At 42.2% G+C, this 142,339-nt stretch overlaps 7 protein-coding genes, 2 non-coding genes and 1 pseudogene across 13 annotated transcripts in view; 6 read left to right on the forward strand and 4 right to left on the reverse strand.

Moving 5' to 3' along the window:
- The first annotated feature begins 6,326 nt into the window (after window positions 1–6,326).
- Window positions 6,327–14,793, forward strand: LOC148216811 (vomeronasal type-2 receptor 26-like). Its single transcript, XM_088134723.1, has 5 exons — window positions 6,327–6,608; window positions 7,903–8,220; window positions 9,918–10,148; window positions 11,524–11,650; window positions 13,883–14,793. Exons 1-5 carry the CDS (start codon window positions 6,327–6,329, stop codon window positions 14,791–14,793), a joined length of 1,869 nt encoding a protein of 622 aa, XP_087990849.1.
- A 10,309-nt stretch (window positions 14,794–25,102) lies between these two features.
- On the forward strand, window positions 25,103–34,352 carry LOC148216812 (vomeronasal type-2 receptor 26-like). Its single transcript, XM_088134724.1, has 4 exons — window positions 25,103–25,384; window positions 29,477–29,704; window positions 31,076–31,202; window positions 33,442–34,352. The coding sequence occupies exons 1-4, from the start codon at window positions 25,103–25,105 to the stop codon at window positions 34,350–34,352; spliced, it is 1,548 nt and encodes a 515-aa protein (XP_087990850.1).
- A 6,129-nt stretch (window positions 34,353–40,481) lies between these two features.
- LOC148216813 (uncharacterized) lies at window positions 40,482–42,941 on the forward strand (annotated as a pseudogene).
- A 2,996-nt stretch (window positions 42,942–45,937) lies between these two features.
- On the reverse strand, window positions 45,938–66,420 carry LOC103062029 (uncharacterized). The gene is made up of 11 exons (XM_088134725.1): window positions 65,662–66,420; window positions 64,947–65,525; window positions 64,513–64,648; window positions 64,244–64,326; window positions 63,440–63,566; window positions 60,480–60,896; window positions 54,230–54,693; window positions 53,812–53,947; window positions 53,544–53,626; window positions 52,803–52,929; window positions 45,938–49,685 (listed from the first exon to the last, which is right to left on the reverse strand). Exons 2-11 carry the CDS (start codon window positions 65,346–65,348, stop codon window positions 48,154–48,156), a joined length of 3,507 nt encoding a protein of 1,168 aa, XP_087990851.1. The 5' UTR covers window positions 65,349–65,525; window positions 65,662–66,420; the 3' UTR covers window positions 45,938–48,153.
- A 4,557-nt stretch (window positions 66,421–70,977) lies between these two features.
- Window positions 70,978–87,513, forward strand: LOC103053255 (E3 ubiquitin-protein ligase TRIM39-like). 2 transcript variants are annotated; one of them, XM_088134663.1, is made up of 8 exons: window positions 70,978–71,417; window positions 74,060–74,503; window positions 76,884–76,967; window positions 79,408–79,638; window positions 80,587–80,609; window positions 81,720–81,832; window positions 82,322–82,348; window positions 86,433–87,513. In XM_088134663.1, exons 1-8 carry the CDS (start codon window positions 70,998–71,000, stop codon window positions 86,996–86,998), a joined length of 1,908 nt encoding a protein of 635 aa, XP_087990789.1. In that variant the 5' UTR covers window positions 70,978–70,997; the 3' UTR covers window positions 86,999–87,513. The 2 variants fall into 2 exon arrangements, with proteins under 2 accessions (XP_087990789.1, XP_087990790.1); XM_088134664.1 differs by lacking the exon at window positions 74,060–74,503.
- Window positions 87,514–97,324: 9,811 nt separating this feature from the next.
- Window positions 97,325–97,413, reverse strand: TRNAY-GUA (transfer RNA tyrosine (anticodon GUA)). The gene is given in 2 exon segments: window positions 97,325–97,360; window positions 97,377–97,413. It is a non-coding gene; the product is annotated as a tRNA-Tyr (tRNA).
- Window positions 97,414–97,717: 304 nt separating this feature from the next.
- Window positions 97,718–97,806, reverse strand: TRNAY-GUA (transfer RNA tyrosine (anticodon GUA)). Its single transcript is given in 2 exon segments — window positions 97,718–97,753; window positions 97,770–97,806. It is a non-coding gene; the product is annotated as a tRNA-Tyr (tRNA).
- Window positions 97,807–99,321: 1,515 nt separating this feature from the next.
- LOC103052793 (uncharacterized) lies at window positions 99,322–112,923 on the forward strand. Of its 3 annotated transcripts, none has more exons than XM_088134666.1 (6): window positions 99,322–99,667; window positions 102,853–103,260; window positions 106,398–106,878; window positions 108,658–108,759; window positions 111,611–111,676; window positions 111,887–112,923. In XM_088134666.1, the coding sequence occupies exons 2-6, from the start codon at window positions 102,865–102,867 to the stop codon at window positions 112,435–112,437; spliced, it is 1,596 nt and encodes a 531-aa protein (XP_087990792.1). In that variant the 5' UTR covers window positions 99,322–99,667; window positions 102,853–102,864; the 3' UTR covers window positions 112,438–112,923. The 3 variants fall into 3 exon arrangements, with proteins under 3 accessions (XP_087990792.1, XP_007440850.1, XP_087990793.1); XM_007440788.4 differs by lacking the exon at window positions 99,322–99,667 and adding an exon at window positions 99,716–99,871; XM_088134667.1 differs by lacking the exon at window positions 99,322–99,667 and adding an exon at window positions 99,882–99,965.
- Window positions 112,924–117,760: 4,837 nt separating this feature from the next.
- On the forward strand, window positions 117,761–129,389 carry LOC103052564 (uncharacterized). The gene is made up of 4 exons (XM_007440787.4): window positions 117,761–118,395; window positions 120,557–120,683; window positions 123,072–123,173; window positions 124,034–129,389. Exons 1-4 carry the CDS (start codon window positions 118,366–118,368, stop codon window positions 125,398–125,400), a joined length of 1,626 nt encoding a protein of 541 aa, XP_007440849.1. The 5' UTR covers window positions 117,761–118,365; the 3' UTR covers window positions 125,401–129,389.
- An 8,224-nt stretch (window positions 129,390–137,613) lies between these two features.
- Window positions 137,614–142,339, reverse strand: part of LOC103053019 (16 kDa beta-galactoside-binding lectin-like) — a 7,380-nt gene continuing 2,654 nt past the window's right edge. For both annotated transcript variants that reach the window (XM_015890357.2, XM_025174763.2), the window contains exons 2-4: window positions 141,856–141,935; window positions 140,012–140,183; window positions 137,614–137,828 (exon numbers count right to left, since the gene is read on the reverse strand). In XM_015890357.2, coding sequence (XP_015745843.1) covers window positions 137,682–137,828; window positions 140,012–140,183; window positions 141,856–141,932 — 396 coding nt within the window. In that variant the 5' untranslated portion in view covers window positions 141,933–141,935 and the 3' untranslated portion in view covers window positions 137,614–137,681. The remainder of the gene's footprint in view (window positions 137,829–140,011; window positions 140,184–141,855; window positions 141,936–142,339) is intronic.

Consider the following 142,339-nt stretch of genomic DNA (forward strand, 5'->3'; position numbering starts at 1 on the left):
AAAAGCCTGAAAATCTGGTCCATAACTATCACAAGGACTACGGAGAACATCTGGCAGGATTCATGTTGGCAGGGACTATGCCACTCAGACCTGTAATGTTTCTGGTTGCAGATCTGGTGCCAGGCAACATTTCATATCCTCTTGATCAGGTCTGCGCATCTGTGTTCTTTGGTGAGAGAATTTGGCTTCACTTGCAACGGCTCTGAGACCACAACAGTGGGACTGGTCTCCGAGAACAAGAGCAGATCTCCATCATGATATGCAAAATTCTGCTGCTGCTTCTTCTCCTGGTGTCCCATTTTCCTTGTGGGACGTTGATGACCAAATGTCCACTGAATGTCCAAAAAGAGATAAAACATGAATTTAATTATTACAAGCCAGGAGACTTCCTAGTTAGTGGAATCATATCTACAACTAGCACGATATTTTTTCCATTCATTTTCTCTAAACCACCAACCAACAGATTTCGAAGGTAATTCTTGATGTGTACTTAACCCTGTTGATTAATTTTATCCTTTCCACGGTCTTCTTTTTAATAGGGATGGCTCCCATTTCAATTTCTCTGCTCTCTGTCGACTTTTTTCCTCTTCCTTTGTTTTAAGGAGAAGGCTGAAATTGTGTGGGAGGGTGTCCTGGCTCTTCACAACATAACTCCCTGTAATGCCAGGGAGTCACCAAACCCCCTTTAGCTGAAGGCAAAGAAGCAGGATTCCTTCCCATTTTATTTTCCTGTTCTCTTCAATGATGCACTGCTCTCTCTCTCCCCCTCCCCCTCATCTTTCCCTTCCTGGGCAAGTGATCACAGTCCTCACCCACTGGCTTTCAGCTTTTAATTGTAAGGTGGCTTGTGGACCACTTTGGATCCAAGAATAAGGGAGAGGCTGGCATTCTGCTTTGCAGGGCAGGAACCCCATTTTCATGCTTACCTTTTGTTTAAATTAATGAGATACCTTTAAAAAATAAAGAAGCCAAACACAATTCAATTTAGTAGAGGCCATTTCAGCATTCCAAAGAAAAAATCCATTTTTCTTTAATAAGTGGTTGTTCTTATTATATGCCTTGACATAGAACATTCTTATTGATTTGATGAGGTGAATTCAGTGCAGTGCTAGCCTACTTTTTAAACCTTATTTTAGGTATTCGATTCAGTCGCTGAACCAGCATAAATTAGCAATAAAATTAAAACTTACAACCCTTCCATATGAAAGAATAAATTCTTACAGGCTATGAGGAAGCAACAAAAAAAGTAAATGAATATTAATATTAATAGCATGGAACTACAGAACCATTGCAAGGTAAAATGATCACTGTTTGTCATAACGGACATGAACATTAAAACTTTATATGCTATAATTTTTAATATTGACATGTAAGTCATTTGCCACCTACTGTTGAAAATTATGGAAATATTATAGAAAATTATTCTATACAGTGTACTCTCTGAAAAAATGATAACCATAAAAGTGCAATGTTATTTTATGGCAAAGGAATGTTAATTTTAATATGAAGGATTTCATAGCTAACAACGCAACAATGAAAAGGCAGGATTTGTCATGGCTAATTAATTCTTATTTTCTTCTGAATTTTGCAAGCTGATCCACAAAATTTAGAAACATGATAGGCTACTATCAGGGAACAATCTGAAGGAAATAAAAACATGTAAAAATCATCAGAACGGGTAGGCAGTGTGGTCAGCCTTGGAGAGATAAGAGTTATTTGAATCTCCCTCTTAAATGAGTAATAAAGAAGTTGAAGAGTTGCAGCGACACACAGTATTCTTCCAGAAGAGTCTGCCCAAATTCCCAGGGCATTCTTCCAGGTGAGAGCTCTTCCCTTCTCCTCCATCAAGAACAGCCAAGGAAGAACATTATAGTCTCCCAAGCTGAAGCCCCCTTTAGCCTTGGAAACTGCTGGCTGTCTTAGATGGGGCACAGGAGTCACTATATACTTTTGATGATATCGGTATTATTAAGAGCCATCAAGTCAGTGTTGACTTACAGCAACCACATAGATAGAATTTCTCCAGCATGATCTATCTTCAACCTCGTCTTTTAGTTCTCCCAACAGGGAGATAAGGTAGCCTATTAAAAACAAAAAAAACCTTGGAGCAGCCCATTTTGTAATTTTGCAGTGGTTCAGGATATTGAACAAAGTCAGCAATGGTCTAATTCAGTAAGCAGGTTAAGTCTACTGAAATAACCCAGACCAGATGAGTCTGAAACAGGACCACATGAGTTATATTTGAATATGAAACAATAGATTAAGATTGATTGATTGATTGATTTTGATAGATTATATGCCATCAAGTTGGTGTAGACTTTAACTGACCACATAGGTAAATCTTTTCCATAATCTGTCCATAAATTGGTCTTTCAGTTCTTCCAAGGGTACTTTCATCACCACTATAACTTAATCTGCCCCCTTGCTGCTAGTCCTCCTCTTCTCTTTCTTTCCACCTTTCCCAGCATCAGAGCATTCTCCAGAGAGCTGGTTCTTCACATCATGTGTCCAAAGCAGGATAATTTGAACCTGGTCATTTGTCCTTTGAGGGAAAACTCTTAGTTGATTTGTTTGATGGTCCATTGGTTTGTTTTCTTGACTGTCCAGAATATACTCAGGAGTCTTCTCCAACATCAAAATTCAAAAGCATCAATACTCTTCCTATCCGGATTCTTCAAAGTCCAACATTTACTTCCATAGAGTGTCACAGGGAATACCATGGCTTGAACGATTTTGATCTCTGTAGGTAGAGACACATCACAGCATTTGAGCATCTCTTCCAAGGCCTTCATGGCTGCTTTACCAAGTGCTAGTCTGTGGCAAATGTCTTGACTGCTTCTTCCTTTACTGGCAATGGTTGATCTTAAAAGCAGAAGCTATCCATCACCTCGATATCTTCATTGTCAGTTCTAAGGCTGGTTGTTGTGCCTGTTGTCATTAGTATGGTCTTCTTTACATTTAATTTTAGTGCCTTTTTTTTCCACTGTGCTTTTTATATTTTATTATTAGAGCTTGCAGATCCTTTCCATTTTTGCCTATGAAAATAGTGTCATCAGCATAATGCATGTCATTGATGTTTATTCCTCCAATTTTAAAACCACATTCGTCTTCTTCCCATCCAGCTCCCCTTAATATATGTTCAGGATATAGGCTGAGCAAGTAAGGGGAGAGCATACAGCCTTGTCTCGCCTCTTTGCCAACCTGGATCCAGTCTGTTCTGTCCCTACTATGGCTTCCTAGCCTGCACATGAGGACAATGAGATGTTCTGGGATTCCCATTTTTCTGAGAACATTCCACAGCTTGAATTGACTGACACAATTTAAGGCCTTTCTGTAATCAATGAAAAACCGTACAGACTTGTTTTTGATATTCTTTGACTTTCTCAATTATCCAGCATCTATCAGAAATAATGTCTCATGTTCCTCGGGCTTTCCTAAAGCCAGCTGGCCTTTTCTAAAGCCAGGTTGAATATCAGGCATCCCTCTTTCCATCTCTTTTTCTAATCTGTATTGGAAGAACTTAAGCATTATTTTGGAGTATGTGAAATTAAGGATATTGTACAATAGCTTGCATACTTTGTTAAGTTTCTATTTTGGGGGGAGGGGAATATAGGAATGTAAATCAGCCTCGTCCAATCTATTGGCCACTGTGCTCTTCTCCAGATTTGTTGGCATATCTTGGTTAGAACTTTAGTGGTTCTTCTTCTGTTGCTTCCAACTTGGTAATTGACACAAGCCATGATTCAGAGTCTGACTCTGACTCTGATTCTGACAGTGTTGCTCCAGGTGATCAGCCACAGGCATCTCCTGATCAGCTGGAGCAGTCAGATGATGAGGCATGGCTCCCAAGCCCCAGATCCAGACGCACATAGAGGCCAGCAGAGCAGCATCAATCAAGGAGGCTCCTCACAGGCCAAAGGGTGAGTCCTGAATAATTGTAGTCAGCTGCCAGCAGAGAGATTTACGTAGCTTGCTTTGAGTTCATTCTTGGTTGGAAAACAACCATGTGAAAACCGAGCTCATGTCTTGTGCATATCCTGAATTTCTGACTTCTGGGCTGGCTGACTACCCGATTTGGCTTTGTGACTCTTGGCATTGTAATTAGACTACTCTTTTGCTTCTTGGACTACAAATGCTACTTTACTTTGATAAGTCTTTGATTAACAATGTGACTGTTGTTATCTGCTTCTCCTTCTTGGCAACTGTACCTGCTATCTTGAAACAGAACAGTAATGACCAGAATGCTGATCTTCACCGTCTAGTACTAGAGTTTCTTGTAAGTAGAGAACATCTTCTAAGGTACCTAGGATGCTGATGTCTCTCCTGTACAATATTTCAGTAAACTCCTTCCACGTTCATTGGATCTCTTTTGAATTGGTTACTATTTGTCCACTGGCATCCTTGAGCATACCAGTTCAAAGTTGGAACCTCCTTCTGAGTTCAGAGATCTTTTGAAAGAGTGTCCTTGTTTTTCCATATCCATTTCCATCTTCAACATTTTATTTATTTAATTATTTAATTATTTACTTATTTATTTATTCAATTTGCATAGCTGCCCATCTCAACAAGTGACTCTGGGCAGTGAACAATCATAAAATAAATTAAAAACAGATTTCCATCATAATACAAAAATGAAAATGCACATAGCAGCCAGGAGAATGTTACAATTCATGGTTGTTAACACAACCAGGAGATGGAACCCGTCACACACCCTGGGCCCCAGGCCCATAACCAGGTCTTTAGGGCCTTCTGAAAGGCCAGCAGGGTTGGGGCCATCCCGATCTCTGGAGGGAGGATGTTCTATAGAGCCAGTGCTAGGGCAGAAGAGGCATGTCTCCTGGGGCCTGCCAACCGGCATTCCCTGGCTGACAGGACCAAGAGCAAGCCCACCCTGCCGGACCAGATTGGACGGGTAGAAACAACTTGGAAAAGACAGTCCCTCAGGTAACCCATCCCAAGGCATGAAGGGCTTTAAAGGTGGCAACCAGCATCCTGAATTGCACCTGGAAGCACACTGGCAACCAGTGCAGCTGACGGAGTAGTAGTGCTATATGTGCTGAGTGACCAACATCATTCACTACCTGTGCAGCTTCATTCTGCACCAGTTGAAGGTTCTGAATGCTCTTCAAGGGCAGCCCCATGTAGAGTACATTGCAGCAATCCAGTTGGGAGGTCATGAAGGCCAGGAATGGGCACAACTGGGGCATAACCTGAAGTTATGCAAAGGCCCTTCTAGCCACAGCTGCTACCTGCTCTTCCAGCAGGAGCTGTGGGTCCAGGAGGACCCCCAGATTGTGCACTGGGTCCGTCTGAGGCAGTGTCACCCCATCCAAGACCAAAGGTGGAAAATCCTTGGCAGTGGAAGGTCCAAACCCCCAAAGCCACTGAGTTTTGTTGTTGTGCCCCATCCAGGCCCCCATAGCCTCCAGGCACTAGGACAACACATCCATGTTTTATAGATGTTGTTGTAGTACTACTTCTTGTCTCTTCTAACAGCTCTCTGAAACTCTTATTTTAAGTGAGATGTTTGCCTTTCTTAACTAAGGAGACATGGCTAACAGTGCAACAGAAGTTCTCCTATTTTTATGTATGGTTTTAAGCCACCTTTTCAACTCAATTTGAGTGATCAAAGCAGCAAACAATAAATGACAAGCAAATACCTAAACCTTTGCCAGAATAATTCTGTTTAAATATTCTTACAGTTAGAAATGAAAGCAATCCTATCAGAATGTTCAGCAAAATGGGAGTTATGTCACAGAAACCTCTTTTTTCATATGGAAATGGTTTTCCAAAGTGAATTTTAAATAAATGCATCCAGTTGCTAAGGCAGTTGATCCATTATTATAAAAGCATAGGTTCTGCTATAAAAATGCCCCTCTAAGTCATCACTTGGAGAAAATAGTAGTTGGGATCAGGTCTGGAGCTTCCAAGGGGGATCACTTTGAGCCTGAAGAAAAGTGTTGCAAAGAAGACCCAAAGACGTCCATCACCTGGAGAGGCCCTGTAAATGAATCATACAGGTACCTGACATCTTTTCATTGAACAATGAATTTCTGACAATATTTCCTGCATTACAATACAAGGACCGAGCTTCTGGTATGACCCTGTCCTGCTTTCCCCTTCATGAGGTGAACCAAATTAGTCTGTACATTAAGCGGTAATGCATTCCATCCCTGATTTCATAAGACAGCAATCCAATGGATTAGTTTTAGATGTCCTTAAAGGAATAGCTTCAGGAAATATGATGTGATTTTATGAATTGAAGATGAAAACCCAAAACTTAGATGAAGACCAACTGGAATCTCTTATCTTGCAGTATAAAGAGTATGAGCTTCTGGCACATTCTGCCCTTCATCTTTGCCATTCATGAGATCAACCAGAATCCAAGGCTGTTACCGAACATCACCCTTGGCTACAGCATCTATCAGAACTTTTTCAATGCAAGAATGACATACGAGGCCATGATGGACTTGCTGTCTACAGGACGGGAGAGTGTCCCAAACTACAGTTGTGGAAGACCAAATAATCTGTTGGCTGTGCTTGAAGGGACTGATTCTGAGCTCTTCAATTATGTTTCAACCATGCTGGGCATCTACAAAATCCCACAGGTATGAATGGATACTGAAGTTAATTTCACTTTGCAAAATCTCTTGATAGTCCAAAAGGGGCCAGATAATAAATAAAATGAGTCAGGTGGTGGAGCTTAAAGGATACCTGAAATAATATATGTCCATCATGCACCCAAATATTTCTTCCTTCATTCTGGCATCAGTGCACATCTTGGTTTTTTTAATGATACTGTACACAGGTTTTACAGAGTTCCCCTTTTTTGCAACTGAACTAGCCTTCATCCATAGTTCAAGTGAAGTGCTCCCAACCATCCTCCACATGACATTTGCATCTTCTGCCAATCCTTCTTCTGCCTCTTTTCACCCTCAATCCAACCAAATCCAGATGAGGTCTCAAAGACTGTGATGGAAGAAAAAGTGGAGTAATATTATTTTGAGAGGGGTTTTCCCCCCCTACTTTCACTTAAAGACAATGGAAACATAGCCAGGTGACATCGTTTTTCTGCTGAGTTCACATAACATTCCATCATCCCCGATCCATGATGGAGAGATTGGTAGCTGAGCTGGTATTATAGTAGTATTTTGCTCTTTGTTCTTGCACTGTTCAAGATGTGAAAAATCTGCCACATTTCTCCTCCCACGATTTTGGCACAAAGTTGGTAATAGGTTATGGCTGGGAACACAGACAAGGGGTACAAGACAGGGAGGCCACATTTCATGCTTGAAACTGAAGGAGAAGTGGAAGGAATTTATCTGCCATGGGGGAAAGTCCCTTAGATGTAAGCACTTATTTCTGTCACTAAAAGCAAAACAATCAACCATCTTTATTTCATCCTAGATCAACTATGGGGTCATCAGCCACATTCCTGAGCAGAAACATCATTTCCCTTTTTTCTACCGAGTGAGTCCAAAACAAGAGCCTCCTCACTCAGCGATTCTGAGTCTGCTCCTGCATTTCCGATGGACGTGGATCGGCCTCGCTGCTCCGGACAATGAAAATGGAGAAAAGTTCAGAAGAACCTTTGAGCCAGTAGCCTTAAGGAAAGGTGTCTGTGTTGCGTTCTCAGAAATCTTTCCCATGCTTGTGTATGAAGGGGCAAAAAAGCAAACCCGTCAATATTTTAGCAACACTAAAGTAAAAATTATTGTTTGTCAGTTGGACTTTCAGGCCACATTAATATTATCAGTGCTAATACTAGAAATTGAAAAGAGTAAAATCCTGTTTGGAGAAAAAGTATGGATGGCCACAGCTTTGTCAGATATAAGTATGAGTCTTTTTTACCAAATGGTTAATCTCCAGCATAATCATCTTTTATTATCCTTCTCAACTCAGGCAAAGAAAAGGACACAATATTATGATTTTAATTCGTACTTCTCTGCTAGCGAGCAGTTTGGGGAGAGGGTGTTCCAGTGCTCCTATTCAAGCTCCTTGTTGTCTAAGAAAGTTTGGAATATATGCCTAGAAAAAGAGAACTGGGAAATGCCACCCCGTGATATGGTTGCCAGAATCCTGTCTGAGGATGGCTCCAGTATTTCCACAGCAATCCAGGTTGTGACCTGGGTCCTCAATGCTGCCTCTTCCTCCCATATGAGTCAAAGGAGGGTGCAGGTTGGAGACCGCCAGATGCCTCAGGTGGTACAGCCGTGGCAGGTAAGACTTCTCCTTCGAAGTTCTATTGAGGTTCCCTCTCAGTTCCTAAATGTTACGTTAGAGATGAGCAGGGATGGACAGGGTGGGGGTGGGGGTTCCCAAAAACAGCTGCCAGTTTCTAATATTTGTTCTGACCAGATGTGGAGGCTGAAAGAGAGAGAAAGAGAGAGATTCAGTTGCTGAATCTTCTAGACTGAACCAGGTGTGTTGGTTCAGGGTGCTTGTGAGAATAGACAATGATGTCTTAAGAGAGATAGGAAGACGCTTTCCACATTTGCCAGATAAATAAGCACTAGGATGCCACAGTAACCATCATGTTCTCTCTTGAACATACAACATTGGCCTGATGTAGCTCTCATTTCCTGTCCTGCCATTGCAAGGAGGGGTCAAGTCTTTCTTCCTCTCAGCATCTTCCGGAAACAAGCAGAGCAGCTGACCTGCTTTTCACTACAGCTTCCTGGTCATAGCCTGGCACTTTTTACTTTTGCCTTTGCAATCTCCCAAGATCCCTTTCCTGCTCCTTCTCCCCCTTGGAAAATCAAATCTTAGAATGTGGAACCCTGTTATTTCTCCCAACGCTTTCACTTTCCACCCCCACCTGTTGGTTACACAAAGCTCCTGTAGAAGGTAAAAAGTTGCAGAGCCCCAGAAGACCTTAAAAGAATATCCTGATATGAGATGTGCTGCTTCTATTGCCTCTGTTTTATTCACTTCCAAATGGCCCTGTAGTGTTTCTGTGTGCCCAGCTTGTCAGAAAGGAAGCAAATTTCTGGCTACGCTGTCTTCCATCTGTGGTGCATTATCAGCCAGTGGGAAAAACACCCTCCAATCACAGCATTGCAGGAGAAATGCCACAGGTCTGGTTCCATCACCATCTCACCTCTGGCTGTGTCACTAGCTCTCCTCTCTGGGCTACTTCTCTTGGCCCTTCTCCTACACCCCACCGTCTCTTCACATGATGTTCCCATTTCCACAGAGGGTGATTGAACCCCACCCCTTTTTCATATGCATTGCATGTGGTTTGCCTCCCACTTTTCCTTCTTAGATCACCTAGATCAGTGCATGTTTCCTCCAGCAGATGACATGGACACAGGGAAGGAGGCGACAACCCCACAGTAGAGGGGAAGCAGCAGGAGTGCCTTGGGACATTTATTTATTTATTTTTATTATTATTAAATTTATATGCTGTCCATCTCCCCAAAGGGTGACTCTGGGTGGCTCACAATTAAAAACAAAAACCCGTAAACAATTTAAAAAAATACTCCATTAATAATTAAAATTAATTAATCCATTTAAAAACTATACAACAAACCCTATACATAAATGCTAAACACATTCAAGATGACAGGGGGGTGAGATCGAGTTGATGTTCCAGACAAGCAAAACTGGGATGCTGGTGTTTTTGCAAACACCAACACCAGAGGTGGGGAAACAGCCATAGCAAGATGGTCAGATGACACAGCATCTGATTACTGGAGTCAAGACATGTTTGTGACTTGAGATTAGCAATATCATAAAACAAAGCAGAGCAAAATGGGAGAGATGAGGAGAAAGAGAAACAGAGAAAGAAAATAATTTGACTAGATTCCTCCTGCCACATTTGCAGACAGAGGAACTGAGCTGAAATACCCCAGTTTTGACTTAAGGCTTGAATGGGAATATGGACATTGCAGGTGTGATTCTCCATGTCTTTCTAGCTTCATCCTATTCTAAGAAACTTCCAGCTTTACAATCTTTCAGTGGATGATATCTATTTGGATGAGAATGGAGATCCTGTTGCTGACTTTGATATCATGGACTGGGCAGTATTTCCTAACAAGTCTGCGGCTGGAGTGAAAATTGGGAACATTGAAAAAGAAGAAGTCTCTTCAGATATCAAGTTCTCTATAGATGAGAGTGCCATCATATGGCCAACATCCTTTAACCAGGTTACTAAGTCTACTTGTTTGTGGATTTTATTATTTAGCTATTCCTATGTGGTTCATCTGACCTTATGGTTTTCTTGTCACTCTGATGGAGGGTTTGTGCTGGTTGAAGGAGACACTACTATTTCTGTGGAGTCCTTGGGGTTCTCTGAGCTTGGTTGTTTCCCTGCAAACATTTTGTTATCTAGCTAGGTAACATCTTCAGTGCTAGAAGGGAGTGGGGTTTGCTCTGTGTTTATATACAGTGGCTGGCCCTGCGAGACTTGGTGAGGGTGTGGGCTTTGTTTTTATTCTATTTTTTCCTCTGGTAGTTCCTTGATTAGGGTATTGTTTACTGCTTGATTGTATGTCTGGTGGTAATTTTAGTGTTAATCTCTGCTTATCTGGGTGATGATTGCTGGTGAGGAGATGTTCTGGTCTTTTGTTTTCCTTTCTATTGTCTCTTTTGAATAGTGTGTAGATCTTGTTTATCTCTATCTGCCTGTTGATGGCTGCCTTGTCTGAATACCAAGCTTCCAGGAATTCCTTCACATTTTTGGATTTAGCTCGCTCTAACTTGCTGGCAGTTTCCCAGTTGAAACTATGGTTAACAGGCACATGAAACATTTGCAAGAAAACAATCAAGCTTAGAGAACCCCAAGGACTCCACAGTTCAACCCTGAGCTACAAATATTCTCTTCTGTTGGTACTACCATTTCTCCTGGACCTCTCAAAAGACCTACTGCTGACCGTGGGAATGCCAGCATTGTTCTTGGGTAAGATGGAAATCATGTTGTCAGTTGGCCAGTGCTGCTTGCTGTCTGCAAAGAAGATAAGCAGGCCCGCAAAGACCTTTGACAATGAAGGACTTACTGCAGGTCGTCTTACTCAGTGCTTGCTCAGAACTAGAGTCTGGGCTGGTAGGAAATTGAGATCCAAAATACACATGTTGGAAGACAGCAGAGACTTGAGGACATGTTATGGTAGATGGTGTTCTAGCAATTGCTAAGATAGGAGCAAGCAATCTTCTGCTTGCCATGCTTTGGACTAGACTTCCCATCGTTTCTTACCATTGGCAATTCAAGCTGAAGCTGATGGGACCTGAAGACCAATGCATGTTGCCTCTCACTGGAAAAAAACAAACCAACCCAGAAGTCTAATGATGCCTGGACAGAGGAGCCATCAGCCTTTTCTGAACATAGAGGGGACTCTGGGTCCATATCCTGCTGAAATGAAACCACTAGTGGGGATTTTTCACCAAAACATATACTGTTAAAAATGAGTTTCTGAACAAAATATGTGCATTATATTTGGAAAGAGATCTTGAAAGTATCTTCTTGAGTTCATGAAGCCATCTTGGCACTCACTTGCATGTTTCCATAATTTTCTTTATGTTTAGAAGGCGCCTTTTTCTAGATGTACTGACAGTTGCCTCCCAGGATATGCCAAGCTCACGAGAGAGGGAGCACCAGTTTGCTGCTACGACTGTTCTCCGTGTATGGAAGGAACCATCTCCAGACTGGAAGGTAGGTGGCTCCAGGACAAAGAAGGAGCAGCAGCCTTGTATTCTAGGGACAACTGTAGGAAACAAAATTTAATCCCATATTAAATCAGACATGCATCCAGACTCAGGAAACAGACTAAAGACTCAGCAAGAACTGTTCAGTGAATGTAGGAATTTACCATGGCGGATGCTTTCACAAAATGCTGAAACAATAAAAAGCAATCTTGAAAAAGATGGAGGGACCTTGAGAGTTGACAGAATTCAAAACACTTATACAGAGCCAAGATCAGCTATGAGAAGGCATAGATAAGTTGTTTTTGAAATAGGACACGGCAATGGAAGAAATAAACAGATGATAAAACAGATGCAAATCTTCAAAGAAATAATCAAAGTATAAAAATGAGAAGAGCAATGGAAAAGGAAGATCCAGGAAATTTACTCCAGGTTATAATTTAAGGGATAATTGGTATAAAAGTTTTTAAAGATGGCATATAACTACATCAATAATAGGCAGAATAGACAAATCATATAAAAATAAATCTTGGAAATGCCATAACAAAGAAAGATCGTTTTATCATCTGTGGAATTTATGCAAAATCCTCAAAAGCATTGGAACAAAATACATCAACATGTTCAGAAAAATCCTAAAGAGAAAAATTGAACTGAAACCACAAATACTCTTTTTAAGAAAGGTTCCAGAAAACAAAAATGAAAGCATCACAGTCTAGGAAGGTATATGCTGACAGCTGCAAGAACAAATGTGGCACAGAACTGGAAAAGACACATTTTGTCAGATTGGGAGGCCCAGGTGGAGAACATGCAGCAATGGCAACATTGACAGTATCTGCAGCATCTGTGATAGAAGTCTAAAGAAATTTAAGCAAGAATGGCTGCCATACATACTACACATTACAGAGCAGGGCAAATTTAGACTTTTGGAACACGGTTTTTAGAAAGAAAGTTATGAGACTAATCAAACTAATAGATGAAGGGATTCAAATAGATGCTAGCAAGAATCTTTAATGTTTAATGTAAAACACGCACACACACACGCACACACACACAAGCTGTGTGTATGTGTGTGAATGTGTGTGTGTGTATATATATATATATATAGGCCGGACTAAAAGACAGCACTGAGGCACTGATCATAGCAGCACAGGAACAGGCACTAAGCACCAGATCAACAGAAGCAGGGATCTACCACACTAGACAGGACCCAAGGTGCAGGTTGTGCAAAGAGGCCTCGGAGACAGTCCAACACATAGTGGCAGGGTGTAAGATGCAGGCAGGAACAACATACACTGAACGGCACAGCCAAGTAGTTGGCACTGGGTACAGGAACATCTGGACAGTGTATGGCCTAAACCGCCCCCCGAAGTCCAAATGGGAGATTCCACAGAAGGTCGTGGAGAATAACAGGGCTAAGTTCCTGTGGGGCTTCCAGATCCAGACAGACAGGCAGGTACTGGCCAATCAACCAGACACTGTGGTAGTAGACAAGGACCAGAAGACAGCAGTGGTGATAGATGTAGCAGTGCCAAGTGACAGCAACATCAGGGAGAAGGAGTATGAGAAGCTGGAGAAGTACCAGGGCCTGAAGGAGGAACTAGGGAGGAAGTGGAAAGTAAAGGCTAAAGTCTTCCCAGTGGCGGAAGGAGCACTTAGGGCTGTGACTCCTAAGCTGGGAGAGTGGCTCCAACAGATCCCACGAACAACATCAGAGCTCTCTGTGCAGAAGAGTGCAGTGCTAGGAACAGCTAAGATACTGCACAGAACCCTCAAACTCCCAGGCCTCTGGTAGAGGACCTGAGATTGAGGAAGACACATACTGCCCATAGGGGTGAGAGGGGAATTTGTTACGTATATGTATATGTATATGTTTGTATACATATACACATATACATACACACACACACACACACATATATATATGTTCTGCTCAGCAGTTGGGGAAATAAGGAGAAGGGGAAGGGAGAATGTGTTGCTAGAGCATTTTTCCATAATGATTTTCTGCTTTATTCATGGTTAGTAATTATTTCTTTTTGTGTAATTCACTTGTCACTGTCCAATGTAGACCATTTTTTCCTTTGCATTTCATTATTCTAATAATAAAAATATTTTTTCAAAAAAAGAGAGAAAAAAAGAAAGAAAATCTTCATTGCTTTATTTACACCCTGCTTTGGTCAGTGGGTCATGAGGTGCCGAATGCCACTGAATGACTAGTTAAACGGCAATTCTTTGTGTTTTCCAGATGTAGCCCATTGTGAAAAGTGTCCAGATGACCAGCATTCCAACAAAAAGCGAGATCAGTGTGTCCCCAAAGTTATAACTTTCCTGACCTCCAAAGAAATGCTAGGTCTCATCCTGGTTATCTGTGCCTTTTTTTTGTCCATAACTACTGCCTTTGTTCTAGGAATCTTTATTAAATACCGAGAAACTCCCATAGTCAAAGCCAACAACCGAGATCTCACCTACATTCTCCTGGTCTCTCTCCTGCTTTCCTTCTTGACTTCCCTTCTATTCATTGGTCAGCCAAAGGAAGTGACCTGTCTTCTTCGACAAACCGCCTTCAGTGTTGTTTTCTCAGTTGCTGTCTCTTCCTTACTGGCCAAGACTGTCATGGTGGTGGTGGCGTTTCTGGCCACAAAGCCAGGCAGCAGGATGAGGAAATGGCTGGGGAAAACTCTGGCCAACTCCATTATCTTGTCCTGCTCTGGGGTTCAGGGGGGAATCTGCCTGATATGGCTGGGAATCTCTCCCCCATTTGCTGACTCTGACATGCATTCCCAACCAGAGTACATTGTACTGCAATGCAATGAAGGCTCCAATGCCATGTTCTACACTGCACTGGGCTACTTGGGCTTTCTGGCTGCCATCTGCTTTTTGGTGGCTTTCCTGGCCCGAAAGCTGCCGGGGACCTTCAATGAAGCCAAGCTGATCACCTTCAGCATGTTGGTTTTCTGCAGCGTTTGGGTCTCCTTTGTCCCCACCTACCTGAGCACCAAAGGGAAATACATGGTGGCCGTGCAGATCTTCTCCATCCTGGCCTCCAGCCTGGGCTTACTGGGCTGCATTTTCATCCCTAAATGCTACATCATTATCTTGAAACCTCACCTGAACACAAAAGAGCATCTCATGATGAAAACCGATCAGGCCTCTTAATTTTAGAATCTATTTTTTTCTATAATTTACTGGTAATTTAAAATAATATCAGTTAGATTTAAAGTTCTTTATACGTTTTCTCAAATCTTACTTCCTTGCACGTGACTTTGAACTTTAAGGACAGAGAAATAAAATAAATAATTTAAATTCCATCATTATGTTATTTTTTTGAATCACAATCTATATACAAGCAGAATCATAACGTTACTGATATTAATTAAATGAGCATTTTTAATGATAAAATTCTCTTTCATTTGTTAAAAATGAATAAGAAAAGACAGAACAACTTGAGAAAAATGAGGGAAGATAGAGACAGCCAGTAGACGCAGGTTCATCTCTCACAATATAACAAATGGGAGATTTATGGACATCTGAAGAAATAAAAAAGCTTTTGATAATTTGGAATTTCCTTTTGTATTCATGGATTTCAACTGCAGCTTGAATTTTCTCACATGAATAAAATGAACAAGAGGCCAAGATATTTGTAAATGGATGTTATCACCAAATTAAAAATGTTTTTTAAAATATTTTTTATTAAAATATTTTGCATATATAATTATATATTATAAAGAAATTATGCATTATAAAGAAACCAACAAGACAAATTTGGAGGGAGGCATCGGAAGGGAAGCAAATTTTGGGAATCAAAGTACCAAATCAAGAACAGAAACTAGAATTATATGCCAATGATGTTGTATTCAGAGTTGCTCATCCAATGTATTCTTTTTAACCAGTAATGGAATTAATACAGCAACATGGTTCTATCTTAGGATATCAGATTAACAAGAACAACACAGGGAGGATTACACGGACTGTATCTGAAGAGGAAAGCCACATTTATAGTAAATGATACACTTTAATATTACTGTAAAATGGATTCAGTACCCAGAAATTTATTTAACAAATTTTTAATAAAGATTAATTCAAGAATAATCATTTATAGTTTTGGGGAAATACAATGGCCAAAATCTTATGATGGAAAAAATTAAAGATGTCCTGCATAGGAAGAAGAACAAAAGGAAAATGAATATTTTACCCGGTCTCAACTTTCTATTTCAAGTGATTCCAATAAGGATTGAAGATAAAACATCGAGTGAACAGCAAGGACAAATCACTGCCTTCATTTGGTCAAACCGAAGTCTAAAGAATAAATTTAGGATTTTGCAAGACGTAAAAGAAAGAGGTGGATTGGTTCTGTTAAATCTTAAACTATACTGTCAAACAGGCAGTTTGACCTGAATAACAGGTTGGGTTAAATGTCCATTCGGCTGAGTTAGCTCTCCCAGAAGGCTTGCATCTTTGGTTAGATAGAAGCCTGCAATCCATAAGAGATGACTCAATTATAAATAGCATAGTCCTTCCAAGGGAAAGGGTACTAGGAAGAGATCTCAACCCTACCAGGACAGGGTGGATGTGGAGGAGTGTGGAGATGGCCTTGAAGGAAATATGTGTCATGTGAGGGAGAGAGGAATGAGTTTGAAAGTGCCCTCTGCACGTGGGAAAGGCCATGCTGAAAGTGCTGAATGGAGTGGCTGCAGCAGGCAGAAAGAGTAACCACCTCCCCACTTCCTAACAACCTTGCAAGGTAGTCCAGATAAGAAACACAGCCAGAAGTACCACCTCTTGTCAGATTCAGCCGGCGTGGCACGGCTAGAAACTTGCTCAGCCGCGCTTAGTCAATTGCAGGCGCTAGCTGGGGAAAAAGGGGAAGTGAGAAACCGCGAACTGATCAGAGCCAGGTGGCGCCACTTGACTAAAACCACAAGCGGATATTTTGTATCAACGCCAGCTGGCCTCGAGCGCTACAAACAAAGGGAAGCAATCAGCGCGTGACTGAGAACTCCTGGCTTTGCGCGCAACAGAAAAACCCGACAAAGGCAACAACAGCACAACCCATAGACGGCAATCAAGACCACCAAAGAATCGGACTGAATCTGCCATTAGTATGGGGGGGGGGATTTCTGTGGGTAATCTGTAACTAAGCAACAGGGCAAGCACGGGAACTGGGGAGCTATAAATTACGGTGCAAAGTGTGCCAAGCCAATCCTGGCTTTGTCTGTACTTACTTACGTTACGCTTGAGTAATCCTCTTTGCTGAACACACGTGTCACGAGAGTTTCTCTGAGACGAACGGGGTAAACCTTACAGCTCTAACTTTATTGTAAGGTTACATGAACAGAATCTTCCAATTCTGAAAGGACGTCTCTCCCCCCTCACCTTTACAGTCCAAGAAACTAGGGAGGGTCTCTTCTGAGATGTTTGCCACAGCCCCATTCTTTCTGGGGGCTCACCCATTTTACTGCTTTGTGCACCACCCCAGGGTTGTTGTTACAATATGGGTAGCTATATAGGTTCAGCAGCTATATATGTCTTAAAAGAAAATAAATACAAATAAATAAATACAAAAGCCTAATGCATATATTTGAAAGAGAAAAAAAGGGCCATGACCTTTTGATTAAAATCTCTGGACATATTTATTTGGTCCCTGCAGAACCTTTCCCCTCCCTCCATTTAACAGATCCTGTAGACCTACTACTGTTTCATTCTTTCTGTCTAGTGAAAACAGGAACATCCTCAATTCTGAACCAAGGTTGTTGATATGAATATATATAACTCCCTTGTAACTATATATATAGTCACATTGCCTGGAACCAATGAGAATCAGCATGGATTCTTGGACACTATAGCCTAGAACATACAAAGCCTAGCTATACTGCCAAGAGAAGTTGTAGGCTTAGATTTCATGGAAATTGTAAACATGGAGATTGCTGACTTCCCCTGGATATAGTTATTCTGGAGTATCTGACCTGAATTGAGGATGGTGCCTCATTCACACCAGGGCAGGGAGGAATTACACTCTTTTCTCTGACCAGCTGTATAATATTCACTTGTATTAAGACCTCCCAAGGTTGCAGGAAAATTGCATGCAGAGCAAGAAAAGTAAAAGTTGTTAAGTGCAGGATGCAGGAGGCAAGACACGGAATCATCTGAGAGGGATATTAGCTTCAGATTTTGAGAAGAGATAAGGAAGGTCTTTGAACCTGCAACACCTGCTCACTGCAGCAAATACTTTGACTAGACTCAGCAGCAAAGTGAAGTCAAAGGGAGGAAATACAGAATGGAGGGAATGAAACTAATTTGGGAGGAGTGGGGAGAACTGGTTTAGGAATATACTGAAGACCTGAACTTTGGATGTCACAGTGGGAAGAGGGAAGGAAGGAAGGGAGGGAGGGAGGGAGGACGTTAGTTTGCAACTAGCTGGCTGCATTGAAAGATTACTCATGAACATGAGATAAGGCCAAGAAGTCTCAAGGCTTTGTGCAAAAAATGTCAGAGCAATAATTATCAGCTGAGTCAAAGAAAACTGGAAAGAGATAGAAATTGACCGTCTGGAGCACCAGAGAAAAGGTTTGGAGAGATCTAACTTATATGGAGAGAGAGGCAAGGAGAAGAAGGAGAGAAGACCCAACTGAAGACCTGACCATGAAGGCCAAAGCAAGCAGCCAGTTCCCTGAGACACTGGAAGAGACAACTGAAGGAGCACGTTTGGGAAGTGAGTAGGAAGGAGAGTGAGTTTGGTTCCCGGACTCCTCATTCAATAAGTTAGTATCATGTGAGGTTTCTATCGTACTGTGTCCTGGGTCAGTACAAGGTTTTTAAGGGTCCAAAGTAAAAACTGCCAAAGGTTCACAATTAGAAATGGGACATTGGTTTTTCCTTCCTGGATGCCCTGGGGAGGGAAGTCCCAGAATAGAGCATCCCCCTCTGCTGATGGAAGAGTGTACTGTAACTAGTATCTGGAGGATAAGTTTCTCAGGTAAAGGGAATAAAAAGTTTGCTGAGTTGTTTTCTTGGTGACTCTTAAATTGGAACTATGCCCATGAGTCATGCAGAATTTTTCCGCTCATGCACACCAGTAAATGAAGTCATACAGAGAATCAACTGTGATCCCTAAATACCTATATAATTATCAAAAGCACAGTGATTTCTTCTTCTTCCACCAAAGCCTTTGGGATTCCCTCCACCCACAGTCATTTTGAAACCAAGTGAGGGATATTTAGTAACTCTCATCAACAGAACTTGACAAATATTTAGTAACTCCTATAAAAAAAAAGCCTGAAAATCTGGTCCATAACTATCACAAGGACTACGGAGAACATCTGGCAGGATTCATGTTGGCAGGGACTATGCCACTCAGACCTGTAATGTTTCTGGTTGCAGATCTGGTGCCAGGCAACATTTCATATCCTCTTGATCAGGTCTGCGCATCTGTGTTCTTTGGTGAGAGAATTTGGCTTCACTTGCAACGGCTCTGAGACCACAACAGTGGGACTGGTCTCCGAGAACAAGAGCAGATCTCCATCATGATATGCAAAATTCTGCTGCTGCTTCTTCTCCTGGTGTCCCATTTTCCTTGTGGGACGTTGATGACCAAATGTCCACTGAATGTCCAAAAAGAGATAAAACATGAATTTAATTATTACAAGCCAGGAGACTTCCTAGTTAGTGGAATCATATCTACAACTAGCACGATATTTTTTCCATTCATTTTCTCTAAACCACCAACCAACAGATTTCGAAGGTAATTCTTGATGTGTACTTAACCCTGTTGATTAATTTTATCCTTTCCACGGTCTTCTTTTTAATAGGGATGGCTCCCATTTCAATTTCTCTGCTCTCTGTCGACTTTTTTCCTCTTCCTTTGTTTTAAGGAGAAGGCTGAAATTGTGTGGGAGGGTGTCCTGGCTCTTCACAACATAACTCCCTGTAATGCCAGGGAGTCACCAAACCCCCTTTAGCTGAAGGCAAAGACGCAGGATTCCTTCCCATTTTATTTTCCTGTTCTCTTCAATGATGCACTGCTCTCTCTCCCCCTCCCCCTCATCTTTCCCTTCCTGGGCAAGTGATCACAGTCCTCACCCACTGGCTTTCAGCTTTTAATTGTAAGGTGGCTTGTGGACCACTTTGGATCCAAGAATAAGGGAGAGGCTGGCATTCTGCTTTGCAGGGCAGGAACCCCATTTTCATGCTTACCTTTTGTTTAAATTAATGAGATACCTTTAAAAAATAAAGAAGCCAAACACAATTCAATTTAGTAGAGGCCATTTCAGCATTCCAAAGAAAAAATCCATTTTTCTTTAATAAGTGGTTGTTCTTATTATATGCCTTGACATAGAACATTGTTATTGATTTGATGAGGTGAATTCAGTGCAGTGCTAGCCTACTTTTTAAACCTTATTTTAGGTATTCGATTCAGTCGCTGAACCAGCATAAATTAGCAATAAAATTAAAACTTACAACCCTTCCATATGAAAGAATAAATTCTTACAGGCTATGAGGAAAGCAACAAAAAAAGTAAATGAATATTAATATTAATAGCATGGAACTACAGAACCATTGCAAGGTAAAATGATCACTGTTTGTCATAACGGACATGTAAAACTTTATATGCTATAATTTTTAATATTGACATGTAAGACATTTGCCACCTACTGTTGAAAATTATGCAAATATTATAGAAAATTATTCTATACAGTATACTGTCTGAAAAAATGGTAACCATAAAAGTACAATGTTATTTTATGGCAAAGGAATGTTAATTTTAATATGAAGGATTTCATAGCTAACAACGCAACAATGAAAAGGCAGGATTTGTCATGGCTAATTAATTCTTATTTTCTTCTGAATTTTGCAAGCTGATCCACAAAATTTAGAAACATGATAGGCTACTATCGGGGAACAATCTGAAGGAAATCAAAACATGTAAAAATCATCAGAATGGGTAGGCAGTGTGGTGAGCCTTGGAGAGATAAGAGTTATTTGAATCTCCCTCTTAAATGAGTAATAAAGAAGTTGGAGAGTTGCAGCGACACACAGTATTATTCCAGAAGAGTCTGCCCAAATTCCCAGGGCATTCTTCCAGGTGAGAGCTCTTCCCTTCTCCTCCATCAAGAACAGCCAAGGAAGAACATTATAGTCTCCCAAGCTGAAGCCCCCTTTAGCCTTGGAAACTGCTGGCTGTCTTAGATGGGGCACAGGAGTCACTATATACTTTTGATGATATCGGTATTATTAAGAGCCATCAAGTCAGTGTTGACTTACAGCAACCACATAGATAGAATTTCTCCAGCATGATCTATCTTCAACCTCGTCTTTTAGTTCTCCCAACAGGGAGATAAGGTAGCCTATTAAAAACAAAAAAAACCTTGGAGCAGCCCGTTTTGTAATTTTGCAGTGGTTCAGGATATTGAACAAAGTCAGCAATGGTCTAATTCAGTAAGCAGGTTAAGTCTGTTGAAATAACCCAGACCAGATGAGTCTGAAACAGGACCACATGAGTCATATTTGAATATGAAACAATAGATTAAGATTGATTGATAGATTTTGATAGATTATGTGCCATCAAGTTGGTGTAGACTTTAACTGACCACATAGGTAAATCTTTTCCATAATCTGTCCATAACCTGGTCTTTCAGTTCTTCCAAGGGTACTTTCATCACCACTGTAACTTAATCTGCCCCCTTGTTGCTAGTCCTCCTCTTCTCTTTCTTTCCACCTTTCCCAGCAGCAGAGCATTCTCCAGAGAGCTGGTTCTTCACATCATGTGTCCAAAGCAGGATAATTTGAACCTGGTCATTTGTGCTTTGAGGGAAACCTCTTAGTTGATTTGTTTGATGGTCCATTGGTTTGTTTTCTTGACTGTCCAGAGTATACTCAGGAGTCTTCTCCAACATCAAAATTCAAAAGCATCAATACTCTTCCTATCCAGATTCTTCGAAGTCCAACTTTTACTTCCATAGAGTGTCACAGAGAATACCATGGCTTGAACAATCCTGATCTCTGTAGGTAGAGACAGATATCACCTCGATATCTTCATTGTCAGTTCTAAGGCTGGTTGTTGTGCCTGTTGTCATTAGTATGGTCTTCTTTACATTTAATTTTAGTGCCTTTTTTTTCCACTGTGCTTTTTATATTTTATTATTAGAGCTTGCAGATCCTTTCCATTTTTGCCTATGAAAATAGTGTCATCAGCATAATGCATGTCATTGATGTTTATTCCTCCAATTTTAAAACCACATTCGTCTTCTTCCCATCCAGCTTCCCTTAATATAGGTTCAGGATATAGGCTGAGCAAGTAAGGGGAGAGCATACAGCCTTGTCTCGCCTCTTTGCCAACCTGGATCCAGTCTGTTCTGTCCCTACTATGGCTTCCTGGATTGCACATGAGGACAATGAGATGTTCTGGGATTCCCATTTTTCTGAGAACATTCCACAGCTTGAATTGACTGACACAATTTAAGGCCTTTCTGTAATCAATGAAAAACCGTACAGACTTGTTTTTGATATTCTTTGACTTTCTCAATTATCCAGCATCTATCAGAAATAATGTCTCATGTTCCTCGGGCTTTCCTAAAGCCAGCTGGCCTTTTCTAAAGCCAGGTTGAATATCAGGCATCCCTCTTTCCATCTCTTTTTCTAATCTGTATTGGAAGAACTTAAGCATTATTTTGGAGTATGTGAAATTAAGGATATTGTACAATAGCTTGCATACTTTGTTAAGTTTCTATTTTGGGGGGAGGGGAATATAGGAATGTAAATCAGCCTCGTCCAATCTATTGGCCACTGTGCTCTTCTCCAGATTTGTTGGCATATCTTGGTTAGAACTTTAGTGGTTCTTCTTCTGTTGCTTCCAACTTGGTAATTGACACAAGCCATGATTCAGAGTCTGACTCTGACTCTGATTCTGACAGTGTTGCTCCAGGTGATCAGCCACAGGCATCTCCTGATCAGCTGGAGCAGTCAGATGATGAGGCATGGCTCCCAAGCCCCAGATCCAGATGCACATAGAGGCCAGCAGAGCAGCGTCAATCAAGGAGGCTCCTCACCGGGCAAAGGGTGAGTCCTGAATAATTGTAGCCAGCTGCCAGCAGAGAAATTTTTGCAGCTTGCTTTGCCTGGAAATTTTTGCAGCTTTGTTTTGCCTGGAAAACAACCATGTGAAAACCGAGCTCATGTCTTGTGCGTATCCTGAATTTCTGACTTCTGGGCTGGCTGACTACCCGATTTGGCTTTGTGACTCTTGGCATTGTAATTAGACTACTCTTTTGCTTCTTGGACTACAAATGCTACTTTACTTTGATAAGTCTTTGATTAACAATGTGACTGTTGTTATCTCCTTCTCCTTCTTGGCAACTGTACCTGCTATCTTGAAACAGAACAGTAATGACCAGAATGCTGATCTTCACCTTCTAGTACTAGAGTTTCTTGTAAGTAGAGAACATCTTCTAAGGTACCTAGGATGCTGATGTCTCTCCTGTACAATATTTCAGTAAACTCCTTCCACGTTCATTGGATCTCTTTTGAATTGGTCACTATTTGTCCACTGGCATCCTTGAGCATACCAGTTCAAAGTTGGAACCTCCTTCTGAGTTCAGAGATCTTTTGAAAGAGTGTCCTTGTTTTTCCATATCCATTTCCATCTTCAACATTTTATTTATTTACTTATTTACTTATTTATTTATTCAATTTGCATAGCTGCCCATCTCAACAAGTGACTCTGGGCAGTGAACAATCATAAAATAAATTAAAAACAGATTTCCATCATAATACAAAAATGAAAATGCACATAGCAGCCAGGAGAATGTTACAATTCATGGTTGTTAACACAACCAGGAGACGGAACCCGTCACACACCCTGGGCCCCAGGCCCATAACCAGGTCTTTAGGGCCTTCTGAAAGGCCAGCAGGGTTGGGGCCATCCCGATCTCTGGAGGGAGGATGTTCTATAGAGCCGGTGCTAGGGCAGAAGAGGCATGTTTCCTGGGGCCTGCCAACCGGCATTCCCTGGCTGACAGGACCAAGAGCAAGCCCACCCTGCCGGACCAGACTGGATGGGTAGAAACAACTTGGAAAAGACAGTCCCTCAGGTAACCCATCCCAAGGCATGAAGGGCTTTAAAGGTGGCAACCAGCATCCTGAATTGCACCTGGAAGCACACTGGCAACCAGTGCAGCTGACGGAGTAGTAGTGCTATATGTGCTGAGTGACCAACATCATTCACTACCCGTGCAGCTTCATTCTGCACCAGTTGAAGGTTCTGAATGCTCTTCAAGGGCAGCCCCATGTAGAGTACATTGCAGCAATCCAGTTGGGAGGTCATGAAGGCCAGGAATGGGCACAACTGGGGCATAACCTGAAGTTATGCAAAGGCCCTTCTAGCCACAGCTGCTACCTGCTCTTCCAGCAGGAGCTGTGGGTCCAGGAGGACCCCCAGATTGTGCACTGGGTCCGTCTGAGGCAGTGTCACCCCATCCAAGACCAAAGGTGGAAAAACCTTGGCACTGGAAGGTCCAAACCACCAAAGCCACTCAGTTTTGTTGTTGTGCCCCATCCAGGCCCCCATAGCCTCCAGGCACTAGGACAACACATCCATGTTTTATAGATGTTGTTGTAGTACTACTTCTTGTCTCTTCTAACAGCTCTCTGAAACTCTTTTTTTAAGTGAGATGTTTGCCTTTCTTAACTAAGGAGACATGGCTAACAGTGCAACAGAAGTTCTCCTATTTTTATGTATGGTTTTAAGCCACCTTTTCAACTCAATTTGAGTGATCAAAGCAGCAAACAATAAATGACAAGCAAATACCTAAACCTTTGCCAGAATAATTCTGTTTAAATATTCTTACAGTTAGAAATGAAAGCAATCCTATCAGAATGTTCAGCAAAATGGGAGTTATGTCACAGAAACCTCTTTTTTCATATGGAAATGGTTTTCCAAAGTGAATTTTAAATAAATGCATCCAGTTGCTAAGGCAGTTAATCCATTATTATAAAAGTATAGGTTCTGCAATAAAAATGCCCCTCTAAGTCATCACTTGGAGAAAATAGTAGTTGGGATCAGGTCTGGAGCTTCCAAGGGGGATCACTTTGAGCCTGAAGAAAAGCGTTGCAAAGAAGACCCAAAGACATCCATCACCTGGAGAGGCCCTGTAAATGAATCATACAGGTACCTGACATCTTTTCATTGAACAATGAATTTCTGACAATATTTCCTGCATTACAATACAAGGACCGAGCTTCTGGTATGACCCTGTCCTGCTTTCCCCTTCATGAGGTGAACCAAATTAGTCTGTACATTAAGGGGTAATGCATTCCATCCCTGATTTCAAAAGACAGCAATCCAACGGATTAGTTTTAGATGTCCTTAAAGGAATAGCTTCAGGAAATATGATGTGATTTTATGAATTGAAGATGAAAACCCAAAACTTAGATGAAGACCAACTGGAATCTCTTATCTTGCAGTATAAAGAGTATGAGCTTCTGGCACGTCCTGCCCTTCGTCTTTGCCATTCATGAGATCAACCAGAATCCAAGGCTGTTACCGAACATCACCCTTGGCTACAGCATCTATGAGAACTTTTTCAATGCAAGAATGACATACGAGGCCATGATGGACTTGCTGTCTTTAGGACGGGAGAGTGTCCCAAACTACAGTTGTGGAAGACAAAATAATCTGTTGGCTGTGCTTGAGGGGACTGATTCTGAGCTCTTCAATTATGTTTCAACCATGCTGGGCATCTACAAAATCCCACAGGTATGAATGGATACTGAAGTTAATTTCACTTTGCAAAATCTCTTGATAGTCCAGAAGGGGCCAGATAATAAATAAAATGAGTCAGGTGGTGGAGCTTAAGGGATACCTAAAATAATATATGTCCATCATGCACCCAAATATTTCTTTCTTCATTTCAGCATCAGTGCACATCCTGGTTTTTTTAAAGATACACAGGTTTTACAGAGATCCCCTTTTTTGCAACTGAACTAGCCTTCATCCATAGCTCAAGTGAAGTGCTCCCAACCATCCTCCACAAGACATTTGCATCTTCTGCCAATCCTTCTTCTGCCTCTTTTCACCCTCAATCCAACCAAATCCAGATGAGGTCTCAAAGACTGTGACGGAAGGAAAAGTGGAGTAATATTATTTTGAGAGGGGTCCCCCCCCTCACTTGCACTTAAAGACAATGAAAATGTAGCCAGGTGACATCCTTTTTCTGCTGAGTTCACATAACATTCCATCATCCCCGATCCATGATGGAGAGATGGGCAGCTGAGCTGGTATTATAGTAGTATTTTGCTCTTTGTTCTTGCACTGTGCAAGATGTGAAAAATGTGCCACATTTCTCCTCCCATAATTTTGGCACAAAGTTGGTAATAGGCTATGGCTGGGAGCACAGACAAGGGATACAAGACAGAGAGGCCACATTTCATTCTTGAAACTGAAGGAGAGGTAGAAGGAATTTCTCTGCCATGGGGGAAAGTCCCTTAGATGTAAGCACTTATTTCTGTCACTAAAAGCAAAACAAACAGCCATCTTTTCTATTTCATCCTAGATCAACTATGGGGTCATCAGCCACATTCCTGAGCAGAAACATCATTTCCCTTTTTTCTACCGAGTGAGTCCAAAACAAGAGCCTCCTCACTCAGTGATTCTGAGTCTGCTCCTGCATTTCCAATGGACGTGGATTGGCCTCGCTGCTCCGGACAATGAAAATGGAGAAAAGTTCAGAAGAACTTTTGAGCCAGTAGCCTTAAGGAAAGGTGTCTGTGTTGCCTTCTCAGAACGCTTCCCCATGCTTCTGGATGAAGGGGCAAAAAAGCACGCCCATCAATATTTTAGTGACACTAAAGTAAAAATTATTGTTTGTCAGTTGGACTTTCAGGCCACATTAATACTAGCAATAATAATACGTGACATTGAAAAGAGTAAAATCCTGTTTGGAGAAAAAGTATGGATGGCCACAGCTTTGTCAGATATAAGTATGAGGCTTTTTTACCAACTGGTTAATCTCCAGCATAATCATCTTTTATTATCCTTCTCAACTCAGGCAAAGAAAAGGACACAATATTATGATTTTAAATCGTACTTCTCTGCTAGCGAGCAGTTTGGGGAGATAGCATTCCAGTGTTCCTATTCAAGCATCTTGTTGTCTAAGAAAGTTTGGAATATATGCCTAGAAAAAGAGAACTGGGAAATGCCACCCCATGATATGGTTGCCAGAATCCTGTCTGAGGATGGCTCCAGTATTTCCACAGCAATCCAGGTTGTGACCTGGGTCCTCAATGCTGCCTCTTCCTCCCAAATGAGTCAAAGGAGGATGCTGGTTGGAGACCATCAGACGCCTCAGGTGGTACAGCCGTGGCAGGTAAGACTTCTCCTTTGAGGTTCCCTCTCAATTCCTACATGTTATGTTAGAGATGAGCAGGGATGGATTGGGGGGGGGGGCAAAGCAGCTCCCAGTTTCTAATATTTGTTCTGACCAGATGTGGAGGCTGAAAGAGAGAGAAAGAGAGAGATTCAGTTGTTGAATCTTCTAGACTGAACCAGGTGTGCTGGTTCAGGGTGCTTGTGAGAATAGACAATGATGTCTTAAGAGAGATAGGAAGACGCTTTCCACATTTGCCAGATAAATAAGCACTAGGATGCCACAGTAACTGTCATGTTCTCTCTTGAACATCCAACAATGGCCTGATGTAACTCTCACTTCCAGTCCTGCCATTGCAAGGAGGGGTCAAGTCTTTCTTCCTCTCAGCATCTTCCGGAAACAAGCAGATCAGCTGACCTGCTTTTTTTTACAGCTTCCTGGTCATAGCCTAGCACTTTTTACTTTTGCCTTTGCAATCGCGCAAGATCCCTTTCCTGCTCTTTCTCCTCCTTGGAAAATCAAATCTGAGAATGTGGACCCCCGTCATTTCTCCCAACGTTTTCACTTTCCACCCCCACCTGTTGGTTACACAAAGCTCCTGTAGAAGGTAAAAAGTTGCAGAGCCCGAAAAGACCTTAAAAGAATATACTGGTATGAGATGTGCTGCTTCTATTGCCTCTGTTTTATTCACTTCCAAATGGCCCTGTTGGGTTTCTGGGTGCCCAGTATGTCAGAAAAGAAGCAATTTTCTGGCTTTGCTGTCTTCCATCTGTGGTGCATTATCAGCCTGTGGGAAAAACAGCCTCCAGTCACAGCATTGCAGGAGAAATGCCACAGGTCTGGTTCCATCACCATCTCACCTCTGGCTGTCTGACTAGCTCTCCTCTCTGGGCTACTTCTCTTGGCCCTTCTCCTACAGTACACCCCACTGTCTCTTCACATGATGTTCCCCCTTCCAAAGAGGGTGATTGAAGCCCTGCCCATTTTTCATATGCATTGCATTTGGTTTGCCTTCCCACGTTTCCTTCTTAGACCACCTAGATCAGTGCATGTTTCCTCCAGCAGATGACATGGACACAGGGAAGGAGGCGACAACCCCACAGTAGAGGGGAAGCAGCAGGAGGGCCTTGGGACATTTATTTATTAAATGTTATATTATTATTAAATTTATATGCTGTCCATCTCCCCCAAAGGGTGACTCCATGTGGCTCACAATTAAAAACAGAAACCCGTAAACAATTTAAAAAAATACCCCATCAATAATTAAAATTAATTAATCCATTTAAAAACTGTACAACAAACCCTATACATAAATGCTAAAGACAATCAAGATGACAGGGGGGTGAAATTAATTACCCCACCAGCCATTTCCATTGATGCAAGCCCCCACCTGGCCCCCAGGCCTTCTGGCATAGCCAGGGTTTTACACCTTTCCTGAAGGCCATGAGAGTGGGGGCTCACCGCACCTCGGGAGGTAGGTTGTTCCAGAGAGCGGGGGCCACAGCAAAAAAGGCCCTCTTCCTAGATCCCACCAGTCAAAATGGTGGGGTCTGCAACATGCCTCTTCTGCTGGACCAAGTGGGGCGGGCAGATATAACAGGGGCGAGACGGCTCCTCAGATAACCTGGTCCTGTGCCATAGAGGGCTTTAAAGGTGATAACCAACACCTTCAGTTGGACCCGGAAGCAAACTGGCAACCAATGCAGTTCACGTAACAGCGGTGTTATATGTGCCCCCCAGGGGCATTCAAAACTGTCCGCGCTGCTGCATTCTGCACCAGCTGTAGCTTCCGGATACTCTTCAAAGGTAGCCACATGTAGAGTGCATGGCAGTAATCCAACCGGGAGGTGACCCGGGCATGAGTGACCAGGCAGAGGGCCTCCCGGTCAAGGAAGGGGTGTAACTGCTGCACAACACAAAGTTGCACAAAGGCCCTCCTAGTGATGACTGGCACCTGTTCTTTGAACAGGAGTTGTGAGTCCAGGAGGACCCCCAGATTTTACACCAGGTCTGTCTGGGGTAGTGCGACTCCATCAAGAACCAAAGATGATAAACTCCTAGATCTTGAGGCTCCCTGGACCCACAGCTACCAAAGGTGATTGAACAGTTAGCACCAGGCTGCTGCTGATGGTCCAGAGCTAAGATCGAGTTGATGTTCCAGACAAGCAAAACTGGGATGCTGGTGTTTTTGCAAACACCAACACCAGAGGTGGGGAAACAGCCATAGCAAGATGGTCAGATGACACAGCATCTGATTACTGGAGTCAAGACATGTTTGTGACTTGAGATTAGCAATTTCATAAAACAAGGCAGAGCAAAATGGGAGAGATGAGGAGAAAGAGAAAAAGAGAAAGAAAATAATTTGACTAGATTCCTCCTGCCACATTTGCAGAAAGAGGCACTGAGCTGAAATACCCCAGTTTTGACTTAAGGCTTAAATGGGAATATGGACATTGCAGGTGTGATTCTCCATGTCTTTCTAGCTTCATCCTTTTCTAAGAAACTTCCAGCTTTACAATCTTTCAGTGGATGATATCTATTTGGATGAGAATGGATATCCTGTTGCTGACTTTGATATCATGGACTGGGCAGTATTTCCCAACAAGTCTGCGGCTGGAGTGAAAATTGGGAACATTGAAAAAGAAGTCTCTTCAGATATCAAGTTCTCTATAGATGAGAGTGCCATCATATGGCCAACATCCTTTAACCAGGTTACTAAGTCTACTTGTTTGTGGGTTTTATTATTTAGCTATTCCTATGTGGTTCATCTGACCTTATGGTTTTCTTGTCACTCTGTTGGAGGGTTTGTGCTAGTTGAAGGAGACACTACTATTTCTGTGGAGTCCTTGGGGTTCTCTAAGCTTGGTTGTTTCCCTGCAAACATTTTGTTATCTAGCTAGGTAACATCTTCAGTGCTAGAAGGGAGTGGGGTTTGCTCTGTGTTTATATGCAGTGGCTGACCCTGTGAGTCTTGGTGGGGGTGTGGGCTTTGTTTTTATTCTATTTTTTCCTCTGGTAGTTCCTTGATTAGGGTATTGCTTACTGCTTGATTGTATGTCTGGTGGTAATCTTGGTGTTAATCTCTGCTTATCTGGGTGATGATTGGTGGTGAGGAGATGTTCTGGTCTTCTGTTTCCTTTTTATTGTCTCTTCTGAATAGTGTGTAGATGTTTATCTCTATCTGCCTGTTGATGGCTGCCTTGTCTGAATACCAAGCTTCCAGGAATTCCTTCACATTTTTGGATTTAGCTCGCTCTAACTTGCTGGCAGTTTCCCAGTTGAAACTATGGTTAAAAGGCACATGAAACATTTGCAAGAAAACAATCAAGCTTAGAGAACCCCAAGGACTCCACAGTTCAACCCTGAGCTACAAATATTCTCTTCTGTTGGTACTACCATTTCTCCTGGACCTCTCAAAAGACCTACTGCTGACCGTGGGAATGCCAGCATTGTTCTTGGGTAAGGTGGGAATCATGTTGTCGGCTGGCCAGTGCTGCTTGCTGTCTGCAAGGGAGATAAGCAGGCCCGCAAAGACCTTTGACAATGAAGGACTTACTGCAGGTCGTCTTACTCAGTGCTTGCTCAGAACTAGAGTCTGGGCTGGTAGGGAAGTGAGATCCAAAAGATACATGTTGGAAGATGGCAGAGACTTGAGGACATGTTATGGTAGATGGTGTTCTAGCAATTGCTAAGATAGGAGCAAGCAATCTTCTGCTTGCCATGCTTTGGACTAGACTTCCCATCATTTCTTACCATTGGCAATTCAAGCTGAAGCTGATGGGACCTGAAGACCAATCCATGTTGCCTCTCACTGGAAAAAAACGAACCAACCCAGAAGTCTAATGATGCCTGGACAGAGGAGCCTTCAGCCTTTTCTGAACATGGAGGGGACTCTGCATCCATATCCTGCTGAAATGAACCCACTAGTGGGGATTTTTCACCAAAATATATGGTGTTAAAAATGAGATTCTGAACAAAATATGTGCATTATATTTGGAAAGAGATCTTGAAAGTATCTTCTTCAGTTCATGAAGCCATCTTGGCAATCACTTCCATGTTTCCATGATTTTCTTTATGTTTAGAAGGTGCCTTTTTCTAGATGTACTGACAGTTGCCTCCCGGGATACGCCAAACTCACGAGAGAGGGAGCACCGGTTTGCTGCTACGACTGTTCTCCGTGTATGGAAGGAACCATCTCCAGACTGGAAGGTAGGTGGCTCCAGGACAAAGAAGGAGCAGCAGCCTTGTATTCTAGGGACAACTGTAGGAAACAAAATTTAATCCCATATTAAATCAGACATGCATCCAGACTCAGGAAACAGACTAAAGACTCAGCAAGAACTGTTCAGTGAATGTAGGAATTTACCATGGCGGATGCTTTCACAAAATGCTGAAACAATGAAAAGCAATCTTGAAAAAGATGGAGGGACCTTGAGAGTTGACAGAATTCAAAACACGTATACAGGGCCAAGATCAGCTATTAGAAGGCATAGATAAGTTGTTTTTGAAATAGGACACGGCAATGGAAGAAATAAACAATTGTATGATAAAACAGATGCAAAACTTCAAAGAAATAATCAAAGCATAGAAATGAGAAGAGCAATGGAAAAGGAAGATCCAGAAAATTTACTCCAGGTTATAATTTAAGGGATAATTGGTATAAAAGTTTTTAAAGATGGCATATAACTACATCAAAAATTGGCAAAATAGACAAATCATATAAAAATAAATCTTGGAAATGCCATAAGAAAGAAAGATCGTTTTATCATCTGTGGAATTTATACAAAAGCCTCAAAAGCATTGGAACAAAATACATCAACATGTTCAGAAAAATCCTAAACAGAAAAATTGAACTGAAAACACAAACACTCTTTTTAGGTAAGGTTCCAGAAAACAAAAATGCAAAACATCACAGTCTAGGAAGGTATATGCTGACAGCTGCAAGAACAAATGTGGCACAGAACTGGAAAAGACACATTTTGTCAGATTGGAGGGCCCAGTTGGAGAACATGCAGCAATGGCAACATTGACAGTATCTGCAGCATCTGTGATAGAAGTCTAAAGAAATTTAAGCAAGAATGGCTGCCATACATACTACATATTACAGAGCAGGGCAAATTTAGACTTTTGTAACACGGTTTTTAGAAAGAAAGTTATGAGACTAATCAAACTAATAGATGAAGGGATTCAAACAGATGCTAGCAAGAATCTTTAATGTTTAAGGTAAAACACGCACACACACGCGCACACACACACAAACTGTGTGTATGTGTGTGAATGTGTGTGTGTGTATATATATATATATGGGCCGGACTAAAAGACAGCACTGAGGCACTGATCATAGTAGCACAGGAACAGGCACTAAGCACCAGATCAACAGAAGCAGGGATCTACCACACTAGACAGGACCCAAGGTGCAGGTTGTGCAAAGAGGCCTCGGAGACAGTCCAACACATAGTGGCAGGGTGTAAGATGCAGGCAGGAACAACATACACTGAACGGCACAGCCAAGTAGTTGGCACTGGGTACAGGAACATCTGGACAGTGTATGGCCTAAACCGCCCCCCCAAGTCCAGATGGGAGATTCCACAGAAGGTCGTGGAGAATAACAGGGCTAAGTTCCTGTGGGGCTTCCAGATCCAGACAGACAGGCAGGTACTGGCCAATCAACCAGACATTGTGGTAGTAGACAAGGACCAGAAGACAGCAGTGGTGATAGATGTAGCAGTGCCAAGTGACAGCAATATCAGGGAGAAGGAGTATGAGAAGCTGGAGAAGTACCAGGGCCTGAAGGAGGAACTAGAGAGGAAGTGGAAAGTAAAGGCTAAAGTCTTCCCAGTGGCGGTAGGAGCACTTGGGGCTGTGACTCCTAAGCTGGGAGAGTGGCTCCAACAGATCCCAGGAACAACATCAGAGCTCTCTGTGAAGAAGAGTGCAGTGCTAGGGGCACCTAAGATACTGCACAGAACCCTCAAACTCCCAGGCCTCTGGTAGAGGACCTGAGATTGAGGAAAACACATACTGCCCATAGGGGTGAGAGGGGAATTTGTTATGTATATGTATATGTATATGTTTGTATACATATACACATATACATACACACACAGACACACACATATATATATGTTTTGCTCAGCGGTTGGAGAAATAAAGAGAAGGGGAAGGGAGAATGTGTTGCTAGAGCATTTTTCCATAATGATTTTCTGCTTTGTTCATGGTTAGTAATTATTTCTTTTTGTGTAATTCACTTGTCACTGTCCAATGTAGACCATTTTTTCCTTTGCATTTCATTATTCTAATAATAAAAATATTTTTTAAAAAAAAGAGAGAAAAAAAGAAAGAAAGAAAATCTTCATTGCTTTATTTACACCCTGCTTTGGTCAGTTGGTCATGAGGTGCTGAATGCCACTGAATCACTAGTTAAATGGCAATTCTTTGTGTTTTCCAGATGTAGCCCATTGTGAAAAGTGTCCAGATGACCAGCATTCCAACAAAAAGCAAGATCAGTGTGTCCCCAAAGTTATAACTTTCCTGTCCTCCAAAGAAATGCTAGGTCTCATCCTGGTTATCTGTGCCTTTTTTTTGTCCATAACTACTGCCTTTGTTCTAGGAATCTTTATTAAATACCGAGAAACTCCCATAGTCAAAGCCAACAACCGAGATCTCACCTACATTCTCCTGGCCTCTCTCCTGCTTTCCTTCTTGACTTCCCTTCTATTCATTGGTCAGCCAAAGGAAGTGACCTGTCTTCTTCGACAAACCGCCTTCAGTGTTGTTTTCTCAGTTGCTGTCTCTTCCTTACTGGCCAAGACTGTCATGGTGGTGGTGGCATTTCTGGCCACAAAGCCAGGCAGCAGGATGAGGAAATGGCTGGGGAAAACTCTGGCCAACTCCATTATCTTGTCCTGCTCTGGGGTTCAGGGGGGAATCTGCCTGATATGGCTGGGAATCTCTCCCCCATTTGCTGACTCTGACATGCATTCCCAACCAGAGTACATTGTACTGCAATGCAATGAAGGCTCCATTGCCATGTTCTACACTGCACTGGGCTACTTGGGCTTTCTGGCTGCCATCTGCTTTTTGGTGGCTTTCCTGGCCCGAAAGCTGCCGGGTACCTTCAATGAAGCCAAGCTGATCACCTTCAGCATGTTGGTTTTCTGCAGCGTTTGGTGCTCTTTTGTCCCCACCTACCTGAGCACCAAAGGGAAATACATGGTGGCCGTGCAGATCTTCTCCATCCTGGCCTCCAGCCTGGGCTTACTGGGCTGCATTTTCATCCCTAAATGCTACATCATTATCTTGAAACCTCACCTGAACACAAAAGAGCATCTCATGATGAAAACCGATCAGGCCTCTTAATTTTAGAATCTATTTTTTTCTATAATTTACTGGTAATTTAAAATAATATCAGTTAGAATTAAAGTTCTTTATATGTTTTCTCAAATCTTACTTCCTTGCATGTGACTTCGAACTTTAATGACAGAGAAATAAAATAAATAATTTAAATTCCATCATTATGTTATTTTTTTGAATCAGAAATTATATACAAGCAGAATCATAACGTTACTGATATTAATTAAATGAGCATTTTTAATGATAAAATTCTCTTTCATTTGTTAAAAATGAGTAAGAAAAGACAGAACAACTTGAGAAAAATGAGGGAAGATAGAGACAGCCAGTAGACGCAGGTTCATCTCTCACAATATAACAAATGGGAGATTTATGTACATCTGAAGAAATAAAAAAGCTTTTGATAATTTGGAATTTCCTTTTGTATTCATGGATTTCAGCTGCAGCTTGAATTATTACAGTGCAATGAAGGTTCAGTCTCCATGTTCTACACTGCACTGGGCTACTTGGGCTTTCTGGCTGCCATTTGCTTTTTGGTGGCTTTCCTGGCCCGAAAGCTGCCAGGGAGCTTCAATGAAGCCAAGTTGATCACCTTCAGCATGTTGGTTTTCTGCAGCTTTTGGGTCTCCTTTGTCCACACCTATCTAAGCACCAAAGGAAAATACATGGTAGCCGTGCAGATCTTCTCCATCCTGGCCTCCATCCTGGGCTTGCTGGGCTGCATCTTTCTCCCCAAATGCTAAATCATTATCCTGAGACCTGACATGAACACCAAGGAGCATCTAATGATGAAAAACAATGAGGGCTCTTGATTTTGGCACTTATTTTTTACCCACGTTGTTGTTAAGATAAAATAAGGTGACTTCGAAGTAAAGTCTTTGCCATGTGTTATTTTTTTTAAAGTTTTTATTGAAGAGTTTAACAATCTTAAAAAATAATACAAACTGAAATCAGAAAGAGAAAAGAAAATAGAAATAAAAATACAAAGTAAAAGAAGAAAAAAGAAAAGAAAAATGGAAAGAGAAAGAGAAAGAAAAAGAGGAGAAAGAGAAAGAGAAAGAAAGAGAAAGAGAAAGAGAAAGAGAAAGAGAAAGAGAAAGAGAAAGAGAAAGAGAAAGAGAGGGGAAAATAAATAAATAAAAAAATATTTAAAGAAGTGACTCCTGAATTTCCTTGCAAACAAATACAGGCAGATTTAATATTTCTCCACCCCCTATAAAATTTCAGTGGTACCTCGGGTTACGAATGCCTCTGTTAACGAACTTTTCAGGTACGGCCAGCTTCGCCCACAAAAATTTACCTCAGGTTGCGAACCAAATCCACGGCCATTTTCCCTGCTGCTACGCGGTCGTGGCTTCCTGTGGGTGAGATCACGGTAGCAAGGAGACGTTCGGTGAGGCTTGTGGTGTGTTTTGTGGCATTTTGGAAGGTTTTTGGTGTGCTTGTCAGCATGGCAATTTCATTTCCGGAGGGTTATGCAGCGCAGGAAAAAACAACTGACTTTAGACAGGTTTTTCCCCAGAACTGAGCCTGCAGCTAAGAGGCAAAGAAGAGAGGAAACCCCTGAAGGAGATCTCCCCGATATCCTTTTGGAGGGGGACTCTCCCTCCAAACAATAACTGCCTCTCCACCCCATTCTCCCTCTTCATACTGTGCTGTAATGTACTTTTTTTCATGTTTTTGTAGTTTAAAAATAAAATGCATATGTTTCAGAATGGATTAACCGTATTTACATTGAACCTTATGGGGAAATTTGCCCCGGGTTGCGACCAACTTGGGTTGTGACCAGAGTCACGGAACAGATTAAGTTCGTAACCCAAGTTACCACTGTATATACATAATTCATTTCTTCCCATAATCCGCCCTTATCCATTCACAAATCCAAAAATTGTTGTCATTTCTGTCCAGTTATCAGCAATGACTCCATGAATGGTTTCCAGAATTTTATAGTGTTTCTTATTTTAACCCTGATCAAACAAGTCAACTTTATATTCCTTTCTTTTGCTTTTGACAATGTTCATCTTTAATTCAAGTTGCTGTTGTAGGATTGAATCTTTCAAACTTTCTTTCTCCCAACTCAAAGATTTCTTTGAGGCTTTAGAAACATTCTTTTGTAAGTCCAGTGATAAGTCTTTGCCCAAGTCATTTTTCATCTCTTGGCTTATCATTTGTATTTCCACTGAGGACCATCTGAATTACTTTATTAACAAAGTATCAGAGGCTTTTGTAAGCTATGAATTAGCTTCAGCTAGAGTTATTCCATTGTCATGTCAGGAGTTTCTCATGGGAAGAAATTCATCCCATTATCTGTACAACAATATTATGTCTAGCTTATGTAGCTTATGTAAACAAAACAACTTGTGACTTGTGTGTTGTGCACGTATACTGCTAATTACTGCCACCTATTGGCGTGTGTATGCTAGTTACCCAGTGGGGGGGGCATGGAGTGGCAATATAACTGGAGCATTGTATGCCCAGCTTTGCAGTTATAGTAGCAGTTGCAGTTGTGTTAGCATTAGCCACCATGTAGGTATGTAGATTTATGGGTTATGTAGTTGTAACAAATAACCAAGTAGTGTACCACTTCTCTAAGAGTTTTTGGCTAGAGACTTTATGTTTGTGGATAAGTCTTGGATGCTGAATATATGAGAAGAAGTGTTTTTTCCTATATTTTGTATACAACTTGTATTTTATGAAGTTTTGCATTTTTATCAATAAACAACCAGATAGTATATATTTTCTGGCTGAGTTTCTTTGGAGAACAAGATATGGACATTACAGTTTGCAAACCTATCATGGTGCGTATTTTTCCACTGGGCAAAGGGTTTCTGGGAGCACTGCTGTACTCTGCTCAACATGTCATCCCTTTGTCTGGGCTTTTGCTTGTTAAGAATCAGCACTTCCTTCACTTGCTAGCAGGGGCTAGAAACATTGGCCACAAAGGCTTTGTAGGCTGGCCACAAACACTCCATGAATGGCTAGCTGTCAGGTTCACACATATCTGGACTATGCGAAAGGAATTTTGTAAGGGAGCCCATGACCGGAATAAAGAAAGGAGATGTGGCATTCAGCTCAGGCTGTGGTTAGAGGTGTCTGGACAAGGCTCCAGAAGTGAACAAAAGTTTATCATTAGCATGCTAAAAAGCACACCCAGAGGTGGAAAACTCATATCCTAATGTCCCCCCCTTCCACTGGACTATTATGGGATAGAATGCTTTTGTGCGCATGTCTAAGACGTGTACCAATCAGCTTATTACTTCCTTGCTTAAAGTGTATAAGAGATGGTTTGGGCTTCATGAAGGGGTGCTCAGTTTGGACTTGGGTCCCCAAGTGTACTTCTTTGTTTCTACACAGAAATAAAGTGTTGGAACCCACTTTCCTCAACTCTGCATGATTTATTGGCTCATTGCACCGAATGAAAACGAACCCAATGTTGGGCTGGGCCAACGTCACTTTGGCAGTCATCTCTGCCTTATAATCTACAATTTCTTTATTTTCCAATATTTCTACATCAGCTGGAATTTCTTTCACCTCATCCTATTGGTCTATAAGTTCTTCCGTGTTGTTCTCTTTCCCTTCTTTCATTTCTTCTTTAGACCTTCTTCAGAAAATGAATTAGCAGGTGCAGTAATTATTGCTGTCAATTTAGGTATAGGTTTCTCTCCCAATTCTTCAAAAATCCTTTGAAATGTCTCAAGTGTCATACTTTGTTCTGTCATTTCATAAATTCCACTGCTCCTGTTTTGATTCCAAAATAAAAGACGGCGAGTGGACCAGCTCTTCATAATTCCTTTCCAGACAAGGAGAGGACTTGAGATCATGCACAAGTGCTCCAGACAGCTGCTCCTTGCAAGAAGACCACAAGGTGGAGTTTAGTGCTCTGGGAGATGAGGGAATAGCCATCTTGCTCAAACCATGGTCAGCACCTTCAAAAGGACACTGGGTTGATATACTTCCTTTCCTAATCACTTTTGGAAATTGTTTCTTAACTGCTTTTCAGCTATTGGAAACCTTTGGAGTGACAAGTCTGAAAACACCAGGTGAATTTCCTTCAATCGTTAGTGAAAGATGTTATTAAATACAAGTTTAAGGATTTTTTAAAAAATGTTTTTGAATAAACAGCAAAAGGATGATTAGAACTTTGATTCTGGGAAGTTACAAATGGTCTAAAGGATGGATTTGAAATAAGATTTTGGAATTAATTATAAGAATCCTTCCTGTGGGAAAATGCTTTTGTTTTTAATTCTTAAAAAAGACATGATAGGATAGGACTTTGAAAGTTAGACACTAGAGGGAACTAGAAGGAACTAAAGATTACAATTAAAGGAAAAGAACACTTACATTTGTCTTATTAATACAGAATGGAGCAAAATATTTTAACATTGGACATATGAAAGAATATTTTTGAACAATGGACCCAGAAGTTAATTTTAAGTGTCTGCCTTCTATAGATATACTGTGTTATAGAAGAGCAACAAGTTTTACTGGACAGGACTGAGACTGATCTGAAGGTGGATTTAAAAATGACAGAATGAACTTTTAAAAATACAAGAATAATATGGAAAAAGCTGCTATACTGGACATGCAAAAGAAGCTGGCTGATGTCTTAATAATTGAAAGGGATATACAAACAACAAGCCAATGGAGTGACCTGGATAATTTTCCTATACTGAATTTACAAAAGAAGCTTTGAAGAATTTTGTGAGAAGGGACAAAGAAAAAATGAAAAGAAATAAAGTTCTAGGACATTATTTGAAGGGACTAAAGATCAAAATTGTCGGAAGTAAAAGGAAGGAATCTAAAGTTGGTTTATTTGATCAAGGTTAAAATAGATACGTTGTTATCTCTGGTAACCCTTAATGGACTTTTGCTGACTTCAGAACTGAAATGACGAGGCTTTATGGATTTGTTTATAGTTAAGAGATGGGATATGGGAAGAAGAGATCATTTGTTTTATTTTAAGAGAAGGTGATAAGTTACTAAAATTGTTTATACTTGTGATGAAGGGGGAAGTCACTTCTTTATGTATTTTCTTTTTCTTTACAATATTCTTATTTTTTCTTTCTTTTCTATCTTTTTCTATTTTCTCTTTTTCTCACCTATTTTTTTCCTTTAGTTTTATTAGTTTTTTACCGTTGCAAGGGTAATTTTTAATAAAATTACATATGTGTATACACCCACACACACACACACACACACACACATTGACAAAAGAGGTTTGTTAAAGCTTTGAAGAATTTTGTGGGAAGGGACAAAGAAAAAATGAAAAAAAAATCAAGTTCTAGGACATTATCTGAAGGAATTAAAGATCAAAATTGTTAAAAGTAAAAGGAATATAAAGTTGGTTTATTTGATCAAGGTTAAAATAGATATGTTGTTATCTCTGGTAACCCTCTAGAATAAGATACGTAGCTTAAAGTGCTTCATATTAAGAGGATGGGTTAGGTCTAAGAGTGTCCAGCTTATTGCCAACATGCTCATTCAGAATATGATGCCTTTATTGATTTCATTTCTGCCAATTTAAAAGCAGCCTTATCTTTGGATCAGGACCACACAGAGCCAAGAGCACTCAAGCCATCTTAATACCTGAGCAGAATAGTAAATCCTTCACCACAAGGGAAGTCACTAAGCTAGCAAAAAAAAAGTTTACCAAACAAAATCTAACTTATCCCTGGGACTAAATCTAATACTCAGAAGGGCTCAAGGTGAAGAAGCATCTGGTTGTGTTTCTCAACCTCATCAACTTTAAGATATGTGGACTTCAACTCCCAGAATTCCACACACCTTAAAGGTGCCAAGTTTTAGAAACGCTGGTTTAAACTAGTTTTTTTTTCATTTACATTAAAAGACATGTGCCTTTTAAAAATAAAAAGGCAAATAACTTAGGACATAGTCTATCAATACTATGGGAGAGCATGTTGGCTGGGGAATTCTGGGAGTTGAAGCCCACACATCGTAAAATTGCTGAGAGTGAGAAACACCAGGCTAAGGAACAGGCTGAATCTGTTCTATGATCCTGGTTCCATATCAGAGAAATCATGCAGTGTGAAATTACAGATATGAAATATTCACAACACATACAGGACTTCAGTACTTATGTTTTGGAAGAATGCAAATCTTGCATGTCTTAAATCTCACATGAACAAAACAGTAACCTGGAACAGATGAACCAACCTCCAACTGGCATGACCCATAAATAAAATTGTCCCCTACCCAATATAAACAGTAGCTTCAAAGCGGCGAGATTTCCCTCCTATCCCCCAGATCTCTGAGACACAGTCCTCCTTTGAACGCTGTAAAACCTACCACATACAACCCATACAACTGTGTGATTAATTCCACTTTAAGAGATGACATTCTGCTTCAGCCGTATCAAACCATTTTAAATGCTTGGATCATTGAAATAAACATTATTTTAATAATGGCAGTATAACAGAGGATATTCAGTTTAACCTGGTTTAATAAAGTGGTTTAATAAAGTAATATTTGAATCCATGAAACCAAGCCAGGCTCCAAGAAAAGTTGCATTGTCAGATGCAAATTGTCTAATGCTACAGTCCTAGGGATTTTAGGACTGAGTCCCAAAGATCATTTGGAAGGTGGCTTTCTCAGCTGAATTATTCTCAGCTTCAGGAGGTGCCTGGTACCTTTGTGAATCTCAATGGCTTCCTGGTATAGTGGCTGTTGGTGTTGTCCAGTATCTCTGTGTTTTCATAAACACCAGCACAGCTTCAATAAAAAAGAGGAGAGTCTAAAAATCAACAAAACCTGGCTACCAATCCTGAAAAATACAGCCTGCAAAAGATCAACGAACTCAGCTCAACCACCAGGATGTGTGAACAGTTCACACAATGAACATGCTAATCACCCCCAGCAGCCACTCGTTAACAACTCAGTAGAAGAAAAAACCCTGCCTAATCCCCAGGAAGATACACACATATTCTGACACCAAAACAAGCAGCCACTCGTTAACCCAAATCCCCCCACCCTCCCAAACCCCCCTAACCCCCTCACCACACACCCCCAATCCCTCCCCCCCTTCAGATCTCTATAAATACCCACAAGAGGGTCACATCATCCTGGGCACAGAGAGAACTGCTCCTGTCTGTGCTCCTGTTCTCTGAAGATGCCGGTCACAGATGCTGGCAAAACGTTAGGAAACAAAACTTTCAGAACACGGCCACACAGCCCGGAAGACCCACACCAGCCATCGTATTCCGGCCGTGAAAGCCTTCGACAATACATCCCTTGAATATTGATAGCCTAAAGCAGGTGAAGAACAAATGGGAGAATTTAGGATTGGATGGGGGAATGGGAATGGGTTTCCAAGAAGTAATGGGGAACTTTCCAAAAGAGCCTCCATGGGTGATGAAAAATGCTCAGATGGTCCTCAAAGGGGATGATGGGAAAGTGCTCTCTTTTGCTTCAGGAAAAGCAGAATGGAAAATCTGCTGGAGACTACCAGTATCACGTGAAAGCTCCATCCAAATCTGCATATTTGGCCAGATTATGCTTTCAGCAGCAACCACTTAGCATTAGACATTTTAAAAAGGTGGGAAAGGACTTGGAGACATGGGGGCTACTGGCTCCAGCTGAGAAGAGCTGCTTCATGATGGTCTTGCAGAAGTTCTCCCAGAAACCATTTGACATACAAAGTAATGCCCAGATAAAATTCATTTTTGACATGGATGGAGAAAATGTGGGATTTTTATTCATATCAGGAAATGGAAATTACAAAATGAAAGTTACTCATTCCAATGGGCAACCTCAGGCCCATGAATTAAATATAAGTTCAAGCAACAATCTAAAGGGTTTATCATACTCCATGCAGACACTGGATGTTGATAACCTAATGGAACTTCAAAATGAATTAGCCCAAAGGGATTTGCTGACCAACGACCTAAAATTATGTTTTAATCACTTTGTGGATAAATTGCGTGAATATTCTAAGTTATCTGGGGAGAATCTCCAAATTAATTTCACCTGAGATAAACAAGGCCTATCTCTAATATCCCAGTCTGAAGAATGGGAGATCACTGCAGAGAGTCATAATGGAAATATAGATTTTAACATCTAATTGCATACTTGGGAGCTGTTTTGGAAGCAAAACAAGGGCAAAATGCACAAGTTGACTGTTGAAAAACTGGAGAAAACATGGGAGGAACTCCAAACTCTGCAGGGAACATCTAGATCTGTCCTTGAGATGCTCAACGTGGCATTATGTCTATTTTCTCAGGAAATGTCCTGTTTGCAAAGACTCGCCTTGTCTTTGAGTGTGACCAAGGAGAGATGGTTTTCATCTCTGGCACAGGGAAGAATAAAATCAACGTCTCCTGTGTTGGAGAGGCCATCCATTGTAAGGTCACACGTACCTGGTTAATGAGACTACTGAGGTTCCTAACCCCAACCCTTCCAAAGGTTTTGGGTATTGTAATCCTAGTAGCACCGTGTGCATTGCTATATTTTTTTATGCCAATCCATAAGGTTACTAGTCTAGTTCAGGAGGTTCCTTCAAGTTTGTATCCTGCTACTGTCTGTATATTCTGTTTGTTTCATATTTTCCCTTTTTAGCCAAACTCCCTCTATACCATCATATAGCAGTATTCCAGCATAGTTGCTATTGGAAGGATTGGGCTACAAAGTTTTAAGAGAAACAGAAAACAAATTTCCATTCCTATAAGTTTTTTGTTTGCTTTCTTAAGGCGTACACAAACTGTTTTTCAGCCTTTGAGGATGAAAAGAGGGATTTCAGGGTTAAAAAAATAAATCCAGCCCCCACTAATTAATTGTGGGAAAAACAGTAACTTTTTCCCACTTCTGTTCTTTTTGCCAAAATATTTATAAAGGACTGAAACTGAAACAATTTCTTCTGAATTTGTTCAAAATTTGGGAGAGATGGGCCCCTAAACTAATTCCATACCTATCACCTCTTCAACCTTTTAAACAATTTAAACAGTATCAGGACTGGGAGGTGACAGGACATATTATTTAAAATATTTCTGCATTAGGGATATTCCTAAAGCAGGAAAACAATTATAGATAATTTTAGAAAATTTGGCTCATGCGTGGTTTCAAACATGTCAAATTTTGTGTTTCACTGCAATCCTGGGAGTTAGAATACAAGCAACTATAGCCGTGGCTAAATTTGAAATAAGGTTAAATTTCAGTAATAGAGATGAAGTAGGGGGAATCTCAAACATTTTTAAAATGCTATTAAAAAGACAAACTTCTTGAATGGGCTGAAAGGCATATAGGATATTAAAGCCTCTTTACCTTTGACTTTATGGCTATCAATTTGTCACAGAAAACCACTGAATTTTTAAAAAGTTTTTAATAAAATTAAGAAAAATTCAATGAGAGTATTTTATGAATGATATTTAAAGCCAAGAGATGTTAGCATGATAAATTCTAGTAGAAAACACATGTTTTGGAGGATTTTTTTTTAAAAGGTACATATTATATCTGGTGGTCCTCTAAATCTATTCAATTGTTTGGACTGAATTTTTTATTATAATAGACAAACGACAACTCAGTCTATTGAAACTTAATAAGTTTTTTTGATAACCCAAATGACTCTCACAACTGCTTACAACTTAATTCTGAGTCCTTAGATAATTTAATTCAATTAGATTATATTAATTCTGCTTTTATGCTATTCTCACCGTATTGCAAATCAAATTAAAGCTTTTTTTTAAAAAAAGTAAAAGTTCATGAGAAATAACTTTTTCCCAATTCTCTTGGTCTCATTGTCTTTTCTATCTGCTGCTGCCAAGGTCCCTATCCAGCCCCATCTTCATGAGCCATTTTAACACTTCGAAATGCTTTGGGGAGATGATGTTTACCTGAACATCTTCCCATTTTATTCTTCCTGAATCCTGGATCAACGCATTTTTTTTCTCCATTGTATTGTATTTCTTTTGTCCATTAAATCAATAGCCCAGTAATCAGGATTGTATGGGGGATCATCTTTTTGCTACCCTGAATGGGGGGGGGAAATCAATCTGGTCATTAAATTATACTAGGAATGGGATTTCCTTCCAGGTGTGAAATCAAAGAATTGCCACCAAGCCCAATTCAGATCACATAATGACTACCCCTAAACCACCCCAGCTACAAGATCTCCTATCTACGTCTGCACCTCCTTACCAGTGGTTGGTATGCTCACAAGGTCAGAGAACGCAGTTATGTGATCAAGAAAGAGAGGTTAATGAAAGTAAATGGAGAAAAATTAGTTGGGAGCATGGATCCTGTGATATAATGCCGCATATCAAATTACCATATATACTCGCAGATAAGTCAAGAATTTTAGGTCCCAAAATAGACCCCAAAATTTCAGCTCAGCTTATCCACGAATGGGCTTTATCTGCAAGTATATACAGTAATACTTTTTTAAAGTACTCATGTAAACTTGTGAAGAAGCCCATCCACAGATAAGCCAACCCTAAAATTTTGAACCAAAATACCATGAGAAATGTACCACCCACAGAGAAGTCAACTGAAAATGAAAACATACAAAAAATTCGAGGGTCAGCTTATCTGTGGGTGGCACATTTTTCATGGTGTTTTGGTTAAACATTCTAGGGTCGGCTTAACCGTGGACGGGCTTATCTGCAAGTATATACGGTATGTTAAAATATATGCACCCATTGATAAGCATGACTCTTTAGGTAGTTTAGAGGCAGTGGTGTATTTGTGTAACCTAGTGCTGTAACCTAAACCAGACCAGTCTTTCCAGAGAGGAGGAATGGAATAGTGTAACGTGAGATCACAAAGTGAACACGGCTGTTTATGGTACATGTCGACAAAATCAGGAACTGTACTTCAAGTGTGAAATATAACAAGGAAGTCATTTCAATAGCTTATCAAAGCATTCTAGAGGAAGGCAGCGTTACTGCATTATTCTTTTTATCTTGCTGTTTCAAATGTTAATTGGCCAAATGTATATAATCTGAGTTTTTTGCTCCAGGCTCTCTCTCCTGCTGTAAGTGTATTCCAATAAAGTGTACTTCATTGCACCTTTGTAAAAATATACGGCTTTCTGAAGAGAGCGAGAAAGATCATTTTGTCTTCCTTTCCCTCCAAAGTTGGATGGCAATGAAGATAATTTCTGCATCCGAAAAACAGCCCTGCAACATATTGCTTTGATTTCGTCCTTCCAAAACACTAATTGGACTGCAAAGCTTTACTAGAAGGTGGAAGAGGTAGTAGCAAAGCTATACATTTCCCCATTTTTAGACATTTATACTCATATTATGAATTTTTAAAATTTTGATTGTATGATTGTTTTGATGTTGATGGTTGTTACAATTGCCATGAATCTGTGATTTTGCAATATACAAATGGCATAGATAAAAAAAAAATTACTTGCCAGCAGTAGTGCAATAGTAACAACAATAATCTTGGAGTTGTAGTTTATCATAAAATGATTCTGAAATGTGACATAGTTTCTCAACACTAAAAACAGTATCTATTATTATCTCAATTTTGGATCATCTGTATTTTTAAAAAGCTTTCTCTCCACATTGCTGATAAGGAATAGCTGTCACAACTAAATTACAAGAAAGGAGAACTTTGAAGTCATAGCAGTATTTTTATTTATTGTTGCTTGGCAGAATAGAAGACATCTTCTAAAAATCCTTCTCTTGTTCCAAATATTCCTCATTCTTCTGCCTAATACATAGCTCTGTATCTGGCAGTGTTTTCTCTTCATTTATAAAAAGTCAGAGACTAGTTCAATTCCTGGTCACTTAAATGAAGAAATCCATACAGGTTTTTTGGCATGATGTGGAAATCTCACTGCCCCACCCAAGTTTTTTGGTTTGTTTTTTTTTTACTTCCCAGCCTAGTCCCATCCTGGTCCCATCCAAGTATTACCCAAGACTATCTCTACTAAACTTACTAAACCAGAAAATATAGGCACCTGCTAAGAAACTTCATTGTGAGTTGCTATAAAGAAACTAAAACCAGGACAATCAAATACGTAATAAGTCTACAATATATGTAGAAACCTGATGGAGGCTCAGATGCTTCAAATCTGAATCACTACTTTGAAGCTTCTGCACTAAGTTACTTAATATTGAAGAGTTATTAAGTTTTGTTCAGTAGGTAGAAACTGACTCAGCGTTAGAAACCCAATATGTTGGGGCAATAACAGTCTTCCTTGATATTAAGAAATTGATACCCACTACTACAAATTCATGTTTAAAATGTAATATAAAAGTTTGGAAAAGTTGAAAACCATTTATTGGACCTGACCTTTTCTATCTTCTCCCATTCCATGAACATTCATGTTGTCAATGCACAGATAAATATGACCAATACAAGGAATGAGATGAAAGACTGTACAGAATTAGAATTTTGATTACCGATAGCAATCTAATCTCTACAAAATACATTTTGCTGAAAAACTAGTCATAAACTCCACCCTGGTTCCTACTGAGAAAAAGTTCTTAACCTTGTAAGATCTCCTCAGTGAAGGACACCTGCAATATCTGAAGAACCATTTAGATCTCTGTAAGATCAGGCATTACCATTAAGCAAAACTTTCATTAAAGGCAAGAGGCTCGCTAGACAGAAAACCTTTCAGTTCTACAGTATGTAAAATCAATGAGCAGCTTGGATTACCACGTTTAATTCCTATCATCCTGTGAATAGTCAATTAAAATAATTTGTATCTAGCATTAAACCAGTTGAAAAGCCCATTAATTAGATACTAATCTTGTTTTGATTGGAGGGGTTGTAATAAAATTGGTACCTTATCTTCTCTGATGGCAATGGCCATTTAGTTACTCCTTTTATGACACTATTTTTGAGGAAACTGGATGACTGTTTTTTATTTCTAATACTCTTCACCATCCTTAGCTTATTCTGGGTTGGTTGTCATGACACAACATCTATAGTCGGGTCAGAATTCTTCCTTGGACAGCTTTCCTCAGCCTTGTGCATGTCGTTTTCCAGAGGATTAGTTTTTCTGCCAGCACAGTGACTTCCTCTGCTATCTTCCTCCATTTTCTTGGAGCTGTTTGGGGTTGACCCATTTGCTCTTCCTGTTTAGGAACTCCTGTCCCTCTTGAGCAACTTTTCCTGGTGGCCGCTTCTGCACAGAATTGTTATAGTCTCCTTCATACTTACCTTGTATCAGTCTCTTGCTAAGTCCCCACTTATCATCCCACCATATATTATTCCTGGGGATTTATTTTCTGCTAAAAAAAACACCAAACAAACCATCATCACATGTGGTTCCACAAGTGGGAACACCTTGATGGCAGGAGGTATTTCATTGCCATTCTTACCTCTGTATTTTGTATCTGGAGCACCAGAGTAGCAGTTAACCACTATTTAATCCAAGAATAAACTCTGGGATGATCATAATCTCCACAGAAGTTTCGGTTTAATGGCATACTAACCCGAATCATACCATGGTTTGGCATGCCATGAGGATCTTATTAGAAATATTCATTCCACAGTGAAATGGTCCAGTAAGGCTCCTCTGTTATGACCCCTCTGGAGGTGGAGCTGTTCCCCCCACCCTCAACAACTGCTCTTATTTAATTAATTTAAAAAATTCTTATTTATTTAAAGAACTTTTCCTTGAACAGCCCTTTTCACATACATTAGTATTCTTACTGAACATCCCCATCACTTTGCCCCTAAAAAATACAATCGGGGAAGAATCATATTGGATATACTTTGAAACTTAATTACACAAATTTACATAAATTTCAATTTAGGTTTCATCATAACATCCAAAGATGATCAGCAGATCACGTTGTCAAGAAACATGTGCACTTCTGGTTTATATGACCTCCCCCTAAATGAGTTCTTTAATATTAAATAAGGTTTCAGTTGATACTGAAGCTCTTTCCACACTCCATTGCATCTCCCCTATGCTGCTCTCTTCATGAGCAATTAAGTCACTACAGTTACTGAAGGTCTTTCCACTTTCCATAAATGAATGTGCCTTCTCTCTCACATGGATCCATTTATGGGAATTGAGTGATCTGCTCAACCTGAAGCTTTTTCCACACTCCAGGCACGTGTATAGTTTCTCTCCTGTGTGGATGCTTTTATGAGAAGTAAGGGATCTGCTTTGTTTGAAGCTCTTTCCACACTCCATACATTTATAGGGTTTCTCTCCTGTGTGGGTCCTTCTGTGGGAAGTAAGGCCGCTGCACGTACTGAAGCACTTTCCACATTCGATACACTTATACGGTTTCTCCCCTGTGTGAGTCCTTTTATGGGAAGTAAGGTCACTGTTCCACCTGAAGTTCTTCCCACACTCCATGCACTTATATGGTTTCTCCCCCGTGTGGATCCTTTTATGGAACGTAAGGGAACTGCAATCGCTAAAACATTTGCCGCATTCCATGCATTTATATGGCTTTTCCCCTGTATGGATCCTTTTATGGGACGAAAGGGAACTCCAACAACTGAACCGTTTATTACACTCCAAACATTTGTAGGGTTTTGCCCCCGTGTGGGTCCTTTTATGGCAAGCGAAGATACTGCTGTCGCTGAAGCTCTTTCCACACACTGCGCATTGATACGGTTTCTCCCCTGTGTGGATCCTCTTATGGGAAGTAAGTTCACTGCACCTACTGAAGCTCTTTTCACATTCCGTGCATTTGTACGGCTTCTCCCCAGTGTGGATCCTTTTGTGAATAGTGAGGTCGCTGCTCCACCTGAAGCTCTTCCCACACTCCAGGCATTTGTACGGTTTCTCCCCCGTGTGGACCCTTTTATGGGAAGAAAGGGAGCTGCATCCACTGAAGCTCTTCCCACACTCCATGCACTTGTAGGGTTTCTCCCCAGTGTGGATCCTTTTATGAGATGCAAGGGAACTACAACCACTGAAGCACTTACCACATTCCAGGCATTTATATGGCTTCTCCCTTGTGTGGATCCTTTCATGTGATGTTACAGTATTGCTCTTGCTGAAAGCTTCCCCACATTCCATGCAATTATATGGCTTCTCTCTTACACAGACCCTCTGATGTAAGTTAAGAGGGAACACCAAATTGCAACTTTTCCCATCCTTGCTATGTTCGTCCACCTTCTCTTTAGGATGTGTTGTAAGATGTTTATATAAATCTGAGGTATCTTTCAATATTTTCCCTAAATACTCTCCCCATCTATCTCCTTCATGAACTTGTTGAGTCAGCAATTCTTGGATTTCTGCACATGGAGAAGTAGAGAATGTCTTTATTCTTTTGTCTGAGTGGTTTCTCTCGTGCCTTCTTGGTCCTTCTTGATTTTCAATAATCTCTTCTCCCATTTCAGGCTTGAATAGCTGTGACGGCACCGTATCTGCCTTTTGGTCATTCTTATTCTCTTGGCCATCTCCTGTGTTGGAGACAAAGGTAGAAAAGAGGGGGGGAAAAAATAGAAGTTTAAGACACAAAATTAAAGACTCATTAGAAGGAAAAGATATTAGCTGCATTTCTTATTTATTTAAAAGCTTGAAAATTTATAATACAGGTAGTCCTCACTATCCGGCCACAATAGGGACCAGAATTTAGGTTGCTAAGCGATTTGGTTGTTAAGCGAATCGGAGCTGATTTTACGACCTTTTTATGATGGTTGTTAAGCGAATCATATGGTCATTAAGCGAATCCAGCTTCACAATGGACTTTTTTGCTGGAATTTGCTTAACAACCACATGATTTGCTTAACGACTATGTGACTCACTTAATGACCATAGCGATTCACTTCACCACCACTGTAAAAAGGTCACAAATCACGATCACGTGACCGCAGGAGTCATAAAAGACTTTCCCCAAGGCTGTCGTAACTCTGGACCATCGTTAAACAGTTGTTAAGCAAGGGCTACCTGTAGTTTCAGTCAACTCTAAGTTACATACAACAGGAATAGGTGCAGCCAAGGCAACACAAATAAAGTACAATAATATACAACAAAGCAAATACAATACATAGCTACAATTAAACATTACAATTAATCAAAAATACTTGAATCATTCCTGATCCTGGAGCTCCATAAACCCAAGTCCCTATGGCCTTCCAGAACAGTCAAGTTTTTCCAAACTTCCAGAAGGACTTTATAGGTGATAACCAGCACCTTGAATAGTACTTGCAAACATATTATCAGCCAGGGCAGCTTCTGCAGTACTGATGCTGTATTGTAGTAAGACTATCCAGTAAGCCCATGGGCCACTGCACTTTGCCACAACCGAAGTTTATGGGTGATCTTCAAGGGTGATCATGTAAACTGAATTACAATAATCCATATGGCAGAAGACAAGGGAATGAACAATCATCTTCAGCGTTCCTGATAAGATGGCACTTGGCATACCTGTGGCCCTCCTGGCTCCTGGCCACAGCCTCCAATTGAATCCAGGAGGACCCCAAATTGTAGGGCTACTCTCCATGGGAAGAGCAGAACCCTGTCAAAAATTAAAGATGGTATAATCCCAGAATCAATAAGTTTCTGAATGAGTAGACCTTTGGTCTTGCTTGAGTTGGGTCTGAACCTATTCTTTTCCATCTAGACCTTGACAGACTCCAAATGGAGTTTCAGAGATTCCACCTCATCCTCCTTTTCTACAAAACTTCCTTTCTTCTCTATGTGTTTTGATTAAACCAAGTTTACTCATGGTTTAAAACAAATACACACACACACACACACACACACACACACACAGACTATTTTGTACATTTCATGTTTTCATTTCTCAGTGCAACCATGACATCATTTTCCATAACCCTAAGTAATGTAAGTAAGGGGAAGAATAGAACTGTAGGAAAGGGAATGGAAAGAGAGTGACACTAAACTGTAACCGTCAATTTAGATAAATAGAAGGGATTATGTATTGGAGAGACACATGAAGCATAAATTCATCAGGAGCATCATTAGCAAGGAGCTTTTCATCCCACAAAAACCCATGTAACAGTTTAACCCTGGCCTGTGACTATCCTCACCAAGGTGAACCAGGGTAAAGTCACATTCAATACCTATTTAGATAACCTGCTTAGAGATGAAGCAGGTTATCGAAATAATCATAACCATAATTTGTTGTTGTTGTTTAGTCGTTAAGTCGTGTCCGACTCTTCGTGACCCCATGAACCATATTGCGCCAGGCCTTCCTGTCCTTAGATCTTACATTCCAGGTAATTATATATATATGTATGTATGTATGTATGTATGTATAATAATTATATTATAATTATCTAAATAATTATAACCATATAAGTTATAATTATCTAAAAATAATTAGATAATTATAATTATCTAAATAATTATAACCATATAACAGCCTCAAACTGGTTCTAGGTAAGTTTGAAGTAAACTAACCCAGTATGCATGTCCAAGGGACCTTCCAAATGGGTACGTGGCATATTATTTATACTTGTCCATGTCTGAACGGTATAGAAATAGACAAGCTTAGGAATAGTATAAAGATGATGCTAATCAATGATGCACAAACCTAGGGTGGTGGTGATGGTGGTCTTGATGGACTTGTTTGAGCTTTACTGCTGAGGTTTGTAAGAGAGTATTGCTCCTTTGTGTGAATTAAAAGAAGTGAAGGTTCAATAACACTCTCTGATGGTTTTTTTACCCACTGTGGAAATAAAGCCTACCACATTTGTAAAAAGCAAAGTAAAACAATTTCATATAGCACCTTCAAGCACAGCATGTCCTACAGATGGCTGTACAGCCCTGTTTGAACACATCCAGTAAAGAGGAGCCCATGAGTGTAATGAGTTTCACTATCAATCAGCTGTTACAGTTAGAAAAAGTCTCCTAACATTCAGCAGGAATCTATCTTTCTTTAACTTAGTTATCACAATTCTTTGCCCACTCTTGATTGACAGAGAATAGTCTGAGCCTTCTTCTTTGCGATCTTCTTCCCTGCACTTAACGGCTACTATCATATTCCCTGATAGTCTTTTCTGCTCAAGGTAAGCATTCCCAGTTCCATGGGATCTCTTCAGAGGACTTGGCTTCTACTCCCCTGATCATCTTGTCACTGTTCTAAGAATCTGTTCCAGGTCCTCTGAATCCTTTTAAAAGTATGGTGGCCAAAATTCAACCCAATTCTTAATGTGATGCCTGACCAGAGTAGAATAATGAATTTGTTATGAAAACAATGCTTCTCCTGATGCTGCTAAAATTGCCTTTTTTTGGTAGATCATCTCACTGCTAAGCCCTATTCTGTCTGTAACCAGCTACTATTTCAAGGTATTTATAGAACTGTGGAATGAATCTGTTCTCTGTAAGATTGAGAAACTGGAGGAACAAAAAAAACCTTAACTACTCTCTCAAATCCTAGTTAAGAAATTATTACATATCAGCGATTACTTATCAATCTCCCCTTTTCTTCAAATTTCTGGATAAACAGAACATTCAGATTAAGCATTTTTTGGGAGGAGCAATAGCATCTGACTTTTGACTACAGAATATTTTCTCCAACTGTCTGAGCCAGAGCAAGGAGAGGCCCTTACCCAGAGAAGCCACATTCCTAGAATTCTCCAGCATGACTTCCTCATGAAGAGCTTTTTGGTCAGCATCCAGGAGAGTCCACTCCTCTTCAGTAAAACACACAGCCACATCCATGAAGGACACAGGACTCTGAAGAAGGACAAATATTTTTCCTGTTAACAGACATGGCAAAAAAAAACCCTTGGAAGTTTTCTTCCTGAACAAAAATTTAGAAAAGCAGATTTTTTCCATGCAGAATTCAGAACAAGATGAAAATAGATACCACTCACAGCTTATTATTGATGAAATGCTTGGGGCAAAATTTGTGGAGGACCTTCAGGGCAACTCCACACCAAGAAGATAGTAATTTCCTGCACTGTTCAGCTCACACAGCAAACATTCATACCTTTCTAGTGAATGTTTCCAGAAAAAGGGACACCTATTTGACATTCTGGTCAGTGGTCATCAGGAATCACTGATATCCCTTCTGAAAAACTAGTGAGGCTGCTGACAGATCATCCAGGGAAGGGGATGGGAAACTTGGAATATCCAACCATATTCGGCTCTGAGTTCCAAAGATGTTGGTCAGGCTCTGAATCATTGACTGGATTGGAAGTAATCAAGTTAAAGCAATGTCAGAGATGGTTCTGGAGATGAAGTGGAGTGACCCTGGAACAGATCTACAGTCTGATTTAAGCAGAGCAGGGTGCTCCATGAACAAAAAAATATTTGCCATTCTAGGGAAGGAGAAATCCTTGTCCTACCTGAACTGGGACCATATCTGCAGTTTCTGCTTCAACATGAAGAGGAGATGCTTCTACAAGATCCAGCAATGTTGTTCTGCTCTCTATGAAAAGTCAAAGGTGGCAGAAGAAGCACGTGTATTAAAAACATTATCAGTAAGTTCTGCAGAGGCATTATACAGAAATCCCACTCTTGCCCACAAGCTCAAGGTTTAGTAGTAAAAGAATTTATGAATTACATCAATTCAGAGAGTTGGGAATGTCCTAATGAACTCTCACCCCATCTTACCTGGTGACATGTCCTGAGCTTGACCCTTTGGAAAATTCACATCCCAGAACAGCTCCTGGGAGGATTTAGACAGAGGCACGCTTGGTGTGGGCCACTCAGTGACCACTTCCATCAATGGTCCTTGCATCAGAAACAACTGCCAAGAACAAAAAACAGTTTGGAACACACAAAGGAGTTGATTTGTGCCTTGTACCCCAAAATTTGCACCTCCCTCCCGCCCCACCCATCACTTGGCTTCCTGCTTCTCCTGGGACACGATCAAGAAAGGACAATGGGGTTGCCTAAAGAGGAAGCAAACCCCCTTCCTTGTATTGTCAGCTCCAGAAATGGCACAAAGAGAGGCGTTTAAGGATGCAAAAGTTCTGTTTCTCACACCTCCCACTTCCAAGTGGAGGGCCAGCATGAAACGGGCTCTCACCTGCAGCTCCCTCTGCTTCTTGTCCTCGGCCTGGCTCAGGAGGAAGCCTTCCACCAGGGCCACCGCTTGGGAACTGGTTTCTGCTCCACACTCCCTCACCCAGCTTCCCAGCTCCGGGGTCAGGATGGCCAGGAACTGCTCCAGGATCACCAGGTCCAGGATCTCAGCCTTGCTGTGCTTCTCTGGCTTCAACCACTGACAACAAAGGTGGTAGAGTTGGCTGCAAACCTTGCGGGGCCCCACAGTCTCCTGGTAGCGGACGTTCCTGAAGCGTTGGCGTGAGGTATCCAAAGTGATGTTTTCTTCCTTTTGCATCTTCTGCCCCATTCTTCTCCAAAGCTCCTCACAGCTTTTACCCTGAGCAGCGTGAGAGCCTTTTCCTTCTAGGTGCTGCAAGTCCATTTTCTCTCTAGTCTCAAATAGACCTCCAAACAGCTGCCAAGGACCTTCTATAACCACCTTAATTCAAAGCCCCGTAACTGGATGAATTGGGTATGAATAAACCTCAACAGACCATCTTTGATTTTGAGGCATTTTTGCTTCCACAGACACTTTCTGCACCAAACAACATATTGTGAGGTAGAAAAAAGAAAGCCGTAACAGCAAAATTTCACTGGAGAGCACTTCAAAAATTCTCACAACAACTAGGTCTGCACAACATGCAGAATAGGCTACAGTGGGGTTTCTGGTTGTCTGGCCACCACAGTAACTCATTTGATGGCTTATTTAGCAGGCATAGTTTTATCAGTGATGTTGTTAGAAGCAATTCTAACTTCAGGTTTACTAAGGTCTTAGAACCAGTGATGGTTATTTAAGAGACGTCTTTTAATCAAAGCCCATGCAATCCAAAGATCCAAGGGTTGCAATCCACCTTTTCAGCTGGAACTATATTTTCCAAGGTTCACTGAGATTCTGAGGGAGGAGGATCCCCCACCCCCACCCCCGCCGTGCTCTGGACCTGCTTTGCTGCTGCTGCTCGGAAGCCTGCATGCACAGCAGAGCCAAACGCAGCTAGACCAAGGCGGGCTTCCATGCACTCTTCCTGATTTGCTTGCTGGGGCTTTCCAGGGCAAAACCCTGCCTTTCCCCCCACCCCAAACCAGACCCTGCAGAGTCCTTCTAAGACACGGAGGGAGTGCCTCTCCAGCGCTGCAGTCGGTGGTCTTAGCTCTTGAACCGCCCTCTCCGTCCGCAAATAGATAGAGAAAACGTGTTTTTCTTGCACGGGGACTGGCACCGCACCTGGTGGTAAATAAAGGATGCCCCCTCCCAGTTGCATTCACTGCCTAAGGCTCGGATTCTGGAATAATTGCGTTTGGGGGTACTGCTTCCTCGCAGCCAACAAGGCGGCCGCTTTGGCGTCGAGAGGAGAAAATCCACACTCACACCCAGGTCTACTCCTGCGGGAAGTTCCCACGCTTCCATTCCTCTCCAGGGACTGAAACGAGAGGTCTCCTTCCTAGAGCGGAAGCATTCCTCACTTCCTGCCCGTCTTCAAAAAGCCCCTTGCACAATCCTTCCACCTGGCAGGGATGAGGCGCATGCTCAGTTCGACTTCGAAGCTAGGATGCTGCCAGGACTCCAAGGTTCGAAAGAGGGAACCAGCTGGTCAATTCGGCTCGCATACATTAAAAGCGAAGCGGGTCGGCGTTTTCCCGTGGCAGTGGCTGGCATCGTTTGAACTCAAATAGCATTCATTGGGTGCAATAATTAATAGGATATTGCTATGGAGTCTGTTATAGTAATAACATTCTTCCCTGATATTAAAAAAAATCAGCCATCACAGATTGAGATTTAAAACTTAGTTTAAGAGTTTGGAAAATATAGAAATAATTTCTGGCCCGATTGCTTCAACTCTTCTCCCATTCACATTGTCGACACAGAGATAAACCCCCATACAAGAAAAGAGAGGATAAAGGACTTTTTAGATTCAGAGACTTGATAAAAACCTGATCTATACTTTGCTGAAAAAATAGTCCCAAATTCCACCTTGGTTCGTAATGAGACAAGTTCTATAATTCGTTCTTTAGGTTATAAAATCTCACCTATAAAGGACACTTATATTTACCTGGAGAATGGTTTGAATCTGTGTAATTTAACATGAAAATAATTCCTTCAATGTACAAAGCAGGTCAGTAGACTCCCTTGACAATCTTTCAAATATACAAGTAGAGGATTGGGATTTGAATTTGATGAGGTAGCTTGGAAAACCTCATAGCATAACATTCGCTTGAAATCAGCTTGATGAGCCAGCAAGGATCCTCCTCCTCCTCTCCTTTAAAATTACAGTAATTGAAAATTAATCTTGTTTGGATTGCAGGGTTATAATACAATTAGTACCTTATCCTCTCTGATGTCAACATCATACAGTTACTCCTTTTATTACATCATTTTTGAGAAGCAGAAAGAATTACTTTTTTATTTTTTATATTCTTCACCATCTGTCCATATTGAACTCATTTTCCTAGTGGCTGTTTCTGCACAGAATTGTTCTGGTCTCCTTGGTGCTTACTTTAAACCAGTCTCTTGTTAAGTCCCCACCTATCATCCACCATATATTACTCCTGGGGATTTATTTTCTGCTACCTCCATCACCACCACCACCACCACACGTGGATCCACAACTGGGAACACCTTATGAATGGCAGAAGGTTTACGTTTAGTTGCCATTCCTACCTCTTCACTTTTTATCTGGAGCACTGGAGGAACAGTTAACCACCATTTAATCCAAGGATAAACTCTGTGATAGCCATAACCTCAGCAAAAGTTTTGGTTTAATGACACACTAAGCCTAATCATACTATGGTTTAAGCATGCCATAAGGATCTGATCAGACAGATTCATTCCACAATGAGATGACCCAGTAAGGTTCCTCTTAGTTATGATCCCCTTTCTCAAACTCCAGCTGTTCCACCACACCGCATCTCAGCTGCACACATCCAGAGGGCTAGGTGGCACCCAGGAGATACAAACTCTTAATTTTTTGCTGCCACCTGGTGGTTGGACAATCAAGGAATCCATCTGTATAATACCTTCATGAATTAAACAAAAGTTTGTGGCAGGAAAGGATAAAGAAACAATGCAGTACACCAGACCATTGTGCCTGGCAACTGGTGAAGGCTTCTTATGGGGGATCACGATGGGTGGGGCTAGAATTTCAGCTGAGTGAAACCACCAATCAGAGCCCTTAGAAGGTTGTGTCCTAAAGCTGAATAGGTAACAATCCCAGGTGCGCAGGAAAGCAGGACACCGTGGGGGAAGCATGGCTTTTTGGAAGAGAAGGAGCACAGCAAAGCAGCTATGTGCATCTGTTCCTAACCTTGATGGGAGTTCGAACCCATTCGCAGAAATGAAAATACATCACTAGGTTTTGACATAACGTGGAGAATGCTTACCCGCCTTGACTCCAGGAATGCCCATGGCTGACTTTGCCTTACCTGTTGATTACCATCAACTGAATGAAACTGAAGTTGGCATTTGCAAGCCTTGGTGCACCATTGCTTGAACACATCACTTTTATTCCACAACAACTCCATAATGAGTCGTTCTGAAATTTAAGGTTTCATCAAATTTGTTTGATGAAGAATGAATATGAATAATGGGAGGAGAGGGTGACAAGGTCTGAGACCTTTGTCTTGGATCCCAAAAAGCTTTACTTACCTGAGTGTGTTGTGTAAACAGACCCTACAGATTGTATCTGATGGTGTGGACGTGTTAGCCTGGTCAAAATGACACATCCCATTGTATATTGTACATCTCTGCTATAGAAGTGTGTTTCCAGTTCATTTCATGGATCTTCTTCCAATCCTGCTTTCACACGACTAACCATCCTTCACAACTAGCCATCCTTCTCTGGGCTGAAAGAGAGAAACTTCTCCACCAAAAGCATAATTCAATACTATATTCTACCAACTGCCGGGGTTTCTGAATGTTGTTGAAGTTGGCTACCGGTCCCCAATTTCAATGGATGAAAAAAAGATGGGCCCGTATCAGGTGAGAAATGGGCTATGAGAATACCACTGCTGAGTACAAAGGAACAAGTATATTAAAAGAAAACAAATTATTGAGTGGAAAATCTATTCAAACAATGTATTTCTGGGAAATGATACCTCAGAAAATTCACAGGGAGGAGAAATTAAGGATGGAATAAACTTATCTCAATGAATCTAGAAAAATGGTTATGTTTATGGTTAATGTTTATGAACCTAATTTAGATTCACCTATCATGTTTATGAATGTTTTTGACACTTGAATGAGTGTATTTATGATAAAGTGATAATAGGAGATTTTAATGAAATACTGGATCCTGAGCTTGATAGAAATACACTGGCACAATAAATAAATAAATAAATAAATAAATAAATAAATCATTAGCGAGGGGAACAATTAAGACTTATATGGAAGAACTGAATTTAATAGACCCCTGGTGCTTGATGTATACAACTAAAAGAGAACATACATACAATATACATGTACCAGAATTTTTTTAGGCTTGATTATTTTTTAATATCATTGACTTTATATCACCAAATTCAAGAATGTAATATTGATGTTTGTTATGTATCAGACCACAGTGCAATTACTTTGAAATGTGTGTTTCAGAAACTGGTCAAGATAATCGAGAAATTGGTATTTCAATGTCTCCTTGTTGAATGATAAAGAATTTGTAAACCAATGTGGGTAGAGACCTTACAATACTTTGATTTGAACTCAGGAACATCAGAAACATCTAATTTTTGAATGGGAAGCATATAAAACATATATCCAAGGTCGAATGATTGCTTGTGTCATACAAAAACAAGATTAAAAATAAAAGGGAAAGTAATTTGAAAGACGAATTGAAACATTTATGAGCACAGGTAGTTAAGATGCCCATCTACTACTTTGTACAGAAAAATACAGAAAAAGAAATATGAACTAAATACTGTAACATCACAGCAGACAGAATTCATGCTAACATGCCTATGAACAGACATACTGGGAGAATGGTGAAACCTGGCAAGATTTTGGCTAATCGCTTAAAACAAAAGAAAGATAGGGCAATGATTCCAACTATTAGAGGTGAAAGTGATGAAATATATAAAACATTAACAAATTGTCAATTTTTGAAGTACACCTCTGATTTGCATGATTTGTCACATTATGGGTGAATTCCATAATGTCAAGTATCTGCTCGCACCAAGGATCTTCTCTTGCTCCACAGCATCTCCCGTCTTGCTTTCTCTTTGAGAAACCAGGTCATCACAATGACTGATGCTCTTTCCATTTTCCATAAACGTATATGATTTCTCCCCTGCATGGATTCTTTTATGGGAAGTAAGGGATCTGCTCTGTTTGAAGCTCTTTCCACACTCTGTGCATTTATATGGTTTTTCCCCTGTGTGGGTCCTTTTATGGGAAGTGAGGAATCTACTCTGTTTGAAGCTCTTTCCGCATTCCATGCATTTATATGGCTTTTCCCCCGTGTGGGTCCTTTTATGGGAAGTGAGGCTACTACTGTCATAGAAGCTTTTCCCACATTTGTTACATGTATATGGTTTCTCTCCTGTGTGGATCCTCTTATGAGAAGTAAGGCCACTGCATCTCCTGAAGCTTTTTCCACACTCCATGCATTTATATGGCTTTTCCCCTGTGTGGATCCTTTTATGGGAAGTAAGATGGTTGCTCTCTCTGAAGTTTTTTCCACACTCCATGCATTTATAAGCTTTCTCTCCTGTGTGGATCCTTTTATGGGAAGTAAGGCCACTACTGTAGTAGAAGCTTTTCCCACAGTTGTCACATTTATATGGTTTCTCTCCTGTGTGGATCCTCTTATGGCAAGTAAGGGAACTACTGTGCCTGAAGCTCTTTCCACACTCCATGCATTTATATGGTTTTTCCCCTGTGTGGGTCCTTTTATGGGAAGTGAGGCTACTACTGTCATAGAAATTTTTCCCACATTTGCTACATTGATATGGTTTCTCTCCTGTGTGGATCCTCTTATGGGAAGTAAGGTCACTGCATCTCCTGAACCTTTTTCCACATTCCATGCATGTATGTGGTTTTTCCCCGGTGTGGATCCTTTTATGGGAAGTAAGATGGCTGCACTTTCTGAACTTTTTCCCACACTCCATGCATTTATAAGGTTTTTCTCCCGTGGGGATCCTTTTATGGGAAGTAAGGAAACCACTCTGCCTGAAGGTCTTTCCATATTCCAAGCATGGATAAGGTTTCTCTCCTGTGCGGATCCTTTCATGTGTTGTAAGGTTACTGCTCTTGCTGAAATGTTTCCCACATTCTGCCCAATTATATGGTTTCCCGCTTATATACACTCTTTGCTGTAATGAAAGAGGAAAGATTTGATTGCAACTTTTTCCATTCGCTCTGCAATTGTCCTGGTTATTTTTAGTGAAATTTTTGCAATTTTTATATAAATCTGATTTATCTTGGAATAGTTTCCCTAAACACTCTCCCCTTTTATTTCTGTTATCATTCTGAGGAATTGGGAATCCCTGGATTTCCACATGCAGAAAAACAGAGGATTCATCATCTCTTTTGTTTGACTGATGTCCCTCATGCATTCTTGGCCTCTGTGGGCTTCCAAAAATCTCTTCTTCCTTTCCTTGCTTGTTTTTTTGTAATAGGACCATATCCGTCTGATGGTAATTTTTATTCTGCGGGCCGTCAACTGAATGGAAGAAGAAGAAAGAAGATATACCATTGAAAGCTTAAGGCACAAACTGTATGAATATAACCCATTAGCTTCATCTCTAACACTTCCTTTCTTTTCCATATACCTTGCTGAGTTCAAATTGATTTTCCACTGTGAACACTGTCCCAAGACAATCATGTTGTGTTTTTGCTGGACTATTTCCTACATTTCATGTTTTTCTTCCTCTAATCCAACAATGCCATTTTCCCTAAGACTGAGCAATGAGTACCGATGGGAAGCAGAACTGTATGAAGAAGAATGGAAAGAGACTGAGATCATATTACAGGTAGAAGTGTAGATCCGGCGAATATTTGCTTTCTCATTTTATTTATTTACTTATTTAATGTATAAGCCACCTAATCATGAAGTAACTCAAGCAGAGTATTGTCGAAGACTTTCATGGCCGGAATATGATGGCTGATGTGAGTCTTCTGGGCTGTGTGGCCGTGTTCTGGAAGTTTTGGTTCCTAACGTTTCGCCAGCGTCTGTGATTAGCATCTTCAGAGGACAGAAGCACAGACAGGAGCGGTTCTATCTGTGCTCCTGTCCTTCTATCCATCATCCTGGGCACAGATAGAACCGCTCCTGCCTGTGCTCCTGTCCTCTGAAGATGCTGGTCACAGATGCTGGCGAAACGTTAGGAACCAAAACTTCCAGAACACGGCCACACAGCCCAGAAGACCCACATCAGCCAACTCAAGCAGACTTTTCTGGAAAGCACTACATGCTTTGACACATGAGGCATAAATTCATCATTGGCATCTTCATCAATGAAATGGAAAGCTGATCCTGTGGAATGCACCTGGATGTATACCCCCACCAGCTAATGGAGCTGAAAGACAAGTTGGGAGTGGATGAAGCTAACTTATAAAACCATAATTAAGTACGATACTCAACAAAATATAGCTGACATACGTTGAAGGCTGTTTCTTAAATCACAGTGGAGTCTTTCTTCTTAGTTATAATGACTAGACTCAATCTAGAGCAGCAGGAAGAAGGGACATTTGCCAAAGTAGAGAAAATAGATGATCTGAGACAAATAGAGATCAAAGGGTCCAGCAATATCCAAAGCTGTTGAGTTAGGGCACACAACACAGTTACTTTAAAGTACTACCTAGTTATCCCCAAGGCAGCAGAAAACTTTCTGGCATATCACCTGCTGCCCTGAGTGCCCTGTTCTACCACAGTAATCAATCATGTAATTACTAGCAATTACAATGCTAGTAATTGTGGATTGAGTATGGGATAATCCAGTGTTGTCCAAACTTGGCCACTTTGAGTGGACTTCAACTCCCAGAATTCCCCAGCCAGCCATGCTGGCTGGGGAATTCTGGGAGTTGAAGTCCACTCATCGTAAAGTGGCCAAGTTTGGACAACACTGGGATAATCTGCTGGTGTTTTTACTTTGCACACCTATTTCATATTTGAAAGAGTGCTAAGCCTGTGTGACAATAGCACAGCCAACAGGTGGAAGACACTGAGGCCTAAGAATAAAAGGGGAGCGAATGATATTGAGAAAACTCCATCCCTGAATAGTGTTACAAGGGAACGGTTAGCAGTGAATGACCAAGGCATCTTATTCTAACCTCACAGACAGCTGCACGCAGAAGTAGCTGGTAGACAGCTCTAGAGAACTCACCATTATGATCTGCCCACCCTTAATAACTGTGGCTAACCCTGCTGCCAAAGGTGGAATGGAGGAAGCCAAAGTGGGCTGCCTCCCTTACCCCACCCAATAATAAAAACAGTCAAAGTCATTGGCAGCAGAACCAGACAACAGTTGCTTATTACAGAATCTGTGACCCACAGCCAGTAGAATCTGCCTCCCTCTCCTGTTTTAAACTGACTTTCTGCACAGCGCAGGACTAGTATTTTAAAAAAGATCTATCAGTTTATCAAAAGGGCACTGAGCCCATGTTTATAAGGAGTCTGTGTAAGGTGAGACAAGCTCTTTGAAAAGGGACAGTCAGGCATTATGCAAGTGGACGCCTCTGCAGAAGCCAGGTGTCTCTCCCACAGGAGAGAAAAAGGCACATCCACATAGCTTAAAGGGCCCAGTAGGAATCAGAAGGAATCAAGAGTCAGAAATCACATCATCAACAAAGCGTGTAAGATTATGTCCATGGCCAACATTTTGCTGGCAAAAAAGAGGTAACTTTACTTTAAAACTGGAATAGCTTTCAGATGTCTCAGTGGACTGAAGTGGAGACAAACACAACATCAGGAGAACGTTGCACAGGAAAGCAGTTTCTGGAGAATGTTTTTGGCACAGTTCTGGGAAGACGGGAACAGTCCTTAATCTGTCTGTGATGAGATTACAAAAACTGAATCGCACTAGAAATGGCCACATATGAGCAGTTATTCGCAAATCTCTCCTTTTCTTCAGAATAAGGGAAAAGTTTCTTCACACCAGGAAAACGTCCAGTTTGGAAGTTCATGGAAGAAAAAATAGCAACCTATTTCTTATTACAAACTAGTTCTTCAACTATTCAAACCCAGGTAAAAAAGGACATTCTTACCCAGAGAAGTCACATTCCTAGAATTCTCCAGCATGACTTCCTCATGCAGAGCTTTTTGGTCAGCATCCAGGAGAGTCCACTCCTCTTTGGTAAAACACACAGTGACATCCTTGAAGGATACAGGACACTGAAGAAGGACAAATATTTTTCCTATTAGCAGACACGGCAAGAAAAGACTTGGAAGTTCTCTCCCATAACTCAGATCAGAAAAATAGACATTTTCTGATTCAGAATTTCAAGACAAAAATAAACAGAGTGCACAGTCTGTCTTGGTGTGATATTTAAGATAAAACCTGTGAATGACCTTCAATGCAATCCAGGGGCAGGAAGGATAATACCTTTCCAAATAGTTTGGTTACGATTGTTTAGCAGTGGCTTCCATCCATCCCACTGAGGCTTTCCAGAACAAGATTTCTGGAAAGAAGTTCTGAGGGGCAACTGTTTGACCATTCTAGCCCATCATCTGTGGTATTCCTCAAGAATCATTGCCATCTCTACTGAAAAACTATGCAAAACCACTGACAGATCAGTCAAAGAATGCCATGGGAGCTAGACAGTATCCAAAATATGTGCAACCCATGTTCTCTTTTGGATTCTAAGAAAGTTCCTCATACTCTGAACCACTGACTGGATTGGAAACTGATAACACCAAAAGGTGAAATTATTCACCAGACATTAAGGTTCCAAAGATGCTGCTGGAGAAGGAATTGAATAACTCTGGGACAGTTCTTCAGGCTATTTTACATGGAATAACATGAATAAACTACATCTACCATTCTAGGGAAGGAGAAATCCTTGTCCTACCTGAACTGGGACCATATCTGCAGTTTCTGCTTCAACATGAAGAGGAGATGTTTCTACAAGATCCAGCAATGTTGTTCTGCTCTCTATGAGTGAGTCAAAGGTGGCAGAAGAAGCACGTGTATTAAAAACATTATCAATAAATTCTGCAGAGGCACTATACAGAAATCCCATTCTTGCCCACAAGCTCAAGGTTTAGTAGTAAAAGAATTTATGAATTACATCAGTACAAAGAGCTGGGAACATCATAATGAACTCTCACCCCTTCTTACCTGGTGACATGTCCTGAGCTTGACCCTTTGGAGAGTTCACCCCCAAGAACAGCTCCTGGGAGGATTTAGACAGAGGCACCCTTGGTTTGGGCCACTCAGCGACCACTTCCATCAATGGTCCCCACATCGGAAACAACTGCCAGGAACAAGGAACAGTTTGGAACACACAAAGGAGCAGATTCTTGCCCAGTGCCCCAATGTTTCCACCTGCCTCCTGCCCCACCCATCACTGGGCTGGAAGGAGGACCTGGCTCCTTCTTCTCCTGGGACACGATCAAGAAAGGACAATGGGGTTGCCTAAAGAGGAAGCAACCCCCCTTCCTTGTATTGTCAGCTCCAGAAATGGCACAAAGAGAGGCGTTTAAGGATGGAAAAGTTCTGTTTCTCATGCCTGCCACTTCCAAGTGGAGGGCCAGCATGGAATGGGGTCTCACCTGCAGCTTCCCCTGCTTCTTGTCCTCGGCCTGGCTCAGGAGGAAGCCTTCCACCAGGGCCACTGCTTGGGAACTGGTTTCTGCTCCACACTCTCTCACCCAGCTTCCCAGCTCCGGGGTCAGGATGGCCAGGAACTGCTCCAGGATCACCAGGTCCAGGATCTCAGCCTTGCTGTGCTTCTCTGGCTTCAACCACTGACAACAAAGGTGGTAGAGTTGGCTGCAAACCTTGCGGGGCCCCACAGTCTCCTGGTAGCGGATGTTCCTGAAGCGTTGGCGTGAGGTATCCAAAGTGATGTTTTCTTCCTTTTGCATCTTCTGCCCCATTCTTCTCCAAAGCTCCTCACAGCTTTTACCCTGAGCAGCGTGAGAGCCTTTTCCTTCTAGGTGCTGCAAGTCCATTTTCTCTCTAGTCTCAAATAGACCTCCAAACAGCTGTCAAGGACCTTCTATAACCACCCTAATTCATAGGCCCTTAACTGCATGAACTGGATTTGCATCAAAGCAAAACCCCCATCTTTGATTAGAAGTTCTCTCCAGAGACGCAGGCCCTTCACACATCCACAATATGCTTCCAATCTGAAGGGGAAAAGAAACAGCAAAACCAGCTGCGTTTTAGCAAGGTGCACCTGAATCAAACCCACTAGAGTTAGTTTCACAGTGAGGGCATGGGGGATTTTGGAATCAAAAACGTTATGCATGGCCCAGAACTGACCTTAACTAGTTGCTGAGATCAAAGTGGACAAATAGCCTGCAGCTGCGAACCTTGTTAACATTCTTTCGGTTTGAAATCGACAAGGGTTGTCATTTAAAGCTGGGAAGTGCAAAAAGCGAAAGTGGAAAATGGGATCTCCCCCAGGGCAGGAACAGGCTGCGCTCGCTCGCTAACAAGCGACAGAGATAAGAAACCAACGATCTCATATTTTTCTCAGCCACAACCAGCGCCCACCCTCTGGGCATTAGTACCCACCTTCTTAGGAGTGTTTTCACTGTCTCTACCAAAAAAAAAAAATGGCATTAACTTATGACGTATTGATTTTCGGATTGTAGCTGTTTAGAAGCCCAGCGATTTGCACGGAGCTTTGCGCTCGTTTGCAAGAGCCCTTTCTTCGGCAGAAGAAAGCTATGAGGTTTCCGCCTCGCGGAATGCTGAGTTTCCTGGGACAACAACGGCACGTGCTAAAGCAGTTCGCGGAGGCTTTTTGCTGGTCGGGTTGGGAGCCAGCCTGAAGCTGCGTGCAGAGAGTGGCGCCACAGTAGCCTGCCCATTCATAGTCGTGCGGAGCAAAACCCGCACCCCCACCAGCCCTGGCAGGGGATGCCACTGCATAGAAACAGAGAGCAAACCCCATCCCTTTCTAGCACTGAAGAGGTTACCCAGCCGGGTAATGAGACGTTTGCAGGAAAAGAACCAAGCTCAGAGAACCGCAAGGACTCCACGGAGCGTCCTCTCGCCTTTACTTGCTCGCTGGGGCTTTGCCGGGGGAAAATGCGCCCTTCCTCCCCTTTTTCTAGGAAACGGAGGGATTCCCTCCCCTCTCTGCACGTGCAGGTTCTCATTTTTCTTCCTTGCACCATGCACGAAAAGAGGAACTGCGGAGGTTTCTCCCCTGCCAGGCTCACCCACCCACCCTGGGTTCCACTTAAATACTCACATTTACTAAATGTTGGGATTTTCTTTTCGGGCAGCCAACACGACGCTCACTTTTGCTTGTTTTAAGAGCAAAGGCAATCCGGGACTTTCGAAGGGTTAAAATAAGGGAGCGTTTCTTCCTAGAGGGGAGAAATTCCAGCGGGCAATCATCGCTTCCTGTCCCCGGCTCTAGAACTGCCCTTACGTAACTCACGTCGTCTCCGTCTGGCAGCCAATGCTGGCCGGTATGGGGCGCATGCTCAGTTTTCATTTGGAGGCTAGAGTGATGCCAGGCGTTGCAAGATTCTCCGTAGGGAGCCGGGGAAATATACGCATCTTATGCAAATACAGTCGTTGGGTCTCCACCTACGTTGTGTGAACAGCGTTTTTACAATGCTGATAGATTTATGTATTAGCATCAAGTGCTTAATGAAAACGGTGCTGTTTTTTGATGGTTCCCCCTTCCTGCCCTCCGTGGAACCTCTGGAAGATCTGCAGCGTAGCCAATTATTCCTACTGATATTTGGGCTAAGAAAGACCGCTTTGGAGCCACGGAAATTTTGAGTGACTTTTTTTTTCTCCCGATGCTCTTTTCTCATACCGCTGCTTTTCATCATTTGTTTTAATGCTTAATTTGTATTATTGTTACCCAACTTGAGTTTTTTAATTTTTTAAAAAATGAAAAGCTACGATCTGAATGTTAAATAAGCGAGCAATGCCTTACTCCAAGGGTCCCCAAACTCTTCAGCTCATTGGCAAGTTTCAGATTGTTCACTGACCTCCAAATATTTACTATATGAAAGTAATTTAATAAATACTACTTTAATAGTACTATTAATAACAATAACAACGACATCGACATCTTGGATAGTCCCATCAATCCTTGGAAGTTGATATTGACCATTTTGGGGAAGCCTGCATTACCCACTGCCCGTCGACATCTTTTCTCTTTAAGGAATATGCCTGGGAGTTGGAGAGAGGAAGATTGGGGAATTCATTCTAACAATCTTGAACTGAAGTTTTAAATGCATCTGTTTCTGAAATAGGGAATCCACCTTAAAGATGTAGTTAGAGAAAAAATATGTCTGAACATGTTGAGGGGCACATATTTATTTGCTGTTCTCTTCCTGTCCTAGGAGGTGGTAAAACCCTTGTCCTCCATCAATTTGTCTAATCTGCTTTTGGAGTCATCTAAGTTGATCCTCCAAATTATTGATTTATTTGGCCACCCATGTGGTAATTAGTGACTCTGGATGGCTAACATAGGGTTAAAAATGTAAAACATTCCTTCCTTTTCCCCCCCTTTTTTTCTGTTTCCTTCCTTCCCTCCCTCCCTCCCTCCCATTGGAAACTGCTATTCTTTCTTTTCATTTGTTTGTTTTTGGCAGGCAAAAGGTGAAAAAACATCCCATATGCATAGTATGCCGTGCAAATAAATCTTTAAATAGCCAGGTGGAGGGAGACAGTCCCTGTTTATGCAAGGCTAGGTTTAAGTATAACCAACCTAACAATATAGATTTAAAAGAAGTTGATTTTGAAATGTTTTCAGAGTTGCCCCTAAATGAAGGGGCTCTCAAACATTACGGTGCTGCAGCTCCTCCACCCCCCCCCCAGTGACCAGTGAATCCATTGATCCCCCACCTCATGAATCAAACTAAAGATTTCAGTGGGGTTAGGGCTGGGCAAGAAATACACACAACACCCAACTGAAAGAATTAAATTTCCCTTGGTGCTCTGGGCTGAATTCTTGCAAAACCATTTCCAGGCATAGTCTTTTTGTTTGAAAAGAAAAAAAAATGACACAGCAAATAGAAGGGAAAAGTTGTTCGAGTGACAGAATGATGGAGCTCCTCCAAGTTCTCATGGCTATGTACAGCACACCCGCTCCTCCCATTTTTTTTTCCCTACGCAGCAACTCTTGATGCAGAGAGCTGACAGATTGTCATTCACCAAGCCTCCAAGGCTGACGGTGGGACTTGAATCTGAGTTTGTGCAGTCCTTGCCCAACCCACTGATAAGAAGCCTTCTTATCAGCCTCACATGAACATCTGTGTGTAAGTCCATATATCTACTAGCATGTTCTTTATGAGCCTTATAAACATATATCAGTAGACTTTCAACTTTTTCGCTCAGATGCAGCATTTAATCGAATCAAATCAATCTTTATTATGCTCATATATCAACATAGGGAGGGGCACAGTCATTGGGAACATAAAAATATAACACACACAAAGAGAAAGTATTACAATCTAAAAATCTAAAGGAGAGGATGGGAGCGTCAGAAGAGTATAAGGGAACATCTATGTACATATATAGTATGTGAGAAATTATAATCTAATATGGCAATCTAGGTGCACATTGAAATCAATGTCATTTCTTGTATTTTTAATTTTAATTTTTTTCATTTTTCATTTTTTAATTAAATATATATCCCATCTTTCTATTCATAGGTCTTTTGCATAGTTGCCTCTCTTCAGTGTAACCAGGACTCTGCTACCTAGAAAATAGAAAAGAAAAAATTAACATTCTTTTCCTGATGTTCCTGCTGATGATTCTAGCTTGCAGATGGGAAGCACTGAGGGTGAAAAGTGACGGCTACGCCATATGTCAATGACAGCCATTAGGAGTAAAACTGGATGAGTTAACCAAGATAGCTGCAGGGACCAATGGCAGGTTTTTTTTCCACATCTCCCTTTCAAAGCTTCCCACAGTGTTTAGATCTGAGTGAATAGATCAGTTGCTTCTCAATCCTGACAACTCTTAGATGTGTGGACTTCAGCTCTCAGAATTCCCCAGCCAGCATGGCTGGCTGGGGAATTCTGGGAGTTGAAATCCACACACCTTAGAGTTTCTAAGGTTGAGAAACACTGGATTAGATTGAAAAGGAAGGATTTTTTCCTACGCTTTTTTATGCCAGTGTCTACTTACTCAAGATAATTTTCTGGATAGTCTGAAGCTCAACTTGGAAATCTGAATTTTGAACACTTTGATTACTGCTGCCTGGTGGAATTTGTATTTACTTGCTGTTTTTCCATCCCTAGAACACTTAAGGGAACAGGTATAAATAACCAGTTAGAAATGCCTAAGTTAGTTAAACAGGTGCCACCAAATTGGATTCAACTCCTGTGGCTGCATGGACAAATGCTTGTCATCTTACCTCTGTCAAGTAATAAGTCTTTGTTCTTCCATTGGCATTCCAGTACTTTGTTTGACCCTACCCATTGTCTTCAACTTCTTTTGTCTTCCACAATATTGTCAAGCAGCATATTTTTTTATAGTTCATCATCTGCTTGCATGACATGTCCAAAATATGTGAGTTCTGTTCACTGATCATCACTTCAAGGGAGCAGTCAACCTTTATTTGGACTAGGACCAATTGACTGGTTCTTCTTGTAGCCCACTGTGCACTTAGAAGCCATCTCTAAATCCATAATGCATAGCATCTATGTTTTTTTTCTCTTGCTATTTCTCAATGTCCAGCTTTCACAACCATACATTGCCATGGAAAAAGACTCTTAGTTTAACTCTTCTGATCCTTGTCACTGAAATGTCCTTATTTTTAGAATCTTGTCTATGTTTGTCATTGCCTTTCTCTCTAAGATTATCTCTTTATTTCTCCAGTATCCTGGAGAATCAATATCTACTTTAGAGACTAAAATAAAACTATTAACCACATTCACCGTTTTGCTATTAACTGTAAATTCACTAAGCATGCAAGTTGACTTTAACCTTCCCTTCTTAGCTTTTAACATGGTCAGTTTTTCACTTTCCATTTTTATTTTCATCATGAGCTCTTTTAAATCTTCTTTATTTTCAGGTAGCAAAGTAGTATTGTCTGCATATCTCAAGTCCTCCAATTTTGATTCCAGGTAGCATCCTGCTTCTGTCATTCTTATAATATATTTGCTGAATGTTCATCAGATGCAGGGACAATACACATCCTTGTGTCATTTTAGTATTTTTCTTTACTATATGCTTATATCTCTAAGCAGTAAGCACAGAACAAGACCTGTTTTGCCCCCACAACCACAATCCTGGTTAGGCTGAGAGAGAAATCTGGCCCAAAGTCCCTCAGGGAGGTTCCATAGAACCGTGACCTCTCTGCTCCTAGTCCAACACTTTAATCCATGTTGGCTTCTCTCTCTCTCTCTCTCTCATCCTCTCTCTCTCTCTCTCTCTCTCTCTCTCTCTCTCTCTCTCTCTCTCTCGTTCCTTATTATGAACTACTCTGTTTGTCCACATTCAATTTTTATTACTAATTTCATGCACTGTAGAGATCTCTCTTCAGAAAATCAGGTGTTCTGGCACACCCATTGGTAAATCTATACACCTTGGGATAAAGTTTGAATGTTTAATCATTAACTGAAATACAGGTAAAAGGGAAAGCATTAGCATGCTTTAGTTGGGAAGAGGCTGCCATGGCATCTGCAGGTCTTGTCAATGAATTTAGAAATGAAGAAATTACTTGTTCCCTCTGCCAGGACTATTTCAAAGATCCGGTCATTATTGTGGAATGTGGGCACAGCTTCTGCCAAGGTTGCCTCGGCCAATATTACATGGAGTTTGGCAACATTATTTCTTGCCCTCAGTGTAGAAAACTAATTCTGGAAAGGAATTTCAGGCCAAATCGGAAACTGGATAAAGATGTAGAAGAAGCCATAAACCAACATGAGAGAAAAAGAGAAAAAATGGAGAAGGGATTGAGTGAAAGGCATCAGGAGCCTTTGAAGCTCTTCTGCAAACAAGAAAAGGTTTTCTGCTGTGCACACTGTGAGATGTCCAAGAAGCATGAAGATTACAAGATGGCTCCAGCTGAGGTTGCTCTTCAGGACTATGAGGTAGGAATCACCACAGAGGAGAGGGAGAGAAAATTCATCTGCAGAAGGGTTGGGATTAGCAGATCTAGATAAATCTGTTTCATTTGTATTTTCATTTCAATGTCCTGTTTTCCAGTCTGTCAGGTTTCCAGATGGGTTTTTTTTTTCCAAAATCCAATTCACCAGGTCAGATCTGAGGACAGAAGGGACTTCTGCTTAAATAAGAAGCTATATGAGATGGTCGGGAGGCATACCCTTCTCTTAAACCTATAAAAACATGTCAGATTTTTTACAATGTTAAAAAAAAATGTTTTTCTCTTGGGTTTGCTGGAGCCATGACACATAATGATTCCTGGATAGGATCATATGATGGATCCAGGACATGCTGGGGGAAAAACACTACATTAAAGAGTCTGGTGCTGCTACAACCATATAAAAAGAGATAAGGAAGGTGTTTCTCAACTATCCTCCTCTAACTTTCATGGATTGGGAGGAGGGATGTGCAAGTTGGACCCAAGTAGAATTTCATTCTTGTTAGCATTTGTTCTACCCAGAATTCTAAGGGAGCACAACATACAAATTTGCAAATTCACCCCTACTAGGTTTCTGGGTGGACCATTTCAATCCCTACAAATAATTCACTTCTCCATACTGAGTTGCAGCCACTTCCCAACAAGAAAGCTAGATTCTCACAGAGTCTTATTAACTAACTTTATGGAAAGGAAAAAAAAGGAATTAGGTTACAGAATCTTGGAAACTAGATGTATGTGCTTTAGGGGCCTGTCCACCAGTCATTTTGTTAGGGCGGAGATTCTACAGACTACCTGTTGAAGCAGGAGGAAGGAATGTGCAGATGCTCCAGTCCTGTAATATTTGGCAAACTACACTTCCTTTCTCAGGCTGCATGAGTCAGTAGAATGCACGCATCTCCTAGTTGGTGGGAGGTGGACAACAGTATATTCTTTCAGGTAGTCTCTAGTTTTGAGATTATAGCTTGCATTGTATGGCCATATGTCAAGTAAAACCAGACTTTGGTTGCACCTCCAGCATCCTGGCCCATATGTGCCCACATTGAGTAGTTCCATTCTTATCATTAGCAGGGAATGTTGCATGTAACCCAGGTTAGAAAAGTGGGTGGTTCAGGGAAAGAAGAATAATGCCACTGGCCAAATTCAAACCAAGGACTGTTAGTGTAGGAGACCCATGTAATAGCCACTATACTATTGAAATACTACTGTAGTAGCCAAGTTTAGGGAATCAACCTGTGAAAATGCAAGAAAGAAATGTTATTTTAAAGATGATTGCTGTCCATGCCTACAGGTGCTTTTCATTGCTTCCACTTCCTAACAGATTTATGTTTCTCCAAAAGCATGTGTAAGTCATGTTTTCCTGCCCTCCAGGAAAGGTGGGTGGCTCATTCTCACACTGGGGCAAGCAGGAAGTGCTGATCTGTCCTCAAGCTTGATAATCTAGTCTACACCTTCCCTGTCTTACTGAAAATCATTATGTGACCAGAGCCATGATGATGGAGAGGCCAAGACTGATGGGCCCCTCGGGTGACAGCCACAGCATGTGGAAGATTTCAGTTTGAAATGTAAGAGGAGTAAACAGTAAAGAGCTTGAATTAAGTTAATTAAGAAAAATGTACAGAAAAGTGCAAGAAATTAAGAAATTAACCCCCTTGATATTCACTCCCTCCCCCCAATCTGAACACCTTTCTTTAATAGGGACTGAACATGTCTTATCACCAGTAGACAATTCTTTTTTTAAGCTGATTATAAAGAGTTGTCTGGCTGCTGGTCACACAAACTAGCAAAGCCATGAAGATATATCTTTCTAGTTCTAAAGTCTAGAACAGTGTTTCCCAACCACAGCAATTTCCAGGTATGTGAACTTATTGTCCCAGGAAACGTCTGAGTTCATGGACTTGGCGTACCACACCCAATGAAACACACAAGGTGGAAATCTCTTTTTAATAACTTTATTCTGCAGAGTAAAGGACACTTGCAAAATAGCTTTCAAGGCAAGCGCCCCGCTGCATGCAAATCATTGGGTTTTTAAACAGCTGCAATCAGAAAATCATTACATCATAGGTTAATACAATTGTATTGGTAAACACAGTTAAAACACACCTAAAAAGGTGGGTACTAATGCCCAGAGGGTGGGCACTGGTTGTTGCTAAGGGGAATATGAGAAGCTAGCCAGTCCCTTATCTCTATAGGTTAGAAATGCTGCCTTCTGTTCTCCACTTATTACTTTCACTTTTCGCTGTAGCTGATAAAGTTTGGAATTCAGAAGGAAAAGAATGTTAACAAGATCTGCAGCTGTAGCCTATTTATTCTACTTTGTTCTGTATCTGCACTGGTTCCAGCAACTAGTGAAAGTCAATTCTGGGGCCATACATAATGTTCTGCTGTCTTCTTCAAATTCACCCTAAAATCACCATTCCATCATTCTTCTACTCCCAGAATTCCTGAGCCTACCTGGCCATTGATGAGAATTCTGGGAGCTGAAGTCCATATACTTGGAAGTTCCCAAAGTTGGAAAACACGGATTAGAAGGAGCCAATAGAAAAAAGAAGGGGAAGTCAATGTAAATGCCAAGAATCAAGGGATTTCTTAATAAAGTTATTAAGTTGTTTTTAAATACTGTATATTTCCAAGGGAAGCCAGGCACAAAAAGAGCTGTGTTCCATGGATGAGGCTACATTACCGGAACAAGATATTATCTGCTCTATTTGCCAAGAAGATCTGAGTGAACCTGTGACTGTGGCCTGTGGCCATAATTTCTGTCAGGACTGCCTCAAAAACTATTGTGATGAAAGAGAAGACCTGCATGAAGAGTTGGGGGAACTAAATTGTCCTATCTGTAGAGTTAAGATCAAAAAAGGGGATTACCAGCCCAACTGCCTGCTGGCAAAGTTCGTAGAAAACAATAAAAAATACAAATTAAATCAAAGGGGAAGGACTCTTTGTGCCAAACATAACGAACCCCTTCTATTGTTCTGCAAAGAAGAAAAGGAGCTGTTATGTGTGATTTGTGAACATTTACCAGAACACAAACATCACTGTGTAGTTCTCCTCAAACCTGCCGCCGAAGAATACCAGGTTGGTAGTCACCTAGCTAGTAAATTTGATCTTCAGTGTTTGATTTCTTGAAAACAGAATGCTAGAGAACTTTGAGAACAACAGCAGGTTCTTAAATCTAGGGGTGTCTGTGCTTTCAGTGCTGAGTAGAAAATGGAATGTGTTCTGTACCTGCTCATAGGCAATTTTATTCTTCTGTGTTAAAAAGAAAATGGACAAACCTTGGTAGATGTCATTCCTGAAGCCAAAGATCTGGATCTGAAGGCTTTTAAGCCTGAATATTCCCAGGCCCCAGCTAAGACACAGCTTCCAGCCATGAGAGATTTCATACTCATGAGGAACACCCTACTCATGAATATAGAATCTCAGGTGGCTGGAAGTCATTACTCACAAGGATTTCTGGCAAGTATATCCTCATCCGGTCATCATTTGAACTTGTTTATTAAGGGCTGAATGTGGTTCCATACCAGGGGAAGAGCTCTTGGGAGGTTAAAGAGAGTAGAAATTTTCCATGCTGCTGCTGATTTGCAGAGGAAATAAATGGTCCCTTCCCATCTTATGAGATTTATATCTCACCTTTATTTTGTAAAGGCAGCATTCCTAATGTTGCATAGGGCCAGATTATTTGAGGGATCATCTCTCTCTGATCTCTGCTGATCTCCATTAGTGTCTGCCTGTCCAGTGAGAATGGGTGCACTCCAGGTCCCTTCAATTAAACAATGACATCTATTGAGATCCAGGAAATGGGTCTTCTCTGTTGCAGCACCTGCCTCTGGAATAGCATTTCCCCAGGAGTTGTACATCTCCCATCCTGATGGTGTTGTAAAAGCTGTTAAACCCTTGGCTTTGCTCCCTGAACTGCCCCTCTCAGTTTCCTTTTGGGGTGTTGTGTCTATTTCGTCTGGATGTTCAGGAATTCTTATGTTTTACTGGCTTTTATCTCATTATGCAAGTTGGCTGGCGTTGTTGGGAATCAGGTGGCCTCTAAATTCAGTAAAATAAATAATAAAATACGTCCCCGTCTTATTTTTCCCACCACCACCACCTGTGAGGTGGGTTGGGCTGGGAGAAAGCTATTGGCCCAAAGTCGCTCAGCCAACTTCTGTACCTGAAGGAGGATTAGAGCTCACAGTCCCCCGGTTTCTAGTCTAGCACCATAACCACTACCCCAAAGTGGCTCTCTTATGGCTTATGGGAAAATGCAAGAAAGGAACTTTTATTGTAAAGCTGGATGGTATGTGTACATATGTGTGCATTTCGCTGCTTTAAGTTTGTAAATGGCACACAGTGTATGTAAGTAATACACAAAGAGCTATTTTGATTTGTACAGCATGACTGCTACGTTATTAGAAGCACATGTCTCATCACTGAAGAGGATTCCTGGCATGGGTGGGAGGGGTAAAAGAGCTGGGAATCCCCCAATCAGGAGTGGTGCTCACCACAGTCCAGGCAGAACGCCTGGCCTTCACCCTGGCGAACGAGGAGGAACAGACTGAAATCTGGAAAGAGGTTTTCTTCATCCAACTTCATTTCCAGCTGGTTAATGCTTGGGAGACAGCAGTTCAAGGCTGCCAGATGGAAGAGCCCAAGGCTAGTATAAAAGTAACTTATCTGTTTTCAACCTTTTCTTAAAAATCCTGATGCGAGCAAATCAAGCTCAGCAACTAGGCCATTGAAAATCAGTGCTGTTGTGCCCATGTAGACCAGAGTAATCTTAGGGCAATTCTGTATCATGGTCTGAATTCCAGTCCAGATTGCAACGGGCCTGGCTGATGCAGGTAGTCCTTGCTTAGCAATCACTCATTCAGTAACCATTATAACAGCACTGAACAAGGAGACTTATGACCAGTCCTTATAGCTGCGACCATTGCAGCATCCCTGCGGTCAGGTGATCACAATTCAGGCACTTGGCAACCAGCATTCAGCCCCATTTTGAGGGCACAAAAATGGGGCTGAATGCAATGTGGAGTCTGCAGGGCATGAGTTGGCTATCTCTGGGTTGAGCAAAAAGAACCATTGATTTGAATAAGAGAGAAGCTTATCATGGTTGAAGAATGGTGGGTGGGTGGGGAAGCTCAGCCTTAGCCACAAATATTGATATCCTGTTACTTTTGCTGTTACCAAATCTTCATAACAAGGCAATGAAGTCCCATGATCATGTATAAGCCTTATAGAAATGCAACATTTTCACCATCTGTTCTCTATCTTTTTCTACTATAAGAAGAAAAATTAGAAATGTAGAGGAAACCAACCACAGAACCTAGATGCCTATTTTTTAAAAATGAAATGAAAGTGTCCATCAGTTGTTGGTCCTTTTAGATCTTAAAACGAAAACAGAAACAGGCAGGTTTCAAAGAGGCTGATTCTTCTCCTGAGTTAAAGTTTTCTCTGTTTCCAACAGAAAACAATCCAGGAGCATCTGCTGTTGGAGCAGAAACGACTTGAGGCCTTGAAAAGGGAAGACAAGGAAATCAAGAGGATTCTTGTGGGTATTTTGAGTCCCAGTCCATGTATCTGGAGTGAGAGAGTGCCAGCAGATCTATAAGGCATTTAGTTATCATCTGATATATGCATCAAATACATAAGGGCTCAAAGTGGGAACAGGGACAAGTCAACCACACTAGACATCTCTCATATACGTCCTCTCCATCAAGTCTTTAACTTTGCTTTAATGAAAGTTTAAGTACATTTACTCAAACATGACTTCGCAAACAGAGATGGGCCAAAGAGGATGGGCTGGCCAGCCGTGCTCTGTTCTGTCCCAGCCCCACTCTGAACTTTAATTTGTTTAAGACTATGCAGGTAGTCCTTGCTTAATGACCATTCTTTAGTGACCATCCAAACTTATGATGCTGCTAAAAAGTGACTTATGACCGGTGCCTGAAGTTATGACGGCCACAGCAACCCCACGATCACGTGATTGTGATCCAGGCATTTGGCAACCAGCACACAGTTGCAGTGTCCCAAGGTCATGTGATTACCATTTGTGACCTTCCCCGCCAGGTTCTGGCATGCAAAATCAACAGGGAACCACTTGATTTGCTTTAACGACCACATGATTTGCTTAACAACTGCCACAAAAAATGTCATAAAATCAGGTCACCTGATGTCTCGCTTAACGACTGCCCCACTTAGCGATGAATTTTCTGGTCCTGATTGTGGTCATTAAGCAAGGACTACCTGTAATGGGAAAATCCAACATACTTTTAATATTTGTTCCATATTTTCAGCAGAATCAGATAAAGACATACAAACTGCTTCTATAGGGATAGAAGTTGCCCAGTTTCAGACAAATTTGTCATAAAAGCCCACAAGTATTTTGTGACAGGTATCATTAAGGTCAAGGGACTGCATGACAGTAGATAGCCTGGCTCTAGTTTTGGAGAATGAGGACAAAGGCTGCTTGTATTTTATTTTATTTTATTTTATTTTATTTTATTTTATTTTAGTTTAGTTTAGTTTAGTTTAGTTTAGTTTAGTTTAGTTTAGTTTAGTTTAGTGCCTTCAAGTCAGTTTTTGACTCCAGGCAGCTGCCTGGACTAGGCCCTGCAGTTTTCTTGGCAAAGTTTGGAAACTTAATACAACTTAATTATACACCCATCAAGAGCAAGCATTTTTTGGTGGGGGGGGAGGTGTCTTTGAGTCACTTGACTCCTGGTGACTGCCTGGACTGGTCCTTGTAGTTTTCTTGCCAAGATTTCAGAAGCGGTTTGCCCTTCTTTCTTCTTCCTAGGGCTGAGAGAGAGCAATAATTAGGCAGTATAAATCATAAAATGAGGTTAAGAATTACAATAATTGTTATCTGAACAATTAAAGACTTTATGTTAAGAGAAATCCAGATATCAGATGTGGCACAAGCCTGTATGTAGAGTTATACGCCAAAAAGTGTTTTTAAATTGAGTTAAATTCAGATTTACTTTTGAAATACAAAGTTATTTTAGACATTGAGGCATCTTCTCACAGCTTAATTAGCCATTTTTCTACAGATGGAACTGTGCATTCTTTCCAGTAGGAAATATACATTATCCTTGCATGAACAACCAACTTTGTGTATTTCACCCAGAAATCGATTGGCAGCCAGTGCTATGCCTTAAGTGATATAATTTGGTCTCTTTGATTCTTCCAAAGACAACTTAGCTGTTGAGTCCCCTAACAAATGTTTCCATAGTCATAATAGGCAAAGATAGTGTGTGCTGCAGAAGTCAGTCCTGAAGAAGAAGAAGATGATGATGATGATTAGATTTTTATCTCACCTTTTTTTTTACCACAATATGCATCACAGATTTAAGATCATGTTCTTTTAGGAAGAAACACTCTATCAGTCATGGCTGTAAAGAAAACCCCAGTCAATGTCTCCATTTAAAAACCCAATGAAAGATCTGGATAGATTTTTCTGGGAAAATGTAACCTATTCAGAATAATGAAACTACCACCTTTCTGTGTTAACATTTATGTTGGCTGTATTATAGCTATTTATTGATTTCAAAAAGCATCTTTCTGATTTGATGTTTCATGTCTGCAAATCATCTTAAAAGTACTTGCTATTGAGTGGCATGATAAACCTCAAACAATAATAAAAATTGCTGTAGTCAGAGATCTCCTGCACTTCCCCTGAATTAGTTTCATGTACTATTGCTGATCCTTCTCCCAAATTTATATTGTTTTCTGGACTTCTGGTGAGGATTCATGGTGAACTAGATATCCCTGAAGGAGTGGGGACAGCATTGCGATGATTGGCAACCAGATGGCAAATTCTGGCTGGCGAAGTCTCTCTGGAAAAAGGAGAGAGTGTGAGATTGCCCACTTGTACTCCAGACAGCTGCTCCTCATGAGTAGACTGCAGGAACTGAGGTTTTTGTGGTTGACTTGTCAGTCGATCGGCTAGGAGTTGAGAGATTTCTAAATTTATGTTGTTTTCCTACCAGGCAGAGTCAAGGGAGATGTCACAAAAGAGCAGGAATGCATTTGAACATATGCATGATGTACTACATGAAAGGGAGTACCTTTGCTTGGGTCAGCTGAGAGATCTGGAGAAAGAGATTGAGATCCTGGAAGAAGAAAATGCTGTTAATCTGCCAGAAAAGATTGCCTGCCAAGAGAAGTTGATTTCAGAGATGCAAAAAAAGCTATGTCAATATCCGTTTGAATTCTTACGGGTAAGATTTAAGGGGAGGAACCAATTCTAAGACTGAAGGTAGGGGGTTGAGAATACAGAATCCTGGATCTGATCACTGATTTTCTGCAGTTGTGGATAAGACCTGGGGCTTAACTCAAGATATTTCAAACAAATTCATGAAAAGGAAAGAGAAGGCCAGTTCCTTTCTGAGACAAACTACATTATGTTTTAAGGAATTATGTGCAGACTTTAACAGCTAGAGAAGGAGTATTTTTGGTTAAAGAGATTCCTTATTTGACTTCTCTTCCTTCAATAGGAGTGTAGTTATTAATATTATTATTATATACAATATTATGCTGCCTGACTCCCAAAGACTCTGGGTGACTCACAAGTTAAATATTAAAAACAAGAAAAAAATACAACAATCAATAAAAATGAATAAGAAAATATGTCAAGGATGACAAAAAAATAAAGTCAAGAAACCAGTTGAGGAAATCCAATTATGTTAGCCCCAGAAAAGCATGACAGTGAATACTAACTCTATCTTTATTGTAAGGTTACATTAACAGAATCTTGCAAGTCTGAAAGGACAGCTCTCCCTCTTTGCCTATACAGTCCAAGAAACTAGGGAGGGTCCCTTCCGAGGCGCTTTCTCTACCCCTTCTCCTTTGGACTCCTTTGTTTATCAGAAATTGTCTAGGCTTTGGCTGTTCCTCCTGTCTCCCAAGGTCATTCCCACATAACATTACAAGGTATGAATGCAATGCGAAGTGTAATGCCTGCTTGAAGCTGAATAATTTCTGGTGACCACCACTGCAGTTTAACAAAACTAGAACTTTAATTCAGAACAGAGAAGACTCTACCATCCCCTGCTCCACCCTGAAAAGCAATTTAGGGGCTTCCTTGTTTTCCTTAGTTATGGAAAATAAGGGAGAAAACTCTTTCACACCAGAATAAGTTATAATCTGCCACTTCTTTTCTCTTTCAGGATATCAAAAATATACTAAGAAGGTACGTGACTCTTTTCTCAGACCCCTTCTCCCCAACTTCACCAAAGAAGAGAGTAAGTTCTGTGGCATGCAAGAACCAGTCAGGAGTTTAGCAAACAGATGTGAGAATTTGCAGATGTGATGGCAAAAGGTCACAGATGCCTTGCCCTTGAACAAGAAAGCTTTGCTAATAGTTTGTCAGTACATTTGCTGTGAAAGATGTTGAAATTAGGTTTCCCAGGTGATATCTCAAATAGTTCATCTTTATAATAGGACATTCTTTAGAATGTAGGGGGTTGGGGGAGCTGAAATATTTGCTTCTCTACAGATAGGCCAACTCTTTGAGCAAAGTGTGACAACTTTATTAACTATCAGCTATCTGGTGAATGTGGTACCTGAAGCTAAGAATAGGCTAAAGTCTCATCTCCCAATGACAAATTTTCTTTGGTTCTCCTATTTTTGTGTGCCTTTTCCCTGATATATATTTTTTGCATGGTTCCTGGTTTTTTTTTTCCAAGTACTTTTTCCTTAGAAGAATGTTTGTGTGTATGTGTGTCTGTATAAATGCATTCCTGAGCAGAATCTGAGTTCACGCAACAATGTTCAGAAACGTATGGATTTGGGACATGCACGTGTTGTCTAGGTTCTTCTGTCCAAAATCTAGAAATACTAATGGACAAATTTCTTGTCTATCTTGGCAATCCTGATGTTTTATTTTCATTGAAATTCCTCTTCAAACAAGCAAAATATTGTTTCAAGAGCAATGCAAAAAAGTACTCACTAATATTCATATAGTTTTTATATATATTTCTATGTATATATTTTTCTTTGCATTTTTCTTTGTGTGCACTTTTTAAAAAATGCACACTGGCTCTGTTGCATACACGTATATTTCTATTTATTCCCAAAATACATTTTTGTATATAATATCTGAACTGTGTGCTTAAGGTTCATCATTTGGCAAGTTGAGAAATTGGCATTTTTATATTTAAAAAAATTTCAGTGATGAATTTCTTATATGTCTTATTACCAGCTACTTTGGACTAAGTAATCAGCATAATAACGTTTAACAGCAAACCTTTGCAGAGGAAGACACTATTTTTATTGAAAGTAAGCTATGGTTCCTTTCCAGATACGAAAAGAAAGAGGGTCACGTGGTGAACACTTTTTCTGAGCTAGAAGAAAGACTCAAAATTTACTCACAGAGAAATTCTTCTCTAGAAGAGGTCATGAAACACTGTCGAGGTACTGGAGATGAATATGGGATAGGGAGAAAGTGAGATCTCATTGGGTCCACATCCCCCTGATTGTAGGGACAGACTCCTCCATTAAAGAAGAATGGACTTTGAGACATCAGGATATTTCTGATGTTTGAAAGATTGTCCCTTTAATTCCGCCTCCTCCCTCCCCCCGCAAAAAAAAGCTGGATCTGACAAGATGCCATCTTTCCTCACTCATAATAGAGCTAAAAGCAAGTATTGTGTTGGGTGCATAAGAAAGAATTTCTCTCCATTAATTTCCCCCCCTTCCTCAAATGAAAAGATCTCCTAGGGTGCTAGTATGAATACCTTCCTTTTCTCTCCCATGGGCCCCTCCCTATGGCCATGGATACCACCATAAATCCCTGTGATGCTTGTTTACAAGTAATGTATTTTGACATGAAAAGATGTATGGCTGCGTACATTATTATATGATCATGCAAGTAATGTTTTCCATCCTTTCTTCCACATGCAGATTCTTTGAAACAAGTCCTCACCAAAGGTAACTATCTACTAGGAAAATAACAAAGCAACAAGAGGGGAAATGTTCTAGGGGGAATGGAAAGCTAAACAGCAACCCTTTGTTCAAGTGTTGAATTGTGTTGCCCTAAACAGCTGCTGAAGCATACCTCCACTGTGTTGGAAAAGACAGTGTTGATTATATTAATTTATGTATTACTAAAGTAATTTGGGAGTTGGGCACTAGCAGACATGGGAGGAGGTTCAAGTAGAGGAAATACCACGGCAAGACAAGGCCCTGCTTGGGACGTCCCATCGACAGATAGCTGAGGTGGCTAACATTGGGAAATCCTATCAGTGGCTGGAAAGGGCCAGACTAAAAGACAACACTGAGGCACTAATCATAGCAGCACAAGACAGGCACTAAACACCAGATCCATAGAAGCAGGGGTCTACCACACTAGACAGGACCCAAGGTGCAGGTTGTGTAAAGAGGCCTCAGAGACAGTCCAACACATAGTGGCAGGGTGTAAGATGCAGGCAGGAACAGCATACACTGAACAGCACAGCCAAGTAGCTGGCATTGTGTACAGGAACATCTGCACAGCGTATGGGCTAGACCCCCCCAAGTCCAGATGGGAGATTCCACAGAAGGGTGTGGAGAATAGCAGGGTTAAGATCCTGTGGGACTTCCAGATCCAGACAGACAGGCAGGTACTGGCCAATCAACCAGACATTGTGCTAGTAGACAAGGACCAGAAGACAGCAGTGGTGATAGATGTAGCAGTGCCAGGTGACAGCAACATCAGGGAGAAGAAGTATGAGAAGCTGGAGAAGTACCAGGGCCTGAAGGAGGAACTAGAGAGGAAGTGGAAAGTAAAGGCTAAAGTCTTCCCAGTGGTGGTAGGAGCACTTGGGGCTGTGACTCCTAAGCTGGGAGAGTGTCTCCAACAGATCCCAGGAACAACATCAGAGCTCTCTGTGCAGAAGAGTGCAGTGCTAGGAGCAGCTAAGATACTGCGCAGAACCCACAAACTCCCAGGTCTCTGGTAGAGGACCCAAGACTGAGGAAGACACAGACCACCCAAAGGCATGAGAGGGGATTTTTTTTAATAATAATATACATTGATTTATTTTTCACTCCGATTGTAGCTTGGTGCAGTGTGTGATAATATAGGAGATAAGAATAAAAACTGAGCAGGGGAGTATCCTATACAGTTCACTGATTGACTGACTGACTGATTGATTGACGAACACCTTAACAGTGTGTTGAACAGCTTTTCATACCATTTCCAACCTTTAGGGAAAGTTGTTGAGAAGGTGGTCACCCTGTAGCTTCAGTGAGCCCTGGTAGAAGTAGATTACCTGGAGCTCTTCCAGTCAGCTTTCAGGCCTGGGAATGGGACTGAGACAACATTGATTAGGCTTGTGGATGATCTCTGGCAGGAGTGTGATGTGGTAGTGCATCCATCCTTGTTCTCTTTGATCTCTCAGTGGCTTTCAGTACCATTGATCATCCTTCTGGACTGGCTAATGGGGGTAGGAGTAAGCAGCATGGTATTGAAATGGTTTCTTTCCTTCTCTAGGGCCAGTTTCACTTGGTGTTGAGGGGAGAGATCTGGCCCAAGATCCCTTATTTGAAGGATCCTTCAGGGTTCTCTTCTCTCTCTGCTCCTGTTTAACATCTATGTGAAGCCACTGGATAAACTAATCTACTGGCACAGGATTAAATATATCATCAGTACGCTGATGATACAGGAGGTCCTCAACTTATGACCATTGGTTCAACGACTGTTTGAAGTTAGGACGGCACTGAAAAAAGTGACTTTCGACTGGTCCTTGCACTTATGACTGTCGCAATGTCTCCACACTCATGTGATTAAAATTTGGGCACTTGGCAACTGGCATGTATTTACAACAGTTGCAGCATCCTGAGATCATGCAGTTGCCATTTATGACCTTCCCAGGGAGCTTCCAACAAGCAAAGTCAATGGGGGAAGCCAGAATCATTTAAAAACTGCATGATTCGCTTAACAAACGTGGTTATTTGCTTAATGAACATGGAAAAAAGGTTATAAAATTGGGTGCAACTCACTTAATGACTGCATCATTTAGCGACAGATGTTCCAGTCCCAATTGTGGTCATGAGTTGAGGGCTCGCTGTATTCAGCTATATTTCTCTACCCCACCCCCCCCATGCCTGGAGGCTGTGGGGATCTAGATGGGGAAGAACAGGCTTCAGTGCAGCCCTAGCAAGATCAACTAGTTCTGGGTTTTAGCCCCCCGCCCCCACCCTGGATCTGGGTCTTTTCCATCCTTAGTTCTCAATAGGGTTGCATTGCTCCAAACAGAACCAATGCAGAATCTGGGGGTTCTCCTGGACTTGTGGCTCCTGTTTAAGGAACAGGAGGCAGCTGTGCAGGGGGGTAGATTTGCTGAAATCTGTCTTGTGCACCAATTGTCTTCTTTCCTGGAGAGGGAGGCAGTGCTCATGATTTCTCATAACTTGATCATTTTCTGAATGAACTATTGCAGTGTGGTATACATGGGGCCATCCTTGAAGACCACTCAGAAGCTGAATCTGGTCCATAATATGGGAATATAGAATTATTGGCACGTAACTCTGGGTCCCGTCTATAGTGCTATCTGATGGGATGCAGGAAGCATACCTTGTCTGTCACAACACCTGCCCTTTAGAACACCATAACCCCTGAGATTCATTTGGCCCTGATCCTGCTGGCATTTCGTATATCCCTAAAGAGCTAAATATTCCCCCAGGCATGGGTCCTAGAGATCGAGTGAGCTCTCAGTGTGATTTTTCTCAATATGACTACAGTTATATGGATTGGTTTAGATGGTCCTTGGGTGCCATTATGTGTGTGTGTGTGTTGTTGTTGCTGTTGTTGTTATTTTGTCATAATTTCCTTGATTGTTGTGAGCCACCCAGAGTCGTTGAGAGTCGGGCAGCATATGAGTTTAATACATTATTCCTGTTCCTTTTGCTTTTCTTGGTTTTAATCCTCAGAGTTGCAACCAACTGCATAAATGAAATAAATAGATAAATCACAGTGCCCCTTTGTATGGTTGGAATATGTGTTATTCACATAAACAATGAGAAACATTTTAAAAGTGCAAAATCTCAAACTGGCTACATTGGACGTTGCCCAAGCAGTAGTATATGATGTTCTTTTAGACTGAAAGCTGAGTTCTATGCAGCTCTGTTAGGCTAGCCAGCCCGCTGATTTTATTAAGCAAATTTAATAAGCAAATTTAATTTGATTGGATTAAATGATTAAATTAATTAATTCAATTTAAAATAGATTAAATAATTAATCTGGCACTCAGTATCTCTGGATCCAGAGCAATTGGGTACATACTTCACAGTGGCGTCCTGTGAAGTCTGCAGCCAATTATATTTACAACTGTCACACATGGTGGCATTATTTAATGTATTTATTATTCACATTTATATAGCTGCCCATCTCAGTATATGACTCTGGGCAGCTCACAAACAATTAAAACAATATAAAGACACCAGAGTGGTTGGTGGTATGATCTAAGTCCTACCGACTTCTTGGTGCATCGTGACAACTGCAAGAGGGTCTCCTCTCCACTTTCTCAATATTGCTTTCACTCCTCTGACTAATGCAGTGTTTCTCAACCTTGGCAATTTTAAGATGTCTGGACTTCAACTCCCAGAATTCCTTAGCCAGCATCTAATTCTGAGAATTCTGGGAGTTGAAGTCCAGACATCTTAGAGTTGCCAAGGTTGAGAAACACTGGAGTAATGAATAAGTTCTGGCTCATCCTGCTTTATTAGGGATATGGCAGTTTTAAGTAAAATCACAATTATGCCTAAGGGCCTTCACCAGTTGATGTTTTCTTTCATCCTTCAACATGGTCTACTTGAGGAAGGGATTTTGTAAGATATTCTTTAGCCACAGAGACTCTTCAACACCAAAGGACTAATTGCTGGGGAATACCAATAAGGACTTTGGCCCTCATGTCTTGCTAGTGAGTTTTTCAATGACATTTCATTGGCTAATATGGGAATCAAGATGTTCAGCTCCACAAGTTTTCCATCAGCTTAACAGAAGTGCCTCTTCCTTTTTCTTTCCCTCTTACAGAAAGTGTGACCCTGGATCCAGATACAGCATACGTATATCTCATTGTGTCTGAGGATCTGAAAAACGTGAGATGGGCTGCCCAAAAACAGGATCTGTCAATGAATCCTCTCCGATTTCACCTGGATCCATTAGTACTAGGTTGTGAAAGATTCAGCTCAGGAAGACATTGGTGGGATGTGAAGATAGAGGTGAACATGGAGGAGGAAGAGATAGAATGGGCTCTAGGGGTTGCACAAGAGTCTTTCAGATATAAAGGGGATGGGATCCCCAGCCCTCAGAAAGGGGTCTGGGCTGTAGGAATGAATAAGATCCTTTCTGACCATGGCTCACTGAAAGAATCATCTCAACTTTTTTCCTATGCTTTCACGTTCCCTCAGTGGACCCATTTAACTGAACAACCTTTGCCTGGGAAGATCCGAGTATCCTTGAATTATGAAAAACGTTATGTGAAATTTACAGATGCCTATTCAGACACACTGATCTTTACTTTTAATGCTGTTTGTTTTTCTGGGAAGAAGATCAGACCATTTTTCTGGGTAGGGCGTGCTGTGAATATGAAATGCTGAATTTTGGGGAGAATCTGCATCAACCCATTTGGACAACTTAGAAAGTTAACGGCTTGTGAGTCTGGATTTTGTAGTTTTTGAATCCTGAGGGCCTCACCAAATTTAGAAGTCCATACATACGTGAGGACGTCTAGGCACACACATCGCACCCATACACCTTCTCTATCCATTCATTCATAGACACATATTTGTTATACAATCTCTGGGAAGATGATTGACCATGCTCAGGATAAATGTCCTTCCACTCCTAGAGCAGTCTATCCTTAGGAACATGGTGACTGCCAAAAGACACAAGTGAGGGATTGTCCACCTCTGTTCAAGCTAAACTGTGAAAGCCAAGGCATACGCGTAGCCCTTTTGCTATCTCCCCAGCTAGTCCAATACTGTATACTCTTGGGGCTCTGAAAACAGGCCTAGGTTTTTTTTGCAGGGCTTGAGGAGGACAAGTATCTTCAATTTTTTTAATGGAGAGTAGCATACTTGTTTTATAAATAAATGTGTACAATTTTGTCAGGTTTCTATATCAGACTGCATTTTTTTTCTTGGTTAAACCCCATATTTTTGTATGTGTTGCTCCCAATCTATATGTTTTTCCATGCATTTCTGTAGATCCTTCCTTCCTTCCTTCCTTCCTTCCTTCCTTCCTTCCTTCCTTCCTTCCTTCCTTCCTTCCTTCCTTCCTTCCTTCCTTCCTTCCTTCCTCCCTCCCTCCCTTCCTTCCTTCCTTCCTTCCTCCCTTCCTCCCTCCCTCCCTCCCTTCCTTCCTTCCTTCCTTCCTCCCACCTGCCCTCCCTCCCTCCCTCAGTATTTCTAGATCACCAGAATTAGATATCCCTAGGCAGTTAACAAATCAGGAAAAAATCAGGAAAAAAATCATAAGCTGCGTAGCAACTCTCAGTAATATTTAAAATAGCCCACTGACAATTGGATAGGAAACAAAGTATACAGCAGATGTTAGTTTCCAAAGGCATGTCCATGTTTTCACTGTTTTCCAAGCTGGCTGGGGAATTCTGCGAGTTGAAGTCCACACATCTTAACGTTGCTAAGGTTGAGCAACCCTGTAGCGGGGCCCAGCTAAATCTTTGGGGGAAGCATATTCCAGAGGGCTGGGACAGCAATACAGAAGCGTTGCTTTGAGGTGCCTACCCCCTTCACTTCCCAAACTAAGGAAATCTCAAGGAGAATGGAGAAGCCAGCCAGAGTCAACTGGGAGAAGACTGTCCCATCGGTATTCTGGGCCTTTACCCTGAAAGCTTTATAGGCTTAATCAAGCACATTCAACCGTACTTAGAAGCCTACTGGAAACTAGTGCAGGACCTACAATAGATGTTACATTGCTGAATCATCTTGCATACAGACTGCTGCATGTTGCACCAATCATAGTTTCCACATAGCTGTTCTAGAAGCACCCCCAAGTCGCAGATCTGGTACTTCAGGGAGTGTCCCACTCTCTCCTGTGCCAGTGGGCAAACCATCCACCCGCAACACTGTTGTTGGACCAACATCCACTCCATCTTGCCAGGATTCAGCCTTAGCTTGTTTTATCCCATCCATATCTTCCAACCTCCAGAACCTTCACAGTATCTCCTGTTTGGCTTCAGGCATATTACTAGAAATCATCAGTGTACTGATGATACCTCACTCCGAACTGATGGTTGATCTCCACCAACAGCTTCACATAGGTATTAAATAAATTGAGGAGAGGACAGAGGCATATTGTGCTCTCTCTGGCTACAAATTCAACCACACATCCCCCAGGAGTATTGACTGCTACCACCCACTTAGGAAGGAGCAGAACCACCATAGAGGAGTACCCCAAGTCCCAGTTCTCATTGGTGGTCCAGAAGGTGGTCGTGCTGAAAACAATTCCAGAGATTTGTAGTCTATTCGGTTACTCAGTTTTGTCTGTCTGAATGTATCTCGTAAAGCCTGTTAGGAACCGGGCCGCACAGCAGGAGGTGAACGGTGGGCGAGCGAGCGAAGCTTCATCTGTATTTACAGCCGCCCCCCATCGCTCGCATTACTGCCTGAGCTCCGCCTCCTGTCAGATCAGAGGCGGCATGAGATTCTCATAGGAGCGCGAACCCTACTGTGAACTGCGTATGCGAGGGATCTAGGTTGTATGGTCCTTATGAGAATCTAATACCTGATGTTCGGTGGAGCTGAGATAGTGAGTGGCTGCAAATACAGATTATCATTAACAGAGAGGTTTGACTGCACAGAGAACATAATAAATCAATTGCTTGCAGACTCATATCAAAACCCTATCATGTAATGCGCTTGAATCATCCCGAAACCATTCCGCCCCACCCCCCGGTCCGTGGAAAAATGGTCTTCCACAAAACCGGTCCCTGATGCCAAAAAGGTTGGGGACTGCTGTGGCAAAGGAATTCAGAGTATCATGTTAATCTTTCTGAAAATAACGGAGGGCCACCAGATGTTATTTCAACAGCACCACCAACTCCCACAGCCCCATCCTGGTATAGAGGCTGTTGCAGACCCTAAAGCTAGGAGGACAACTTTCAAAAGCTAAGCAGAGCAGGATCAGTTAGTATTTGGATGGGAGACCATGAGGAAATGCAAAGTCTGTAAAGTAAATTCGGAAGTAGAAAAGGAGTCACGGAAGAAGCAACGCGGAGCCCCTTGTGCGCGGCTGGAAAGAAAACTCCATGGATCAGCAGGAGTCAAGCTCGACTGGAAGTAGACTGGAAGGAGCACCACTGTGCGGATAAAAAAACGCAGGGAAGTTTCTGTCCAACTGTCTGTACTTACACTCACGTACAGAATATGTTTGGTGTAGCGGTTAAGGCTCCAGGAGACCCGGTTAGGCACGAAGCCAGCTGGGTGACCTCGGGCCAGTCCCTCTCTCTCCGCCCTAGGAAGAAGCAGGCGAGGGCAACCCACTCCCAAAAACTTCGCCAAGGAAATTACAGGACTACTCCAGGAGGTCGCCAGGCGGCAACACTGACTCAAAGGCACCACAACAAACAAAGACTATGAAACAAAATCTAAAAAGGATGCCGCCCGCACTGGCATTTTCCTCCTCCCCCGCCTCCCCCACCGCCCCAGCCTTTGACCCTCCCACTGCGAGGTCAGCCGCCAATGACTCGCTCCGGCTCCGAAACGAAACCGAAAGCGCGGCGCTTCGCCTGGGCGCCCGGCGGCCGTGACCGTAGAGGCAGCGCGGCTGCCGCCGAGGTACGTTGAAGGCGTCTCGCGAGGAGATCTCCCGCCCGTCCGCCTGGAGACCTTCCTTGGAGGAGGTCCCGTCGTGCCCGCAGGGAGTGCAGATGCCCCGCCTGGCAGCTGGCCCGCGCGGGGGGCATCGCCAAGAAATTCCGTGGCCCGAGGCGGCGAAGGCGCCCGGGAGCTGTGCGGTTCTCTTGCCGGGAGGATGAAGCGCCGCTCTGAGCTCTCTGCCAGCTAGCGCGGGGAACACCGCGTGGCTCCCGTGGGAGAGGATTGTGGTCGCTTCCCTTTCCAGCGCAGGAGCGAGGGGCTGCCCCTCCATCAAACGGCGCGGGAGAGATCGGGGTGGCGGAGGTAGCGCGCAGGCCCCGCAGTGGGGCAGGGCGCCGAGGGGAGAATTAAGAGAGGATCGGTAGTTTCCTGTCCCACTCAGGATGTTTTCCCGGGTCTTTATCCAAGGCCGGGAATGAGTCCAAATTAAATCTGAATCCACTGGTAGATGGCTGGAGGCCAACCCGGGGTTTTGTCCTGTTCCTCCAAGTGCGATCAGGCAGAGAACAATCCTATGGAGAAAACCACACCACCACCAACCTGCTTGCTGGCAGGGCAAGCCACTGTATATAAACGGAGAAAACCCCACTGTCTTCTGGCACTGATGATGTTTCCTAGTCAGGCAATGAAATGTCTGCAAGCAAACAGCCAAGCTCAGAGAGGACCAAGGACTCCACTGTGACTGTAGCACAGTGTTTCTCAACCTTGGCAACTTCAAGCTGCATGGACTTCAACTCCCACAATTCCCCAGCCAGCATGCTTGCTGGGGAATTATGAGACTTGATGTCCATGCAGTTTAAAGTTGCAAGGTTGAGAAACACTGCATGAAGCAAGTGTTGGCCCTGCTTCCCTGCTGTTGAATGGCACTGTGTTAGGGAGGAACTCAGGTGTGGCAGCACAGGGCTCACTTTGGCTGGGTTGGGCAGAAGCTAAGTAGGCTAGGTTTTGGTTCAGTCTTGGATGGGAGACCCCCAGGGAGTCCCACTGCCACAGGCTAGACTTGGGATTCAAAAAGTATTTGGAAGACATCAAAAATACTTTTCCATGCATTTGATGAACTGGAGTAAAATCCAATTGTGCTAAACCAATTTTAAAAATGTTTTAAAGACTGAGCAGCTAGAAGCCTTTAATGTATTATTCATCATTATTAATTCTTAAATTTATGGAACACCGTTCTCCCTGAAGTTAGGCATGTCCCCACTCTTTTAACCTTCTGAACAGCACTCAAGACCTGGCTGCATTGGAATGTTTAGCTATGGTGCCAGGTTTTTTGGTTTTAGTATTTTTGGTTTTAATATTTTTATTGTAAATGGATATTGTTTTTTTATTTTTTGGTTTTGAGCTGCCCAGGGTTTGGTACAAGATGAGCCACTATATAAATGTTTTAAATAAATATGAAATTATATTACTTTATGAATGCTGTTCTGTGCATACAGTGGGGCAAAAAAGTATTTAGTCAGCCACCAATTGTGCAAGTTCTCCCACTTAAAAAGATGAGAGAGGCCTGTAATTTTCATCATAGGTATACCTCAACTATGAGAGACAAAATGGGGAAAAAAATCCAGAAAATCACATTGTCTGATTTTTAAAGAATTTATTTGCAAATCATGGTGGAAAATAAGTATTTGGTCAATATCAAAAGTTCATCTCAATACTTTGTTATATATCCTTTGTTGGCAATGACAGAGGTCAAACGTTTTCTGTAAGTCTTCACAAGGTTTTCACACACTGTTGCTGGTATTTTGGCCCATTCCTCCATGCAGATCTCCTCTAGAGCAGTGATGTTTTGGGGCTGTCGCTGGGCAACACGGACTTTCAACTCCCTCCAAAGGTTTTCCATGGGGTTGAGATCTGGAGACTGGCTAGGCCACTCCAGGACCTTGAAATGCTTCTTACGAAGCCACTCCTTCGTTGCCCGGGCGGTGTGTTTGGGATCATTGTCATGCTGAAAGACCCAGCCACGTTTCATCTTCAATGCCCTTGCTGATGGAAGGAGGTGTTCGCTCAAAATCTCACGATATATGGCCCCATTCATTCTTTCCTTTACACGGAGCAGTCGTCCTGGTCCCTTTGCAGGAAAACAGCCCCAAAGCATGATGTTTCCACCCCCATGCTTCACAGTAGGAATGGTGTTCTTTGGATGCAACTCAGCATTCTCTCTCCTCCAAACACAACGAGTTGAGTTTAGACCAAAACGTTCTACTTTGGTTTCATCTGACCATATGACATTCTCCCAATCCTCTTCTGGATCATCCAAATGCTCTCTAGCAAACTTCAGACGGGCCCGGACACGTACTGGCTTAAGCAGGGGGACACGTCTGGCACTGCAGGATTTGAGTCCCTGGCAGCGTAGTGTGTTACTGATGGTAGCCTTTGTTACTTTGGTCCCAGCTCTCTGCAGGTCATTCACTAGGTCCCCCCGTGTGGTTCTGGGATTTTTGCTCACCGTTCTTGTGATCATTTTGACCCCACGGGGTGAGATCTTGCGTGGAGCCCCAGATCGAGGGATCAGTGGTCTTGTATGTCTTCCATTTTCTAATTATTCCTCCCACAGTTGATTTCTTCACACCAAGCTGCTTGCCTATTGCAGATTCAGTCTTCCCAGCCTGGTGCAGGTCTACAATTTTGTTTCTGGTGTCCTTCAACAGCTCTTTGGTCTTGGCCATAGTAGAGTTTGGAGTGTGACTGTTTGAGGTTGTGGACAGGTGTCTTTTATACTGATAACAAGGTCAAACAGGTGCCATTACTACAGGTAACGAGTGGAGGACAGAGGAGCCTCTTAAAGAAGTAGTTACAGGTCTGAGAGCCAGACATCTTGCTTGTTTGTAGGTGACCAAATACTTATTTTCCACCATGATTTGCAAATAAATTCTTTAAAAATCAGACAATGTGATTTTCTGGATTTTTTTTTCTCATTTTGTCTCTCATAGTTGAGGTATACCTATGATGAAAGTTACAGGCCTCTCTCATCTTTTTAAGTGGGAGAACTTGCACAATTGGTGGCTGACTAAATACTTTTTTGCCCCACTGTATATACTTTTGTTAATTGGTTTAGCATAATAAAATGATTGTGCTAAACCAAAATATTTTTGAAATCTGATGTCTGAGCACCATAATTATATTTTTAATTTCAGTCTCTTGAAAGTGTTATATAGGAATCTTGTTATTATAGTGTATTTTAATTAATATTTATTCTTTTTTTACTGTAAACTGCCCAGAGTTGCTTTGCAGTGAGATGGGCAGTGACAAATTTGAAATATAAATAAGTATAACAATTTTTGTTAATCATTTTATTGTGCTAAACCAATTTAAAAACATTTTTAAAGCTTGATGTCTGAGCAGCGAGAAGCTTTTAGTGCAATGGTAATAATAACTGATTAATAAGTTTGAAATTATCTTACTTCTTTAATACTGTTGTCTGCATTTTTATTTTTGTTAATTGGTTTAGCACAATAAAATGATTATGCTAGCCAATTTAAAAATATTTTTGAAGCCTGATGTCTGAGCAGCAAAAAGTTTTTTGGTTTATTTTTGTTAATTTTTAAAAGGTGTAATCTGCTGTATAAAGTTTTCCTAGGCTGGTTTACAGCACATTAAAACTGCAATATAACACTAATTTTATACCATGTGTACAATATAAAATTAAAACAATAATGAACAATTAAATATATAAACAATTGCCCCATCTTGAAGTAGGATCAGCAGGTTGGTGGCAGCCTTTCCAGATGGGAATTGTTGACAGAAATCTAGCATTTATAATAATAATAAAAATTAAGCTGCATAATATAAAGATCCTTCCAGATTCCTATCTTGTCTTGGATATTCTGAATGCTGCAAGCAGTCAAAATACGTGTGCATTTTATTGAAAAAAAATAAACTCTACATACAGTATTTCAATCAGTTTAATAGGACTATTGAGAAATTCCATTTGGTCCTGTTTTTCAGAAAGTGGATCTGTTATTTTATAGGGTTAAGCTGGAAGGTCCCCAGAGGGATTAAAAAATCAAGATGGTAACTTCAATTGTGCAGTCATAGTCATGTTGATACACACACCCCTCAGCTCTACTCTATAGCAGTGTTTTTCAACCTTTGCTACTTTAAGCTGCGAGGACTTCAACTCCCAGAATTCCCCAGCCAGCATGCTGGCTATATCCTGAGAATTTCTGCCATTGCTTTAGAATAAGTGACTACCCATGACCCAAAAGAAACTAATAGGGTTTAGATTCTGCCCCATCTCTTTATCACACTCTGGGCAGTGTCCAACAGTTGCAAGAGCACTAAAATACTATTATAAAAAGTATTAAAAATTGTAACACCAAATATAATGGAACCACTCAAGTTGCACGGGAATGCCAGGGTAAATTCTAAAAAACCCAGATTTTCCCTTTGGGAAATTTTCCTATTTTCCTTAAAATTCTAGATGATCTTGATCTCCTCCTCCTCCTCCTCCTCCTCCTCCTCCTCCTCCTCCTCCTCCTCCAGAAATTTTAAAAAACTTTGGGAACTTTTTCTCTGACCCGAAAACCATTTTAAAAGCCTTTCCATGGGGAAAGGTAAATATGAACCTTAGGTGAGATGCTTTACAGGTGAGACACAGAAAATATTTATGGTTCTTTGCCTTAATTAGCTGATGTTAGACTTAGTTAAATTTAGCCTGATTGCTTCTCAAATATTATTTCTTCAGTTATTATGTTCTAAGTAATTCCTATATAATAGACCTTATGTTATCCTTCCTTCCTTCCTTCCTTCCTTCCTTCCTTCCTTCCTTCGAGTCAATCTTGACCGCTGGCAACTGTCTGGACAAGCCCCTGCAGTTTTCTTCGCAAGGTTTCGAAAATGGTTTGCCCTTCCTTCTGTCAGGTTCGGTCAGCACGAGGCTTCAGGGAAGCACGGGGTTGCAGGGAAGCTCGCAACCAGACCACGCGGAATCCACCGGCGGTAGCTAGCGGGGAAAAGAGGAACCGAAAGCGCCGCTAATTAACGAGCCACCTGCGGCCAGCTAAACAGGAAAACCGCAGCGGAAGCTTTTAACTATGAACTGATAACGGCGCGAGCAAGCAAGGAACGGGGCCGCAGGGCAGCGAAACAAGATCGCAACGCAGCACAGAACCCGCGGGTCTGCACGTAGCAGGGAGGGACCAACCCAGCCGGAGGGGGACTGGCAATCAAGGACAATGGACTCTGACCGACCCTGCCATCATGAACGATCAGGGGGGACATTGGGGGGCCTAATAGCCCACAGCCGCAACGCGATCACGAGGCGGGAAAAAGCGCGGGAAGGGGGGAATATAACAAGTGATGCAATTGTACCAAGCCAGTCCTGGCTTTGCTTGTGACTACTACGTTACGCATGAGTAAACCTTCTTTGTGAACCACACGTGTCACGAGAGTTTCTCTGTCGAACGGGGCAAATCTCACACCTTCTTCTTCTTCCTACGCCTGCGAGAGAGGGACTGGCCCAAGGTCATTCAGCGGTACTAGAACTCACTGTCTCCCAGTTTCTAGCCTGACGCTTTAATCGGTATAACCAAACTGACTCTCTCTGTTATTCTACCCTTCCACAATAAAACAGCATTCCTGTAATACCTGCACTGTCTCTTTCCTGTCCTGGTGTACCTTGAAGAGCTGACATCAATCTTGACAGCCTGCCAGAGTATCTCTCTGCCCCTTCTTATATTGAGCCAAATCAAGGTGTAGTTATGTCGAGTTTCTTTCTCACGCTTTCTGCTTTCCCTGGATCATTGTTATTTTTTCGCTTAATGGCTCATCCATTTTTTCATCAAGGTTATCTCCATGTTCCTGTACTGTGAGAGGGGCTGGAGTGCTTGCATGCTCAACCTCTCCCCCTTCTCACCAGCTGGAGCCTCAAGAACAAGCTGACCCACTGTAAAACAGTGCCCACAAGCCCAGCCTTTGCAAACAATCCAGAGGGATACCATGGTTGAGGGAAGGAGTTTGCAGATCTGTCAAGCCCCATTGCAGTTGCTAAGCCCATAAAGCGAGAACCGCAGCTCTATAGCAGGTCAGTCAAGGGGCAGTCTCTTTAAAGCAGTGTTGTCCAAACTTGGCCACTTTAAGATGAGTGGACTTCAACTCCCAGAATTCCCCAGCCAGCATGGCTGGCTGGGGAATTCTGGGAGTTGAAGTCCACTCATCTTAAAGTGGCCAAGTTTGGACAACACTGCTTTAAAACATTATCTTCCTACAGCCTCCACATCTGGGCTGGACTGCCTCTTCTCACACGCACCAAATTGCACCACTTGCTTCTCACAGCTTCACCCAGTATTGCCACCTGTCCAGTCTTCCCAGCTCCTCTTCATCTAGGGCAGCAGGCTTTAAACTTTTGATCCCCCATTCTTATCAGTAAAACATTTTTGAGCATGCACCCCCAATATATGCATGCTTGTTCTTTTATAAATGCCGGACCTGTACTTCTGTACTATGGCGTTATATACAGAATATATAGATTGGGGGGGGTAGCTTAGCATGTTGGGTGATGTGAGCTTATTTCATTAGTTGGTGATTCAGTGCACTGTACAATTCAGTAACCAGAACTATACAGAAGATAGTTCTGTTATAAAGCATACCCTCAAACTATATGTTGCATAGTCTCTATTTTATTAGGATCCCTCTATTTCTTACCTTGTTAGATTTTATCCGCACTCAGTCGTGACCGATTCTGCAGCGACTGCCTGGATGAGCCCCTGCAGTTTTCAAGGCAAAGTGTTTCGGAAGTGGTTTGCCATGGCCTCCTTCCTAGAGCAGAGCCCAGGTGGCGAGCGCAGGAGGCGGGGTTTCCGTTGCTTCGCGCCTTTTTCAGGCAAGCGCGGCTTCCACGTTACCGGCAACTGGTCCCGTCTCCCGTGCAAGGCCCCGCCAGTATTTTTCCTCCCACCAGGGTGAGAGTCCCCATTTATCTACTCACGGGAGTTTTCGAGCTGCTGGGCTGGCACAAGCTGGGGAGGAGACAGGAGCTTACTCTGGTGCGCCAAGCTGGGCTCGAACCGCTGAAGTGTCGACCATTTCTGGCCGGCAACTTTCAGCATCATTAAGGCGCTGCGCCACTGCGTCCCCCAAAAAGTAACTTCCTTCGAGCCGGAATCGAACCAGCGACCTAAGGATGACTCAAGCAGATCTTCTACAGTCCTCCGCTCTACCAGCTGAGCTATCGAAGGAACATTAGCCTAGGGTATTAGGAAGTACAAAAGAATCGTCCCATGAAAATTAATGGTACGTTACATTGGTCGAAAAAAGTTATGGATGCATTGACTCTAGTCTACTGTCACCTAAAACGTAGACAGGGACTCACACGTGGGTGCTGTGCAGTCACTCCTCTGGGTTGGCAGGAGCTGGGGAGGAGACAAGAGCTTACTCTGGTGCACCAAGCTGGGCTCGAACCGCTGAAGTGTCGACCATTTCTGGCCGGCAACTTGCAGCGTCATTAAGCCGCTGCGCCACTGCGTCCCCCAAAAAGTAATTTCCTTCGAGCCGGAATCGAACCAGCGACCTAAGGATGACTCAAGCAGATCTTCTACAGTCCTCTGCTCTACCAGCTGAGCTATCGAAGGAACATTAGCCTAGGGTATTAGGAAGCACAAAAGAATCGTCCCATGAAAATTAATGGTGCGTTACATTGGTCGAAAAAAGTTATGGATGCATCGACTCTAGTCTACTGTCACCTAAAACGTAGACAGGGACTCACACGTGGGTGCTGTGCAGTCACTCCTCTGGGTTGGCAGGAGCTGGGGAGGAAGCAGGAGCTCGCTCTGCTGCGCAGAGCTGGGCTTGAACCGCTGAAGTGTCGACCATTTCTGGCCGGCAACTTTCAGCGTCATTAAGCCGCTGCGCCACTGCGTCCCCTAAAAAATATAAATAGACATTGTAATATTTTCTTGCTGCCCCTCAGTGGATCATGTTGCACACCCTCTGGGGGGGTGTGCAGTCCGCCTTAGGGACCATTGCTCTAGGGGGCTGGGACGGTAGCAGCTGAGGTAGTGGAAAGAGGAAATGGCCCTGAGGTACAGGAGGAAGACTCGCTACCAAGACAGCAGTCAGATAAAAGAAACTTGAGTCTGGGGTAGAACGGTAAGCTGAGAAAGCGTTTCAGACAAGACCCTCCCTAGTTCTCGCAAGGCTAAAGAGAGGGAGGGGGAAGCACATTCAGACTTGCAAGATTCTGCTACTATATCTTTATAATAAAAAGTAATACTGGCCTGCGTGCTTTTGGTTTCTGAGTCTGGTCTACCTTGAAAGGTCGACATTTAGGGGAAGGGGGCTTGGAAAACCAGGGGGGGATCAAGCTGGTGGGATATGCTACAAATAGAGGTGAGGATGGGAGGGCCAGTTGATGGGCCCTTGCCTTCCCCTTCTTGCTTTCTCTGAATGTTGTTGTGTCCCAAACGTAGAAGAATAAAAACATTTCCAAATTGCATTTCATTGGCAGTTGACCATAAACAATGCAGAAGAAACATTGGAATGGGATCGTTTGTTCCAGGTTCATAACAAAACGTTTCCATTTTGGGCATAGTCCGGTCTAAACCTTGGCAAGGGTTTGTTTTGTTCTGGGGGTAGGTTAGCACATTTGGTGGGGCGAGACGATTGCATTAGTGGGTGATTCAAGACATTTGCAGTTCAGGAATTGCAGAGGGCACGTGTGTGAACCCAGCCAGGTTGTTCTACAAACCCAACCAATAAATCATGGGCCCATCTGCTGAGCAAAAGCACCCTAGTTCAGCTTAATTAAACGGGTGATGTGGTTTTATTCTCCATCTTTGCGTTCTTTACCACAGTGTGCCTCAACCTTGGCCGCTTGAAGCTGTGTGGACTTCAACTCCCAGAATTCCCCAGCCAGCCATGCTGGCTGGGGAATTCTGGAAGTTGAAGTCCACACAGCTTCAAGCGGCCAAGGTTGAGCAACGCTGCTCCACAAGATGGCTTGGACCAAGAGCCCAGTGCTCTCCTGCTACGTTAGCCAACCTTGATAGATGGCCCTAAACCCCCAGAGCACCCGTTTGAAGGACCAGGGAGCTCCAGAAGCGTGTTAGGAAACAAACTCCTTTAGGGATGGACCCGCCGTACAGTACTTCTTCACGCGACCAGTAAAAGAACCCGGATCTCTAGGTGACACTGCAGAAACATGTTTGCAAGATCTGCAACGGAAGCTCTGAGGAGCTGGACCGTTTCCGGGATCCCCTCTCCAGGAGGGCAGCACGGGGGTCCGGGGAAAAACAAAGCCGGGTTAGGTCCTCTGCCTCCTCGTTCCTCCTCCTGATTGGCCGGGGAGGGGGATTGCAGCATAGCGGGGGGGCTGGTTAGGATGCTCGGCCCAATCGCGCGAGGCCCGTCTGCGTTTTCTTCGGGACTCGCACCCGGCTTGTCCTTTGGGGTATTTTCGCGCAGCAGCGCGAAGGAGAGGGCGCCCAGCGGGCGGTGAGTTGGGGACATTAACCCCCTTCCTAAGGCTGGACGCAAGGTACTTTGCCTGTACTAGCTGCGGGTGTCCATACAGGGGGCTTGAGCACGCATGCGTCCTTTCTCCCCCTCTGGAAAACCTCCAACAGGAAGGACGCAAGGGATGGGTACTCGGTTCATGTTTCTGTTTCCCTGCCCTGACTTCGCTGGCCGCCGGTGCAGGTAAAGGACCGGGGGTTGCAACCTCCACCCCTTTTAACAGCTTCTCTCCACCCGTCCCCGCCGTCGGATCGAGCCTGGGGGACGGAAGGGCGCGGTGAGTCGTCCAGCGAGCCGGAGTCTTTGTGCTCGGCCGCGGACGGGCGGGTGCGCGCGCGCCGACCCCGGCCCAGGCGATGCGCGCGCCGCGCCGGCGGGGTTTCCTCCGGCCCCCCGGCTTAAAGGGCCGGCCCCGAGATCCCCTTTGCAAAGGGAAGGTTGCGATGTTGCTCCGGCTGAGGTCGGTTGCTCGCTTTACTCGGGAGTAAGACCGGTCGTGACGAACGTCAGGCCCTGCGGCTGGGTGATAGCTCCGTTGGGACGCCAAGCGCTCTTTTGGCCAAGGAGGTTTACTCTGGAGTAGACACAGAACCGAGGGTGCTGTTGGGCCTCGGCGGCGTGGTTTGCTGCAACCAGCTAGCCTCTCTGCCAGCCATAAATGTAGCGGATTGGGTTGCTCGCTGCCTGACTTGCGCCTTTGAAGAGGGAGATCAGAAGTCGTCTTTGGCAGCTGTCAAGATTGTGGGCCTAGAGAGGGAGAGAGATGCCTGGGAGCATCTTGACCTGAGGAGTCGCCAGGTCCTTGCTGCCTGCTGTTCCTCCTCAGGATTTGGCCTTGACAAGAGGCCTCTGGACTAGTAGGTGGCTGGGTGCACCACAATGTGGTCCCAACCGAGCCTCTGCGATTAGTTTGTGGTTCAAAGTACCTTGGGCGTGCAGAAAATTGGTTTAATTGGTTTAACCCCCTAAGCTATGGTTACATTAAGCAGCGTTAAGTTGTGTGGGAGGGTGTCATGGTATGTGAGAATGACCTTGGGAGTCAGGAGAACAGCTGCAGACTAGAAGGGATCTCAGCCCACAGAAGCAGAGGGGATGTGGAAAGCATTTCAGAAAGGACCCTCTCTAGTTTTCTGGAAAGTAAAGGCAAGGGAGGGGAGAAGTGCTTTCAGACTTGGAAGATTCTGTTACTGTAACCTTACAATAAAGATAGAGCTAGTAGGCATGGTTGTGCTTCTTGTCTGGACTACCTTGAAGGGCGGACAGAGAGACAAAACCTGTCCAGATGTCTTTTTATTTACCCTCAATTTCAGAGGCAATATGGCTCTGGATATGGGGGCTCAGAAATAGGAGCAGGCAGATGTTCTGCTTGTGAGCTTCCTGTCACATCTGGCAAGCTGCTGTGGGAACAGAGTGCTGGAATAAAGAAGCTTTGGCTGATCCAGAGGGCTTGCCCTCACTCCAAGAATGAAGAGAGGGAGGGTGGCATGCATATCTATCTATCTATCTATCTATCTATCTATCTATCTATCTATCTATCTATCTATCTTTTATTAAGTATGCAGGACTTAACGAGATGCAGGTTTGGGAAGAAGTGGTTGGAAGAAAGAAAAGGAAAGATTTCCTTAATGATGATTTGTATCTCTCTTAAAGAAAAAGGCCTACCAGGGTATGAAGTAGGAAGCTTGAGAGCACAAAAGAAACTGCTGATTTCTCTCCTCCCATCTCCCCCTTGTACTTCATGGGCTGCTTCCTCACCAGTAATTTATATAGGGCCACTGTGGCCCTATATAAAGCCTGTCTCCATACGTGGTTTCTCTGCCTCTACAGCAGCAGCTGGGGATGCTGTTTGATGCTGTAAATCAGGGCTTTGAAAGTGGCCCTACAGATCAGTGGAAGAGGAACACAATGCGTGTAAAAAAGAACAATAAAATGTGCTCCCAGCAAGACGGAGAGCTGGGAAAGGCTTGGATTCTGAGCCAAGCTTTCCCAGTTTTATACCATCTATGATGGCTGGACTACAATGCCCATCACCCTAGTTTTGCTGAAGGGTTGATGGGATATAGTCCCAGCATTCCTGGATGAACCAGGTTAAATGCTGGCTTTCCTTCTAGACCAATATTTCTCAACCATGGGAACTTTAAGATGTGTGGACTTCAGTTCCTAGAATTCCCCAGCCAGCGTGGTTGAGAAATAGTGGTCTAGGCATTGAGAGGAGAGCAGCAATTGTTCCCCAAAGGGCCTCCAGAACAGTTTGGTTTTCATTAACTTCAGGAAGGCATCTAGAGGGAGGTGACACCAGAGACTACCAGTGCTGTGACTGAAAAGCAGTGTATTCAGGTGTCAGCCCGTCTTGCTTCACAGAATTGGGGAACTTCAGGCAGTTTTTCCTGGAAGAATCTCTTTGGAAGATCCAATATTAGCTGTTACCTCCCCCCCCCCCCCCCGCTTGTGAATCACAGGAAGTTTATAAGGAAGCCAAGAGACTCTATGGTCCAATTTATTTAAAGCTGGGGAAAAGGATTTTCTCACTCTGCAGAATTGGCTCCCTTCCTTTTCTGCTGTTTTTAAAATGCCTTTGCGTGCTACATGCGGAGCCCCAAGTTCAGATCTTAGCAGCTCCCAGGAGGACTACAGAAGACACTTCTCTGGATGCTTCTCATGATGCTGCCAGTTAGTAACAAACATGGAAACTCACCCCTGTCCCCTCCAATCCCAAAAGAAGGCAAAAAATTGACAGTAGTTGTCCAAAAAACTACTACATGGATCTGCCCATAAAGTTACTACCATTGAGCTGAATTTGAGTGAGACCTACCTTAGAACTTCTGTATGTCTCCTTAAGATCACATATTTATTCATAGATACACACTCGCAATATATTTATTCATAGATACACACTCACACAAACATATGCTTGGATGTTTTTTTTCTACATTTGTTTTTATTTTTTGTTTTCTTTTTTTTCCCTGCATTTTCTAGTTTTCATCTTGATGTTTTGCTGGTTTCAACTGAAAAAAAATGCAATTAAAAGAAAGGATGATAGATGTTCCAAAAGTTCAGGGGCGGGCATCAGTTTAGGAAAGGCTGACCGATGCCCTCTTAAGGCAGTTCCTACCAAGGAAATGCCAAACGGGAAACAAAGTGAACCTCTTTTTCTTCTTCTTTAGGGAGAACCAGCTATGGCATCTGGAGCGCTGATCAAGGAGCTCTCCAATGAAACAGCATGCCCCCTCTGCATGGGCTACTTCAAAAACCAAGTGATGATCGGGGCATGTGGGCACAGTTTCTGTGAAGCGTGCTTGGCTGAATTTTGGAGGGAATCTGACAACGATGCCTGTCCTCAGTGTACCGAAGTGATCCGGCCAAAGAGTTTCAGGCCCAGGTGGCAACTGGGAAGTGTTGTAAAGCTTGAGGAAGGGATCAAGATAGAAGAGGAAGGGGCCATGGGCGAGAAACGCCAGGGGTCCCCCTTAGGCAAGGAAGATGAAGTTCTCATTGGCTTGGTGCATGATGGGTCTCAGGAGCCCTGGGAACAGAATGAGTTTCCCACAGACAAGGCTTCGCAAGAGTATAAGGTAGGAAGTTCTCCCACTGGGTGGCTGCATAGCCTGTGTGATGTCAGCATTCCATCCCTTTCGTATTTTCTCAGTGATCCGTCACATACTCGTGGCAACTTCCCCAAGCTCGTGCCAACTTCCCCTGGGAGTGTTGAACTACTGTGTTCAGATCCCCAGTTGGCTCTGCTGTCACCAAAAAGCAGAACCCAGGATGCTCCAGTAAATTCTCAGGTAACCTGGGAACAATTGCGTATAGTCTCGTGTGTATTCAGTTCATAGCAATAGCACTTTGTTGGAGCCGCTTTCTCACTCACCGTAGTCCTCAACTTACGACCACAATTGGGACCCAAATTTCCATTGCTAAGTGATGCAGTTGTAAAGCACGATGTCACGTGACTGCATTACTTAGTGATGGCAATCCTGGCACTTCCTGTTGCCGTCCTTAAGCAAATTCCACTGGGACCAAGGACCCACCCCAGTCCAAGCTGTTCTGGACTTGGTCCCTCCCAGCCCCTAGCTTCGGTAAGGTAAGGGACTACCTCCCCAATCTTTGCCTTTTTGGCTGCTCTGCATCCTGCCTTGTAGGGTGGCAAGCAGCCCCAAAACTGTGTAGCTCTGGAGCTGCTTGCCACACTGAGGCCTCTGCTGCCGTGCATTCCACTCCCCCAGCTGACCTTCGCTGTCTTCTTACTCCCGCTGCTGATGAGACAAGCCCACCCTGGCCCTTTGTGAGGCAGCTGCTGGCCATGTGAGGCCATCTTCCCCAGGTCTCACAAGGAAACTGTGTGCACGATCTTGAGAAGAAAGCCTCGTGTAGCCAGCAGCTGCCTCACAAAGGATCAACCTGGGCATGCTTGGTCAGCAGTGGAAGCAAGAAGATGGCGAAGGTCAGCTGGGGCAGCAGGAGCTGTGGAGTGAAGGGGGCCAAAAGGTCATAGATGTGGGGGGAGATAGGTGAGGGGAGCACCCCTGCAGTCTTAAGTGAATTTTGATCATGTGACTGTGGGGGCACTGCACAAGTTGTTCAGCTTTGTTTGAACCCTTTGTTCAGCACTGCCGTAACTTTGAACGTTCGCCGAACAAATCGTCGTAACTCAAGGCCTACCTGTAACAGTGAAGATTTTATTTGAGGAGTTAAATGTTGTCATGCGGTAGAGGAAGTGGATTTATTCTTTGTCCCAGAGGATAGGCCCAGAACCAATGGGTTAAAGCTAAAAGGAAGTTGGTTGAGGTTAGACATCAGGAGAAACTTCTAACTGTACAACCCATTGTCCAGTGGAACAGTATGCTACGTGAAGTCTTCAAATAAAGACTGGATGGCTGTCTGTCAGATATGTTTCAGTGGACCCCATACTAAGCAGTGTAGAGAGTAAAGAAGATGACCTGGATGGAGATAAGCCAGATTCATTCCCAGAATGCCAAGGTGAGAAGCAGAAGTCAAGCCCAAAACAATCTGAGAGGAGGAGGGAATGGCTTAGACACCTCCTTAGTTGGATTGATGTCATCCCCACTCTGTATACCAGACCAAGAAAGTAAGTCCAAAGGAAGGTTAAAACTGCTTTGTTATATTGGTTATAGTAAGAGAATCTTGCAAGTCTGATTGTGCTTTAATTCCCCCCCCCCCATACTCTTGTGGAACTAAGGAGCTCTTTATCTGAACCGTTTCCTCCTTCCCTCGGATTGTTTTGGGCTTGAGTTGCACTTTTCACCTCATTGCTCTGGGAACCAATGTGGTTTATCTCCATCCAGGTCATCTTCTTTATTCTCCAGAAGTGGGGAGTTGGACTACATGACCAGTAAGGTCTTTCCAGCTCTCTGTTTCCATGAGTAATAAGAAGTGTTGCATATTGTGTGGTCTGGTAGAAGTTCATGACTGTTTAAGTGCCTATCAGTGGTATGTAAGGCAAGAATGAGTAACTGGAGCTTGCAGCCCTCAATTACATGTGTGTTTATGCACATGCACAGATATATAAATCATGGATGTTTTTGCTCCCCACCAGATCAGGTCATCTCACATGACAAACAGCAGAACAGAGAACTGGCTGAAAATGCATTTGGAGGGATCTTCCTTCATACACTCCATCCTTTCCTTAAACTTGCCGATCAAGGCTCTGAAGTGTGCAAGGACTGAAAGACAGACACACCAATAGATTTACAAAGCAGTGGCCTTTTTCACATACTCTTGGCTTCCAAGAAAGAGAACCTTAAAAAAGACTTTCTGGCAATAAGAAGCAATCCTAAAGTCCACCCATCTCCCCCCACCATGGTGTCCTGAAGATGTTTTGAGCTACAGTGCTGTGAGTTTAAGCCAACAGGGTCAGTGAGGAGTGACAGAAATGGGAGTGCAAATAAACACATGACGCCACGCTAGGGAAGGCTATCACACATCTTGGGTGTCATTGGACACATGCGCACATTTAAAAGTGAATGGGTCATGGCTCAGTGTTAAAGCACATGCTCTGTGTGCAGAAGCTTTGGGGTTCAATCCCCAATATCGCATTTAGGACATTCTGGTCTGAAGCCCTGGAGAATGCCTAGCTGTTGAGACCAGTGTGTTGACCCAAATGAATGAGTGGCTCCAGTATAAAGATCTCCTGTGTTTCTAAGTGGCCACAAAACTCTCTTTTTTGCAAGATGGTGTTGCTACTTGATCTGAGTGGTGTGAGAAGAGAGCACTAAGAACATGCACAATTTGTTCAGATAACCTTGGATTGTAATAGGGTTCTAGACCTGGTTTGATGCCCCTGTAACCAAGGGACTTGAACATTTGCGAGGATTGTCTACTGTGTAGAAGCAAAAATGCATCCTGTGGTCATCTGTAGTGAACTGGAGATGAAAAGGTGATGGGCTTAGTTCTGACTCAATGGTGCATGTTCATTCTGAGTACCAATTTAATATCTCCCCATTTGTGGATACATATCAGGGATATCCACAGTATATGGTAAAAAAAATCAAGGTGGCAACTGGGATGGTGGGATGGAAGCTCTGCCTGTTTTTTATGTGTATCGCACATGTGCTGCACATAAAAAACTGGCCGAATTTCGACCCTGCTACCTCGGCCTCCAATTTGTCTTTTTTGACCACAGCCCACATACCCCCCATATTGTATATATTAGCATTTTTATTGTCTCCCCCCCCCCACTTTATTTTTCCAGATGGCTGATAATGGCGGGGCAGGCTCCAGCCATGGCCGGAAGGGACGGGGCGTTTCATGGCGGCACAAGGAGACCTTAGACTTGTTGGAAATCTGGGGGGAGCAGAAGATCCAGGACCAGCTCCGCAGCAGCCACCGCAATATAGACTTCTTTGAATACATTGCCCAAGAGATGGCTGCCCGCGGCCACCGCCGCACCGCAGTGGAGTGCCGGTCTAAGACCAAAGTCATGCGGCTGGAATATAAGCGAGTGATTGGCCACAATTCCAGGGCCGGGAACAACAAGGTGACTTGCCCTTTTTACAAGCAGCTGCATCGCATCCTTCGCGGTGATGCCAGTGTGACTCCGAAGCGGGTTTCGCGAAGCCTGAATTTCAAGCGTGTGCCCGAGCAGGCAGCCGTAGTTGATCTCCCAGTTCTCAAGGAGCCCTTCCCACAGATGGAGCTTGACGTAGTTAATCCCACAGAGGAAGAAAGCGCCAGTAAGTTCGCTGGGCTGTAATAGCGAGCTGTAGTTAACGAATGGAGTCCTGTTTGTGCGTGTGCCTGCGTGCGTATATCTACACACACGTATAACCCACATGTGGGTGTGATCCCTACAGCTGGAAACATCTCCCTTGGCACCTGCTTATTCTGCTTTTTAAATTGTTTAAAAGTGGCTTTAATGCTAAACCCGATGAAATAGGAAGCTGCTGTGTTGAAGTGTGCCCCCACAGATCTTTGTAAAAAGCAAAATGAAGTATTAAAAAGTGAAATACAGTTTAGATTAATCTAAAATAATGGAAATAACAGCAAATAAATATGGTGAGTAATATTAACAGATAGATAGTCAATATCTTGAGGGGCTTCAGCGCGTGGTAGGGAGTAATTTTATGGTAAAGAAAGATTTTAGGATAGGATGTAACTACTATGGCAGCCATTTCATAATTGGAGTAATCTCCTTGTAGTTGCCAGTTTATTTTTTTTTAGCTCTCCAAACTGCCTATGTTCAGTTGCAGAAACTGCATTTTCTGTTTTCATTATAATGTATTGAGCCATTATAATTTAGTGGGGTTGCTTCTGTGGATGAGTTTGTGGAAAGGAACAACAAGAACAACAAAAACTTGTGAAAAAAATGGGCATTCATGTCGGCATTTTATCATTCAGAAAGAACACCAAGTATATGCTTGGACAGTTTGAAGCCTAACGCGCCTATGATTGCTGTTTTATTTTTAAAATATTTAAAATAAAGCCTACCTTCAAAGCCAATCTAAAATAAACTACTGTGAAATCCAACAATTCTGGTAACTCTTAGTGTGATGGATTTTTCAGGCAGGGCCTTTTGCCTTCGAAATATTGATTTTAAAGGATTGAACTATGAGAAAAATATATCTTTGGGTGAGATTCCACAGAACCACCACATCCTCAGAAACAAATAATACATTCTAACTTCAACAAGCGCGTTATCTTAAATGCAAAACAACTCTTTCAGCCGCCTTTTCGTTTTGCTGTGTCTTCTGAACGGTACCGTATTTTTCCGTCAATAAGATGCACCCCATGTACAAGACGCCCCCCACTTTTCCAGCCCAAAATTAAAAAAATCAATATTTTAAAGATAGTGCAGAACACATTTTTATTTAGTAATTATAACTAAACTTGACCTGATACACTCGGTGGGAGGAGGTCCAAACCGTCTCTCTGCAGCTCTGTTTCCAGGCTCTTTTGCAAAACTGATTACATTCAGTCACGAGTGAAACTGCCGATAGCTTGTCTCTGCAAACAGCCTTCCTCCAATTGGTTTGTTCAGCATCAGCTGACGTCAGTTACATCAGGCTCGTGATTGGAGGAAGTCTGTTTGGGAGACAAGCTATTTCACTCGTGATTGGAGGCTAGCAATAGGAGGAAGCCTCTCTGCAGAAACAAAGTATGGGCAGTTTTGCAACCGCACGGTTCTCTCCTTGGCTGACTTCCTTGAATAAGACGCCCTTCAATTTTTAGCGTAAGGATTTTAGAAAAAAGTATCGTCTTATAGTCGGAAAATACGGTATATCATTTGTCTTAAAATGTCAACGATCTGAATTCATACCAGTTGTAAGGCTGGTTCTTCAGTACTAAGTGAAACATGTATGATTCCATTCTACTATTTTAGAGAGATTTTCATCATTGACCAGGGAAGGGGATATTAGAGTATGGTGACATTCAGATTGTGTGAAAGGGAAAATGTGGGGTGCCATTTTAAAGGCAGTGACGGACTTGTTCGTTTTATTCTGCACCTTGCACAGGAGATGTGATTGCTTCTGAGAGCAGTGTGGGAGAAGGAACAGCAGAAACTGGAGCGAATGACATCATCCAGATTGAGGAAGAAGGCAGCAGTGTTGGAAGTGGTCAGTAGCCTTCTCTCTTTTTTGTAGTAGTTTTTATTAAAGTTTAAAATGCAAAGATAAAAAGACTAATACGAACTAAAAGAAAAAAGAAAAAAGGGCAGAGAGGAAAAAAAGGGGGGAAATGAAGAAAAGGGTTATATAAAGAAATGACTTCCCCCTTCATCAAGGCAAGTAGGAAAAAAATCAGGAATTTATCACGTTCTCTAAATTTCAAAGAAAGATCTCTTCATCCCATATCTCATATTTTATCTATTTACAAATAATAAAGCCTCGTCATTTCAATGTTAATCAGCAAAGGTCCATTAAGAGTTACCAGAAATAACTATGTATTATATTAACCTTAAACAAATAGATCAATTTCATGTTCCTTTACTTTACACGGTAATTTATCATTTTCTCTAAAAACACAACAAAAAACCCTCTTCTTCCCATATCTTACTTCATATCTATAAACAAATCTTTAAAGCCTTGTCATTCAAACTTAATCAAGAAAAATTCTATTAAGAGGTACCAGAAGCAGCATATTGAAAATCTTGATCTTTAATCCGTTCAAATAGTGTCCCACAAGTTAATTTCTTATCATTTTCTCGTCATCTCCTCTCAGAAACTCCTTTGCAGGTTTCACTTTCTTTCAGTTTTAACACCATGTCTTATCACTTTCTCTAAAAATACAACAAAAAATATCTTCTTCCCGTATCTTATCTATAAACAAATCTTAAAAGCCTTGTCATTCAGTCCTGGTCAAGAAAAACCCATTAAAAGCTACTAGAAAAAAAAAATCATAAGTATGTTAACCTTGATCGAATAAGTCAATTTTATATTCCTTCTTTTTTGCTTTTAAAAGTTTTGTTGTTCATTCCTTAGTGTCCCAAAAGCTGATTTCTTTTTATTCTCTCTTTGTCTTTTCTCAGGAACTCCTTCATAAGTATAACACATCTCTTTTGTAAGTCCAAAATAAGAGTCACTTTTATTGTCTTGTCCAACTCACTGTTCTGATTTGTGTGTCCCTTTTAGCTATTAAAACATCAGCCGGTTTCATTTGTATGTCCTGTGTAACATCCTTATCAATATAATTCTTATAGCTTGTCATATTTAAATCCATATCCAAAATGGCCTGATTCTCAGTTATATCCTCTTCTGTCTTCTCTTTTAAACCCATTTTTACAGTAACAGACAATCTTAAGAGAAAGTTCTGAGTATATTATTGCCAAATATCCTTAAATTCATCCAGAGTTGAAATACTTTTCTCCATTCTGTATTAGTTAATCTTTTCTCCTTTAATTGTAATCTTTAGTTCTTTCTAGTTGCCTCAAGGTCTCATCATGTTTTTCTCTAATCCACAACATTTTCCCATGGAAAGATTTCTTACACTTATATCCAAAATCTTCATATATATTTTAATAGGATTTTAAACAACCCACAGGAAGGATTTGTATAATTAATTTCAAAATCATATTTCCAGTCAATCTGGCCTGTTAATCCATTTGTAACTTTCCAGAATCAATATTCTAATCACCCTTTTGCTGTTTATTTCAGAATATTTTTTTTCTTTAAGTTCTTAAACTTACATGAAACTTCTTTTGCAGAGAATTGAAGGAGAATCACCCGGTATTAAGAACTTCTGAAGATTCTTAACCTCCAAAAAGTAGTTAGCAAGCCATTTCCAGAAGTGATTAAGAGAGGAAGTGGGCAAACCCAGTGTCCATTTGAAGGCGTTGAACTGTGGCTTAGGCAAGATGACTTTCTCCCAGCTCCCAGAGCTCTGAAACCCATGGGAGACTGCTGTTTTATGGTCTCCTCATGGGGAGCCTCTGTAAGGAGCACTTCTGAACAATCCTGGTCCTCTCCTTGATCCAGAGAGGAGTTTGGGGGGCCAATCCATTTACCGACTCCTCTTTCCACCATGGCCATCGGCTCTGGTGTGTGCGGAGCCATCTTTAGACTGCCATTGTTTCCCCAGAAGTAGCCTTCTCATTGACTACCTTACTGGGAATGAGAGAGATGCCAGTCTATCCAGATATGGTATTGTGGCTCAGGGTTTGGGATTAATTGTAACAGAATCAGGAACTGTTGTTTTTCTGAATGTGGTAGAAAATTCACCACAAAAGTACCAACAACTGGAGAGGGCCTAACAATTGTTTCATTAGTTCCAAAGCTAGCGGGTTATGGTGAGTCACCAGTCTTCTGCATCCCAAGTGTACATAGTTCTTCCATGGAATGTTAATCAAAGACAGTTCAAGCATTATGAGCCTACGCTAGCAGAAGATCCCAGGTACAGAAAACAATCCTTTATAATTGATAAGGAAGCGAGATAACCACCATGAGTATCCTTCCTGGCATGCAATCACTACAGAAACATCCATACATGTAGAAGGGAAGCAAAGCAGGTTCGATATGTGAGTTGAACCAAGGTGCCAATGTTATTCTGACAGGTTGACCTTGTGTTTACAAGGAGGAGATGAGGAGGCACAGCGTGATATATCCTTGACTCTTTCAAGATGGGAACTCTACAGTCAGTTACTCACGACCCAGGTGCAGATTGGCACAAGAATAACAGTTCCATTCCAAAAGCCCATTAAATGAGGGTACCACAAAGAGTATTAAAGAAACAGACACGCCATGCTGATTCAACCCAATTTCTCATTCCAACCCACCACATGACTCAGCTTGGTGAGGCTCTTTAAGGGCTTGCTGTTGTTTGATGTGTTTTGCCCAGGCAAATATACTGCCTTCTATCCTGTTGTGCAGTGCTGGTGGAAGGTGGCATTCCCATGTGAAAACACAGCTCTGTTTTAAGCCTGACTTCAGTTTTATATCTGTTATTTTGCTTTCCCCATTATTTCTGCCGCAGGAAAAGACTTGGATTCTCAGAGGCTCCAAATGAACCTGGAGGTTCAAGATCCCCTAGAGAGTTTGGGTATGTATTGTTGTGTCCCCACTTTTTTTTTTTTTTGCATGGTATTTGGAGGAGTGACTTCCTAAATGGCAGAAACTGGGTGGGATACAGATGGCTTAGTGTGAGGATGGGCATTGTCCTTCAAATCCCCGCCCCCTGCCCAGTTTTCCAAAAAATGCAGTTTGGATTTATTTTGTTTTAATTTATTTCCCCTACCTCCCCCCACCCCAGATCCAGCTATGACCACTTCAAAGACGGTGGTGTCTCCTGCCACGCGGCTGTCCTTGATAAGGGCCAGGAAGAAGAAGGGGGAACGGGCAGAGAGCATGTTTGAACTCTTCATGCAGGAATCCAGAGAGGAGTTTGGGAAAGAGCAGGAGGAGAGGAGCCGCAACCGAGCCATGTTTGAAACATTTCTGAAGGTCTTTGAGCAGGATGTGGCTGAAAGCAGGGAAGAGAGGAAACAATGCCTGGAGGCCATGCGGGCAAACTCGGACATTTTACGGGACCTTGTCAGTGGTTTGAGCAAGTTAACTGATACCCTGGTCAGCCAGCAACAGACTGGTACAGGGAACCAGCCTTCCATGAGGCACCCACTGCATTCAGCCACTCACAGCAAGGAGAACTTACCCCAGAGCCCTGCCCCAGTGGCCAGGACAGGAATACAAGAAGCCTTGCCCTCTCACCCCACTAGCTCTACCAGTACCCCACAAAAAAGTGGCTCTCGTAGGCCTGCTCCTGTGATTCACACACCACCTAAAGTTTACAAGGAGATTTTCTGAAACATCTTCTGGGCACCCTTTAAAGAGCAGAAAGCGCCATCGAGTTTGAAAAAGCTTGAACAATTTAAAACAAACCTTTTACTAAACCACAGAGAAGATCCTTCTGATCATCTCCTCCCCACCATCTCCACCTGTCCAGCAGACTCTCTGAACTCCCAAGGTGCCTTCAGCATTGCTAATCAACTGCTCCAGAACAATTATAGGGTGGGGGGAGGGAGGGGTGGGGAGTCCATCTTTAGATGGAGTTTTTAGAACCAATAAGGTCATCTACCCACATTCCTAGATCCTGAAATGTGTGTACTGCTTTGCTCACTTCTCCATTCTAGAGCTTGAAGAGCAGTTAAATCTAAGGCTGAGTCCCTCCGTTTTGCTCTCCAAGTTCAATGTGTTGTCCAGGACACACTAGTTGCACCCTAGTGCCAAAGCAAATAACGGTGACCCTCCGTGGCTGCAAGTTTTTAAAAAACATGGCTTGCATTCTCGTTACTGCTATTGACGTGCTTTATTCCAATAGACCCTCTGCCATGTTCTGCATGTGTCCTCATGTGGAATTGCACATCTGTCTTGAGTAATTTGGGATGATGTTCGACACTTAAAAGGACATTCCTCCCAAGGAAGTCCTACTGTCTCACCGATGGAAACATCCTTCAGTCTTTTGTGACTTCTCCGTGTTGCTCTGCAAAAGATGTCACGATCTCATCCTTGAATACCTCCTCCTTTGGACTCATGGAATGAGTTTGCACATCTTGCTTAGCCATTGTGTGGTTTGCTGGGTTAAGTTACAGGAATGTGACTTGGAGTTGAATGTTGGAGTAGAAAGGAAGCCATAAAATGATGTGTTTTAAGGGACATGGAATTAGGCTAGAAAAGCCTAGGCAAACTGGTGTCCTCTAGATGTTTTGAACTATAAATTGCATCAGAAACACCATTTCTCAAAGTCTGGAGAGACTTCCATTTGATTGGAAGGTGGCCTTACAAAAAAATAATTGCAACGGTGTGTGTCTTGCAGCTGAAGTCCCAGGCGACATAAGGGAGTTTTCTTTCCTCATCTAGACAGATCCCTCCATTACCCATCACCACTGTGACATCTCCTGGCAGATGTCACAGCAGTAAAGAGAGAACTTGCTTATCCAATCCTGAAGAATGAATGAACTGCAAGCTATAACCACTAGGAACCTTGGCACTTGTAAATAAGAGAATTTATTCATATGTATAACACTGGCAAAATTATTCCTGGACATCTTAACTTTCCAAAGCATTTGCATCAGGAGATGGGAGGGGGTCAAGATCCCTTTTAAAAAAGATCTCTTGGGATGGATCTGTTTTGACATAGTGTGTGCCTGAGCTGCTGTCCCAGAGTGTTTTTAACTACTAAAATATCCTTCTCCTGTCTTCATTTTCAAGAGGTGATCAGATGCATCTCTGCATGATACAGGTAGTTCTTGCTTAGCGACCATTCGTTTAACAATGGTTCAAAGTTACGATGGCCTCGGAAAAAGTACTTTATGACCTGTACTCCCACTTATGGCCATCACAAACCATTGCACCGCCCCCCACGGACATGTGATTGTGATTTGCAACCTTTTTTGTGAAGGTTGTTAAGCAAATCACATGATGGTTAAGCAAATTCTGGTAAAAAAGTCCATTGGAACATCTGGATTCACTTAATGACCACATGATTTAGTTTAACAACTAAAATGACCTCAGTGATTTGCTTAACAACTATCGTAGAAATGGTGGTAACATCAGGCCCAGTCATGTGTTGACTCGCTTAACAACCACCCCACTTAATGACCAATTTTCTGGTCCCTATTGTGGTTGTTAAGCAAAGACTACCTGTATATTGCTTGGGTTCACACAACACGCTAGGCTAAAATGTGGTTGGTTGAGTTGTGGTTTCACATGTTGGGGAGAACTGTCATGTCTTAGCAATTTGTATGAACCAGGGATCGTATTAAGCCATAAAGAAGTTGATTTGTCTGAGAATAGCATGTTACGTGAATAGAACAGTTGCATTTTGCTAACCCGGGTTTCCAGTTTAGCATGTTGTATGAATCTAGCCACTAACTCATGCTTATAGCTTCAGGTGGAATACATTTAGTTGTGACAGTAGCGCCTTCATGAGAGACATAGCTGAAAAATAAACACCTGTGTTATCAAAACAAAAGTGCATGGGACTCTACCACTATCCAAGAATTTCTCTCCTTTTCTCCTTGAGTCATTTTTTTTTTTTACAAAGAAGCGGCGTTAATCTCAAATGTTCAGACCTTCCCATTCTGCATGTTCTCTCATCTGAAATGCATTTCTATCCTTCCTCTTCTCTAGGAACTTCAGCTGCCCTACAGGGGTATCCTCTCACTTCATCCCCACAGTTAAAAATTTGTGATATAGGGTGGGTTAAGAAACAGTAACTGATTATCCCAAGGTTACTCAGTGCATTCCATGGTTGAGTGGAGACTTGAACTTAGGATGAACTTCTTGTTGATGAGATTTTTGGGTCTTAACCTACCAGAAAAAGGATGGGTATATGGGTCCCACCCATAATTAATTAATTAATTAATTGATGCAATTTCTATAGCCGCCCATCTCAATCCAAGTGCCTGTGGGTGGAGAACACGTTCAATCATTAAAACCATTACAAATTATACATATAGGCAACCGAGAATTATCATAAGAATTGCATAAAATGTCAGCTGGTTGAAGGAATATCCAAATTGGGAGTTCGGTTTTCCCAAACCATCCATGTTTTGTAGCAAATATGCTGAACTGCAGGATTTGAAATCCATCTGAAGGCCACCTGGTTGAGGAAAGTTGAAATAATACCACTGTTATGCCAGATAGGATGCATCCTGAAAGCAGCCACAGGTAAAAAGAACCACCCCAGGTGAAAGGTTGGGCTTTTGCAAAACTAGAACAATTGTCCATCTCTGAGAGGTTGTTAAAACTGTTCTCGGCCTGGAAAAAAAAATGATATTGGTATGCTGTTACTTCACTTTCTGCCCTCAGAGGATTAAAACCAACTAACAAATCTCCAGGTTACAAAATAATTCAGGAGCAAAGCAGACACTGAATGGCAAAGCACCCCTCTAGGGTGTGATCTCCCACCATGCCAGTCTATGCTAACTTTTCAGTAGCTGCAAATGAATATCTGTTGTGGCTTTTTGCTTTCACAGTCCTGGGGCTCACAATCAAAGTAATATTCACAGGGTATACCTTTGCATGGCTGGAGATACACGATCTGATTGCTGCTCCAGATTTACCAATATCCTGGTATAGGTTGTGGGCTCATATGAAAATAATTCTTCTAAAAATTGTACTAAATAATTGAACATTTGACAAGGGCCTTTTTGATCACTGTAAATCTGGAAACTACCATGGAAATTATTCTTCCCAGGAGTAACTACAATGAAACCATGACATTTCCCTGCTTATAATTGTTTCTCCTTTTTTCTTATTTCTCCCAAGCTGTATTTTAGAGCGTAAACTTCTTCAGGAAGGGACCTTTGTATTCAGTATAAAGCTTGGTATGATTAGTGTGATTTTCCTAATAAATCTGCAAGTGAGGATGCCTCGGACTTCTGGTGACCTAATGTGACCTCTGTAGGCACCTGTGCCGATCTCTTAGAAACCCTCACCTGAGGCGGCTGCAACAATAGTACTTCTGTATGGAAGCACCTAGTATCTGCACAGATGTTGCACACTCGAGTGGAAAGATCCGAGTAAGGAGGAGAAAGAGCTAAGGGGTTTGCCGGGGACTGTTCCATCATAGCAGAAAAGCGGAAACCTGGATGAAACACACGCGTGTAAGTTCTAACATGTATCATTTGCCTTGTGTGAATGCATTGCGTGCAGAGGGCTGAGACAGATTATGGGCGGAATGTGGGGCTGATCATTTATACAGCTACACCTTCAGTTCCTCTATAATAATTTACTGAGGTTTTAAAGATACATGTTTAAAAGTCAGAAATGAAAAGGAAAATTTGAAATACAAAATATAAAGGAAAGGAAAAGAAAAAGTGAGGTAAAGGAAAAGAAAAAAAGATATGAAAAATAGATAATTTCCAATCTATCTCTGGTCTTAGAAATAATAAGGCTATCATAAGTGCTAGTTTTTAATACATTAGATAGGAATAATTCTTTGTCTAAATATATCCCATTACATTTATAATCTAATCTTCAAATCCCCATGTAAGCTTCACCCCACCTGCGTTTTGCAAATAGTCCATCAGTGGTTTCCATTCTTTAAGGTAATAATTATTTGAGTTTTCTTTTAATAGGCAAATTACACCTTCAGTTCCTACAGCTGAAATACAGTGAAAGATGAAAGAGAAGGATAGACGTTGAAGTGAATGAGGGAGGAATCCCCACTGCCAGAAAAAAAGTATTGGGTCCAATGCAGTTTGGGAAATTTATTTTTTCAAGGCATTATAACAGTGTTTCTCAACCTTGCCAACTTTAAGATGTGTGGACCAAACTCCCAGAATTCCCCAGCCAGCATGCATGGCTAGGGAATTCTGGGAGTTGAAGTCCACACATCTTAAAAGTTGCCAAGGTTGAGAAACACTGCATTATACAAACAAATGCAAAAAGAATAGTAACATACATAAATTATATTGATTAAAAAGGCCATTATCTTTATGTGTGTTCAAAATAATTCACTAATAGCCTCAAGTTACAGATGGGAGCAGTAAAAAAAAAATGTAGAAAAAAAGACCTTTTTCATTTTCATTTCATTTGATAGCAACTGATACCAAAGGCAACTCTGTTATGAGCAGGAAGGTAGTTTTTTTTACAATAAATATGACCATATCTTACTAGGGCCATGTAGTTTGTCCTTCCCTCCATTGTAAACGAAAATAAAAACAAAAGACAAAATGAGGCACAGAATGGCTCTTTTTATTAAGATTGTTATCATTTGTGTGTGTTGCAAGACATTTTATTCTTGGCTGGTGTGGGTCTTCCGGGCTGTTGTGTTGCAAGACATTTTATTCTTGCTTGTATTATTTCTGTTGGTACGGTGCCCTTGAAAGAGGAATGTTCCCAAACACTTCAGGATGAATCTTTTTTTTTTTTTTTTTAAATTGATGCTTGGGATTTCTCCCTCATAGCTAAGAGAACCAGATTAGAGGCTGAAGCTGCAACCCATGGATCAGCCTTTATTCTTTTAAAATCCACAGGATGGAGCTGAAACAAAAGGGGGGGGCAGGGATGGAGGGGAAACACAGACGCAGTAACTGAGGAAATTTAATTTGAGCCCTTGAAGGCATGGAGGCATTGTGCTTTTGCAAAAGGCTTGCGGGGGGGGGGGGGGGATTTAGTTACTCTTTAATTTTAAGGGGCTGAATTTTTGGAACCTTCCATTTTTGTGCTAAAGATGCCGGACACGCGAATTCGACGACCCAAAGCGTACGGAGCGTTGCCTTTCTTTTTCACCCGGCCGCGTCTTCCCAACAAATACGTGACGCTGCTGCTTCTACGAGAGACCTTGGCTAGCACAATACTGTAACCTCACCCCCTGCGCATAAAGACAAACCCGCGAGTCAGGCTGAGCCTCCCCTCGAGCCTCATTCGCAGCGGGTATCGCTCCCGAACCACACTGGAGGGTTGTTGTGAGCGGTTTCCTCTCGGGAGCCCGGGACAACGCCCAAGGCGCGACGCTCCGCTTCCTCGCCGCTGGAGAAAAGCGGGACGTGCAGGAAATGGAACGTCTAAGAATTGTGGGACCGTTCGATCGACGCCAGGGTTTGGGGGCGTTGGATTGGCTGAGGCGAGAGCGCAGCCTTTGGTGATTGGCCACTTCCCCGAGAGAGCCCGGAAACATTGTTTCTCGGGCGGCTTTCGAGGTTTCGGGACGGAGGCGGGAGAGCGAGGTTGGATGGATGTCAGGAAGAGGGAACGCGTCGCGGCCGCGAGCAACGGGCTGGAGGGATGTCTGACTCTTGCGATCCGAGGTTGCTGGTAGGTGGGGGAAGCTGACGCAGGCGGGGGGCTTCTGTCTGCATCCACCCTGGGGAGGGGGGCGCGTGCCTGGAGGGTCTCTGCGATTCCTCTGTCATGGAAGAGGGGTCGTAAAAACCTCTTCAACAAACGTCATGCAGGTCTTCAGCCCTTTGCGCGATGCGTCCTGAAGCGAGGAGCTGCGCGCTAGCGTTCCCTTATGCCAGTGTTGTCCAAACTTGGCCACTTTAAGATGAGTGGACTTCAACTCCCAGAATTCCCCAGCCAGCATTCTGGGGTATTGGGTCCAATGCAGTTTGGGAAGTTTATTTTTTCAAGGCATTATAACAGTGTTTCTCAATCTTGGCCACTTTAAGATGTGTGGACCAAACTCCCAGAATTCCCCAGCCAGCATGGCTGGCTGGGGAATTCTGGGAGTTGAAGTCCACTCATCTTAAAGCGGCCAAGTTTGGACAACACTGCCTTTAAGATCCGGGAGATCCAGAGACAAATGGAGCTACTTTTTTTTAATCGTCAGGTGCAAAAAGATGCGTTCTTGATGCACATCACCATCATCCTGTTACTGGACTTCAAAGGCTTAGTTTTAAAAAACCAGCAGCTCCTGGAAGGGTGTAGCTTTTCCACCTCCGCTCCGCTGGATGATCTTGAAATTGCAACCCAGGTGTTCTCTTGAAAATCGAGACAGGCACTTAGTAAATAAAATGATCCGTTGATGCGCTACAGTGTCACTGAAGGAGTGGTTGCTCTTCTCACAGTCATGCCTCAGCCACCGGTCGGTTGGACTACTGCAACGTACTCTACGTGGGGCTGCCCTTGAAGAGTATTCGGAAGCTATCACTGATCCAGGATGTGGCAGCTTGAGGAACGGACTTGCCCCCCCCGCCCCATTCACCCACTGGAACATCCAATTCGCCCATATATCACCAATATTTCAAGAGCTGCGGCGGTTGCCAATTGCAGTTCAAGGTGCTGGTTGTTAGCTTTAAAGCCCTTCATGGCTCAGGACATGGGTGTCTGCGGGGCCACCTACTGTGAACTGTATCTGTCAGTCCAACCAGAGCTGCTAGAGTGAGCTTCTTTCAAGTCCCTTCACTCACAGAATGCCATCTCCAGGGACCATGAAAGACCCTTCTTAGTAATGGCCCTCTTTTGTGGAACAGCTTTCCCCGAATATTTGGATGGCCCCTTCTGATTTTAAGGAAATCCTTTAAAATAGGGATAATAGAGGCTGGGATAGTGTGATCTTGTTCTCTTTGGTAGTGGTAGATCTCTTGATTTTTCATTATATTAAAGAACTTTCCTGATGCTGTCTGCAGGTTGTGTGATATTATTGATTTGTTTTCTTTTTATTGTATGGCTTTTACCCCAATTTATGGAGGTTGGGGTGTAGGCCACTCAGAATTGTTCATGCCCAGTAAAATAAAATATAAATAAATATATATTTTTAAAAAAAGATTTCCTATATTTTCCCTGATTGCAGCTGGCCTTTTAAACAATTCCACTCTTATTCATCCGTAGAATCATGGCAGGAGCTATATACTTTCTTTAAAATAACACTGGGAAGGTTACAGAAATTACCCACCAATACAGATGGTTTTTAAAAAGCAGGAAGCCAATGGTTTCATCGTTTCCCTTTATGCTTTTGGAGATCACCATGTAAGCAAGGTTGGTAAACCCAGCTGCTGTAGAATGATAACAGAAAGAGGATCTGGTGTCCTTCCATTCTTGTTTGGGAACTTACTTGCACAAGTGAGTAAAATCAAGCTGCAAGCCTCTGTTGCAGGGAGTGTTATGGAAATATGGGGTCTGTATGGGTGGATTTGGGATCTTGGCCACTGTGGGACTCTGAATGCTGGACTGAAATGGTCTTTGGCTTGATCCAGGAAAGCTCTTTTTACATATCGATGCTTTTGGAAATCCGTGCATCAAAGCCCAACCCCCATTGTGTGGTGCACATTGTTTGGACATCAGAGCGAAATTAAGCAATGTACTGCGGTTGTAGGAAGGATTTCACCAGCAGACATGGAAAGATGAGGTATGTCTTGGCTAACTGGCTTAAAATAGCCTCTGATCTGGCTGTGCTATGTTGAATGTCTGCAAGGGAGCCTAGAAAGCATTTCTAGTATTGCTGTGATTGAAGTAGCATCTCTTTTCTTTTCAGAATCCTGTGACTTTTGAAGATGTGGCTGTGTATTTTACAAAGGGTCAGGGGGCTTTGCTAGATGCACATCAAAAGGCCTTGTACAGGGATGTTATGGTGGAAAACTACAGGAATGTGATCTCCTTAGGTAAGAAACCTGCCTGCAGATTGGGGAAGAGCTAGAAGATTTGCTATTTTTCCGTCTGCTGCTTCTATCATGCTCTGTGTGGTGCACGATTGCTTAACTTAATTTATGCCCAAACTGGGCAGAATGATCAGGTTCGCGCTGCAGATTTGTGAGAGAGAAATATTGCATAACGTTTGGATGCAATTCACCGCCCTTTTAGTAAAAAGCAAATGAGTGAAAAAAATGTCAGAAGCAGTGCGTCTTCTAAACTAATCCTACTGATTCTCCCATTTGTTCATTCTGTCATTCCGAGGCACATCTTCCAAAGTGAATGGGAGGCACACTGGAGAAAATAAACGTGTGCATGTGAACTGTCCCTTGGTTGTGGAGGGAGTCTTCTCATTCTAGCTCTATAGGACTGGAGCTTTTATAAGCCTGTGGCTTCGTACCTTAACAGAATCCTTCTAAAGAATCCAAGAGAATCTCTCTTTAAGCAAATGAAGATCATGCTGTGCCCACACAGGCCCTCCTATTTCTGATCGGTTCCTTCACTTGTTCACAAATTGGTTTGGGGGAATCCACTCATTTTCAGGAGTCCAGTGCACACTAGGTCTTGCAGAGAACTTCTGTGGTTTTTAGATTGCAGTTCAGCTCAAGCACAAGGTCTTCAGCTTCCTTATCACTTTCTTTCAGCATATAGCTTTCTTTTCTTAAATGCTCGTGACATTAAGTTTGGACACTTAACTCCAAACTCTGGCATTTACTGATATTTATTACAGCCAATTATTATATAATCTAGGACTTTCATACATTTCCCTGGCTCATTTATCATTTACATAATAATAATTTTTAATGAATGCTAGTTCTAAAAATAGTAATGAATGTAACTTGTTCTAGAAATTGCAAAATAACAACATTAATTGTACTCTAGTCCAAGTCACTGTATCTGCACTGTATTTTTGAGATGACCCTTTTGCTTCTTCAAAAATTGGTCTAGTTTGTTTCATAAGTTTCCTAGAATTATAGAGTTAGAAAGGACCTGTAATGGGCTGTGAGAATAACCTTGAGGAACAGGAGGAAGAGCCCCAGCCAAGACAAAGGTCAGATAACAGAAATCTGAGTCCAAAGCAGGAATGTAATTTGAGAAAATGTCTCAGACTTGACCCTCCCTAGTTCTCTTTAGAGTAAAGGTAGGGAGCGGGGAGATGCACTCAAACTTGCAAGATTCAGTTACTGTAATAATAGCTACCCTAATAAAAGTAGTTTTAGGATTCATAACTTTGGTGTCCAAGTCTGGTCTACTTCAAAGGGCTGACAGGACCACAAGATCATCAACTCTCTGTAATGTACAGCCTTCTCTTAAAAACTTTCAAAGATGGAGAACTCACAGCCCCCATAAGTAGACTGTTCCACTGTTGTACAGATCTTACTATCAGGAAGTTTTTCTTTACATTTACACAAAATCTAGGTAGCTTCAGCTTATACCTGTTATTTCTTGTCCTGATTTCTATGGTGACGGAAAATAGTTTCTTTCAGCAATTCCAAGCCCGTAGATTATGGCACAACCTAATTTCCTTTTCATAACAAGGATCTGTGACAAGTTAGGTTTGAGACAATTCTTTTGGTCTTCAGCATCATCATTACTGTGCCTGCCCCTTTTGCATATAAAGGGAGGAATTGTGGTAACAGGAATCAGATTCTTCAGCCCATTATTCTTCCTGATGCTAATAGAGGGAGCAAGTCAGAATGGATGAAAAGTCTATGCAACAGTAACATAGGCAGCAATCTTTCCCAACTCCAATCTCTTAGTTTTTCCAGCTGTTTTCTCTGGATATTATTCTGCTTCCTTGGGTAAGTCCTTCTGAGGGAAAAGTTGGGAAGAAGGAAGAACCATTTGGACCCTATCTTGGTGCAAGTCTTTTCCAACCTGGTGACCTCAAGAACAAGCTAGTTGGTTGGGAAGTCTGGGGTTTGTAGTTCCAGCACATCTGGAGGGTGCCAGGCTGGGAAAGATGCAGGAGACATGCTTTTTTCCCACATAACCCAACTTAGAGTTTTCTGACCCTCTGTGTGTATTTGAGCACAGAAAACATGGAGGAATGATTGTCTTGTTTTCTCATTCCACTGCCATTATATATATTACGACCGTAGTGACAAATGCCTGCCTTGCAATGTTGTGCAGTTTAGAGACTTCTCAGATGTTCTTGCTTTTATAACAGTTTCTCATTTTCCTAATGAGATTATGAGGCTGTGGATGATCAGATGCTGGGAAGTACCTCCTTCCCTTCTGTTCTGGTTGCAAAAAGCAGTTGCAAAATTGAGCTCTAGAAGAGTTTGGGGAAGGCTGTTGATCAGTTTAGAACCTCAGCTACATCCATTATATTTCTTATACCCTTCTTTTCCTCAAAGGATTTCCAGGTGCCAAACCTGACCTTATCCAGCGCCTGGAACGAGGAGAAGACCCTTGGTTGCTGGATTCTCATGACTTGGAGAATTCCCACCTGAGCTCAGGTGAGGGGCCAACATTGTCTCTCTCTCTCACACACACACACACACACACACACACACATTTTATATAAAATTTCTATAAATAAATTAATAAAATATTCATTGTGGGTGGGTGTTTCTCAAAAATATAGGATATAAACATTTTAAATGTATCACATCAGATGTAGCCTATAAACCCCAAACCTACCAGTGCTTGATTTTTATTGAAACTTTCAAAAAAGAAGATAAAAACTACTACAAACTAATTAGTTTGTATCCACCAGTGCTCGAATTATAAATATTTAAAGGAGAATAAGAGTGAGGGTGGAAGGAAATATTTAAGGCTTATGAGATGAAATAGAAGAGAGGAATTTGAAGGGAGGGGTTAACCTACCCCATTGGTTTGGTTATTTCAGTATTGCCCTATGGTTAATAGCTCAGTTTGAGAGATGTTCTGCTATTCTGCTATTCAGATCCAAAACTGAGAAGGGCGCTTTGGAGGGGTTGAGGGATCCTCACTGTACCTACTGGTCCCTTCTTAAAGAAATTGCTCCTTTTCCTGAGCTCATATGATAGACCCGCAGCCCCAGAAAAATAGACATTTGAGTTAAAGAAGTGATGAGATGTTGATCTTGTCTTACTCTTTCAGCCTCTCCTTAACTGAAAGGTATAGTTCTTTGGGGCCAGGCAGCTATCATGTAAATTAGAGAATGGTAGAACTTTAAGGAGTGTCCAGAAGTGTCTAACCTACATGTCCTCCAAAGCACCTTCTCAGCTTCAGAATTGAACAGCTGATCCATCATTGCTCAATGTCTCTCTTCAACCTGCTTCTTCAATGTTCTTTCCCATCCTACATAGTTTCTTTTTTCTCTTTATCTGAATAGATGAGAGGAGAGAAAAGCACATAAGCATTATTTGTGGAGAACATTTCATTTGGAAACAAAGCCTTGCCAAACACCAGCGAGTCGACACAAGAGGGAAACCCCATAAATGTTTGGAGTGTGGGAACGCTTTTTCTAAGAAATCAAAACTTGTGGTCCATCAGAGAGCCCACACAGGAGACAAACCATATAAATGCTTGCAATGTGGAAACTGTTTTGATTGGAAATCACGGTTTGTGGTCCACCAGAGAATCCACACTGGAGAGAAGCCATACAAATGCTTGGATTGTGGGAAGTGTTTTGCTTACAAATCAGGCTTCTTAAGGCACAAGAGAATCCACACGGGAGAGAAATCATATCAGTGTTTGGAGTGTGAAAGATGTTTTGCTCAGAAATCACAACTCTTAAGGCACCATAAAGTCCATACAAAAGAGAAACCATATAAATGCTTAGAGTGTGGGAAATGCTTTGCTGACAAATCAAGCTTTCGATACCACCAGGGGATCCACACAGGTGAGAATCCCTATAAATGTTTGGACTGTGGGAACTGTTTTGCTAAGAAATCCAAACTGGTGATCCATCAGAGAATCCACACAGGAGAGAAGCCGTATAAATGCTTGGACTGTGGGAACTGTTTTGCTCGGAACTCACAACTCATAAGGCATCAGAAAGTACACACCAAAGAAAAGCCTCATCAATGCCTGGAATGTGGAAAATGTTTTGCTGAGAAAGCAAAGCTCATGATCCACCAGAGAACCCACACAGGAGAAAAACCATTTCAATGTTTGGATTGTGAGAAGTGTTTTGCTTGCAAATCAAGCTTCCTAAGACATAAAAGAATCCACACCGGTGAGAAACTATATCAGTGTTTGGAGTGTGGAAAAGATTTTGCTCAGAAATCACAACTCATAAGGCATCAGAAAGTACACACCAAAGAAAAACCTTATCGGTGCTCAGAGTGTTCAAAGTGCTTTGCTGAGAAATCACAACTCCTAAGGCATCAGGAAGTACACACGGATGAGAAACCATATAAATGCTTGGAATGTGGAAAATATTTTGCCGAAAATTCACAACTTGTAAGACATCAGGAAGTCCATACAAAAGAGAAACCATATAAATGCTTGGAGTGTGAGAAATGTTTTGCTCGGAAATCAAAGTTCATAATCCACCAGAGAGTTCACACAGGAGAAAAACCATTTCGGTGCCCAGAGTGTGAGAAATGTTTTGCTTGCCCATCAAACTTAGTGACGCACCAGAGAATCCACACTGGGGAGAAGCCATACAAATGCTTGGATTGTGGGAAAGCTTTCACTCAAAAACCAAGCCTTGTGACTCACCAGAGAATCCATAGGGGAAGAAAACAGTTGTAATGCCTTCCTGAAAGAGGAAATGTGTCTTGTGAAAGAATCCACAAAAAGAGAAATGCTGTAAATAGGTCAACTGTAGGATATGTCTGCTTGTGACTCGTCTTTTGTAAGCTACTAGAGTCTGTACAGAGAATGAGGTCCACAGATGATTAGAATGCAAAAATCGGTTTATTTGGAAATTACAAATCTCGCAGCACCAGAAAGTACACATTAGATAGTTCTTGGAATGTTGAAATTATTTTGCCCGGCAATGTCTTTTATTTATTTATAGATATATAGATATATTTTATGCAGACAGATCATCTATATAGAAAAGAAAGATTTGTTTGTTGTCATGAAAATAGTGTTTGACATTATACATGAACAAAAAGCATTTCTTCATGAATTCTCAGCCTTATATATAATAAACATGTCATGCGAGCATATATACACACACATCACGTTATTCTCTTTAGGGGTGAGCAACATTATGTAAAATGAGAAAAATTAAAGGCATGAGATGAGAAAATATAGCTAAATATAGGTTCAACCAGTGCCATACACTGTGGCTCTCCATTTGTACAAACCATCCTTGCTTTCACGTGTTCATATACTGTTTGATACGTTGCTTTTCATTATTTAAATTTCTCTTTTTTGAGAAACTCATCTTCCAACCACACTTTTCTGTTTTCCCTTTCTTTTCTTCATTCTTCCTTCATATTAAAATTATGTTCATATTCAATCCTTGGTCATTTTTTCTATATAGCCAAATCCCCTCGACATACCTTTTTCATACAGATCACTCGTTTTTGTATTCAGTTCACATCCATTCATCACTCATTCATTCTTGTCTCTCCTTGCTTACCGCACACATTTCTTAAGCGCCCCATCCCCACTCCACTCAGATTACTTCTGTTTCTCCTGATATATCCAATTATATATAACAAAGAGGGCAAAAGCATACACCTATACACAACAATTTTCATTTTTGTTGACAAATACTCATCCCTTGTAACTACTTACGACCCACTACTTTTCTACCAGTATTTGCACATCTTATTTATGTTTCCAATTTCTAGGCCACCAAACTGCAACAACTCTTAAAATTTTCCATCCATTTCTCCTTAGGTACATAAATTCATCAACTTGCTCTGTGTACAATTTGAAATTGTTCACTCCATTTGTCCTGTCCAGTACAACTACTTTGGACTTTGATACATATATTTTCAGATTCTTTCTCTTTGTTGCATCATTATCATCTAACATTTACTGTAGATCGTTTGGGTTTCCAGCCAATAATATGGCATTATCTACAAACCAAGGAACGTATATATTCACATTCCAAATCAGCACACCTGTCATCACCAGATGCATTCCTTATATATTTATCCATAAATTCATTAAACAACCAAGGGGATATTACACATCCTTGTCTTACTTCCTCTTCATTGCTAATCATTCTATTTCTTCCCACCTTTGCTTTCCTTCCATCAGACTGTTCTTACTGCATTCAGCAAGCAACATTCAACTCCATATTTGCGCAAAATATTCCTCAGTTCAAGGCTATTTGTTTTATATATCTTCTCTAAATCAACATACACAAACATTGTGTCTCAATGTCATACTTTTCTCAATCACCTGCAGAAAAGCAAAACTCTGATCTGCGCATTCCCTGCTCAGCAGAAAGCCACACTGCATCTACTGAATTTTGCTCAGTGTCCCTTCTGGTAATTTGAGCAGCGTCCTACCAAACATTTTTCTAGACAGACTTAGCAAATTAATCTGTCTTAGTTTTTGCATTCATTCTTGCTACCTTTTCTTTTGTTTAGGAGAATATTCTTTCAATTGTCAGATGCAGACGTACAACTTTACTGGGGTCAGTGATAGTCACATGTGACAGAAAGACACAAAACAACATAAAAAGCAATACAAGCCTTTTACAGGGTTATAAAATCCTAAAATTAAGATAATCATTTGCTGCATAGAGTAAGTTTACAACCCTTCTGGCGTCGCAATAAAGGTATACAACTGGGCACAGAAGCAGGTAGACCTACGCTTATCAGCATTCCATTTTTCAACACACAACATTTATGACTTTGTTTCATTTTTTCCGAATTAACTTTGATCTCATTTGTTTCAAATCCATCTTCAACATATCATTCATTTGCCAAGTCTGCAGACTTTTTGTTAGTTTCTGATTTCTTCTGCCTATCATGGCTTTAATTAATCAAGACTTTCACATAATGCTTGTTAGTAAGATAGAGAAAGTGTAGACTAGGTTACTGGCCTTAGTTGTATTGTACCATGTGCAACGTGGCCTGCTAATGATAAGGACAGTGCCATACATTTGGGCGCATTGTGGCCAGTAGGCCAGGAGTATGACACAAGCTCAGTTTACCAGAATTATGTTTAGGATACCTTGGCAAACTAAGATCTTTAGTCTAGATACTACCTTGCAAACCAATGCACTATTGCCTGTATTCCACCAACTAGATATAGCCACCATATGAATAATTTTCTAATTAAAATTGAAGCAATTGAACTCCTTCTCAGGTGCCTTCAAGTGACTGGAGGTGTTTTGAATCCCCTTTACAAGTACCCTCAACGCTGTCCACAGTTCCGTGTATTAGGTATGCTTACTTCTACACGGTTGATTTTTTTTAGCATTTCATTGATCTGCTAGTTACGTTGTGTTTGAATTGGCCTTCCAGGACTAGGTGACCATGTGTTTTGCTATATCTGGGCTTTCCAACATGACACCTGGTGAAAACATCCACAGGAAATGCATCCCCCGATGTGATGGAAGACATGGATGAGGAGGTTCAAGGTCAAGGGGAGAAGCATCTCCTCAGCCCATAGCCTGAGCATGTGAAAGCAAAGAGGATGAGACTGGCACCACCCTAAGGAATTCCTAGTGTTTAGTTGCAGACTTTGGGAATTAGAGTTAGTCTGGCGAGATTCTGTCTAGCAGGTGTAAGCTAATAAAGAACCTAAGCGATTCCAGAACCGTCTCATGGAGTTTCTTGGGCTGAACCTGACACCCAGGCTCCATGCAAAAAGAATGGGACAGCAACGTGCCGCACTCCAGGAATACCACACAGGCCCCATAAGGTTTCTTGGAAAAAGGAAAATGGATGGCTGATTGCAGTTGTGAATTTGCCCGGCTGCAAGGGCTAGCAGGGAACGCTACCTGGTGTCTGCCTTTTGCAACACCATACCTGCCCCCTGCCCCCAAGATGCAGGTAGCCCCAACTTTATTACTATTCTGGAAAGCCTTAAAAGCTTGGCTGATTTCTCTGAGGCGAGGGGAGTGTGAGGGGGGTTAAAGGGGCCACGGGATGGTGGTCACAGTTGTGAGTGTCGCTGTCCATGGTTGCCACTATATGTACATAATTGTGATTGGCTGTCTTTTAATTGACTTTTTAAATGTTGTTTGCCACCCAGAGTCACCGTTTGCAAGATGGGCAACCGTGTAAATTGACTGAAAGAAATAAATAAGCACATAAATATATAATAAACTTGCTTCCCTCCTCTAAATTATGCCAACTCTTTGGCTCAGTGTTTACCCAGCTTTAATACTGCGGCCCAGCTGACGGGTCACAAATGCTGATGGTGGGAACAGATGGATGCTCGTAGGGGCCGGCTGGCATGTCTGGTTGGGAACAGGACCCCAGTTGGAAGAAAAGCAGTGGGGGGCAGGGGGGTGTTCATTAGTCCACAACCACAACCTGCTGTGTGCAGCACTAGAGGGACAAAGATGATATTAAAGAGGACCCCAGGATGACTTTTCCAAACAAAGTTGGTGCAAAGATCCTTTCTGCTCTTCCCATTTGCATCCCTGATTCTTGGGTCATGATAAAACAGTGACAGGTGTAGTTTATTGCTGATTAGACTGATTGAGGGATATTTTTTATAATTTGGTTATTGTTTAGGGATGAGAAATGGGATGAAGAGGGCTTTTTTTCTGTAATATTAGAGAAGATGTTAAGTTACTGTTAACGCATATACTTGTTTGGAGGGAAGGGGAAGTTCGTTTTCTCTCTCTCTCTCTCTCTCTCTCCCCCTCCTCTTTCCTCTTTCTGTAAGTCTTGTAGTTGTGTGTGTGTGTGAAAAATAATAAAAATATTATTTTTTAAAAAAAGATAAAACAATGCCAGATGTAGCAAGAAGACACCTGCATAAGGAAATATTGTCAGAGCCCTGAATTACTTCTGACCCCCATTTTTCCCAGTAGCACAACCTGCACTAGCAATTTGTTTGTCTCAGGGCAGAAATCTCTTGAAAAAGGAGATTAACCCCCTCACTCTCTTCACTCCTCTCCATTCACAGTTGAAGTCATTCGGAAGAAATGCAGAGAGACACAGCCAGCTCTGAGGTTCCCCCCTCACTTGCCAGCCTTTTGGCTCTTCCCAGAGAGAAAACTCTTGGAGCCATTGGAAGCCAGATTCCCACTCCCCTGTGGACTGGACTTGAGCCCAGCCAGGGTGACCTTTAAGTGGGTAGTGACCTGTCCAGGTTGTCCACTGAGAAGAATGTATAGTGCAGCTCCAAGGAATTTTACAGGAGCTGAACCAAACCCTTCCACTATATTTACTTCTTAGACTCTGGAAGTAGAGCCTTCTGGGGTCCTTACAGTTGAATTGATTTCACAGCCTGGAAGAGCCAGCTAGCTTCACCTGATCAGCTGGGTCCAGAATCGGACAAAGGAGCCGCGTACCAATACCCACCCTTTGAACCACTCTGAGTTCAGAAGTTCAGGAGAACTTCTCCAACTCCAGGAAAACTGAGCAGGCCCAAACAAACAGCAATGCCAAAGCACGTATTTAAGGTAGAGGTACCCCTATCTTCCTTCCCTTCCAGCTGTTGGGGGTTCCATCTAACAATGACCTTCAAGAATCAGAACAGTGAAAAGCTGCAAAAGAAAGGGGATTCCTTTCCCCTCTCTTTGTCTGACTCTCTTCTGCTAGAAGCATTCTCCATTTCAGGCAAAAAGTTCTGCTCCTTAGCCTGTGTGTGAGTGAGTGCTACTTTTTTGTAAATTTGTCTCCTTTGCTGTGGCAGGGTGGTGGCAAAAGGTACCCCCACATTCACCTGATCTGCATTCCCCACCAACCCTAAAAGATTCCCCCCACATACATATGAACAGCTTAAAATGCCCTTTCACCAAAAGCTGAATGGACCCTGAGTGGCCAGAGGGGAAAGAATGAGACAGAAACCCATGGGCCAGTAAACCACATTCTTTATATTCACTGAGCATATCTCAAAGATAGTATAGCTGCCATGCTGACGTAGCAGGAAGGGATAAAGATTAAGAAGGTCACCCAGATGGGGTCATCAAAAGCACTCCAACGTCATGCTGTAATTTACACTGAGTCTGCCTCTCTCTTCATCTTTGTAATGCAGTGGGCCAAAGGTATATCATTTCTGGTTCTGCTTTTGCTCAGGGCTGCTCAGCAAGCTGCCAGGGCTTTGCTGGGAGTCTGGTGTACACCATATTCATATGCATGCCTAATACATTTATGTTGCATCTTCAAAGTGTTTTGGTAGATTTAGATGAGCCAGGTTTTGGCCACAACAGGCAGGAAGCCTCAAACATTCTAATTTTCTATATTGCTTCGGCGTTTCTCTTTTGGCCTTCCCCATCAGTAGCTGATCACAGTGCAAAGTGAATCACTCCTTGAAATCTCCCCCCCTGAACGCCTGCTTCATTTTTCTTCCATTGAAACATAGGAAATTCTCACAGATTATTAACTGCTTCGTATTGGATTGCCTGGGATGCCATGGCCTTCAAATATTCGTTGTGCTACATTCCGCATCGATTGTCCACTGCTTATTATTTGATGGCCCTGCATACCATTAATCTCAAACATTATTTAGCAAATTGCATGGATTGGTTAATTACAGTTTCACTGTGGATTTCTGGAATACATAAGGGTGCTGAGGACCTGTCATGTGGTCACCACAGAATTGATGCTGTGGAACGGCCCAGTTCATAATGGGAGCATCCTGAAGGAAGGGAAGGCCAAAGGGTATTCTGGTAAATCAGAGATTTTAAACTGTTCACCCCTGTAATGGCACTTGGGAATGACTTGGGGGGAGAGCTGCAGAAGGGACAACTGGGAGGTAAAAGATGTTTCAGCCTACAAAAGGAGGGAAGGTGTGGGAAACTTTTCAGAAGGGACCCTCTCTAGTTTTCTGGAGAGTAAAAGGAAAGGAGGGGAGAAATACTGTCAGTCTTGCAAGATCCTGTTAATATAACCTTACAATAAAGGTAGACCTTGCAGGGCTAATACCCCCCCCCCACCCCCATGGCAGTCATTTGGGGGATGGATAAACCGATAGATAGAGCCATAACCATCACTCCCAGCTGATGGGAGTGTTGCAGTGCTGTGTTGCAGCATTGAAATTCAAATCTGCCTACCAGCCCCTTAAAGTAGGGAGCTTTGTGCTGTCTTCAGAGGTATTGCTAACATATTTGTTCTGCCATTTCAGTTTCTCTGAGTTTCTGTAATTCAGTTTTAAATCTGCATTCCAGTTTAACCTCCTTATGTATGAATTTGGAAAGAGGTTTGCTGTCCCAGAGAGGGGAACTATATATGGAAAAAATAAGAGCCATTTGAACACAACAAATCATCTTGGGCATGGTTGTAATATCTAACCCATTAAGCATCAGTTCCTGAAACTGATCAGTTCCTTGTTTGCTCAAGCTGGTTTATCTTCTATGGATAAATAAAAGTGAAGTTGGTCTTTTGAGATAGGGTTGAAGAATCAGCTGGCTCTCACCTGCTGTGAAAGGAGTTTGGATCCATTTCGCAGATCAATGTAAGAAGTTAACATTTGTTAGGGAAAACAGCTGTTCAAATATGCTGTCTCTGAGCACTGAGTAAAAAAAAGATGTTAACTCAGATGAAAAGATTATAATCCCCAAATCTATTTGAGGGAGTTCCCTCTGACTGCAACGGCTGAATATTGAGAGCAGTTTTCCATTACTGTATTCTGAGGATCGAAAAATAAATGTTGTAGATCTCAAAATAGGCTTATTATAGCTTTAATGTGTTTAACAAGGAGGATGGCTGGATGGATGCATTTTTGGTGCTGAGGGAAGGTCAGTTGCCTGAAATTTTGGACCTAAGCATGAATCCAGGGGCAGAACTGGTGCTTTGCATTGCTTCCGATCTCACAGTCTAGATGTTTGACCAGAAATTAGTGTCTTCTTATATATTTGATTCAGCATCAGAGATTGTCATCTGCTAGAATGTTATAGAAAGTGATTGCTTGGAACATATAAGAATGATTAAAGATGTAACTGTATACATACTTAAAATGAAATAAACCGACTGAATACAAAGCTGAGAACATGCATTGGATTGTCCTATAAAGCTGCACTTCTAAACACATCTACTAACATATGGATAGTGTCAACCCCCACTAGGTAGACCAGGCCTTGAAATCAACTGCACAGGATATCTATAACTACTTCTGTTGAGATTTACTATAATAACAGAATCTTACAAATCTGATGGTGTTGCTCCTCCTGTTTTTCCAATTCAGTGAATGAGGGAGGTGTCCAAGCTGCTTCTGAACATTATCTGGACATTCTGGATTTAAAAAATGTTTCAGCCCCTTTTACCTAGACAACACATATATCCTGCATATCTCCATCAAGGTAATCTTCCTGACTCTCTACAGGTTGGTCACCGAATATCCACCAAATGTTTGGGACTCTAACTTCCATAAACCAGTGTGCTGTAGAGTTTATGATGTTGGACTATGAGTGGGAAGGGTCAAATCCAGCCTCTACTTTAGAAACTCACTGAGTGCTTTGGCCAGCTAGTCTCTCTGTCTGCTCTTTCACATACTTGCTGTTATGAGAATAAAATAAAGGAAATTGCAATATAACCACCCCGAACACCTAGGAAAAAGGAAGAAAATATACGTCGAAGGAAGGAGAAGAATATCTCACAGCCTAATTTATCGCACCCAATTGTTTGTCAGGATAAAAATAAAAGGGTGCTTTGTTTGAGGACTTGTACTTCTGCAGGAAAGGCAAGCTGTAAAAGCAATCCATCAAATTAGCTCCTCCAGGCCTGGCTAATGATCAAAGGTTATAAATGCTGTACTTTAAACCATCTGGAGAACACCACTTTGCATATACTTCTGTATTAATGTTTTTAGGACATGGTTGTGTTCTCTTCTGCAGATCTGATTATTTTGGGAGTAGCTTTTTGACCAATCACCCTTCTAAAGTCTTCCAAGTAGATGTCATTCTCTGACGATTAAGTGGTACAAGTAAAGGTAAAGGCTCTTTTGAGTTGAATTTGACTCAAGATGATTTCACGAAAAATAAAACATTGCCTGCAGATAGGAAGGCTATTAATCCAACTTGCTTGATGAAAATCAAGACAACCATCTGATGGCTTCACAAGGCAACTTCCTTTTTTTATTTAATAACTTTACTGATATTTTTTAAAGAACAGTAAAAACTAACATCTGGAGGTTGAGTCATGGCAATTGGACTGCTTTTCTTTTTTGGTAGAGACGTTTCGCTACTTGTCCAAGCAGCTTCTTAGAAGTCCAGTTGCCATGACTCAACCTCCAGACAATTCCACCTGGATGACTGAGAATCTTCATAAACAGTAAAAACTAACCAAAACTAATATTAAGAAAGAAAAAAACAAGGAATTGGAAAAAAAGAAAATAGTTAAAAGGAAAAGTGCAGAAAAGAAAAAGAGATAAAAACAACAAAAAAGAAGAATTAACTTCCAACCCACCCCAAAACAGATATAAGTAACAATATACATCAAACTCTTGCTTTAAATTCACAGCATATCTTCCATCATTTCTATTAACACATATTATTTCTAATCATCAGACCCATACAACATAATTTCTTTTTTCTATGTCCTGCAACCCCGCCCCCCCGCAATATTTCCAGTTAACACTAAAATTACACCATGTCTTATCTTGAGTCAAAACCATCAATTTCACCATCTCAGCCAACTCCATCAACCTCACAGACCATTCTTCCACTATAGATAATGTTTTATCTTTCTACCTCTATGTGTTTAAAAACCTTGCTGCTGTTATCATATATCAAAATAAAATGATGTCATATCCTTCCACCTTTATGCATATAAAATCCTTTCTAGTATTGTCATATATAAGAACAGAAATTCCATAAATTTTACACAAGGCAATTTCCTATGCCCTAAGCTACACAGGTCTCCGTCAGATCAGTATTTGGCTAGAAAACCAGCAGAAATCCTTTTACACACAGGAAAGCATCAAAGGCAGATAAATACAACCCCTTGTACACCATTTTGATCTCTACATGGTGGAGAAATAAGGGATAGTAATACACATTTTTTATTTATAATACTTTTTAGCATACGTTCCATAATACTTTTTAGCATACGTTCCATTAAAGTAATCCCAACATGGGACTAATAAAATGGGACTAATTAACATGGGACTAATTAAGAATCCACATTCTCTGCATCAGCCTTATTCTTAGAAGTGGCTTTCAGGTGTTGGTAAGGAATCAAAGACTTGGTCTCTCTAACAGTTTTCTCGAGAAGAAACAGCATGTCTCTGTTGCATCAAGGAGAAAATGGTCTTTAAAGTACTGAAGTCAAATGGAGAAATCAGGAGGTCAGCAAAAGCTGATGCTTTGAAGTACCAAGTGATGTTCTCAGATGGTTTCCAGACTTCAATCCCTTAACCTGTTTTGGCTGGCAACTCCAAATGAGCTGAAGGAAAAGGATCATAGTCTTGGGTTTCTCACATTCACCATCCAGAGATTGTGCAAAAGAGTTTCTTGACTAAGAATTCTTACCTGAACCACCAACACAGACAAGGAATTCCAGAGGTTTTCACATATATAAGCAAAGCCTTATTGTTGGCAAGGCACTAGTAGCTCTGTGTAGCTGAGAGAGCTCCAGTTCCACCAATGTCAGAATATCAGAGGGAATGATTCTACCATAGCTGATTGATTGATTGATTGATTGATTGATTGATTAACACTTCTATGCTGCTCAATTCCAACCAATCAGTTGCTATCCAAGACTACTTTTCTCTTTTTAAACTCAGTCCTTGGATTCACCTGGTGCTAAGAAGAAGCAGAGATGTTAAGAGGCCCAGTGGATTTGGACACCCATGACTGCTTATTTATTTGTTTGACTACCCATCTCACTACTGCAACTCTGGAAAGCTAACAAGAAACTAAAACCAGAAAACAACAAAAGCAAATTAAAATAATTAAAAAAGAAAAGGCAATGAAGTTACTAAAGCATTAAGAATAAAGGACAGCAGACAGTAAAACCCAACTAAGTGACAGCACAAAGGCTCTTCTTTGAAAAGCTTGTATGTCCATGGGTCACAGGTTGGGAAAAGAAGGGCCCGGTTCCAGTTCTTGAAGAATCCAAGGTCCTTTCCCCATTTAACTGAACTATTTCCCACCTGTTTTTAAGCCTGCCAAAAATTAAACCATGAAACATAGACTATGTTCCCAGCCTATCCCTATCCTACCTCTGCAGCCCCTGCTCTGGCTTGTCATCAGATGATTGTGCCCTGATATAAAGCATGTAATGAATTTTACTTATTTAGCCAATTTATACAGCTGACCCGATTGACAGGTGTTATATTTGTATAGAGTCAGGGTTGACTCCTGGCAACTGCCTGGACTAGTCCCTGCAGTTTTCTTGGCAGGATTTCAGAAGTGGTTTGCCCTTGCCTCCTCCTTCTTCCTAGGGCAGAGAGAAAGGGACTGGCCCAAGGTCCCCCAGCTAAGGCGGGATGAGAACTCACAGCCTCCTGGTTTCTAGTCTGGTGCCTTCATCCCTACACCAAACTGTCTGTCAAAGCTGGGGTAGGAGGATAGTCTTAATAGAAGGCCAGCCCCTATAGATTTAGCCATCTGTCAAAGCCCAATAGGAAGGCTCCAGGCTGATCCGTGGAGTGGTGGTGGGGCTGCATGGTAAAGCATCCTCCTTGCTTTACTGGGTAGCCTTCCCCCATGGCCCTGATCACAAGAAGGTGCTTTACTAAGCTTCACCCCATGAATTAGCTTGTGTGACCCAAGCAAGCTGCCAGAGAGCTGATGGGTAGAGTGGGAGGAAGGTTCTTGATAACGAGTCTTTACTCAACAGTCCCCCACACCCTTCCCATGAACAGTCTGCTGGCATGTTTTAACACTGGATTTGGCTTTCTAAACCCTTGACTGTGCAACTTTTTCACCCCATTGATCAAAGCTGCTGGGAGTATCAAGCAGGTAGTAAAGGGCGCTGATCCCAGAGGAGGGGGCATGCACAGCATCATTCCAGAATGACCAATAGATGATGGGCTCATCCTGCCCCCTACATGTCACCTGCCTATGCCAGTGCCAACATGGATGAAGAAGCACAGCAGATTGTCCTCACCCTTAAACTGTTGCTGATTGCAATGGACCTCATGGGGAAACACTACTTTAATATCAGTACTAACAAGGATAGACCCAGCTTGATCTAGTGGTTAGGGCATCAGGCTAGAAACCAGGACACAGTGAGTTCTAGTCCCACCTTAGGCACAAAGTCAGCTGGGGGACTTTGGGCCAGTCACTTTCTCTCAGCCGTAGGAAGAAGGAGGAGGAGGAGGAGGAGGAGGGCGGTGAGGGCAAATCACTTCCAAAATCTTGCCAAGACAACTGCAGGGACTTATCCAGGCAGTTATCAGGAGTGAACACTGATTCAGGCACACACACACACACACACACACACACAGACACACACACAAGGATGACTTCAGCCTGTTTCAGTCATGGCTAAAGGTGAGATGAAGGCAATGTCATGGGGACCCAGCAAAAGAACAAGGTTGCCAGGGTATATTCATAACATGGTTGAATGCCATTTTAACAGGATCTTTCTCGATTCTGGTCCCCTGCAGATGTGTTGCTATTCAACCTCCAGAAGTCCAAGCCAGAGTTCTCATCGTTGAAGTTAAATAGATCTGGAAAGGCCCAGATTGAAGATAGCAGAACCCAACATAGGCTTCGATCCAAAGATTGGACACTTCCATATGGGGTGTTAGCATTACTCCTATAGCAAGGCTGTCTCCCTGGGTCCCCATCCTAGCATCTCTACTGAGTGGTGGAGCCAGATTTCCTTTGGTCAACAGGCCAACATTTTAGTTTTAGGAAAGTGGAACTTCTTGATTATAGCCCCTGGAGCTCCTTAAGGCCCAGCAACAAAACAGAGACAGAAATCAAATGACTTATTTATTTGCATTCATGAAATCCACGGGGGGGTGGGGGGGTGAAACATGACTGTGCTTCAGGCAAACTTGAGAGACACAGCACTGATGTCTCCTTCCACTGAGAAATACCGTGCAGAATTCATCCCAAGACGATTGGGGAACTGGATTTCTTTATCTCCATTTATCTTCACCTTTATCTCCTCATGATGGAAGGTCATATGGATCTGTTAAGACAAGGTCAAAAGTTAATTCCTCGATGACCCACAGAAAGTGGAAATCCAGATCCTTCCTTCAGCCCATCAATAAATGTAACCTAAATAAAGGCGAGTTAGGTTTGGAGGCAGAACAACCACCACTCCATATAGTTCAAAACATAGACAGTTTTGCCTGTGGACCACCAATTATTGCTCCAATTAGGGGGATAAATATATTAGCAGAACCAATGGCAGGACTTTGCCTTATTGTTTAAAAATATTCAAAGTGTGGTTCACCCTTTTTTGTACGCTTTTTGGCTTTATGCTTTTGTTTCCCTAAGCCATCATTTTGTATTTTTCTATGGTTTGGGCCTCCCTGGATCCCTGAACTACTTGCAGTTTAGGAATAATCTACCCTCCCCAGATTCTAGGAGGCAATAAGGCAGCACTCCGATTTCATGGGGAAACCCAGAAAAGCCATCGTTTCCAGAAAGGTAGCGGAGTTAATCTATCATGGCATCTTTAGACTAATGTATTTATTGCACGTAATATGTTATGGACAATTCCCTTGGCATCTGTCAGGCTTTCTTTTCCACCTGGCTTAAAAAAAATAGATCTTTTTAATTAAGAACAATGAAAATCAAGCTGGCATTCTGCAAAGCAGAGCATCAGCCTTTCCCTCTTCACTTCTGAGCCACGTGGACATTCTTAGGAAACTTACTTAGGGTGTAATCTTATCACTTGCCATCTACAGTAGTACACTGATGGCTTAAAACAGACTGCATCTATCATGACTGCCAGTTTGTGAAAATGCCCATCATATGCTCCAGTTCCACATGTGCCTGCTTGCCTCCAAAGATGGTTCTTTGCTGTTGGTTTGCAGAGGGATCATATTGTATTCAACAAAGTCTGAAGCTTTAGTAGCATTGCCTTGTTTCCTTACAACCAAGGACACAGACAAGAGGGTGTTATTTCTTCCCCTCTCCAGACCTATCCAACCTGCTGGCAGGCCATAACCTATGCTTCAAGAAGTTCTCTCTCCATCCACTGAGTTTTTTCAAAGCTTCTGTTCTACATTCTTCTTCCTGAAGATGGCTCTGAAGACTGGCATGGTCAGAACACAGCTCAACATTTACAGAAGCTTGGTGCCTCAATGGCCACTGGTTTCCACGTGGGGGGAAGTGACATCACATGTGCACATGGCATCATGCAAACAATGTAATTTTCCTTATGATGCCATTGGCATGTGACATCATCTTGGTTCTTACCTATGTCAGTCACTCTTCCTTTCTCTTTGCAGTCTCTCACTTGTTCTCAGTCTTAGGATGAGCTCATGCTAAGCTTTGTTAAGCACATTGACACAACAAGCTTGCTGGAGCATAGTTATGTAAACACAGCAAATGAACCATCTTAATGTTTTTGGCCTGGTTCACATAACCTGTTACTGTATTTTTCCATCTATAAGACGATACTTTTTCTGAAATCGTTACACTAAAAATTGAAGGTTGTCTTATGCAAGGAAGTAAGCCGAGGAGAGAACCGTGCAGTTGTGAAACTGCCCATACTTTGCCTCTGCAAGCAGACTTCCTCCCATCACGAGCCTGATGTAACTGACGTCCGCTGATGCTGAACAAACCAAGTGGAGAAAGTCTGTTTGCAGAGACAAAGTATGGGCAGTTTCACTCGTGACTGAATGTGATCAGTTATGCAAAAGAGCATGGAAATAGAGCTGCAGAGAGACAGTTTGGACCTCCTCCCACTGAGTGTATCAGGTAAAGGTTACCTAATTACTAAATAAAAATGTGTTCTGCTTTATCTTTAAAATATTGATTTCTTAATTTGGGGTTGGAAAAGTGGGGGGTGTCTTATACATGGGGGCGTCTTATAGATGGAAAAATAAGGTAAGTCAATGACTGGTTCCCACTTAATGCTGAACCACAATCTATTCAAGTTCATTTTAACCTAGAGTAGTGAATCCAACATGAAAGTCCTCACTACTCCCTAGAAAAAAGTGACAAAGAAAATGACGTGGTAGCAGCAGCTACCGTTTTTAAGGTTTCCAACCTGGTGCCCGCAATGGCATTTCACATGGGGCAGCCAAGAAGATCAGATGCAACTTCAGAGAAAGGACCATGTTTAACACTCAGCAGCATCTTTTAAAGAGATCCCAAATTTTGGAACTGACACTTCAGTGCCTTAATGCTCCTCCTGACCTTAGTTTCAGCTCCTTCGTGGAACGGGAACAGTGATGGCCGCATCTCCGTACCCCAATCACCATTCGTTCTGGAATTACACACAATCTTCTTGACATCTCCAACGGCTTCGAAGCGAACATTGAAGTGAATGGCCAGATTAGATTCATCCTGACCTAAGTTGATGGCAAAACTAACAAAGGGAAGGGAGACACATTAAGCACAAGCTTCTTAATCCAACTTCAGAAATTGTAGTCCCCTTTGTAGTGGTTTGACAACAAGGCTAGTCTGGTGCTTGGGCTGGTGCTCAGTCTGGACTTTGGCCACCACAAGTCTTGACTGTTTGTTCCCTTGCTTCATGGCCTTCCCATCCATGCAGGGAAGGCAAAACCTGAGGCTGACTCCTGGACGAACTGGTCTACCAGTGTCTGTTTTTCCTTCTACGAAGTGTTCCCTTCTCACCAGGTCCATTGTAGTTCCCTGATGAGTACCCTGCTTGTCTTCCTTCCTGCATTCTCTCACTTGTCCCTGATATAATCCTCTTAATTTTCTTTTCATTTCTCCCCTTTTGAAGCATTATAGCTTCACTGCAGCAGACCCAAGTGTTTCACCACCAAGGTGTCACTGGATTTAGGAAGACTTTGCTTACAAAGCTTTGAAGCATCAAGTCTACGTTGCATCAACTTCTTTTAATGACAAAACCAAGGGAAAATATTGCATGCAGAGGGCAAGGAAAGGAAGAGGAAGGGGACCAAGGTTCTGGGCCAAAACTGAAAGATAATCCACTGGAGATGCTGAGGGTTGAGCAGAGCGAGGGGCTTTTAGAGAGGATGGGAAATCATTGGTCAGGGAAAGTTCATTGATTTAATGGGCATTGATGGCCTAACTGCAAGATTTTTTAAGGACATTGGAGAACAGAGCAGCCCAGCACAACATGGCTACTCAGCAGCTAGCTACTGGAGGGGAGGGGACCTGCCAAGCCCTGCAGCCAATTGCAGCTGTGACTGTAACGCAGTCAAAAGGAAGTGCTGGAGGCTATTCATCCTGAAAGTCTTAAGATGGCTCAGGTTGGAAAGCCCCAATTTTGAATCAGAGCTAGAAAATACAGCTGGGGGGGGCTTCATTTGCAGTGGGTTGGGGGTGGGAGAAGGACAACATCGTCTTTTTCTGCACTCAGGAGGGGGCATACTGGTGACGGGCAGAGCAGAATGTCTGGATCTGCCCTTAGAGGACCCGGGGGGCAGAGAAATGGGGCTGAATGCAATGTGGAGTCTGCAGACCATGAGTTGGCGATGTCTGGGTTGAAGAAGAAGAACCACTGATTTGAATGCAAGAGAAACTTACTATAGCTGAAAAATGGTGGGTAGATGGAAAAGTTCAACCTTAGTCATGAATATTGTTACCCTGTTACTCTTGCTGAATCCAAGTCTTCGTAACCAGACAAGCAGAAAGTGAGGGTTGCTCCTGCTGAACCTTCCAAGAGCAATTCTGGCTGTTTCTAACTTCAGAAATTCCAGTCTGTATTGCAGTGGGTTGGCAGTGGGGCCAGAATTAATTCAGGGGGTAACTTCCTGCTGAATATCAACCAGTGAGTTGATATTGTGGTTTATTCACCCACAGCATAGTGTGTGAACCCAGTCACTTTATCAGTTCACCCCAACCACATTTCCTCCATGCGTGCTGGGATTTGCAAGACCAAAATGACTTTGGGCAAATCTGAGGATCTTAGAAAAAGCTGCATTAGTTGAAAATAATTTTTCATATGAGCAGCAGAAGTGGAAAGGGAAGGCTTTGAAGTCTGCCCAAAGCCAAAATAGATCTAATGTAATTTTCAGTCCTGCCTAAATCCAATTAACCATACAGACCTTTTGGCCCCTGAATGTATTTTCGCCTTCAGTCTGATGCAGTCACCAGGCTTCACTGACAAGTTGGAGATTTTCATGTTCTGAAAGAGAAACAAACAAGTATTTGTATTGTGATATCCATGGCTTCCAGGACCAAAAGACATATATAATCTCATTTCCCTACACACCCAATGGGATAGGAAACATTCTCCACTATGAATGGCCTACCAAGAAATCCCCTGCATGTCTTCAGGTGCGTTGGGACCTCTCCACCCAGAATTTGTTGCAGAAAATGTCAAGGAATTGGAGTATTACTCACAGATCTGGACCATAAATTCTGGTAGATCCCACAATGACATCAAAATCATGTCCTGTGTATCATGATGTCATCATGGTGCAATGACCCTTGCCCCACCCTCAGACACATAGGACCTGAAGGGCATTAATGAAAGTGAATAGCCCATGTTAACTTTCCAGCTAATTGCAGTTTCTTCAATAGGTCACT

The sequence above is a fragment of the Python bivittatus genome, unplaced genomic scaffold (genome assembly GCF_059951505.1).
Source record: "Python bivittatus isolate LINGU-HERP-01145 unplaced genomic scaffold, Pbiv_v1 ctg000080_np1212, whole genome shotgun sequence".
Lineage (NCBI taxonomy): Eukaryota > Metazoa > Chordata > Lepidosauria > Squamata > Pythonidae > Python > Python bivittatus.

What these genes read in the sequence shown, in the direction of transcription:
- LOC103062029 (XM_088134725.1), bottom strand. Translation starts at nt 65,348, where the DNA reads ATGGACTTGCAGCACCTAGAAGGAAAAGGCTCTCACGCTGCTCAGGGT. An exon ending in AGAAGCAGGGGAAGCTGCAG is followed by an intron (nt 64,649 to 64,946) that starts GTGAGACCCCAT and finishes TGTTCCTGGCAG; the next exon opens with TTGTTTCCGATGTGGGGACC. An exon ending in CAGATATGGTCCCAGTTCAG is followed by an intron (nt 63,567 to 64,243) that starts GTAGGACAAGGA and finishes GTCCTTCTTCAG; the next exon opens with TGTCCTGTATCCTTCAAGGA.
- LOC103052793 (XM_088134666.1), top strand. Translation starts at nt 102,865, where the DNA reads ATGGCATCTGGAGCGCTGATCAAGGAGCTCTCCAATGAAACAGCATGC. An exon ending in AGGCTTCGCAAGAGTATAAG is followed by an intron (nt 103,261 to 106,397) that starts GTAGGAAGTTCT and finishes TTATTTTTCCAG; the next exon opens with ATGGCTGATAATGGCGGGGC. An exon ending in AGGCAGCAGTGTTGGAAGTG is followed by an intron (nt 108,760 to 111,610) that starts GTCAGTAGCCTT and finishes TTTCTGCCGCAG; the next exon opens with GAAAAGACTTGGATTCTCAG.
- LOC148216811 (XM_088134723.1), top strand. Translation starts at nt 6,327, where the DNA reads ATGAGCTTCTGGCACATTCTGCCCTTCATCTTTGCCATTCATGAGATC. An exon ending in GGCCAACATCCTTTAACCAG is followed by an intron (nt 10,149 to 11,523) that starts GTTACTAAGTCT and finishes CTTTATGTTTAG; the next exon opens with AAGGCGCCTTTTTCTAGATG. An exon ending in AACCATCTCCAGACTGGAAG is followed by an intron (nt 11,651 to 13,882) that starts GTAGGTGGCTCC and finishes TGTGTTTTCCAG; the next exon opens with ATGTAGCCCATTGTGAAAAG.
- LOC148216812 (XM_088134724.1), top strand. Translation starts at nt 25,103, where the DNA reads ATGAGCTTCTGGCACGTCCTGCCCTTCGTCTTTGCCATTCATGAGATC. An exon ending in GGCCAACATCCTTTAACCAG is followed by an intron (nt 29,705 to 31,075) that starts GTTACTAAGTCT and finishes CTTTATGTTTAG; the next exon opens with AAGGTGCCTTTTTCTAGATG. An exon ending in AACCATCTCCAGACTGGAAG is followed by an intron (nt 31,203 to 33,441) that starts GTAGGTGGCTCC and finishes TGTGTTTTCCAG; the next exon opens with ATGTAGCCCATTGTGAAAAG.
- LOC103053255 (XM_088134663.1), top strand. Translation starts at nt 70,998, where the DNA reads ATGGCATCTGCAGGTCTTGTCAATGAATTTAGAAATGAAGAAATTACT. An exon ending in TTGCTCTTCAGGACTATGAG is followed by an intron (nt 71,418 to 74,059) that starts GTAGGAATCACC and finishes TATATTTCCAAG; the next exon opens with GGAAGCCAGGCACAAAAAGA. An exon ending in GGTCATGAAACACTGTCGAG is followed by an intron (nt 81,833 to 82,321) that starts GTACTGGAGATG and finishes TTCCACATGCAG; the next exon opens with ATTCTTTGAAACAAGTCCTC.
- LOC103052564 (XM_007440787.4), top strand. Translation starts at nt 118,366, where the DNA reads ATGTCTGACTCTTGCGATCCGAGGTTGCTG. An exon ending in CAGGAATGTGATCTCCTTAG is followed by an intron (nt 120,684 to 123,071) that starts GTAAGAAACCTG and finishes TTTTCCTCAAAG; the next exon opens with GATTTCCAGGTGCCAAACCT. An exon ending in GAATTCCCACCTGAGCTCAG is followed by an intron (nt 123,174 to 124,033) that starts GTGAGGGGCCAA and finishes TTATCTGAATAG; the next exon opens with ATGAGAGGAGAGAAAAGCAC.